Source organism: Schistocerca gregaria, chromosome 1 (assembly GCF_023897955.1).
Source record: "Schistocerca gregaria isolate iqSchGreg1 chromosome 1, iqSchGreg1.2, whole genome shotgun sequence".
NCBI lineage: Eukaryota > Metazoa > Arthropoda > Insecta > Orthoptera > Acrididae > Schistocerca > Schistocerca gregaria.
Genome location: NC_064920.1, coordinates 374,408,261 through 374,552,439, shown reverse-complemented (window position 1 = coordinate 374,552,439; position 144,179 = coordinate 374,408,261). Strand labels below are relative to the sequence as shown.

Genomic DNA, 144,179 nt, shown 5'->3' with positions numbered 1-144,179 from the left:
CAAATGAAAGATTTTAATAGAGAACAAACAATGTATTTACCTTTATAGTCATATATATATCAGTTCATGACACCAATTCTTACAAATTTCAAAACTCCGCCATCTCTCTCCCCACATCCACCACCGCTGGCGGCTCACCTCCAACTGCCCAACGCTATGCGCTGTTAGCATCCAGCTGCCGCTGCCCAACACTACAATGGCAGATAACAATGCAAACCAGCCACAGACTGCATACGGCACAGCCAGTGATTTTCATACAGAGCGCTACATGGCGGCAGCGTTACCAATAAAAAAACCGAAACAGCCTACATACATAGACCCCATGCTCCCCACAAAAAATTTTTACAAATTGTTTTGGGCAGTGGCCAATAATGATTTGATAAAATTTTTCATAATTACTATAACAAAGATATCAAATGCACACACTTATTGATACAATGTTGGTCAAAAGCTAAAATTTTCTCACAGTCCATATAGACAGTCCTGATCATTCATCACAGTAAAGTAGTAGTGTTTTTTTCAAAAACTGAGCAATAAAAGAAAATGCACACAGAAGTAGTGGATTTCCATGCAGTCTTGAAAAAGTAGTGTTGTCCTTCCAACGGAAAGACAGTGCTGTCTCTTGACATGCAGACAGGTAATGGGCCACAACAGAGTCAGTCGACATTTAAGACTATCGGTAGGTAGGTCATCACAGAGCAGACCCACTGTAGTCTTGGTAGAGATTATTATTGGTGGGCCACCAGAGGTGCAGATCCATTGCAGTCCTTGTAGAAATAATGGTATCGGTGGGTCATCAAAGGTGTAGACCCACTGTAGTCCTTGTAGAGATGGCCAGCAGCCATCTGTTTGACTGTGCAGGCGCACAATCACCATTGAAGAGTCTTGCGGATAATATAACAAGTCCATAACCACCACTTGTGCACTCACAAAAATGGTTTTTGAAATGTCCTTAGAATCAGCAATGCTGTTATCCAGTCCCTTACTGAGTTATTAACACACGTGCAAACACTATCAGTCCCTACTTCTCACATATTGTCCATATACTATGACCAACAGAAACGTGTGCAGTGAAATGTAATTTACAAGTTACTTAATTTGATGAACTGGTGTCAATTACAATTTTATAACATAAGAATGCAATAACAAAGGTACAAAATACATCTTTAAAGAACATAACAATACAGATAACATTTGTAGTAGTACAGGCTTTACAAAAGAATCGAAATAGCAAATACATCAGTGTTACAAAAACTACAAGTACATACATCAAAGATCAGAATAACTTTTGAAACATCAACTTCACACATGAGCAATAAAACAGAACAGATAAATAATGTCTAAACATCTTTTCAAAGTAAATAACACACTATCATAAAAATTCTACTACATAACTCTCATCAGATAAACACATAAACACAGTAAGAACACAAATACCCAAGGGTACACAAACACATAGTGGGTTAACACAAGAGGAAAGGGCAGGATTTGTTTTCAGTGTAACATTTGGTCCGACCCAAAACTTCATTCCTTAGATCTTTCGTCTTATTTCAATATTTGTTTCCACCAAAAAAATCCTATCCAAGCATGCTTTCTGTATTTATATGTTCACGTATTTCTTACTTCATCATTTATTTTCCAGTATCTTACCTCATCATTATTTCCAAGAAAATCCTACCTATACCTGCTTTCTGTACTTTTCTCATATAACCTCTCAGTGCATTTCTTCAAATCCATCACAACTCATTCTCTTATATAGGCTACCCCCCCTTAAGCTAACTTAAATCTACTGAGCTCAGATGCTTAACTAAGGGACGAGGCAATGCAGCAGATCAAAACAATTAATACAAACAGCAATGAAAAAAAAGGTGCAGGTAAGCAAAGCAAGCAGCAATAAATGTAATAACTTATATCTAAACATGACAAACCCACAAGCAGAAAAAATAGTACACTGAAGACAACAACGCAGATAAGGGAAATGTATATTCACATCTTAATGTCTATGTAATTAAAATGGTGCACCACTACTTATTCAATGAAATAAATTACCAAGTACTCGAAAAGAAAATTATGTATGCAGTTCCTGTGAAGGGCAGTGTCTTTTTGTGCTCCCTCATTTTTTTGGAAGTACATCATGAAGTTATTCTTTACTGGGTCTGTAGGCATAAAATATTTATATTAGTACATCTATAAAATTTTACTTTAACCAATGCTGCAGGGCAGCTAGAAACTAGATATTAAACAAAATAGGCGAAGCAAGGCGAGAAACGTCGTTCGCTAGCCATAAGTCATTTCATAATGCAGTAAACAATCTTCCAACTAGCAAGACAATAGACATGGAATGTTTCTCATCATTTCATTTCAGTAAATATCATAAATTAAGAACTCCAAAGTGTAATCATATGTTTTCAAGTTTGAGCGTGTCGTATTTGCGACGCTTTCTACAAAGAAATGTCAATAGCGAGCATAATGGCCCCCCTTTTTTTTTCTACCTGTGCCTCTGAAAGGCACACACTAATGGCTTGTTTCCAGGTGGCTGTCGCCCAGCTGGGTGCCCACGACGCATTACGTGCAGGTGGTCACTTAACTGTCTTACCGAAATATTTACGACACCAGTTTCCGCTACAGTGGCAGTCTCATATAAAAAAAAAATTCACAGGTCAAGAATTTGCGTTACAAATCTGTAGAAACAAAATCCTTTAAATATAATAGTGTCCAAAAAATTTTCGTCGGCATTGTAATACATTCACGCATGTACATACATTTCATAACTCTTAAAGTATGATTCTTGGTTTCCAACAACCTTTTTCACAAACCAGAGTCCCTAAGCACTACTCATTATTCCTTACCTTATTCGTCGACAGTTCTTCAATATTTCATCATAACAGATACATAGCATAATCAAATAACTCACATAGCATCAGCTTATTGATCATAAACATACCGCAACAGCATAATACACATAGTCATCGTAATAATAACATCATAACACCTCAGTCAAATCTCAAAAACGTCATAGCTTTGTGCAATAATTTCAAAGCCTAAAAAAAAATTCTCTGCTCATGTCAAAAGTGTCAACTACGTCAAACGTACTTTACAAATCATGATCTCATACCAAATACATCATTCAGAGCTCTCATGGTATCACAATGGTTCTGAAAAAATATGAACATTTCACAAAGTACAGACAAAATACATTTTCATAAGTATGAAGTCATCCAACTGTGTAATTGTGTAAACATCTGTCACCGACAAAGCAAAAAAAAATTTTTGTTTCTCTGTTAAATAATCAGATAGCTGTGTAATTCTGTGTTAGAGAAATATGGTACCGATGTGTAAAATTGTGTAAGCAAATACCATATTAGCTAGGGCTCCTTGTACTTGCCACACACATGGTACACTAAGTAAGCGTGTACTCCCCTGAGGATTAATGTAATTATATCCTCAGATGTTACAGATTACAGCAATGGAATGAAATGTATCGCGTAAAACCTTTGTATCATTGTACTTCAAATATCTTTAAATATAAATGTTTTAAGTAAAAAATTAATCACTCAAATACGTGTACTGTAGCGCTAAATTGTGCGTCTTGTTGTAAGATAATTCTGTGGAACTGTCGTAGTTATCGTCCTCCAAAAGCTAAGTTCTGCAGAAGTCAATGTACTTACCTCATGATAAACAAAAGTGAAATGCATTGCGTATAGATATCGTAGTTATTATGCTTATTGCCGTGATGAATAAAGTACTGTACTGAAACGTATTATTGTGCTACAGAAAAGGCTGTCTCACTGTAGCTATACCACAAAGTTACTACTAAAACATGTTTTCCTTTCCAGAAGAATTCAGAAAAACTGTGCAGATATAAAACAGATACACCGCAAAAGCACAATGTAAATTGTGTCACACATTAGTAGCGTCGTGATATAATCGTGTAGCTATCAATGAAACCAAATGCTAAGTCATCTTTAATCTTGCAGAAAGTGCTTCAAATAAAGAATGTCTTTTCAACTAAACCAAAATGTTACATTAAAATCTCATTAACAGTATATGTTCTAAGTATGTAAGCCTTATAGTCGTTACATAATCGTGCAACTAACAAGCAAGAATGTACAAATAAGAACACTGTGTCGTCTGTTCACTATAACAATGCATTCGTAATTTCTGTTTAAAAATGTTCCCTAGGTTTTAGACTGGATAATTAACTTCAAAACATTGTTGCATGTTAACAAGTTCTCAGTTTGACAAAGCATACTAGAAATGTGAAGTGAAAACTTTTATGGCAAAGACAAAGTTAAAAAACAGATTATCTTTCAACAAATGGTTTTACATGTGAAATGTGGTGCAATCCTTTACCCTTCCTACTATGCAGAGCTCCAGCTTCAACGGAATTATCATGTGGTTACGTCGGAAAGGAACACTGGAATTTTGCTCAAGGTTAGCTTAAGTTATTTTTCTCTGAGCCAACTGGCGCACGCGGCTGCCTGAGGTGCGAGTCATTGTCTGTCTCTTTGTTGGCGCGCGCCGTTATTGGGATTAGGAGACCTAACTTCTACAAATTCACCTTGACGAGAAGGCCCTGCCCTGTTTGAAGCTCGCCAGTTCTGATGGAATTCAGGTCTGTCGTTTTGTCGGTGGTTTCTGTAATTTCTTTCTTGTCGGTTAAGTGGTGGAGAATTTCTCCCTGAATCGTAACTGCGCGCTGAACTGTTGCGTCTGAAGTTATTCTGCCTCCCTTGATAGTAATTGTTTTGGCTCCCATATTGTCTGTTTCTACGATTGTCTCTGTTGTAATCATTACTACGGAAATGCGGTATTTCTCTGTAGCTATTACTCTGCCAGTGGTTGTCATATGGGTTGTGTCTGTTTTGGTCACGATTTGAGTTGTAAGAATAGACTTATTGTGTCCAGTTATTGTTTTTGTCGTCACGGAATTGTGACTGATGTGACCTGTAGTGATTGTTTTCCTGTTTTCGTATCCGGCTACAGTCTGTGTCAGTTTCTAATTCTTGTAGCAGTCCCTGAAGAGCTTCAATGTCGTCTTTGCATCGTCCTGCTAAAATAATCTGTCGTAAATGTTCAGGTAATTTGATTAAGCAAATGCGGATGAGTTCTGAGGGGCTGTATGGGTTTGAAAGATACTGATTCTTATGTAACATGTCTTCGAAATGTTTGACAAGACTGGAAAATTCATATTGTTCGAAATGTTTCACCATTATGATGCTTTGTTTTACTCGGTCTTGTGTAGCTTGAGACCAATATGCTGAGAGGAAGGCATGATAAAATTCTCCTTCACCGTGGCAATCGTGAATGACCGATCGCATTCTTATAGCTGGTTCATTCTCTAAGTAGCCATGCACAAATTCTAATCTGTGCTCTAATGACCAGTTGGGAGGAAAACAATGAGAGAATTGATGGAGCCACGCTTGTGGATGAATGTCGTTGCCAGAATTCTTAAATGTTTTGAATTTACGTGTAGTAATGAACAGCTTATAGTCAAAATCATCATGTCGGCGAGTCGCATGTCGGTCATTGTTACGACGTTTCGGCGGTTCCATCTCAAAATTCGGTGTACCTTGCCAATTTCTTTCTTAATTTCCGAAGTGCCCTGTGTTATTATTTTGTGGCTGTTCCGTATTTCTATGTCCCTCTTCCTGTATTGGAACGCGAGTGTCCTCTGAAATATGTAATTCTTGCATTATTTGAGCCAACTGATCTTGTACTTCCCGCATTTCTCTTTTGTGCTGTGTGTTGATTTGATTTTGATTCTGTTTGAATTTTCTAATTTGTTCACACTCTTCAGTGTCAGTGAAGGCTACGGGTTTTGTGTCATTCAGATCATCATCTACCTTTGTAGATAAGTTAGTGAACTGATCTGAAAGTTTGGCTACTTTATCCGATAGTGAAATTATTTCTTCTGTGTTTTTTTCTGAACCAAGTTTCAGAGTGTCCATTTGTGTTGAAATCGTATCTACTGTGTCCTTTAAGTTTTCCTGAGTTTTTGCAAGTTGCGTGACCGAATCGGTAGATGCAACTGAGTCAATTTTAGCTTGCAAGGTCTCATGATTTTCATGAACAATAGTTTGCAGTTTTTTTTTTATGGCTGCTTCGTGATTCTGTAATGCATTTTCATGCCGCGAAAAAATAGGTTGGAAATGCTCACAAATTTGTGTTTTTACGTCATTACAGACTTTTTGACATTTCGATTCAATGTTATGTAACTCATTAGTTAAATCTTCACGTGTTTGTTCAAGCATGGTGTCTAACTTTTAAAGCTTTTGTTCCATTGTGTCTAACATTTGAAGCTTTTACTGTATTTGTCTCTGATTTTGTTCCATTGTGTCTAACTTTTGAAGATTTTGTCCCATTTGTTTCTGATTTTGTTCAAGCGTTGTGTCTAACTTTTGAAGATTTTGTTCCATTGTGTCTAACTTTTGAAGCTTTTGTCCATTTGTTGCATTAATTGTAATAACAATGCACTGGTGTCTTAAACATGTTCCTCAGTGCTTTTCAGCAATGCATTTGAACCGGCAATATTCGCAGTTTGAAAAACAGAAAATGTGTCTTGACTTATTTGAGAAAACGGTGAGGACGCAAAACCTGAATCTACAGTATTTGCAAGATTGTGTCCTGTCATTTCGGAATCCTGAGGCGAGCTGTTGCCAACCGATCGATCGATAATGCTTCCCTGTTCACTAATTGTTTCACTGTCTACACCATTGTTTGCAGCCCGCTCCATTTCCCTATGCACTATTACCAAATTACTACTTTGAACATTGGTTAATTCATTACATGGTGGCGCTAACACACTGCTTTCGTCTTCACTGTCATTTCTCAGTTTACTTTGGAGCCTAGTATTACGTTTTTCACACGCCATTATTGTCACAATATTTCACACGACAACACAGAAAAGCACAATTTGAAGAGCAAAATAAGAAAACACATTAACATAGCACTGAAAATAATATCTAGTTAATTTCAAGCGCAGCTGCGAAATACTTGGTGCAAACCTCCATGCATGCCACAACTGTTTTACTGTACAACAATGAAAGACTGCAACTACAGAGGAAATTCTCTCTACAATTACGCGCTAGCAATAAACAAAGGTTACACTAACTACACAAACTACAAGAAAAAGTCAGAAGATTCCAGTGAGGTATCCTCGGTTAAGGGTCGACATATGAAACGTCCCCTTTGTAAAATTTATACACGACTGTGCTTAAACTGACACACAATAGTTTTTAGCGCAACGCAATCTGATTTTTAAAAATCCCTACCAAAGAATGGCCCTGACTAACGTTAACCTATACCTTTCACAAATCACTTACCTCACCAAAAATCTTCGTTACTCGAACTAGTGCAGTACAGCGAGCGCCACTACTGCCAGCTAAATAAAAGATTCAAACTACGGAAGGCACTAACTACTGATAGGCACAGTTAGCAAATGAAAGATTTTAATAGAGAACAAACAATGTATTTACCTTTATAGTCATATATATATCAGTTCATGACACCAATTCTTACAAATTTCAAAACTCCGCCATCTCTCTCCCCACATCCACCACCGCTGGCGGCTCACCTCCAACTGCCCAACGCTATGCGCTGTTAGCATCCAGCTGCCGCTGCCCAACACTACAATGGCAGATAACAATGCAAACCAGCCACAGACTGCATACGGCACAGCCAGTGATTTTCATACAGAGCGCTACATGGCGGCAGCGTTACCAATAAAAAAACCGAAACAGCCTACATACAACTGATGTAAAGCAGGGCGTAGAAATCACAGTTTCAAGAGAAGGTTAGGGAACTGCAGCATAGCGCAAATCTATTGCAGTGAAAAATTTCTGACGATCTGTTAAGGGTAGAGGATTTTCTCCGATCTAAATATATTTCACGGAATGGCGGCGATGTGGAGCTATGGTAATCATTTACCTACACCTATTATGACTATTATACAAGGGATCACTAAATTCTCAACGCAGACTAATGATCAAATTGTAGAATTTTTGAATTTCTCATTTAAATTACAACAAGAAATGGTTCAAATGGCTCTAATCATTATGGGACTTAACAACTGAGGTCATCAACCCCCTAGACTTAAAACTACTTAAACCTAACTAACCTAAGGACATCACACATCCATGACCGAGGCAGGATTCGGAGCTGTGATCGTAGCAGCAGCGTGGTTCAGGACTCAAGCGCCTAGAACCGCTCTGCCACAGCGGCCGGCTACAACAGTAGACTAATGATCTTCAAATTACCGATTATGTAGTTTTTCAGACCTTCTACCTAATAAATAATGATTGCTTAGCTAGCATTATTCGGGAAGGGTGTATTTTGTGTGGTCTGCATGGTAAGTTGTTAATCAAGGTTTGTCAAATAGGTTGAGAAATGAATTAATTAACAAATGTTATTTTTAGGTACAAGGTCAACAAGAAAACCTTGTGAATTACATTGAGAACATTAGACAAGCCCAATTAGCATTATGTATTGTCATCCAAAATAAGGTTCAAATGGCTCTGAGCACTATGGGACTTAACATCTATGATCATCAGTCCCCTAGAACTTAGAACTACTTAAACCTAACTAAGCTAAGGACATCACACAACACCCAGTCAGCACGAGGCAGAGAAAATCCCTGACCCCGCCGGGAATCGAACCCGGGAACCCGGGCGCGGGAAGCGAGACCAAAATAAGGTTGTTGGTAATATACTTAAGGGGATGCAGCTGGAAGGATGTCCTTTTTTCTAATAAATCTACTGCTGTCGTTCACTTGGATCAAATCGCACAGTAGCGTTAGTTCTTTCTGATCAGAGGAGTAACTGGCACAAATTATTTTCCCCTCAATATCAACAGAGTAGCCATGTGAATAACTTTGTGGAAATTGTTTCAGGCGTCATAAACCAGTACATTTCGTTCTGGATTCTCTGAGTAGATGTAAGAAAGATATTGGCTGATGACGTTTTCGGAAACGAGGTTGGCGAACACGGACAGGGTGGTTACCTAAGGAGTGCAACCAGTTAAGTGGAATCACTGTCCTCCCTAACCGTTATCTCTGCCACCCTTTACCATGAACTGGCCTGTGAATTGTTGGATCCTGTCAACAATATTTCCTTGCTTAATGGCGGCCGGTGTGGCGGAGCGGTTCTAGGCGCTTCAGTCTGGAACCGCGCGACCACTACGTCGCAGGTTCGAATCCTACCTCGGGCATGGATGTGAGTGATGTCCTTAGGTTTAAGTAGTTCTAAGTTATAGGGGACTGATGACCTCAGGTGTCAAGTCCCATAGTGCTCAGAGGCATTTGAACCAGTTGAACCTTGCTTAATTATGCGCAGCATGTCAAGAGCAGTAATATTTGTAAATTTTCTACTTCAAGACCACTGAATAAGCAGGTTGGACTGCCAATTGTCACTAATAACCTTTGTGGGGAAGATATGAGTTAATTTAAAAATGTAATAATTCCTTATCTTTGTTGCCGAACATTTGTCTACTGACTTACGTTTGGCGTGCAGTTTCATAGACAAAAAAGTTTGTGAGACTACCCCACAAACAACTTTGCCTTTAAATTTAGTCCCTGTAAGGACTACCAGTAATGTCGTAACGGTCAGCTTCCTTTAGTTAGTAGTATCGGTTCGAGTGATTTCCAGTTTGGTGTCTAATATCTGGGGAGATTGCAGTTCGACAGTTGTAAACTTCGTTAAGTGAATTACCTGAGTTTTTGGCTGTATGCTTGGGTGTAACCAAAAAATTCAAGTATCAGATAAAACTCACCGAATAGATACCGATGCGTCACTCTCCTTACCGAATATCGACTGCAAAAATGCATGAGTTGAGGCAGATTATTGATAAATTGCTCTCACGGGAGGTGAGATCCTCTATCTCTCCATAGGCCCCATCAACGTTGTTCGTTCCCTAAAGACAATAGTGAAGATTATATGCCCATCATGGTCTACCGAGCGCTTAACCGGAAAATACTTAAGGCTTTGAAGTCAGTGCCCTTGCCTGATCTTCACATACGCATCATTTCACGGTTTTGGATCTGAATCGAGCCTAACAACAGATAACTCCTGCTGAAGAATTTAAGACTTTGACAGCTTTCTGCAGAGGTTGGAATGTGTTTGAGTTCAGTAGCGTTCTCTTTGGATTGTCAGTTAGTGCAATAGTTTAACATATCTGGTAGATTCCAAGTTGGGTGAATTGAAGTTCGTTTGTGCATATAATTACCTCAAATTATTATATTATTGTTTACAGCACCTTCAGAATCTTAAGCAGGTATTGTACTGTTTCAGAATGGCAGGATCAACGGCGATAGCAATTGTAGCGTGAAATCATAAAACGTAAAGTCTCCTTACTCTGGTGTGATTTGTTACGTCTGTGAGTACAGCATGAAAAATACTTGGCGAATATTGTCTTGGCTTTAAACACGTTGTATGTTAAAAATGCAAATTCTGACTTTAATTACCTCGCTTTTAAATAAACTCTGAGCAAAATTACTTTTAATGTTATAATTAAATGTCCTTGCCGAGCTGTGGAACTATTACGTAACGCACAATCCTTTTTCTCAAACTAGGGGCTACAAATTCTTTGAAATATGTGCTCAATCATTTATCTTACGTATGTGGTTCATGTATATGTACACAATACGTATTTTATTTGGTCAAACACAGTGAATGTTAATACCTTAACGTAATGTAAAATTTCTCCGTTCTAGCTGCTATTAGGTAATGTTCTCGGCATATGCAATCCGGTACGAATGAAAGTTGAAGCAAAATCTGAAAATTCTCACGAATATTATTCTGTATTCCATTAGATGTTAAGAATTTATGACTTCTCTTTAGCAAAACTTGGCTCTGTGGGCCATATTTAACAAAATTAATATTATCTGCCCTAAAGGTGGCCAACAATGGAAATAATCCACTAATCTTAATATCGTACTTCCCAGGAAAGCATGCTACTCTTTCTCAAATAAAAGAATATTATTTTAAACTTTACAATAACAAATGTATTTTCAAAAACCAAGATTTTTCAAGTAAATCAGTATCCCTGTTGATGTACGTGTCTGTCTATTAATTTACATTTTGCTTTGTTGGCTTCCTTAGTGTTTCAAAAAATGGTTCAAATGGCTCTGAGCACTATAGGACTTAACATCCTTGATCATCAGTCCCCTAGAACTTAGAACTTAGAACTACTTAAACGTAACTAACCTAAGGACATCACACACATCCATGTCTGAGGCAGGATTCGAACCTGCGACCGTAGCGGTCGCGCGGTTCCGGACTGAGCGCCTAGAACCGCTAGATCACCGCGGCCGGCCCTTAGTTTTTGCTGCTTCCGGGAGACAGTTTGGAATGTCAGTTGTTGCACACTACACAGTCACAGTCTGACCCGAAAATCTTATTACTCATTAAAACAGTTCTTTTGCGGACGTCTTTCCGTGCAATTTAGAAGTCACGTTTCAGTCGCAGAACGTTCGTAACTCATTGACAAAATCACTAGAATGTTTCACCAGTTCACTTAAATTGTGTTTCGCTCATACGTAAGAGTTCCTACAGGGCACGTCGTTCACACAAAAATCAAGTAAGTGTTCTTTCTATATTGTACTTTTCGTGATCCTCGTTCATACTCAAATATTATTTTCCAGTCGGTATTGTTCTTGTACTCATTTACTTTCAATACATTTTATGACGTTCTGACAGCTTGATGCATTTGTACAAAACGGTTGCTTACAAATTGTTTTTTTGAAAATAGATAACATCCTTTGCTCAATATTGGATTAGTTGATCATACCGGACTACGTAATGCTATGTATGCTGTACATTTTCTGTAGCATTCAACAGATTTACTCTTTGAGTTTCGTTGTTTTCACCTTTCTGCATAAAACGAGGACCTGTACCTATGTACTTCCTTCCTTAACAGTGAGAGACAAACTCGCGAGGAAGGGCAAATCGCTACCTTACTATGCACAACAACATTCCAGAAAATCAGATGGACTAAATACGTCCCGATATTCGTAAGTTACGTTCGTTTCTGACTAGAAGAAGTACCAGAAGGTCTACGCTGCATGCATTTAAACGTTAAGTGGTACAATGTCTTGTAACTGATCGTTAACGTTCGTGACATAATCATCTTGTGGTGCAGTTCTTCTTGTTCTTCATTGCCACGCGAACACAGGCAAAGAAGTAAGCCTCTGTACTTCGCCAACAATAGAGGAAAACGTACCACAACTTCAAAACTGTAAGTTACAGAAAGAAAACGTGATACAGTCTTATTTCCGTTCGTAAATGCATAACAAACAGAAAATAAATTACGTTTTGCTGTTTGCAGATGACAAGTTGTACATTGTGTAGCAGAACAGCTACCAAAACAGGAGGACAATAACATAATGTAAGGTATGTTACTTGTCGCCAATTAAGTTATAAATGCAACTTTTACATAATGTTGTAAACGACGGAAATGTTAATATGTTAACAACAAATTTACAGTTAAAATAAAAATAGAACCCAAAAGAAAAAAAAGGTGTCTTGCATAAGGCGGAACTTCTCATCCCATTTTCGTGACATATTTCGATAAAATATAACCGTGGGTTTTGAACATTAGAAATGAGACAAAAATGAATATTTCCATAGAAATAACACTAATTACTACACGAACGTACTAAGTAGGGATTAAATCCTTCCAGCATTCTGTCTCTGGCATTACTCTCCTTCATCACGGCTTCAATCCGGGTCCATGGCGCAGTATAGGCAGCATAATGTGTCTGGTATCCATAAACTTGCGTAAGATAGGTGTAGCCTTTGAGAATACGTCTTGATAATCATTCAGGAACATAGAAGGTTCTCGCTGCTGTGGCAGACTCAGGTAGTCAGATTTCGTTTGGTAATGGAACGTGACTACTCACTTTTGTTGATTTTTACGTCGCATAACTATACTCAGATTGGTTATTGATTATAAACAAAACATTCGGTCTGGTCATGAATGTCATGAAATGTCATGAAAATATTTGTCACGTATGTCAATAGTCTTAACCATTTCCAGTGCTCTGTCTTCTCCTTTATCTACCAGCCAACAAAGTTCACGTGAGAGGTCGATCCCAGTGCAATATGACAGGCAACGACAAGTTATTTACAAACAGAAAATTGCATCTGGTAGGCTTCTTTTCGGGTTGCACCTGAAGCTTAATTAATTGACTTTTTGCACAGAGAATGTAATTTTCTGACCTGATTAACCTGTTTGAAGAATTCATTGTCCATCACAGAAACTGACGCTCCTGTGTCAGTCACCAATTGCACATAAATGGCGTTAAAACTACCATTTGTCGCAGCTTCGGCCACTTCAGCGTGCTGCCTTTTGCAAAGTACGGGGTTCCTCCAACAGGTCTTGCCTGAGGTCACACTCGTTATTGTACTTAGCATATTTAACACATTGTATTGCGTGCCTTCTCACTGCGCCGCGACCCTCTACTGAAGGCTCGGAGTGACCGCGCGTAGTTTGACGTTCTAAAGGTGTAGCCTGATTATCGTCAGGTATCTCCACAATGCGTGCACACTGTGCGTCTGTGGTTCATTTGGCTGTACGTTCTGTTGCGTAATCTACATGTACATCATACTCCGTAAGCCACCTAATGGTGTGTGGCGGAGAGTACTTTCGGTACCACTATGTAATCCCTCCAACTCTGCTCCTCTCGCGAATAGTGCGTGGGAAGAATGTTTGTCGGGAAGCCTCTGTATTGGCTGTAATTTCTCGAATTTTCTCCTCGTGGTCAATATGCGGGATGTATGTGGGGGTAAGTAATATGTTGCCTGACTCCTCCTGAAAAGTGCTGTCCCGAAATTTCAATAGTAAATCATTCCGTGATGCACAACGCCTCTCTAGTAACGTCTGCCAGTGGAGTTTCCTTAGCAATTCCGTAACGCTCTCTCGTCAGCTAAACAATCCCGTGACGAAACGCGCCGCTCTTCGTTGGATATTCTCTATCTCCTCTATCAGTCGTACCTGATAGGGATCCCAGACAGATGAACAATGCTCAAGAATCGGCCGAACAGGCGCCTTATAAGTCACTTCTTCCGTGGATGAGTTACATTTCCTTAAGCCTGCTCGGTTAGTCGTGCGGTCTAACGCACTGCTTTCCGTGCGGGAAGGTTTGCCGGTCAGCGGCAAGAATCTACCCGGGGTATTAGCGTCGAGGTCCGGTGTGCCGGCCGGTCTGTGGATGTTTTTTAAGGCGGTTTTCCTTCTGCCTCGGCGAATGCTGGCTAGTTCCCCTTATTCTGCCTCAGGTAACACTATGTCGGCGATTGCTGCATTTCCTTAAGATTCTTTCGATGACTCCGAGTCTGGTGTCTACTTTTCCCACTATTTATTTTATATTGTCATTCCACTTAAGGTCGCTCTGAATAGCTAGCCCTAGATATTTTACGGCAGACGCTGTCTCCAGATGTTTTTCATCAATAGAGTAGCTGTACAGTAGTGGATTTATTTTCCTATGTATGCGCAGTATGTTATATTTATTTACTTTCAGGGTCAACTCCCAGAGTCTGCATCATTCATCAATTCTCTGCAGGTCCTTCTGCAAATTCCTACTATCTTCTGGCGTTGCTACTTTGGTATAGACAACTGCATCATCTGCTAATAGCCTTGAAGAGCATCCGACGCTTTCTGACAGATCATTTATGTATTTTGTAAACAGCAACGGTCTTATCACACTACTCTGTGGTATTCCGGATATTACCTTTACGTCTGTCGATTTAGTTCCGTTAAGAGCAACGTGTTGAGTTATATCTGCAAGAAAGTCTTGAATCCAATCACAGGTCTGCTCCGATACTCCGTAAGTTCTTATTTTTGTCATTTAAGGACAATGCGGGATGGTGTCAGATGCCTTACTGAAATCAAGGAACACGGCATCAACCTGAGTGCCGTTGTCCACTGCGCTGTGGATCTCATGGAGCAACAGAGCTAGCTGACTTTCGCAGGATCTCTGTTTGCGGAATCCATGTTGATTCTTATGGAGGAGATGATCATTTTCCAAGAACGTCATAATTCTCTAGCATTACCATGTTTCATAATTCTACAACAGATTGATTCAACGATATAAGTCTATAATTGTGTGGATCTGTCTTGCAGCCTTTCTTAAAAACGGGAATGACCTGCGGATTTTTCAGGCCGTTGAGTACCTTTCGTTGCTCAAGCAATCTACGATAAATTACTGATAGATGGGGAGCAAGTTTTTGGCATATTTTTAAAGAATCTAATAGGTATTTTATCTGGTCCTGACGCCTTTCCACTACTAAGCGATTGCAGCTGCTTTTCAATTCCGCGATCGGTTATCTCAACCCTGTCATTTCGCCGTTCGCACGACGATTGAAAGCAGGTAGAGTGTTACGATCTTCCACGGTGAAACAACTTCGGAAGACCGAATTCAGTATTTCGGCCTTCTCTCTGTTATCTTTCGTTTCGGTGCCGGTGTGGTCGCTGAGAGAATGAATAGACGATTTTTGACCCACTGTATTGGTACGTAGGAAAAGCCAAGGATAACCGTTGTAAGCTCCACTTACTGATTTTACATACGGCCAAAATATCTCAGGGTTTTTAATCAGGTCAGTGGACAACGTCTTACTTTCAAAACCATCGAACGCTTCTCTCATTGCTCTCCTTACGCTCATTTTCGCTTCGTTCACCTTTTGTTTGTCAGCTAGGTTTTTACTTCTCTTCAATCTGAGAAGAAGTGATCTTTGTTTACGTAATACTTCTCCAAAACAGCTTTTAAACCATGGTGGATCTTTCCCAACCCTTAAAACTGTACTCGTAACATACTTGTCTAGGGCATATTGTATGATGCCTTTGAATTTTTTCCGTTGGTTCTCCACATCTTCGTCCTCATCACCAAATATTTGATGCTGACTGCTGAGACATTCTGAAATTTGTATCCTGTCACCCTTGCTGAACAAATATGTCTTCCTACCTTTCTTATCGTTCCTTGTAGGACCGTCGTCATAGATGCTGTCACAGCCTTATGATCACTGATACCTTCCTCTACATTAACTGCTTCGGTAAGTTCAGTTCTGTTTGTTGCCACGAGGTCTAAGACGTTACCCTCACGAGTTGGTTCCTTAATTATCTGTCCAAGGTAATTTTCGGACAAGACGTCCACAACAATGCCACACGATTCCCTGTCTCTTGCACCAGCTTTGATGGCATAGCACTCCCAATCTCTTTCTGGAAAGTTGAAGTCACCCCCTATTACAAAGGCATGATCAGGGAAATTACTAATGATATTCTGCAAGTTCTATCTGAGGCGCTCTACAACTGCAGACCCTGTCCCAGGTGGTCTATAAAAGCATCCGATCACCTTTTTTGACCGTTTTTTAATACTCAATTTCGCCCAGATTAATTCACATTCGGAAGCCGTGATAATCTCGCTAGAATTTATCGAATTTTTTACTGCAATAAACACACCGCAACCATTGGCGACTAACCTATCCTTATGATAAACTTTCCAGCCTGAATTTAGGATTTCGTTGTCATTGACATCTCGCTTCCACCATCATTCTGTTCCCAACACCAGCTCTGCATCATTACCTTCAGTAAGCGATGCTAATTCTGGGGCCTCTCTTTGGATGCTCCAGCAGTCTACTCAAATCATTGAAAGGCTACAGTACCGCCTGACATTGAAAATCGGTACAACATTCTTCGTTATTCTTGTCAGTACAACATATTTTTTCTAATAATAACTCAATTTCAATTAATACAACGAAGCCGGATACCAGTGTGGGAAAGAATGACAATTTATTTATTTAATTGATCACATGTGCACTCCCACAAAATAAATCCCTACTTCAGTTTGGTGAGATCTGTGAAATGAATGAATGTATGGTCGTCTGCTAACCGCAGATAGTGAATGTGAATATATGATCATCTTTGAGACGATCTTTTGGTCACCTTTGGGGGAACCAAAAAGATGAAATTTACCGGAGCTTTGAGCGCCTGAAATGTGGCTGACCAATGGGTAGTATGGTCTTACCCCACCTCGACGGAGGTGCGAGATGACCCGAAGAACGGCCATGTTTCAGCACTCTGCCGCTGGATCTAGTGTTGGTAAGACCTGTCTTTGGTGTGCTCCGTAAAGACAAAAGAGTGGAGACATGGTACGCACGTGAAATACTTAAGAGTAGCTTGGAATAATAATTTCTCTCTTTCAGGAACTTCTGTGGGGAGAATTAAATGTCAGGCAGGTAATATTAAGGGGATCGTAGTAATCTTCGGAAGTGACCAACGGTCACAATGAAACCACGTGTAGCAATAAGATGAAATACTTCCGAGTGCTTAAGTTAAGCTGAATTACTAGCGTTTGTACTATAAGTTGGAAATATTTAAGAAATGGCGTGTGCAGGACTTGAAATTAGAGACGAATACTTCCACGTGGTGAGTACTGTGTGAGTCTTAATCTGTGCATGAGACAAAGGATAAAGAGAAGCACTCGTCCATGGTATCAGTTGAGGACTCGCGTGTGTGATGAATATGTTCTTAATGTTACTTTGCGTGTTATGTTTCCGTGTGATGCTTGATTCAAACTATAATACTCTGAGAGAGAAGCAAGGTGAGTCAGCCGTCTATCCAGCAACGCCACTTGGCTTGCATTGCATAGGAAGACGTGCATATATCATCCAGAGTTCATAGTAGGAAAGAAAAATTACGAAGTGGGGCAGTGTCGTGTGAAACTGGGATAAATACTAATTGAAGTGGGAAAGCTGAAAGTGATGTGATTACAACGTTGTGACTATTCTTTGTATTGTACGTTGCCAGTGTGATGTATTTCATGAAATTTAAGTATGTGTGGTTGGCATGGGAGAGTAACAAGATAGTTTCAGAGGCAGTGGGTTATACATGTTTCTTTTTGTACCGCTCGGTCTGGAGGAAAATTTCGTAATGATGGGTGTGAGAGTCGAAGTGTGAGATATAGAAAAAGATCCACCATCCTATCCAGAAAGTGCACTGTAGCGTTAAATAATTACGAGACCATAAGATAGAGAACCACCAAAGCAAAGCCATACCCACTGGGCGGAATTTCTCATGTGTTATTGTTGTAGGTTATAGAATTTGTGTGTTTAGGTTATAGAATTTATCGGAATAAATAAGATAGTGAAAAGAAAAAGATTGGTGGCCTTTTCCTTCGAATAGTATGTTGTCACGATACCCAGAATTTATAATGTGTGCGCCATTAATATTCAGTGCGATGGCTACGTGTTGATCAAAGCCGTTAAATAAGAAAGAAAATGTGGTATTGCCAGTGCGTAGTGAACAGTCAGAGTTGTGTAAATTACTAATAGTCAGATGTGCGTTTCCGTGCCCGTTGCGTAATATTCAAACAGGAGAATAACTTGTAACTTAATTGTGAGTACTGGAGTTCATGTTACTCGATAAATAAGAATGAGTCCACTCGTTTGGCGGACCACTCATCTTGCAGGCCTGACTGCTTGATACCACAGTATGAGCAAGGCATGTGGGTACCTCTCATCAAATTAATCTTTTTTGTCTCTGATCTGCGAGGGCCAAGATTCTCTGAGGTCGTTGAGGCTGATTTAACAGACAAATGGTCTTTGCTCCCAAGTTAATCGCAGTAATAGTCCACTAATATTAATATCGTACCATCCAGGAGAGGGCGTTACTTTTACTCAACGAAAGAATATTATTTCAAACTTTACAATAATACATGTATTTTCAAACACAAACTAAGAAATTATTAATTGCTACAGACCTTGAGAGATGTACATCGAGCAAAATGTTAGTGCGTCCATTCAGGTCAGCGGTACTAGCCAGACAAAAACACTTGCTATCTAGTTTTTGTAGTGGCTTTGTCTTTATATGTGAGATCTCTCTCTCTCTCTCTCTCTCTCTCTCTCTCTCTCTCTCTCTCTCACACACACATACACACACAAACGCTATTCAGTATTCCGTCTTTGGTTCAATTCACCCTGCGAAGTAGGCCTACATAGAAACAATTCTTAATGTACATTTGATGTCTTTACTAAAATCATTTCCAGGAGACGGTACAATGCTAAAGTTAATTTGTAAGTGGGCTGTTTAGGTTTTTATGTTGGTAACGCCACGTAGCGCTTTGTATGAAAATCACTGACTGTGCTGTGTGCATCTGTGGCTGGTTGGCATTATTGCAAAATTCGCTATTGTAGTGTTGGACAGTTGGATGTGAACAGCGCTTAGCGTTGTGCAGTTGGGGGTGAGTCGCCAGCAGTGGTGGATGTGGGGAGAGAGATGGCAGAGTTTTGAGAGCGGGCAATCTGGACGTGTGTCCTTCAGAAAAAGAAAATTTTTAAGCCTGGATGTTGCTAACTATGCCTGTCAGTAGTTAGTGTCTTCAGCAGTTAGAATCTTTTATTTAGCTGGCAGTATTGGCGCTCGCTGTATTGCAGTAGTTTGAGTAACGAAAATTTTTGTGAGGTTAAGTGATTCATGTAAGGTATAGGATATTGTTACTCAGGGCCACTCTTTTGTAGAGATTATTAAAAGTCAGATTGCGTTGCGCTAAAAAAAGAGGTTTTCCATCACAGTCATTGATAAATTTTTCTAACGGGACGTTTCATATGTCGACCTTTAGCCGAGGATACCTCACTGAAATCTTATAATTTTTTCTTTTAGTTTGAGTAATTCCTGAAGTTATTTTCTATTGCTGCCACGTAATTGTACAGAGAATTTCCTTTGTAGTTGTAGTTTTTCATCGTTATACTATAAAACAGTTGTGACATGCATGTAGATTTGCACCAAGTATTTCGCAGCCGCGCTTCCAATTAACTGGATATTTTCGTATTTTGCTCTACAAATTGTGCTTTTCTGTGTTATCTTGTGAAATGTTTTGACAATTATGGCGTGTGAAAAATGTAACACTCGGTTCCAAAGTAAACTTAGAAATGATAGTGACGACGAGCATAGCTTATCAGCACCGCCGTGTAATGAACTAACAGACATTCAAAGTAGTAATTTGGTAATTGTGCATAGGGAAATGGACCAGGCGGCAAATAATGGTGTAGACAGTGAAACAGTTAGTGAACATGGAAGCATTATCGATAGATCGGTAGGCAACAGCTCGCCCCAAGAACTCCAAATGACAGGACACAATCTTGCAAATACCCTAGATTCAGGTTTTGCGTCCTCACCTTTTTCTCAATTAAGTCAAGACACATTTTCTGCTTTTCAAAATGCGAATGTTGCCGGTGCAAATGCACTGCCGAAAAGCAAAGAGGAGCAGATTTCAGACACTAATACATTATTATTGCAATTAATGCAACAATGAAACAAAATCAGAGACAAACACAGCAACAGTTTCAAAAGTTAGACATCACGCTTGAACAAACACAAGGAGGTTTCACTGCTGCGTTACTTAAAATCGAATCGAAATAAAATGTTTGTAATGACATAAAAACACTAATTTGTGGCCATTTTCAACCTATTTTTTCGCGCCATGAAAATGCATTACATAATAACGAAGCAGCTATAAAAGAACTGCGAACTATTTGATCATGAAAATCACAACACCTTGCGGGCTAACATTGACTCGTTCCATCTACCGATTCGGTTACGCTACTTGCAAAAACTCAGGAAAATTTAAAGGACACAGTAGATGCTCTAAAACTTGGTTCAGAAAAACACATTGAGGAAATCAGTTTACTATTGGAGAAAGTAGCCGAGCTTTTGGATCAGTTCACTAACTTATCTACAAAGGTAGATGATGATCTGAATGACACAAGACCGGTAGTCCTCACTGACACAGAAGAGTATGAACAAACTAAGAATTTTAAACAAAATCAGAAACAAATCAATACACAGTACAAAAGAGAAATCCGGGAAGTACAAGATCAGTTGACACTGGTAATACAAGAATTACATATTTCAGAGGACACTCGCGCTCCAACACGGGAAGAGAGACACAGAAATACGGAACAATCACAAAATAATAACACAGGGCATTTCGGAAATTATGAAAGAAATTGGCAAGGTACACCGCATTTTGAGATGGAACCGCCGAAACGACGTAACAATGACCGATATGCGACTCACCGACATGATGATTTTGACTGTAGGCCGTTTATTACTACAAGTAAATTCAAAACATTTAAGAATTCGGGCAACGACATTCATCCACCAGCATGCCTTCATCAATTCTCTCATTGTTTTTCTCCCAACTGGTGATTGGAGCACAGACTAGAATTTATGTGTGGCTACTTAGAGAATGAACCAGCTATAAGAATGCGATCGGTCATTCACCATTGTCACAGTGAAGGAGAATTTTATCATCCCTTCCTCTCAGCATATTGGTCTCAAGCTAGCGTAAAACATAGTATCATAATGATGAAACATTTCGAACAATCTGAATTTTCCAGTCTTGTCAATTATTTTGAAGACATGTTGCATAAGAATCAGTATCTGTCAAACCCATACAGCCCCCCAGAACTTATTCGCATTTGCTGAATCAAATTGCCTGAACATTTTCGACATATTATTTTTGCAGGACGTTGCAAAGACGACATCGAAGCTTTTCAGGGACTGTTATAAGAATTGGAAATTGACACTGACAATCGCGGGATGCGAAAACAGGAACACAACAATTAGAGGTGACATCCGTCACAAGTCCGCGATGACAGAAATAATAACTGGAAACCACAAGGCTATTCTTACAATGCAAATCATGACCAAAGCAGACACCACCGTATGACAACCGTTGGCAGAGTAGTAATAATTCCAGGGAAAGATCACCTCTCCGCGGTAGTGACTATGTCAGAGACAATCATAGAAACAGACAATATGGGAACCAAAATAATTATTATCAAGGGAGACAGAATAACTTAAGACGGAACGGTCCAGCGCGCAGTTACGACTCAGGGAGAAGTTCTCCATCACGTGACCGACAAGAAAAAAATTACAGAAACTACCGACATGACGACAGACGATATAATATTAACAACAGACCAGAATTTAATCAGAACTGGCTGGATTCAAACAGGCCAGGGCCCTCTCGACAAGGTGAATTTGTAGAAGTTAGATCTCCAAATCTCAGTAACGACACGCAACAACAAAGGTAACAGACAATGACTCGCACCGCAGGCAGCCACATGCCCCGGCTTGCTCAGAGAAAAATAACATAGACGCTAACCTAAGAAAAATTTGAACATTCTTTACCGATGTATACCACATGATAGTTGCGTTGAAGTTGAAACTGTATACTAGGAACAGTAAAGGTTTACACCACATTTCACATGTAATATCGTTTATTGACAGATGATCTGTTTTTTAACTTAGCCTTTGCCATAACATTTTTCAGTTCACGTTACTAGTACGCTTTGTCACACTTAGAAACTGCTAACACGCAACAAAGTTTTGAAGTTAACTATCCAGTCAAGAGCATAGAGAACTTATTTAGAAAGTAATTACGAATGCATTGCTATAGTGAACAGACAACATGGTGTTATTGTGTGTACATTCTTCCTTGTTTGTTGCGCGATTACGTAACGACTATAAGGCTTACATGCTTGGAACATTTACTGGTACTGCTAATGAGATTTTAATGCAAAATTTTGTTTTACTAGAAAATACATTATGATTTAAAGTACTTTCTGAGAGATACCAGATGACATAGTGGTTAGTTTATTTGACAGCTACACGATTATATCACGATGCTACTAATGAGTAACACAATTTATACTATTGCTTTTGCGGTGTATCTGTTTTATATCTACACAGTTTTTCTGAATTCTTCTGGAAAGTAAAACATGTTTTACTAGTAACTTTTGAGGTATAGCTACAATGAGATAGGTATTTTTCGTTACACCATTACAGTACAGTATACTTTCTTGATCACAGTCATGTACGTAATAACCATGATGTCTATACACATAGCATTTCACTTTTGTTTATTACGAGGTAAGTACTTTGACTTCTACAAAACTTTCCTTATGAAGGGCGAAAATTACGACACTTGCACATTTTTTACCCTTAAGTAATGACAGAGATTATCTTACAACAAGACGCACAGTTTAGCGTTAGAGTACACGTATTTGAGTGATTAATTTTCTACTTAAAACATTTATTTTTAAAGATTTTTGAATTACAAAGATACACAGAAAGTTTTCGGTGATACATGTCATTCCATTGCTGTAATCTGTAACACCTGAGGGTTGTTGTTGTTGTGGTCTTCAGTCCTGAGACTGGTTTGATGCAGCTCTCCATGCTACTCTATCCTGTGCAAGCTTCTTCATGTCCCAATACCTACTGCAGCCTACATCCTTCTGAATCTGCTTAACGTATTCATCTCGTGGTCTCCCTCTACGATATTTACCCCCCACAGTCTCCTCCAATACTAAACTGGTGATCCCTTGACGCCCCAGAACATGTCCTACCTTCTTCTAGTCAAGTTGTGCCACAAAGTGCTCTTCTCTCCAATCCTATTCAGTACCTCCTCATTAGTTAAGTGATCTACCCATCTAATCTTCAGCATTCTTCTGCAGCACCACGTTTCGAAAGCTTCTATTCTCTTCTTATCCAAGCTACTTATCGTCCATGTTTCACTTCCATACATGGCTACAATCCATACAAATGCTTTCAGAAACGACTAACTGACAGTTAAATCTATACTCGATGTTAACAAATTTCTCTTCTTCAGAAATGCTTTCCTTGCCATTGCCAGACTACATTTTATATCCTCTCTACTTCCACAATCATCAGTTATTTTGCTCCCCAGACAGCGAAACTCCTTTACTACTTTAAGTGTCTCCTTTCCTAATCTAATTCCATCAGCGTCAGCCGACGTAATTCGACTACATTCCATTATCCTCGTTTTGCATTTGTTGATGTTCATCTTATTTCCTCCTTTCAAGACACTGTCCATTCCATTCAACTGCTCTTCTATGTACTTTGCAGTCTCTGAAAGAATTACAATGTCATCGGCGAACCTTAAAGTTTTTATTTCTTCTCCCCGGATTTTAATACCTACACCGAATTTTTCTTTTGTTTCCTTTATTGCTTGCTCATTATACAGATTGAATGACATCGGTAATAGGCTACAACACGGTCTCACTCCCTTCCCAACGACTGCTTGCCTTTCATACCCCTCGACTCTTATGACTGCGATCTGATTTCTGTATAAATTGTAAAAAGCCTTTCGTTCCCTGAATTTTACCCTTGCCACCTTCAGAATTTGAAAGAGAGTATTCCAATCAACGTTGTCAAAAGCTTTCTCTAAGTCTACAAATGCTAGAAACGTAGGTTTGTCTTTCCTTAATCTAGCTTCAAAGATAAGTCGTAAGGTCAGTATACCCTCACGTGTTCCAACATTTCTACGGAATCCAAATTGATCTTCCCCGAGGTTGGCTTCTATCAGTTTTTCCATTCGTCTGTACATAATTCGCGTTTGTATTTTGCAGCTGTGACTTATTACATTGATAGTTAGGTAATTTTCACATCTGTCAACACCTGCTTTCTTTGGGATTGGAATTATTATATTCTTCTTGAAGTTTGGGGTCCTTGTTTCGGCTCAGGTCTTTCAGTGCTCTGTCAAACTCTACACGCAGTATCGTATCTCCCATTTCATCTTCATCTACATCCTCTTCCATTTTCATAATATTGTCCTCAAGTACATCACCCTTGTATAGACCCTCTATATACTCCTTCCACCTTTCTGCTTTCCCTTCATTGCTTAGAACTGGGTTTCCATCAAAGCTCTTGATATTCATGCAAATGGTTCTCCTTTCTCCAAAGGTATCTTTGATTTTCTTGTAGGCAGTATCTACCTTACCCCTAGTGAGATAAGCCTCTACATCCTTACATTTGTCCTCTAGCCATCCCTGCTTAGCCATTTTGCACTTCCTGTCGATCTCATTTTGAGACGTCTGTATTCCTTTTTCCTGCTTCATTTACTGCATTTTTATATTTTCTCCTTTCATCAATTAAATTCAATATTTCTTCTCTCACCCACGGATTTCTACTAGCCCTCGTCTTTTTACCTACTTGATCCTCTGCTGCGTTCACTACTTTACCCCTTATATTGCCCATTCTTCTTCTACTGTATTTCTGTCCCCCATTCTTGTCAATTGTTCCCTTATGCTCTTCCTGAAACTCTGTACAACCTCTTGTTCTTTCAGTTTATCCAGGTCCCACCTCATTAAATTCTCACCTTTTTGCAGTTTCTTCAGTTTTAATCTACAGTTCATAACCAATATATTGTGGTCAGAGTCCACATCTGCCCCTGGAAATGTTTTACAGTTTCAAACCTGGTTCCTAACTCTCTGTCTTATCATTATATAATCTATGTGAAACCTGTCAGTATCTCCAGGCTTCTTCCATGTATACAACCTTCTTTCATGATTCTTAAACCAAGTGTTAGCTATGATTAAGTTGTGCTCTGTGCAAAATTCCACCAGGTGGCTTCCTCTTTCATTTCTTACCCCCAATCCATATTCACCTGCTACGTTTTCTTCTCTTCCTTTTCCTACTATCGAATACCAGTCACCCATGACTATTAAATTTTCGTCTCCCTTCACTATCTGAATAATTTCTTTTATCTCATCATACATTCCTTCAATTTCTTCGTTATCTGCAGAGCGAATTGGCATATAGACTTGTACTACTGTCATAGGCTTGGGCTTCGTGTCTATCTTGGCCACAGTAATGCGTTCACTATGCTGTTTGTAGTAGCTTAACCGCATTCCTATCGTTTTATTCATTATTAAACCTATTCCTGCATTACCCCTATTTGATTTTGTATTTATAACCCTCTATTCACCTGACCAAAAGTCTCGTTCCTCCTGCCACCAAACTTCACTAATTCCCACTATATCCAACTTTAACCTAGCCATTTCCCTTTTTAAATTTACCTGCCCGATTAAGGGATCTGACATTCCACGCTCCGATTCCTAGAACGCCAGTTTTATTTCTACTGATAACGACATCCTCCTGAGTAGTCCCCGCCCAGAGATCCGAATGGGGGACTATTTTGCCTCCGGAATATTTTACTCAAGAGGCCCCATCATCATTTATCCATACAGTAAAGCTCCAAGCCCTCGGGAAAAATTACGGTCGTAGTTTCCCCTTGCTTTCAGCCGTTCGCAGTACCAGCACAGCAAGGCCGTTTTGGTTAGTATCACAAGTCTAGGTCAGGCAGTCATCCAGACTGTTGCCCCTGCAACTACTGAAAAGGCTGCTGCCCCTCTTCAGGAACCATACGTTTGTCAGATACCCCTCTGTTGTGGTTGCACCTACGGTACAGCTATCTGTATCGCTGAGGCATGCAAGCCTCCCCACCAACAGCAAGGTCTATGGTTCATGTGGGGGACCTGAGGGTATAATTACATTAATCCTCAGGGGGTACACGCCTACTTTGTTTTCTAAGCGTGGCGAGCACTAGGAACCCTAGCTAATGTGGTATTTGATTATACAACTGTACACATCGGTACCATATTTCTCTAACACAGAATTACACAGCTATCTGATCATTTAACAGAGAATCAAACTATATCAATGACACATGTTTACGCAATTATGCAGTTGGATAACGTCACACTTATGAAATTGTATTTTGTCTGCACTTTGTGAACAGTTCATATTTTTTTCGGAACCATTGTGATACTATGAGAGCTTTTAATGTTGTATTTGGTAAGGGATCATGATTTTTGAAGTACGTTGAGGTAGATGACTTTATTGAAGGTTTTGAAATTGTTGAAAGAAGCTGCGACGATGTTGAGATGTGATTGATCTGTTATGATGTTATTATTACGTCGACGATGTGTATTATTCGGTTGAGGTATGTTTATGATGAATAATCTGATGCTATATGAGGAATGTGATTATGTGTTTATAAGTATATGAATAATGAATAGAAGTTAAGGACTGTGGTTTGTGCAAAAGAATGTTGGAAACCAAGAATCGTACTTTAAGAGTTATGACATGTGTGTCCATGTGTGAATGTATCACACCACTGCTATTCATGAGATTTCGTTTCTACGCATTTCTACTGTAATTTTTCGACCTGTGAAATTTTTTTTATATGAGACTGTCACTGAAGCGGAAATTGCTGTCGTAAATATTTCGGTAAGAGAGCTAAGTGTCCTTGGTGTAATGCGCTGTAGGTGCCCAGCTATGTGACAGTCACCTGGAAAAAAAGCCTTGCCTTTCAGAGGCACAACAAAAAAAGAAGAGGTCATTAACCTCGCTATTGACATTTATTTGTAGAAAGCATCGCAACTACGACAAGCTCATACTTGAAAACATATGATTACTCTGTGGAGCTCGTAATTTCTGATATTTACTGAAATGTCTAATGAAATGATGAGAAACATTTTACGTCTATTGTCTTGCTAGTTGAGAGATTTTTTACTCCCTTATGAAATGACATATGGCTAGTGAATGACGTTTCACGCCTTGCTTTATGTATATATTTGCTCATTGGGTTTAATATCAAGTTTCTAGCTGCAATGCATAAAATAGAATTTAATAGATGCACTAATAGAAAAGTTTTCTGTCTACAGACCCAGTAAAGAATAGTTTTATGATCTACTTTCTTAGAAAAGGGAGCACTAATAGACATTTCCCTTCACAGGAATTGCATACATAATATTTTCAACGATTTGGTAACTGTTTTGGTAGAGTAAGTTAAGGTGATGCATCACTCTAATGTTAAGATCTGACATAGGTATTAGACATTTCCTATCTTTACTGTAATATTCTTTCTGCCTGAGCTTTATCATGTTTAGGTACAAGTTATTGCATTTGTTGCTGCTGTTTGCCAGGTATAGTTCTACTGAATTTTACATTATATTAAGCCAGTTTTACAACTGATTTATTTTTCTTTTTACTGCACATTGACTCATATTAGTTGTAATGTTGAATTTGCTTTGCTAATTTATATTTATTGCTGCTTGCTTGGCCAATTTGCATTTTTTATTGCTGCTTGCTTTGCCAGTTTGCATTTTTTTGTCTTTGCTTTTTGTGTTAATTATTTTGTGCTGCTGCATTGCCTCGTTCTCTAGTATATATATTTGAGCTCAGTAGATTTAAGTTAGCTTAAGAGGGGGTAGACTATGTAAGAGAATGAAATGCAATGAATTGGAAGAAATGTTTTGAGAAGTTATATAGAAAAAAGTTTGGCAGAAGAAATTAGTGCACAATGAGGAATAATTATTTTGAAAGAGGATATGAACAAAACAGTAGGATTTAGGGACAACTGGTATAGATAGGACTTTTTGGGAGTAATGATGAACTAAGGGAGATCTCCAAGAAGTAAAGAAAGTTTTGTTTGCAAATCAAATACCATAAATACTGCAGTAAAACAAACTCTGTCCTTCCTTTTTGTGTTATTCCACTATGTGCTTGTGTACCCTTGTGTCTTTGTGTTCTTCGTGTCTTTGTGTGTTTATCTGATAAGAGTTATGTTGTAAAATTTTTCTAATACTATGATCTTTACTTTGTAAAGATGTTTAGACATTATTTATTCTGTTCTTTTTTAATGCTCATGTGTGAAGTAAACCTTTCGAAAGCTCTTCTAATGTTTTTATTCATTTACTTGTGTCATAATTCCTGTAACACTGCTGTATATGTTTATTTCTATTCTTTTGTAAAGCCCATATTACTACAAATATTATCTGTTCTACTATGTTCTTTAATGATGTATTTTGTACCTTTGTAATTGTATTCTTATGTTGTACATTTGTAATTTTATAGATACCAATTCCCAAATTAAGTTTCGGTTCACTGCACACGTTTCTGTTGGTCATAGTATTTGCATAATATGTGAGAAGTTAAAAAAAAAGGGGACCATTAGTGTTTGCACATGTGTTGGTAATTCACCAAGGGACTGGTTAACAGCACTGCTGGTTCTAAGGACATTCCAAAAAGTTTTTGAGTACACAGGTGGTGGTTCATGGACTTGCTATATTATCCATAAACTCTTCGATGGTGATCGTGCACCCACACAGTCGCAACAGATGGCTGCTGGCCATCTCTACAAGGACTACAGTGGGTCTGAGCCTTTGGTGGCCCACCAATACCATAATCTCTACCAGGACTACAGTGGGTCTGCTCTGTGATGATCTACCTACCAATATTCTTCAAAACTTCGACTGACGCTGCTGTGCGTTTGCTCTTTTGTGGCCCATTACCTGTCCGCATGTCAAGAGTCGGCATTGTCTTTCTGTTGGAAGGACAACACTACATCTTCAAGACTGCATGGAAATCCACTACTTCCGTGTGCATTTTGTTTTACTACTCAGACTTTGAGAAAGAAAAACTGCAATTACTACTTGATGAATGATCAGGAGTGTCTTTATGGACTGTGAGAAAATTTTTGATTTTGACCAATATTTTATCATTAAGTGTGTGCATTTGATATTTTTGTTTATTGCAATTATGAATTTTTTTTCAAATCTGTATTGGGCACTGCCAAAAACAATTTGTAAAATTTTGTGTGGGGAGCATGGGGGCCATGTAAGTAGGCTGTTTAGGTTTTTATGTTGGTAACGCCATGTAGCTCTCTGTATGAAAATCACTGACTGTGCTCTGTGCATCTGTGGTTGGTTGGCATTGTTGCAATATTCGCTATTGTAGTGTTGGGCAGTTGGATGTGAACAGCACGTAGCGTTGTGCAGTTGAAGGTGAGCCGCTAGCAGTGGTGGATGTGGGGACAGAGATGGCAGAGTCTTGAGAGCGGGCGATCTGGACGTGTGTCCGTCAGAAAAAGGAACTTTGTAAGTCTGGATGTCATGAACTGATATATATGTTATGACTTTTGTGCCTATCAGTAGTTAGTGCCTTCAGTAGCTAGAATCTTTTATTTAACTGGCAGTATTGGCGCTTGCTGTATTGCAGTAGTTTGAGTAACGAAGATTTTTGTGGGGTAAGTGATTCGTGTAAGGTATAGGTTATTGTTAGTCAGGGCGTTGCGCTAAAAAAAGTGTCAGTTTAGTGTTGATCAGAATAAGTAAAGAGAGAAATGTCTGAGCATGTTCAGTTTTGTTCAGCTGTTTGAAAATCAAATAATTTAGAGGATTTCCAGTACTGTCATTTATAAATTTTTCTAAGGGGAGACGTTTCATATTTAGTCCATGCTGAGGTTTCTTTTCTGACTACCCTAGTTTCAGCCAGAGGCTTAACTTGATAATGAGCATATGAAGGCCATTAGTACTCCGTCTATCCCAGGAAAGAAGGGAATTGCACGGTTTATTGGAAAGGGTAACTTCCTCAGGAAGTTCATTTGAAACTTCGCCCAACTATCCGTCTCCTTAAAACACCTTCATCATAAGGGAGAGCAGTTTCAGTGGTCCAATACTCAGCAGTCGGCTTTTGATACATTCAAGCTGGCTCTCAGTAATGCCCCCGGTTCTCCAGACTGGTGCCTCCAGTTCTGGAATTTCTGCAGTCCTACTGCAAAAAATTGATGAATACCCTCCGCTAATCACATATGCATCAAGGGCTTCCTTCCTCGGCAGTAATTAAATACTTTCTATATGAGTTGGAAGCATTGGCAGTATTATTTGCCTCGAAAAATTTAAGTTCTATTTAGAGTGTAGATATTTCTTATTAGATATAGACAGTCAGACACTAGAATGGGTACTTGATAGGCCCTATAAGTCTGACAGGATAGCTCACAGAGCAGTTCGAATTTCAGGTTTCCGCTATGCCACAAAACACGTAAAGGGTTCTGACAACCAGCTGGTCAATGAGGTGAATCGTATTGCAGCGGCGCGGTCCATTTTTCCTACAAAAAATGTTTCACTCACATTAAGCTTATCCATTACGAATATTTTAGAACCCGTGACTGTTAATTGAATGTAAATACATAAAAATGCGACCAGTCACTTTTTTGAAGATTATTTATTATTCCATGAACCGGTTTTCGAACCTCTTGAGGTTCATCTTAAGAAGGTTTCCTGGAAGTTATATCATTATTTCTAACGTAATGCTGGGTGCTGGCTTGCAACAGTATGGGTGGCTTTTTTCGTCAGTGTCCATCTGTCTGCTTCCTTTTCGATGGTCAATTGGTACGTCACTCCACACACTTTTTACACTATCTGTATTCATTTAAACTGTGACAGCGAGACTTTGCCAGCATCCATCATGTGTTATACAATTGTTGCTTATAATGAAGCTTTATGCATTATGATAGAATTAACGATGTAACATCCAGAAAACCGGTTCATGGAATAATAAATATTATTCAAAAAAGTGACTGGTTTGCAGTATTATGTATTTACATGTTTCAATCACTTTTCAGTGATTTTCTTCTGCAGCTTTATCTGAAGCTACGGCCGTGTGCCCTGTCACATACGCTGTAGTGAGAACTAGCCACCCTAAATGTACTGAACCACTGCATCAGATTTTTCCCGGTTCATTTATTTATTTGTTCCATCCCATTGTAGCATGTTACCTATAATATAAACACAAGCTGTAATGGTTCTTACAGAAATTATGCAGTACTCATTAATACTAAATTTTATCCTACACAATACTACCTCCAATCACCGTAACTATTTCTACTATTAATAATAAGAATAACAATTATAATTATAATAGTCATTAAACGCTATTTCCACTATGATGAAAAGCTATGCTAAGTACGAAATCTATGTCCACTACAGTTATGATGACTTCAGTTTTTGTCTGCCATATCCGCAACGCACTCCATCGGCCTGCCTCGCCGGTTCCTTGGCTGCTTGGAGGGCATTGTGGTTGTATCTGCCTCTTTCATTGTTTGCTGCTTCTATGGTTGCAGGGAAGGATTCCTCTGTTCCAAGCGAGCATCGATGTTACCGATGGTGAGCGCAGCCAGAGACGCCGGCCCAGGTCACGTCAGTTCTGGTTCCTTGGGTGGCGAGACATGGCTCATGGCTGCATTTCTCTCTGGTGGTGTTACGATGGCTGCGCTTACAGTGTTGGCAGTTCCTCTTCCACAGTTGTTGACTCATCTCCCTTCGCTGCGTTGCTTCTTGATCTTCTGCCACAACCTCTCGTAGTGCAGTAGATAGGGGTTAGTTGATAACTCGCTGCACAAACCTCTCTTGAAATACCGTCAGCAACGTTGCCCAAGATCTGCCACGGATTCGCAACGCAGTACCTGCTTGACATGGAGTCTTCCGTTCCGATTCAGTTGCTGCCGATCTATATTTGGCGAAAACTATAGGGGCACATCGCTCTTCTGGCATCAACTCATCTTTTCTGCCATAGGTGGATGATCCGAATGGGAATGAAGCATCTGAATCCCTCAGGAGGCCTGGCACCCACCTTAACTGGTCATGGGCCATAAGGCGCCTATTGGCACTGAATTGGTGGAAGACAGGCCTCCGAGTGTGTCTGTGGTTCACAATGTCCACCAGAACACAATATCTGGTGTAGCCGATGTAGCTGATACTGATCGGCTACTGATGACAAGTGTTGTACAACCCCCTCCAGCGTCCTTAAACTGGATCTGGATGGAAGAAAAAACATGACAGGGTGTAAACTTGTTTTGGGAATGTCACAGAAACCGAACTGTGAAAGACACTTAGTTACTCAAGTATGATATCAACAAAATGCTTTTCAGATGGCAACTACTACTATTTCACCTCATTTAAGGCTCTGAATTATTTTAACAATACATTGTTCCAAAAGCTGTGGCTGTGGAATGGAGGCTTCATAGGTGTCACAACCCATGATGGGAAAGAGAAAATGAGTTTTGATAGCAGCAAATAAAAATCTACAATAAGCTGAAGCAGCTTGAAGATGGGTAAAAATACTGTACAGTCTCTGTATAGCGATTGGCCGCCTGCTTAGCTGGGTGGTAACGTGCTCGGTTCCCATGCAAGCGGGCCCGGGTTCGATTTCCGGCCAAGCTGGAGATTTTCTCCACTCGCCGAGTGGGTGTTGTCCTATCCACATCATCCTTTCAACCTCATCACCGGCGCGCAAGTCGCCCAATCTGGCGTCGATTGAAACAAGACTTGCACTTAGTGGCCGAACTTCCCCGGACGGGATCTCCTGGCCAACGATGCGATACCCTCATTTCATTTCATTTTGTATAGTGCTTGATGCTGTAGCAATTGCGCATTTTTATCAGCTCAGTGGTCTCATATTCTGTAATGTATGATTGTTCTCGGAATAAGTCAGATAGGTTTTTGAAGAGTATCAAACTACTTTTCCACTGTAATTGCACTATTTTTTAATACATTGTTTCACCGTTACTCTGCCCTTAGATCATTCTGAAGCGCGGTATATGAATTGGCATAAATCACATAATTATTTACATTTTCACATCTGCAGCATGAAAATACAGAACCATGAAAGCGCCTGCGCAGCTACATTTGAATGAAAGACATGCAAGGCACACTGCCCAGCTTCTGCCCACAGCAAATATCCATACGAACCAAATATTTAAAACACTTCACACTTATTGTGTATGCTTCACATGTGTGATGAATAATGAAAACATGATAGTGTAACAGAATCGTAGGATAGATATAGTGGGAATTAGTGAAGTTCGGTGGCAGGAGGAACAAGACTTCTGGTCAGGTGACTGCAGGGTTATAATCGCAAAATCAAATAGGGGTAATGTAGGAGTAGGTTTAATAATGAACAGGAAAATAGGAATGCGGGTAAGCTACTGCAAACAGCACAGTGAACACATTATTGTGGCCAAGATAGATACAAATCCCACGCCTACCACAATAGTGCAAGTTTATATGCCAACTACCTCCGCAGATGACGAAGAGGTTGATTAAATGTATGATAGTATGTATTCAGATAGTGAAGGGAGACTAAAATTTAATAGTCATTGTTTACTGGAACTCGATAGTAGGAAAAGGAAGAGAAGGAAACTTAGTAGGGGAATATGGAATGGCATTAAGGAATGAAAGAGGAAGCCGCCTGGTAGAATTTTGCACATAGCATAACTTTATCATAGCTAACACTTGGTTCAAGATTCACAAAAGAAGGTTGTATACATGGAAAAAGCCTGGAGATACTGGAAGGTCTCAGATAGATTTTATAGTGGTAAGACAGAGATTCAGTAACCAGGTTTTAAATTGTAACACATTTCCAGGGACAGATGTGGACTCTGACCACAATCTATTGCTTATAAACTGAAGAAACTGCAAAAAGGTGAGGATTTGAGGAGAAGGGACCCAGATAAACTGAAAGAACCAAAGGTTGTAGAGAGTTTCAGGGAGAACATTAGGGAACAATTGACAAGAAATACAGTAGAAGAAGAATGGGTAATTTGAGGGATGAAGTAGTGAAGGTAGCAGAGGATAAAGTAGGTAAAAAGATGAGTGCTAGTAGAAATCCTTGGGTGAGAGAAGAGATATTGAATTTAATTGATGAAAGGATAAAATATAAAAATGCAGTAAATGAAGCAGGCAAAAAGGAATGCAACGTCTCAAAAATGAGATCGTCAGGAAATGCTAAATGGCTAAGCAGGGATGGCTAGAGGACAAATGTAAGAATCTAGAGGCGCGTATCACTAGGGGTAAGATAGCTACTGCGTACAGGAAGACTAAAGAGACCTTTGGAGAAGAGGGAATTACTTGTATGAATATCAAGAGCTCAGATGGAAACCCAGTTCCAAGCAAAGAAGGGAAAGCAGACAGGTGGAAGGAGTATATAGAGCGTCTATACAAGGCCGATGTTCTTGAGGACAATATTCTGGAAATGGAAGAGAATGTAGATGAAGATGAAATAGGAGATATGATACTGCGTGAAGAGGTTGACAGAACACTGAAAGACCTACGTCGAAACAAGGCCCCGGGAGTAGACAACATTCCATTAGAACTACTGACAGCCTTGGGAGAGCCAGTTCTAACAAAACTCTGCCATCTTGTGAGCAAGATGTATGAGACAGGCGAAATCCCTCGGACTTCAAGAAGAATATAATAATTCCAATCCCAAAGAAAGCAGGTGTTGCAGATGTGAAAATTACCGAACTGTCAGTTTAATAAGCCACGGCTGCAAAATAATAATACGAATTCTTTACAGACAAATTGAAAAAAACTGGTAGAAGCCGACCTCGGGGAAGATCCGATTGGATTCGTAGAAATGTTGGAACACGTGAGGCAATAAAGACCCTACGACTAATCTTAGAAAATAGATTAAGAAAAGCAAAACCTACTTTTCTAGCATTTGTAAACTTAGAGAAAGCTTTTGACAATGTTGACTGGAATACTCTCTTTCAAATTCTAAAGGTGGCAGGGGTAAAATACAGGGAGCGAAAGGCTATTTACAATTTGTACAGAAACCGGAGTTACAAGAGTCGAGGAACATGAAAGGGAAGCAGTGGTTGGGAAGGGAGTGAGACAGGGTTGTAGCCTGTCTCCGATGTTATTCAATCTGTATATTGAGCAAGCAGTAAAGGAAACAAAAGAAAAATTCGGAGTAGGAATTAAAATCATGGAGAAGAAATAAAAACTTTGAGGTTCGCCGATGACATTGTAATTCTGTCAGAGACAGCAAAGGACCTGGAAGAGCAGCTGAACGGAATGGACAGTGTCTAGAAAGGAGGATATAAGATGAACATCAACAAAAGCAAAACGAGGATAATGGAAGGTAGTCGAATTACGTCGGGTAATGCTGCGAGAATTAGATTAGGAAAGGAGATGCTTAAAGTAGTAAATGAGTATTGCTATTTCGGGAGCAAAATAACTGATGATGGTCTAAGTAGATAGGATATAAAATGTAGACTAGCAATGACAAGGAAAGCGTTTCTGCAGAAGAGAAATTTGTTGACATCGAGTATAGATTTACGTGTCAGGAAGTCGTTTATGAAAGTATTTGTATGGAGTGTAGCCATGTATGGAAGTGAAACGTGGACGAGAAATAGTTTAGACAAGAAGAGAATAGAAGCTTTCGAAATGTGGTGGTACAGAAGAATGCTGAAGATTAAATGGGTGGATCACATAACTAATGAGGGGGTATTGAATAGAATTGGAGAGAAGAGATATTTGGGGCACAATTTGGTTAGGAGAAGGGATCAGTTGGCGGGGCATATTCTGAGGCATCAATGGATCACCAATTTAATATCGGGGGGCTGCGTGGAGGGTAAAAATCGTAGAGGGAGACCAAGAGATTCAGAAGGATGTAGGTTGCAGTAAGTACTGGGAGATGAAGAAGCTTGCACAGGATAGAGTAGCATGTAGAGCTGCATCAAACCAGTCTCAGAACAGAAGACCACAACAACAAGAGGAATGTGGTTCGCATCCTTGTGGAGATGTCTTTACTTAAGTTTCCTATACGTTTCACATATTATTTCCTTCAACAAGACCCAGAAAATGATATCAGCAGAGAGGTGCTGGATGAATTTAGAGGGACGAAATGTTCGAAGATCAAGAGCTTCATGATGTTTTCTTGCTTATATGGTGGTTAAGAAGTTGATAAATCTAACATGATCGGATAAATATTTTACGAATTAGCGATGGGAGACATGGTGGTCACGATGACAATAAGAACAGCGGTAATTACCACTCGCGATCGCGGAATACATCTGTAGGTTTATAGTCCAGTAGGTCCGTTTGTGGTCACCACGAACAGCGAACATTTCTACTTAGTTTACAGTTTCGTGTTTATCACAGTCTTGGCAGTCCATGTGCAGTAGCACGGCGAGGCTTATCGAGAAAATGTGAGCACGTCTGCGTCATAAAAGTAGTTCAGTTGTGCTTGGGCGCAGTTGGAACCCAGCAGTGATGATGGCACCATCCATCCTTCCTGGAGCCGTAGCTCTTCTCGTCGCGCTGTTCTATCCAGCAGCGGCCAATCGTAAGTGCTACCGAGCCATCCCTTGTTCTAAAAGCAGGGCGTATTAGTTATTGCACGTTTTCTGAGCGAGCTCTGAGACAGAATTGGTATTGTTAAATGCCAGCCTAAATAAGTACTGCTTCTTTTGCGTAATATGCCGTCATCATGAGTTAAGCATCTCCGCTATCTGAAGACCATGCCAAATTAGTAAATGCAGTTCTTGTATCCATCTCTAAAGTCCTCATCCTTGGTAGGACGTTAAACTCCCACACCCGTTTCTTGTTCTTTTAGACCACAGGGACGTTAAAATCCAACACCCGTTTCTTGTTCTCTTAGACTGCAGTGTGCTGGACTTGAAATAGTTGATTGTTATAAACATGTAAGTGTATTTGGTAGTTCTTTTAGGTGTTATTAAGAGTCGCGTATAATTTAGTTCGGAATTAGAAAGGGCTTATTAGGACTCGAGCAGTGCCTAGACACGAAACAACCGGAGGGCACTCAGTAACTTAGATACATTTAGTGTAGTTACTTTCTGAGAGGTCCATGGATTACGTATTAAATGGTCGTACATAGATGGAGTGGTGGGACCTAGTGGCCCAGCTTACGAAGCTCGTGCATGCAAACCGAAAGCTGGGCTATTTGAATCCAGTCTTAGCGCGGAATACTTCGTTATGGCTCCTGTCCTTCACCTCGCAGTTGGGGAAACTCTCGCTGGGAACGACTTATCTGCTAGATTCAGAGACATTTAAATGATAACATCTTAGCATATTCGCTTTTTTTTTACTTGTTAGTATTAGTACCCATGTCACGTAACGTAATACATCGCGTAAAGTAGCATGATACTTGATGTCTTTCCTCTAGGAACAAATCCGTTCACAGAAATTTTATCCTCCAGAAAAACTATACTCTTTAGCCATATGATATTATATATTATTTACTGTGGCTGGCTTATCTACTGGATTTTGGGTACAGGATTATGGGCTTAAGCCTATGAGTTGCACGACGCAGGTGTGCCAACACCACGCAGCTAAGATCCATCTCTGTGCTGAGGAAGCATGGTTAACTCGTAAAAAAGCTCCTATATGTCCAGTTTATTTTGATTTAAATGTCTTTGATGCTGCCTGCTAAGTCTGAAAGCTAATTAGCTTCTTTTACATCGGTAATTCTACCTGCGACATGCTCACCTTTTTTGTGCTATGAAAGGAGCATTTTTCACTCTGAGTTCCAACTCTTACACTAACATAATTTTGACATTAGACAGCCGTAGCTTGGCAACCCATGTAGAGTTTTATTGACTCGGGCGACGACTGACGCTGTAAAGGTTTTTAGTGACTTTCGAACCATGTTGCTTATATCGTGGGAACGGATAAAGATTTTACAAAACAATAGGAGGACCATTAATTACATGCGTCTACCTTGGTATAACATTTGAACCGATTCCCACGCGGAACATCGAACTGGTGCGCGTAAAAAACTCGCAAAACATTTTCTGCATGTAAAATCTGAATGAAGCTATATTTTTTAAAAGCAAGTTTTCAATTTTTTTGTGAGCATCATTTATACTGTTCCCGCGCATTTAGTTCACGAAAGAGCTATTTTTACGTGCTACATTTAGCTCGACTTTAAACCACCGTATTTCATCAATGGGTAAAGAATACTTGATAAAAAAATTCGTTTTGAGTTTATCCATCTATCTATCTTAATATAATATCTGAACCAATCCATACAGATTTAAAAGTAGAAGCAGTGCACTTCAAAAACTTTCCAGAGAACTAGGTTTTTGACACTATTTGCGCATAAAATCCGAATGGTCCACATACAAATGGCGCCATTAGCAGAGAATCAATTTCACATCTTTTGCAAAAGGAATTGATCGATTTACACAATTTGCCTGGACTCCAACGGATTGTTATACTAAAGTGGCTGCAGTAAGTAGATGTTCGTAAGGCTATACAAACGGCAGCTGGTCCGGTATAAACCAAAAACGTTGCACCCCATGTTTCTAGCTGAAATAGGAACCGAGCAGCAAGACCTCCCAAAACAGCTATTCTGTGCGTGGCCTTCTCAATCACATTTGTTACAAACCTTCTGCACTTGACGATTATAGATTGGGTTTCGTTTCTGATCTCCAGCTGATGACGAGTACACAAAAATTTCATTTTATTGTGTTCATTTTGTTGTATGAAACATTTTGTTTCCCTATAGATAATGTTTTGTTTGTAATTTGAATGATAATATATGGTAATATAGAGCTACTTTTGTGTCAGACGACTTGTAATAAATATAAACAAGGCAGGACTTCATTAAATAGTAATAAATAAAGATTGGGACGAAAGGTTAAAGGTAATCTTAACTCGCTTTTTGAGAATATCTGGAAAACGAAAATGATTCTAGAAGAATGTGAACAGCATTAATCTATCACTACATAAAAATGAATACAAACGGAAGCTGAACATCTACAGAGAAGTTTCAAGTATCTCCGAGGCGTACAAAGTATTACGAAAAGTATTCCTGAACAGAGCTGAAGAAATTTTAGATAAACAGTAGGTGTAATAGGCTGGTTTGCGAAAGCTAATATCATGCACAGAACAGATTTTTAACTTAAAATTAATAATTTGCAACAACAAGTTAATCAGAAAACCTATAATAGAATTATTTATTGATTTGCAAAAAAAATATTTGTTTCTGTAGATAGAGAACGAACAGAAAAAAACGTTAGAGAGTAAGGCGCTAAAGCAGTGTTGTCAAGTACAATTCATATTACTCTAACAAATACTATATCTAAAATGAAATCTGTGTTAGAAATTTTTCAGACATTTGAAATAATAAGTAGTGCTAGACAAGGTGATGGAATATAACATTTCTTCTTCAACTATGGTTTAGATAAACATCCAAGAATCTGATATTTGGAGTTAAAAGTACTAAAATTGAAGTACTAATTCTGGAAAGGAAATCAAGCGGAATTAGACTGATGTACCTGGGTTTTGGAGACGATTTTCCACAACTGATAGAAGTTATTACTCAAATAACTCTTTTTTGAGAAAAAATTGAGTAGAATTATTCTCAGGATTTCAGCTGAAAAAGCAAATTTCGTGACAAATATAATGAATGCATCAAAACACGTAGCAACAGAACTAGGTAAAACAGTGCGATTTACTATATTTAAGTAATGGGTGATCAAAAAGTCAGAATAAATTTGAAAACTTAATAAACTACGGAATAATGTAGATAGCAGGTAAAAATTTACACACTTGCTTGGAATGACATGGGCTTTTATTAGAAATAAAAAAAACAAAGTTCACAAAATGTCCGCGTGAAAGATCTCTTGCGCGCGTCGTTTGGTGACGATCGTGTGCTCAGCCGCCACTTTCGTCTTGCTTGGCCTCCCAAGTCCCCAGACCTCATCCGTGCGATTATTGGCTTTGGGGTTACCTGAAGTCGCAACTGTATCGTGATCGATAGACATCTCTAGGGATGCTGAAAGACAACATCCGACGCCATTGCCTCACCTTACCTCCGGACGTGCTTTACAGTGCTGTTCACAACATTATTTCTCGACTACAGCTATTGTTGAGAAATGAAGGTGGACATGTAAAGAACATCATCATTGCTTTGTCTTACTTTGTTATGCTAATTATTGCTATTCTAATCAGATGAAGCGCCGTCTGTCGGACATTTTTTGAACTTTTGTATTTTTTTGGTTCTAATAAAACCCCATGTGATTCCAAGCATGTGTGCCAATTTGTACCTCTCTATCTACATTATTCCGTGATTTATTCAGTTTTCAAATTTATACTGACTTTTTGATCACCCGGTATGTGCAATAGATGTGAGAATTAACCAAATGGTAACAATAGTTTTAGTAAAAATATCTACAACAAGAACCGCATACCGGAAACGAAAACTAAAGCGCTGTACAGTAGTAGGACCAGAATATTTAAATGCATGCGAATGCTTAATCACGAATGACTACAGACGGTAAACCTGTTATCAGAAAAGTAACGGGTACTCACGGGTCAGGAACATCAAACTAGCTGCCAGCCAGCAGGCCTGCTGGCGACTCCTACTGACGACTCTTGCAGACCCAGCCCTACGGCCGTGGCCGTCGTGCGACCTGCTGTACAACTGGTACTGGTGTCGGGGCCACCAGGATGGCGGCATCGTCTGCCAGCTGAACGTGAAGCGCGGCTCCGTCGAGCCGTTGGCACCAATCTGGACGCGCTCCATTGAGACGGGCAACCAGGGCCACAACACAGGTGCGTGTTTTGTCTTAAACTTTGGGAGAGTCTAAGGGCGCAAGTTTCTCTACTTCCAGACACCACATGACCGGCGCTCAATGCATAGTACTCATTTGCTGTTTGACTTCACTTCTGTGTTGCATGGTACCAGTGAAGCCATTTCCCACTAACTTCAAGAAAATTCGCTAGCCTGCTGGGAAAGACAAACTTGATCAGCATTCCTCTTTACCTGATGAAGGATGCATGTAACTGAGGCTGAAACTTCGGTCGTTTTCTTTCGATTACAACACATTAAAACCAAAAGAAATTTTATTTAAATTGACTCCTGTCCCGAAGGCAATGCTTCAATTATTTACTGCACTGAATTGAAATAAAATATCAATATGTTTTTATAATTTGTTCAGAACTGCTGACTGATACATTTAATATTACACGTCCGTTTTGCAACCTGCGCCACGCAAGTAACGAGCAGCCCTTAGTGGCTCGCCATCTAAGTTTTCTTTATCTTAAATATCTTTGTGACTAATGCCCTTTTGGCATATTTATTATTTTATAAATCACATATAAGTACTGCCAGTCTTTTACGATGATTCCGTACTTATACCCTATCATACGTTTTTAGTCATAATTTTGTGACCGTGTTATAGAATATAGACAATTCTTTGATTAAAATTCTGAGGAAGACACTCCTAGCAGTGTTGAAACCAGGTTAATTTGTTAAAAATAGTGACCGACGGCTGTTTGTCATTCAAATGAAAATATAGTGATATCGGTTGCTAGGATCTGGAGTGAAGTCGACGTTCTAACTCAAATCCTCATTACTTCACTGTTCATACTACACGTGATGTCAGATAACGTTCTCGGGGCATTGGCCAAGCCTAAATCACACAACGTCACCCATTTTCAATCATCCTCCGTCTAGAGGTTTCACTCTTTACACCGTTTGAAGCGTCACTTAATGTCGCTTAAGGAAATGTGTGGCTTATGAGGAGCTACTTGACCACTGTACTCTATTCTTCTTATCGCTCTACCCACAGTCATTCTGCTAGCTGGTAGCAAAAAATGAAATGTGCATATAACATACTGAGCCAGGAGTCGCATTTTGGGGATTTCGTTGGAATGTTGCAAGGCTTTATATTTGAAGCCACTTCGGTGAGTTGTGTGTCGATGACGATAAAATACTGATGACGATAACATGCACACCTAGTCCCGAATGGAGAAATTCGCCGACTCTCCAGGAATCGAATGTTGAGTCCTGTCATCGAGAGTCAGCAAGACTAACCACAAGATCACGACGTGATGACTGCTGTTGGCAATTTGGAACACACGAGTGATTCCTTCCACTGAATTCACGCGATTGTTTGCAGTCACTCGCGACAATACTGGATAGTTTCTGTCCGTCAGTGCATGAGATCCACCTTGTCTTGTTATAGGTGTAGTTGTTCCCTCGCGTTATCGCTTCAAAAATACACTACTGGCCATTAAAATTGCTATACTACGAAGATGACGTGCTACAGACACGAAATTTAACCGACAGGAAGAAGATGCTGTGATATGCAAATGATTAGCTTATCAGAGCATTCACACTAGGTTGGCGCCGTGGCGACTCCTACAACGTGCTGACATGAGGAAAGTTTCAAACCAATTTCTCATACACAAACAGCAGTTGACTGGCGTTGCTTGGTGAAACGTTGTGATGCCTCGTGTAAGGAGGAGAAATGCGTACCATCACGTTTCCGACTTTGATAAAGGTCGGATTGTAGCCTTTCGCGATTGCGATTTATCGTATCGGGACATTGCTGCTCGCGTTGGTCGAGATCCAATGACTGTTAGCAGAATGTGGAATCGGTGGGTTCAGGAGGGTAATACGCAAAGCCGTGCTGGATCCCAACGGCCTCGCATCACTAGCAGTCGAGATGACAGGCATCTTATCCGCATGGCTGTAACGGCTCGTGCAGTCACGTCTCGATCCCTGAGTCAACAGATGGGGACGTTTGCAAGACAACAACCGTCTGCACGAACAGTTCGACGACGTTTGCAGCAGCATGGACTATCAGCTCGGAGACCATGGCTGTGGTCACCCTTGACGCTGCATCACAGGCAGGAGCGCTTGCTATGGTGTACTCAACGACGAACCTGGGTGCACGAATGGGAAAACGTCATTTTTTCGGATAAATCCAGGTTCTGTTTACAGCATCATGATGGTCGCATCCTTGTTTGACGACATCGCGATGAACGCACAATGGAAACGTGTATTCTTCATCGCCATATTGGCGTATCACCCGGCGTGATGGTATGGGGTGCCATTGGTTACAAGTCTTGGACACCTCTTGTTCGCATTGACGGCACTTTGAACAGTGGACGTTACATTTCAGAGGTGTTTCGGCCCGTGGCTCTACCCTTCATTCGATCCATGCGATGCCCTACATTTCAGCAGGATACTGCACGACTGCATGTTGCAGGTCCTGTACGGGCCTTTCTGGACACAGAAAATGTTCGACTGCTGCCCTGGCTAGCACATTCTCCAGATCTCTCACCAATTGAAACCGTATGGTCAATGGTGGCCGAGCAACTGGCTCGTCACAATACGCCAGTCACTACTCTTGATGAACTGTGGTATCGTGTTGAAGCTGCATGGGCAGCTGTGCCTGTACACGCCATCCAAGTTCTGTTTGACTCAATGCCCAGGCGTATCAAAGTCGTTATTGCGGCCAGAGCTGGTTGTTCTGGGTACTGATTTCTGAGGATCTATGCACCCGAATTGCATGAAAATGTAATTACATGTCAGTTCTAGTATAATATATTGGTCCAATGAATACCCATTTGTCATCTGCATTTCTTCTTGGTGTAGCAATTTTAATGTCCAGTAGTGTATATCAGTAACAGCCGACTTGAGAAGCTTAAGATGGATTGAATTGTCTCTGATAGATTTGGTATTCACGTACATCGAATAACTTGTCCACGTTCGAAGACGCTGAGACGTCCTGTAGATGATGATGATGTTTGGCTTGTAGGGCGCTCAACTGCGCCGTCATCAGTGCCCGTACAAAGTCCCAATGTTTTCACACCATTTGACGCAATCCAATTGAACCACTGGTACGAATGATGATGATGAAGAAATGATGAAGACAACAGAAACACCCAGTACCCGGGCTGAGGTGTCCTGAAGGACCAACTCTGCTACTACCTACTCTATACTGGGATCACAATACTCTTCCTGACAACCTTTGTACTATCTGATACGCCTCTCGAGACTTCTAGTGGCCTATTCCGCATTAAACAGAGGCGTCTCAGTGTTTTACATAAGACAGCTTCCGAATACTATTTCCTCCGACTGCAGCAGAAGAAAGTATCAGTTGTCGACAGTATCTGATGATTGTTTTGTAACTCTTGCAATATTCGTAATCTGTTTTGCCAACATTTCTTTAACAGTTCAGCAAACAGTTCAGAACGTAACTAATAGTTGACTGATTTTCCTTATAAAGTAGCAATTTCCGTCTATAGTGGAGCTAGAGTCACCGTGAAACATCTGAATGATAAATCATTGGACATCATAACTTCCTCATTTGGAAGCGGTTCTCTGTTATCAGCTACTCATCTACAAAATTTCGTGGACAGATTTTGTTTGCATCCTATATAGCCTCTTTTAAAAAGAATAAAAACGGTGTTTTTATATGAGGCATACATTTCTTTTCACAGGACATGATGACTTCGGTTTCATATACAATTATATCAACTACGCAGGACAAATAAAATTATCCCTGAGATATTGCTCCAAATCGGACAGAACATCGTCAGAACCACTTGAATGGCATCATAAAGGTAATCACGTTTGTTTAATATGGCATGCTAAACAAAATATTGATGATATTAGTGATAACAACTTTACATCGATTTTATTGTTTATTTATCAACATATAAAAATAATGTTGACTAACTCAAACATTCACATGAGCTTATTTACTGAATAACGTGGGCTGCAACAGGAGGCAGATCGTAAGCAATACGACACTTCGTAAGAAGGTGGAAGGTGGATTTTGTTTACTATTATGAATTCTCTGTGGGCGTGATGTGTATATAAATCTAGTATGTAAGAGGACATCAAATTGTTTGTGCTTATGTGCAAGTTTGTTTGAATATGAGTGCCTACAGAACGTATATTTGTGAATACACGTGTTTCATATATAATCTTATCAAATCTTTTTATTTGCGAAATGTGCCATAGTCCGTAAGGCGAATGAAGAGCCCTGACACATGGCAGTACTCTTGGCATTTATTAAGTGCAAGATGCAAAAGGCGGCCGTCAGTATTGCCTGCAAGCTTTGGCCTTCGACCACTGTGGCAACACTGAGGCGTTGGTGTAGGGACGTAAACCAAATTGCTTGCGGTAGTAAGAGAAGCAGCTACGCCTTTCCGACTTCGACAGTCAACGATCTTTTTTCACCGTTCGTATTACAGCAGTTGTTCTCTTGTGCCTATTTTCGACTGGCAAAGGTAATAAGGTTATCGCGTAGCGAAAGCCATTCTGACACATCATAAGTGGTGCCCTTATCGAATTAAGATTTGTGACAAATAATAACACAAGTGAAGGTCGAGTTTCCTTTTATATGACTAAAACTAATAATATTTAATGTGCTGGGATATTGAAGCAATTAATAATCATTAAAGGAAGCATGCATACATCATCTGCGTTTGATAGCACTTGGAAAAATGAGTGAAAGATTTACCAATACAAATGTACGCAGGTATGACATTATCGAAACTCTGATGACAACGCAGAGGATAACTTTAACTGAACGTTTTGATCATTCTGCAATGTACATTGTTTGAAAAGGGCGTATTAATAATACACTGTTTAGTGAAGATCACCGAAACTATCACTACTAAGGATACAGATAGTCTCTCTGGCCGACCTCTGTGGCCGAACGGTTCTAGGCCCTCCAGTCTGGAACCGCGCGACCGCTACGAACGCAGGTTCGAATCCTGCCTCGGGCATGGATGTGTGTGATGTCCTTAGGTTAGTTTGGTTTAAGTAGTTCTAAGTTCTAGCGGACTGGTGACCTCAGATGTTAAGTCCCATAGTGCTCAGAGCCATTTTTTTTTAGTCTCTCTGCGTGTAAGAGTATCGTAACACAAATATATGCAGTTGGGTACCATACAGTATCCATATCAAAAATGGTTAGCTCTGTTTCTCTGGTTCCTTATTCCATGTTCCGAATTGCATTTTTTTTACTCACCAGATTTAAATAGTGTTAATGAAATTTGACTCGCAAATGAGAATTGTGAAAATTGGCATTAATATTCAGTTTCAATTAGCCACAAAGCTGCAAAGATCTTCAATAACAGTTTTACAATTATGCACATTTATATAAGCTGAAGCGCCAAAGAAACTGGTTCAAATGGCTCTGAGCACTATGGGACTTAACATCTATGGTCATCAGTCCCCTAGAACTTAGACCCACTTAAACCTAACTAACCTAAGGACATCATACAACACCCAGCCATCACGAGGCAGAGAAAATCCCTGACCCCGCCGGGAATCGAACCCGGGAACCCGGGCTTGGGAAGCGAGAAAGCTACCGCACGACCACAAGATGCGGGCAAGAAACTGGTATACAAATGTATGTAAACAAGGACAATACCGTGGTGTGGTCGGCAACGCCTATATAAGCCGACAAGTGTCTGGCGCAGTTGTTAGATCGGTTACTGCAGCTACAATGGCACATTGTCAAGATTTAAGTGATTTGAACGTGGATTTAAGAGTCGGCGCAAGAGCAATCGGACACAGCATCTCCAAGGTAGCGATGATGTGAGTACCGTGAAAATCAGAAATCCGTCAAAACATCAAATCTCCGACACCGCTGCGGTATGAAAAAGATCCTTCAAGAACCGCACCGACTTCGACTGAAGAGAATCGTTAAACGAGACAGAAGTGCAACCATTCCGAAAATTGCTGCAGATCTCAATACTAGGCCATCAAAAAGTGTCAGCATATAACCATTCAACGAAACATCTTCCATATTGGCTTTCGGAGCCGAAGGCTCACTCCTCTACCCTTGATGACTGCACGACACAACGCTTTATGCCTCGCCTGGGCCCGTCAACACCAACATTGGACTGTTGATGGCAGGAAACATGCTGCCTGGTTGGACAAGTCTCGTTCTCAATTGTATCGAGCGGATGGACGTGTACAGGTATGGAGGCAACCTCATGAATCCATGGACCCTACATATCAGCAGGGGACTGTTCAAGCTGGAGGAGGGTCTGTAATGGTGTGAGGTGTGTGCAGTTGGAGTGATATGGGACCCCTGAAAAGTCTAGATACGACTCTGACAGGTCAGACGTACCTAAGAATCCTGTCTGATCATCTGCAACCATTCATGTCCATTGTGCATTCTTACGGATTTGGGCAATTCCAGCAGCACACTGTGACACTCCACACATCCAGACATGCTACAGAGAGGCTCCAGGAAAACTCTTCTGAGTTTAAACGCTTTCCGTGGTCACCAAACTCTCCAGACACGAAGACTATTGATCATATCTAGGATGGCTTGCAACGTTTTGATCGGAAGAGATCTCGTATTCTTAATGATTTACTTACAAACCTGTAGGATTCATGGTGCCAGTTCCCTCCAACCCTACTATAGACATTAGTCGAGTCCATGCCACGTCTCGTTGCGGTACTTCTGCGTGTTTGCGAGGGCCCTCCACAATATTCGGCAGGTGTACCAGTTTCTTTGGCTCATCAGCGTAAATTAATTGGACCATTCTATAGAAAACTAGTCACGTTCTTTTCACCTTCTAGTTTATCCACTACCGTATAAATCAATCTCTGAGGAGAGCCCGAGCTTCGTTAGCATTCTGCGGTTCGTGTTCCATCTCGTTCACGGATTCTTCAGCTATCCTATTGCTCTGTGGAGATGATCTGTATTCCATCATTACAAAGTACACCAATTCGCAGAGAAGTCTACTTTTAGCAACACCTTGTATAGCATTTTGGACTGCTTGGCTATGAGGAATTAGTAGAAAAAATTCCAAAGATATGATTGAGAAAGAGTTCCACTGAAAATTAGCCGTAGGCAGAGAAACTATTGCATAGTGATGAAAATTCGACCAGAGCATACAATAGAATATATTATGACAAGATCAGTCTATTTCTACGACAGCACTCGTTGATGTAAGTACTGTAACTTTGTAGATCCGCCGCCTTGCCGAAAGAACTGGTATCACTGCGATATAGTGGATGACAGACTCTCGTGCGAGCTGAGACTGTGTCCCTGGTCACACGAGCCGCTAGTGCCAGCGAGTGGGAAGGGTAAGTTATACGAGCTGGAACAAAACTCATTTCTATGTACACATACTGAAAAATGTTTTATTTTCCTGTTTTAAAAACGATATAAGTTATTTTTTATATTTTCTTGCAGCCACTGATTGGTATGGCTGTACGAAGACTGGGAACCAGATCGATTGCTACCTTAGCAGTCTTGGTGGTAAGTCTATGAACCAACTGCTGGAAAGTTTCCACTATATAGGATTCAGTAACTCGAGGTTGTTGCTCGTAATGGAATGCCACATTTAAGGACATGAACTGTATTGATTGATGAACACAAGAAGTGTGTCGTAAAGCACTTTTCCTGTGCAACCAGGATAATTCCCTGTAAACGATTGATAACTGTGTTATCTATCACTTCCAGTCTAGTAGAATTAATTATAAGACCGGAGCATCTGCAAAAAATAATGCAAACTTTTATTGTGATTACTAAGTAGGAAATCATTCACATGTATATGTACACATGCTCGAGAAATGACCCCTGTGGAAGATCATGCCCAGTTATTGAATTGTTTCTCCATCCAGCATTGACTGAATTTTCATCATAACACTTTGCATTCGTTTCTGATGTATGATTTGTTGTGTACATAGTTCCCTGTAGTGAGCACGTACACAACTTTCCCACTAGAGCGCGCCCCGCTAAGCACAACAGCGCAGGCGCAGCGCTCGTCCGACTCCGCGCTACGAGATGGCTCTGCCTTAGAGACGGACCAAATTCTGCTTCCGCTGATCCGCGTATTAATATGTAACGCAGCCAATGAGATTACAGCTAACGTAAAACCTTTTCTCCTCGCGGATCACACTCGCGCAGTGATACCTGAACGCGTGAGGTATTATAACGAGTGTCCAGACCTCCGATTAATCAGTCTGCATTTGTCTGCACCAGTCTGTACCAGTCTATAGTCAAGTTTCAGTCTGCACCTAATAAGATTACCACATTCCTGTACATAGCCATGAAGAGATATGTATAGAACCTTTGTCAAGTATCAGAGATATGTGAGAATAAGATTAACATACCAAGACCAAAGGAACTTCAGATTGTCAATTGTAAATTGCTCCAGAATCAAGTTTCGTAAGGTTTATGCTTGTTACTATTTTAATAAATGTGTGTGAAAATTCATCAAGTTCTGTTGAAAGTTGGTCACCATCAATCCGCTACTGTAAGCGTGCAAGTGGCATTTCTATCGTCCAACCTAATGGCAGAAGATATAAACGCCACAATAAGACCATGAGACATATGGCTGACACTCGCCTACTTCGTTAGAGCGACAAGTCAAATAATCTGATGGTGTGTGTACTGAAGGTCTTACAGTACACACACCACAGATTCAAATCAGTTGTTTATAAACTCAATTCCGGACTAGTTAATGTTTATAAAGAGAATATAAGACACCTTAGAAGCACCACAAAAGTATTTTGTTACTTAAAGCTGACAAAAGTTTGCTTTGTACGTGAAATTCACCATCAAGCAACCCTCGTAAGTGTGACCTTGTTCAGTAATTTGTTTCTACGTAAGTGTGGTACTACTGTTGAGTAGGCCCCTATGTTATTTCCTCGATAACTTGTAAATGTCATTAAGGAAACATGAACAATTATTCTTTAGAGTTTCCTTCTCATCTTGGTAATTAAGATGTATAACAATGAAATTTTCGTCTATCGGCAAAAAATCCTTGTGTTTATGGTACCTTACATACATTATTAAGGAAATGACTTACTTTTTAACACAGTTCTTCAGAATGCAGTATGAAATAATTACATAAATAGCATATTAACATATGTTTTTTAGATCGTCATAGTAGTTGCAATTGGGAAATCTATTCCCCGAAGGGATCACTTTCTCGTAACTCCAGAGAAAAGACACCAGTGTGCATCTAAGGCTAGTAGAGTTAATATTTGGCAAAGGAAAACATAAGCATGGGAAGCACACATTGAAATAATTGTATGTAGCCACTCTTTCACGAGCCTACATACACATCAGTTTAAGGAATTAATTGTCATTGAGAATGAAAAGTGCATTACATGTCTCTAAATTTCATGTCTAAATACTTCGATAACTTGAAAAATGTCTTTCTCTGCTATTTTTTATGTTCCGTTTTTGACAAGTGTACTTTATTGCAGAGCGGAAGAGCCATCCTCACAGCTGGAAGCACATACCATACCCTGAGTTTCACCACGAGTTCTTGCCTAAACACGAGTACCACGGTATGGAACACTAGTCCCCTGACCCAGTGCTGGAACCGAGTCACGATCCCCCGGCCGCCACCACCGGTCTGGAGCCGTTGTAAGAGCGACGACGTTTCTTCTTCCCGCATTTCGAAGCCGATGTCCCGCCGACAGAGAAACCGTCGCACCTCTAGCAACCAAATATACTGTAACGTTCGCCTTTTAGACGTCAATCGCAACACATGAAATAAATGTAACGATCATAACGTCACACGATTGCTTTTCTTCCTATAATACTATTACCTGCAGATTTAACACTACCAGGCTGTAGGTATGTTACTGTCACAAGAAAACACATTGGTTAAGGCGTGTTGTGGAAGTTACGTCGCCTAGCATTTACAAACAGCAAATATACGCGTTTCGTTTCGAATGCTTACACTAATATAAGGATTTTATTTAAATGGAAGAGGACGTAGATGAAGATGAAATTGGAGATACAATACTGCGTGGAGAGTTCGACAGAGACCTGAAAGACCTAAGTCGAAACAAGGCCCCGGGAGTAGACAACATTCCATTAGAACTACTGATAGCCTTGGGAGAGCCAGTCCTGACAAAACTCTACCATCTGGTGAGCAAGATGTATGAGACAGGCGAAATCCCTCGGACTTCAAGAAGAATATAATAATTACAATCCCAAAGAAAGCAGGGATGACAGATGTGAAAATTACCGAATTATCAGTTTAATAAGTTACAGCTGCAAAGTACTAACGCGAATTCTTTACAGACGAATGGAAAAACTGGTAGAAACCGACATCGGGGAAGATCAGTTTGGCTTCCGTAGAAATATTGGAACACGTGAGACAATACTGAACCTACGACTTATCTTAGAAGAAAGATTAAGGAAAGGCAAACCTGCGTTCCTAACATTTGCAGACTTAGAGCAAGCTTTTGACAATGTTGACTGGAATACTTTCTTTCAAATTCTAAAGATGGCAGGGGTAAAATAAAGGGAGCGAAGGGCTATTTAGAATTTGTACAGAAACCAGATGGCAGTTATAAGGGTCGAGGGACATGTAAGGGAAGCAGTGGTTGGGAAGGGAGTAAGACAGGGTTGTAGCCTCTCCCCAATGTTATTCAATCTGTATATTGAGCAAGCAGTAAAGGAAACAAAAGAAAAGTTTGGAGTAGGTTTTAAAATCCATGGAGAAGAAATAAAACTTTGAGGTTCGCCGATGACATTGTAATTCTGTCAGAGACAGCAAAGGACTAGGAAGAGCAGTTGAACGGAATGGACAGTGTCTTGAAAGGAGGATATAAGATGAAGATCAACAAAAGCAAAAGCAAGGTAATGAAATGTAGTCGAATTAAGTCGGGTGATGTTGAGGGTATTAGATTAGGAAATGAGACACTTAAGGTAGTAAAGGAGTTTTGCTATTTGGGGAGCAAAATAACTGATGATGGTCGAAGTAGAGAGGATATAAAATGTAGACTGGCAATGGGAAGGAAAGCGTTTCTGAAGAAGAGAAATTTGTTAACATCGAGTAAAGATTTAAGTGTCAGGAAGATATTTCTGAAAGTATTTGTATGGAGTGTAGCCATGTATGGAAGTGAAATATGGACGACAAATAGTTTGGACAAGAAGAGAATAGAAGCTTTCGAAATGTGGTGCTACAGAAGAATGCTGAAGATTAGATGGTAGAGCATATAACTAATGAGGAGGTATTGAATAGAATTGGGGAGAAGAGGGGTTTGTGGCACAACTTGATTAGAAGACGGGATCGGTTGGTAGGGCATATTCTGAGGCATCAAGGGATCACCAATTTAGTACTAGAGGGTAGTGTGGAGGGTAAGAATCGTAGAGGGAGACCAAGAGATGAATACACTAAGCACATTCAGAAGGATGTAGGCTCCAGTAGATACTGGGAGATGAAGAAGCTTGCACAGGATGGAGTAGCATGCAGAGCGGCATCAAACGAGTCTCAGGACTGAAGACCACGACAACAACAACATATTTTTGTAATGCCTGTATATGTCTTTTTTGTACAGTAATTAAGTTATCTACAGCTTGAGAGTGACTGTATTAGAACAGTTAGCTTCTCCGTTTTGATGTTTGAAAATATATCTGTATCATTTATCGAATACTTTGATCTTATAACCGCAGTTAAAAGCTTAATACAACGGAAGGAGAAACATTATTTCAATCAACCAAAAGTCCATAGAAGACTAATGTAATTTGTGTTTTTTGCTTGTTCACTACAATATGTGCAAATGTATAAAAAGTCGAAAAATAATAAGTCTGATAATTAAGTAGCCATACACAGATATAGATTTAATACCTTTCTACACTGAAGACAATGACCCTAAATATCGCGAAGACCATCGTATACCTCAAGGAAAACGTGTGTGATTGAATGTTGTTATTCAGTAGTCTTCTCAACAGTGAAAAAAAGGGATGCTTGTTCCGAAGTTGTTTCTCTGTAGCAGAAGCTCAAAAACAGTGGTATGAGAAGTATGTTCTTTGAATTAAAATATCACGAGTGGAAAACGCAAGGCAGCTATTATCATTTTTTAGTACGATACAAGAACCATCCTGCCATCGAAGGTCTTCAACAAAGCATGTTGAATACCTCATGCGTATGTTAACTGAACTTTCAGTCTAAGCCATGGAAGTGCCTCTCCCAACCACAAATATGTGAAATGAAACATCTAATCGACAACATGCATTTGCGTGGAGTCCGACTTCTGCAATTGACATTTTAAGAGTTAAAGCTAGTATGAGACAAGTACCGTTGGTATCACTACCATATTTTATTCTAATTTTGGCAAGAAATATCAGACTCGTTGACTTGAATTTCTATACTTAGCATTCTTCTAGATGCACAGGACCGTTTCTACTACAGATTGATCTTAGATCGGCCGAACTTCAATGGAGGAGGTAAAATGGTAACTGAAGGTAACAGCAGGGCGATGTTCTGACAGCTTTCTCATATTTATCACGTGTTCTTTCACTCTTGCATTCTAGTATTGTGTGCCTGTACTGCTGATGTTTAAAACTACGGAACGGATTTTTAATGTCACTTTGATCTAACGGAGAATGCATCCCACTGTTATGTCGGGGGACTACAATTCAAATTAAGGCAGGAATAAATGTTGCTATTTTCACTAAATTACCAGTCACCTTTTCATTATCATGTGAGCGGTGTCAGTCTTGTATTTTGAAGTGGGAAACCCCCAACTCTTATTGCATATTCCGATTCAATGCCAGAAACCACGTGCAGTTTACTCAAACCACCGTTTTCCATTCGTGGTAGATAGTGCTATAATTGATAAAAGTTTAGTTTGTTGCAATTAAGAGTTGGTTTGGGTTGTTTGGGGAAGGAGACCAGACAGCGAGGTCATCGGTCTACATCTACATGTACATGACTACTCTGCAATTCACATTTAAGTGCTTGGCAGAGGGTTCATCGAACCACAATTATACTATCTCTCTACTATTCCACTCCCGAACAGCGAGCGGGAAAAACGAACACCTAAACCTTTCTGTTCGAGCTCTGATTTCTCTTATTTTATTTTGATGATCATTCCTACCTATGTAGGTTGGGCTCAACAAAATATTTTCGCATTCGGAAGAGAAAGTTGGTGACTGAAATTTCGTAAAAAGGCCTCGCCGCGACGAAAAACGTCTATGCTGTAATGACTTCCATCCCAACTCGTGTATCATATCTGCCACACTCTCTCCCCTATAACGCGATAATACAAAACGAGCTGCCCTTCTTTGCACCCTCTCGATGTCCTCCGTCAATCCCACCTGGTAAGGATCCCACACCGCGCAGCAATATTCTAACAGAGGACGAACGAGTGTAGTGTAAGCTGTCTCTTTAGTGGACTTGTTGCATCTTCTAAGTGTCCTGCCAATGAAACGCAACCTTTGGCTCGCCTTCCCGACAATAATATCTATGTGGTCCTTCCAACTGAAGTTGTTCGTAATTTTAACACCCAGGTACTTAGTTGAATTGACAGCCTTGAGAATTGTACTATTTATCGAGTAATCGAATTCCAACGGTTTTCTTTTGGAACTCATGTGGATCTCTCACACTTTTCGTTATTTAGCGTCAACTGCCACCTGACACACCATACAGCAATCTTTTCTAAATCGGTTTGCAGCTGATACTGGTCTTCGGATGACCTTACTAGACGGTAAATTACAGCATCATCTGCGAACAGTCTAAGAGAACTGCTCAGATTGTCACCCAGGTCATTTATATAGATCAGGAACAGTAGAGGTCCCAGGACGCTTCCCTGGGGAACACCTGCTATCACGTCAGTTTTACTCGATGATTTGCCGTCTATTACTACGAACTGCGACCTTCCTGACAGGAAATCACGAATCCAGTCGCACAATTGAGACGATACCCCATAGCTCCGCAGCTTGATTAGAAGTCGCTTGTGAGGAACGGTGTCAAAAGCTTTCCGGAAATCTAGAAATACGGAATCAACTTGAGATCCCCTGTCGATAGCGGCCATTACTTCGTGCGAATATAGAGCTAGCTGCGTTGCACAAGAGCGATGTTTTCTGAAGCCATGCTGATTACGTGTCAATAGATCGTTCCCTTCGAGGTGATTCATAATGTTTGAATACAGTATATGCTCCAAAACCCTACTGCAAACCGACGTCAATGATATAGGTCTGTAGTTAAATGGATTACTCCTACTACCCTTCTTGAACACTGGTGCGACCTGCGCAATTTTCCAATCTGTAGGTACAGATCTATCGGTGAGCGAGCGGTTGTATATGAGTGATAAGTAGGGAGCTATTGTATCAGCGTAATCTGAAAGGAACCTAATCGGTATACAATCTGGACCTGAAGACTTACCCGTATCAAGCGATTTGAGTTGCTTCGCAACCCCTAAGGTATCTACTTCTAAGAAACTCATGCTAGCAGATGTTCGTGTTTCAAATTCTGGAATATTCCATTCGTCTTCCCTGGTGAAGGAATTTCGGAAAACTGCGTTCAATAACTCCGCTTTAGCGGCACAGTCGTCGATAACAGTACCATCGGCACTGCGCAGCGAAGGTATTGACTGCGTCTTGCCGCTTGTGTACTTTACATACGACCAGAATTTCTTCGGATTTTCTACCAAATTTCGAGACAATGTTTCGTTGTGGAACCTATTAAAGGCATCTCGCATCGAAGTACGTGCCAAATTTCGCGCGTCTGTAAATTTTAGCCCATCTTCAGGATTTCGCGTTCTTCTGAACTTCGCATGCTTTTTACGTTGCCTCTGCAACAGCGTTCGGACCTTTTTTGTGTACCACGGGGGATCCGTTCCATCTCTTACCAATTTATGAGGTATGAATATCTCAATTGCTGCTGCTACTATATCTTTGAATTTGAGCCACATCTCGTCTACATTCGCATAGTCAGTTCGGAAGGAATGGAAATTGTCTTTTAGGAAGGCTTCTAGTGGCACTTTATCCGCTTTTTTAAATAAAATTATTTTGCGTTTGTTTCTGATGGATTTGGAAGAAATGGTATTGAGCCTAGCTACAATGACCTTGTGATCACTAATCCCTGTATCAATCATGATGCTCTCTATCAGCTCTGGATTGTTTGTGGCCAAGAGGTCAAGTGTGTTTTCGCAGCCATTTACAATTCGCGTGGGTTCGTGGACTAACTGCTCTAAATAATTTTCGGAGAATGCATTTAGGACAATCTCGGAAGACGTTTTCTGCCTACCACCGGTTTTGAACAAGTATTTTTGCCAACATACCGAGGATAGGTTGAAGTCCCCACCAACTATAACCGTATGAGTGGGGTATTTATTTGTTACGAGACTCAAACTTTCTCTGAACTGTTCCGAAACTGTATCACCGGAGTCTGGGGGTCGGTAGAAGGAGCCAATTATTAACTTAATTCGGCTGTTAAGTATAACCTCCACCCACACCAATTCGCACGGAGTATCTACTTCGACTTCACTACAAGATAAACCACTACTGACAGACACAAACACTCCACCACCAATTCTGCCTAATCTATCTTTCCTGAACACCGTCTGAGACTTCGTAAAAATTTCTGCAGAACTTATTTCAGGCTTTAGCCAACTTTCTGTACCTATAACGGTATCAGCTTCTGTGCTTTCTATTAGCGCTTGAAGCTCAGGGACTTTTCCAGCGCAACTACAACAATTTACAACTAAAATTCCGACTGTTCCTTGATCCAAGCACGTCCTGTAATTGCCAAGCACCCTTTGACATTGCAGCTCATCCCGCACTTTCCCGAGGCCTTCTAACCTAAAAAACCGCCCAGTCCACGCCACACAGCCTCCGCTACCCGTGTAGCCGCCAGCTGAGTGTAGTGAACTCCTGACCTATTCAGCGGAACCCGAAACCCCACCACCCTATGGCGCAAGTCTAGGAATCTGCAGCCAATACGGTCGCAAAACCGTCTGAGCCTCTGATTCAGACCCTCCACCCGGCTCTGCACCAAAGGTCCGCAGTCGGTTCTGTCAACGATGCTGCAGATGGTGAGCTCTGCCTTCATCTCGTAAGCAAGACCGGCAGCCTTTACCAAATCAGATAGCCGCTGGAATCCAGAGAGAATTTCCTCAGATCCAAAGCGACACACGTCATTAGTGCCGACATGTGCCACCACCTGCAGCTGGCTGCACCCTGTGCTCTTCATGGCATCCGGAAGGACCCTTTCCACATCAGGAATGACTCCTCCCGGAATGCACACGGAGTGCACACTGGATTTCTTCCCCTCCTTAGCCGCCGTATCCCTAAGGGGCCCCATTACGCGCCTAACATTGGAGCTCCCAACTACCAGTAAGCCCACCCTCTGCGATTGCCCGGACCTTGAAGGCTGAGAATGATCCTCTGAAACAGGGCAGGCGGCTGCATCTGGCTCAGCCAGAGATAGTGCCTGAAACCGGTTTGTCAGACGCACCGGGGAGGCTTTCTGATCAGCCTCCGGGGACGCCTTTCGCTGCCTGCCACGCCTTGGAACGACCTCCCAATCAACCACAGGCGAGGGCTCAGCCCCACTGCGGGCAGCAACCGGGGCAACCACAGCGGCAGACCGATCTGGGGACAGACGGGACGAGGTTGACATCCCCGTGATACCCGAGTCCGGCTCCCCACAGTGGTGCCCATTGGCAACAGCCTCAAGCTGCACGACCGAAGTCAGCGCCGATTGCAGCTGTGAGCGAAGGGATGCCAAGTCAGCCCTCATCCGAACACAGCAATCGCAGTCCCTGTCCATTCTAATCGATGTTTAACAACAGTTACCGAAACACGAGTCCGTGCCTAGATAACGCAAGCGTATTAGGGAAGGATGGGGAAGGAAGTCGGCTGTGCCCTTTCAAAGGAACCATCCCGGCATTTGCCTGGAGCGATTTAGGGAAATCACGGAAAAACTAAATCGGGATGGCCGGACTGGGGATTGAACCGTCGTCCTCCCGAATGCGAGTCCAGTGTCTAACCACTGCGCCACCTCGCACGGTTGCAATTAAGAAACGAAGCGTTTGATTCTACATTTCATTTAGGATGTAAATGTAAATCTTTGCGTTCTAACAGTTTATATTCATGTACAAAATTTACTGTGGTCTTCAAATTTGATTGTACAGTATAGTGTGGTTAGCTGTTTCAGTTTCTGGTTAGAAACTACGTTTAGCGTGTACGGGAGCAAAGACATGGGTATAATAGTTTTCTTTCCCACCGGAATGTTTGATACTGGTGAGTCCATCTGCCTTTCACCATTGGGGTGCTTCATATTGGTGAGGCCCCTTGTTTCTCTTCGTGGAGGTGCGTCTTGCAGTTGCGGGCTTTCAGAACGACTACGCACCCTCCGACTCAACGGTGAAATATTAAACCTTTTGGCTGGTTTCGTTGTCTAGGGGCTGGGATACATAGTTGCCGCATTAGAGGCCAAATACTGCTGAGTCTACAGTATACGTAAGAATCGAATGGTTGAAGGTTTCTGTCACTCGGCAATTGCGAATTATGAATGTAACATATAAATTTGAAAATGAAAGATTGCAATTAAATAAAATCCGCAGGTACTATCTTAACGACTTTTAATGATGAGTACGATAGTAGAAGTACTTTTGAGAATGCGATATATTTCTGCAAAACACTTATTAGTGTCGATATCCAGCAATTAAATAAAATATAAGTTGAATAACAGGGAAACAATAGATTCCTACAGCACATAATTAGTTATGAACAACAACACAGCTTGCGAGATATTCACTTCTAAACGCACACTACGTCTTCACTGTAGAAGCCACGGAAATCTCACAAGTGCACAAGTCGGCACTCCAAACAATTTCTATCTGCCGCGACTACGAGCAAACTGCTCCACTCTCTCCAAGTCTCTCTCGCGACCGTGCGTCCACCACGCCGCCGCGTCCACCACCTTTCGTGTCCTCTGCCGTACTCCCCGTGTCCTCTCTTGGGAACTCGCTTCCATCCAGTCTGCCCATTCACGAGCGCTGTGATTCGCTAGAGCGCTCGCGACATGTCTTCAATCCAACGTACACTCACAAACATATTTAAACACATACGAAATACTGGAGTTACATTTAAGTAACTTAAAATTAAATAAATATTCCTACGGGTGGATCATAAACTCGTTCTAACACATATTATTAAGTAAATAAAAAAGTTAAATAAACATATATTAAAGGAATAGAACAGAAGGTAGGCCAGTAGCCTAATGTGTCTGTGCTTTCAAAAACACAGTAAATATTTAACCAATTTCTTCATGAATAGTATATATCGGTTATAAACAAAGACAAAGATGAATAAATATACTTATAAGCATGCTGCTACCGTGTTTTCGTGTAACTGTGGAGTACTTACAGCCTGACGCGATCGATAGTAATCGGCCACTTTGGCCTCCAATAACTCATGTACTATTCAAGTTACATACCTGCAATTTATACCAATTTAGGTTTACGCTAATAGCTCACGTCGATCGACGAAATCGACATAAGCGTTTAAATTTTGGAAATTCGTTGCTGGGCGTTTCTTGTATAATTTACCGTCAGATACTAAACTTTAAACTAATAAATATATTGAAAATCTGATTACACCATCAGAATCATCGTGCAAGTGATAGTAATGTACATGTTTCTTTTTGAGGTATCGTGATTCATCTGGCTACTATTAATTTCTATACGAACTGTGACCCCCCATGAACCATGGACCTTGCCGTTGCTGGGGAGGGTTGCGTGCCACAGCGATACAGATAGCCGTACCGTAGGTTCAACCACAACGGAGGGGTATCTGTTGAGAGTCCAGACAAATGTGTGGTTCCTGAAGAGGGGCAGCAGCCTTTTCAGTAGTTGCAGGGGCAACAGTCTATATGATTGACTGATCTGGCCTTGTAACAATAACCAAAACGGCCTTGCTGTGCTGGTACTGCGAACGGCTGAACGCAAGGGGAAACTACAGCCGTAATTTTTCCCGAGGACATGCAGCTTTACTGTATGATTAAATGATGATGGCGTCCTCTTGGGTAAAATATTCCGGAGGTTAAATAGTCCCCCACTCGGATCTCCGGGCGGGGACTACTCAAGAGCATGTCGTTATCAGCAGAAAGAAAACTGGCGTTCTACAGATCGGAGCGTGGAATGTCAAATCCCTTAATTAGGCAGGTAGGTTAGAAAATTTAAAAAGGGAAATGGATAGGTTAAAGTTAGATATAGTGGGAATTAGTGGAGTTCGGTGGCAGGAGGAACAAGACTTCTGGTCAGGTGACTACAGGGTTATAAACACAAAATCAAATAGGGGTAATGCAGGAGTAGGTTTAACAATGAATAGGAAAATAAGAATGCGGGTAAGTTACTACAGACAGCATAGTGAACGCGTTATTGTGGCCAAGATAAATACGAAGCCCACACTTACTACAGTAGTACAAGTTTATATGCCAACTAGCTCTGCAGATGACGAAGAAATTGATGAAATGTATGATCAAATAAAAGAAATTATTCAGATAGTGAAGGGAGACGAAAATTTAATAGTCATGGGTGACTGGAATTCGGTAGTAGGGAAAGAGAGAGAAGGAAACATAGTAGCTGAATATGGACTGGGGCAAAGGAATGAAAGAGGAAGACGCCTGGTAGAATTTTGCACAGACCACAACTTAATCATACGTAACACTTGGTTCAAGAATCATAAAAAAGGCTGTATACATGGAAGAAGCCTGGAGATACTGACAGGTTTCAGATAGATTATATAATGGTAAGACAGAGATTTAGGAACCAGGTTTTAAATTGTAAGACTTTCCAGGGGCAGATGTGGAGTCTGACCACAATCTATTGGTTATGACCTGTAGATTAAAACTGAAAAACTGCAAAAAGGTGGGAATTTAAGGAGATGGGACATGGATAAACTAAAAGAACCAGAGGTTATACAGAGTTTCAGGGAGAGCATAAGGGAGCAATTGACAGGAATGGGGGAAAGAAATACAGTAGAAGAAGAATGGGTAGCTTTGAGGGATGAAGTAGTGAAGGCAGCAGAGGATCAAGTAGGTAAAAAGATGAGTGCTAGTAGAAATCCTTGGGTGAGAGAAGAGATATTGAATTTAATTGATGAAAGGAGAAAATATAAAAATGCAGTAAATGAAGCAGGCAGAAAGGAATGCAACGTCTCAAAAATGAGATCGTCAGGAAGTGCAAAATGGCTAAGCAGGGATGGCTAGAGGACAAATGTAAGGATGTAGAGGCTTATCTCACTAGGGGTAAGATAGATACTGCCTACAGGAAAAATGAAGAGACCTTTGGCGATAAGAGAACCACTTGTATGAACATAAAGAGCTAAGATGGAAACCCAGTTCTAAGCAAAGAAGGGAAAGCAGAAAGGTGGAAGGAGTATATAGAGGATCTATACAAGGGCGATGTACTTGAGGACAATGTTATGGAAATAGAAGAGAATGTAGATGAAGATGAAATGGACCGAACTATCAGTTTAATAAGTCACAGCTGCAAAATACTAACTCGAATTCTCTACAGACGAATGGAAAAACTAGTAGAAGCCGACCTCGGGGAAAATCAGTTTGGATTCCGCAGAAATGTTGGAACACGTGAGGCAATACTGACCCTACGACTTATCTTAGAAGCTAGATTAAGGAAGGACAAACTTACGTTTCTAGCATTTGTAGACTTAGAGAAAGCTTTTGACAATGTTGACTGGAATACTCTCTTTCAAATTCTGAAGATGGCAGGGATAAAATACAGGGAGCGAAAGGCTGTTTACAATTTGCACAGAAACCAGATGGCAGTTATAAGAGTGGCGGGACCTGAAAGGGAAGCAGCGGTTGGGAAGGGAGTGAAACAGGGTTGTAGCCTCTCCCCAATGTTATACAATCTGTATATTGAGCATGCAGTGAAGGAAACAAAAGAAAAATTCGGAGTAGGTTTTTAAATCCATGGAGAAGAAATAAAAATTTTGAGGTTCACCGATGACATTGTAATTCTGTCAGAGACAGCAAAGGACTTGGAAGAGCAGTTGAACGGAATGGATAGTGTCTTGAAAGGAGGATATAAGATGAACATCAACAAAAGCAAAAGCAGGGTAATGAAATGTAGTCGAATTAAGTCGGGTGATGTTGAGGGTATTAGATTAGGAAATGAGACACTTAAGGTAGTAAAGGAGTTTTGCTATTTGGGGAGCAAAATAACTGATGATGGTCGAAGTAGAGAGGATATAAAATGTAGACTGGCAATGGGAAGGAAAGCGTTTCTGAAGAAGAGAAATTTGTTAACATCGAGTAAAGATTTAAGTGTTAGGAAGATATTTCTGAAAGTATTTGTATGGAGTGTAGCCATGTATGGAAGTGAAATATGGACGACAAATGGTTTGGACAAGAAGAGAATAGAAGCTTTCGAAATGTGGTGCTACAGAAGAATGCTGAAGATTAGATGGTAGATCACATAACTAATGAGGAAGTATTGAATAGGATTGGGGAGAAGAGACGTTTGTTGCACAACTTGACCAGAAGAAGGGATCGGTTGGTACGACATGTTCTGAGGCATCAAGGGATCACAAATTTAGCATTGGAGGGCAGCGTGGAGGGTAAAAATCGTAGAGGGAGACCAAGAGATGAATACACTACGTAGATTCAGAAGGATGTAGGTTGCAGTGGGTACTGGGAGATGAAGAGGCTTGCACAGGATAGAGTAGCATGGAGAGCTGCATCAAACCAGTCTCAGGACTGAAGAACACAACAACAACAACGAACTGTGAAATGTGTGCCATAATGGTTTCACTAAGACAAGCATCTTTTGCACTCCCGGCGTGTCTCATTCGCCGACACAGCGTCACTATTGAATTCCCAGCCATGCGGTCGATGTACCACTTGATCCGGCCGTCGAGCGACGTCACGCGGTTGTTAACAATCCACGGCTTGCCCAGCGGCCCGAGCGGTGGCCGCCAACTCTGAACTGAGAATAATACCAAGGCGCCGCAACTCGTCTGTTACCTCACACAGTCTTGCCATAAATTAAAATTATTTCGATCTTCTCTGCAACAGACACAACATCCATTACACTAGCTGTATCAGAACAGGCAGCAGAAAGGAATTTTGTGTAAATGTTCGTTGTAGGTGGTTATAAAGTCTCTGGCTGCAGCAGGACGTGGCGTGTGGTGAGGCACTTGAGCAATGTGGCGAGGGTGCGTTTCTTTATTCGACACGTATGTATCCAGGGCTAGTGCACCTGTCACTGTCACTTTATGGACATTGTACCTCATTATAGTGGTTGTGTCTTGCACTCCTCAGGAGCTCAGAACGGCCGGGGCGAGAGTAACGGTGGCTGGATGGAAGAAGAGACCGAAATCTTCATGGTGGCGTTCGAGGGCGGCCACTGAAATCATAGATTCCGATGATTTAGTAACTCACCTCAATCAACCCCTCATAGAGGAGAAAACGTCATTGCCATACAAGTAGCTTAGTTTCGAGAAATATGTCTGATGAGCTATATTATTTGTACTGTTATGCAACAATCAAGTGAAATTTGAAGTCAGTATCAACCATTAGAAAACTGACATTTTACATTTTCATCATAAATTAAATGTAGAACCAAGTGCGACGTGTCTTAATTGCAAAAACAGGCACATTAGATATTTTTCGATTACAGCGCCATGTACCACAGATGGAAAACAATGGTTTCAATAAATCATACGTATTTGTTTGCGTATAATCTGAATATGCAACAAAAATGGGTGGTTCCCATTTGAAAATAAAAAGATTGCACCGCCCACGGAGGAAGGTTGATTAGGAGGAGGCCAGCTGTAGCACAAAGAGATGTCCCCTTCACTAATATCAAGTGTCTAACTTGAACATTTTTTTCGTACGATGCGACGTTTTCGACATATTTACTTATCTCATGTTTCAAGAAATACGCTGTATATGTACAGTGTCTTTTCTGTCGGACATGTTCGACGTATACATAGCATGTTGTTGTTGTTCTTGTCTTCAAAAATTGTTCAAATGGCTCTAAGGACTATGAGACTCAACTGCTATGGTCATTAGTCCCCTAGAACTTAGAACTACTTAAACCTAACTAACCTAAGGACATCACACATATCCATGCCCGAGGCAGGATTCGAACCTGCGACCGTAGCAGTCGCACGGTTCCGAACTGCGCGCCTAGAACCGCGAGGTTCTTGTCTTCAGTCCAAAGACTGGTTCGATGCACCTCTTCGTGCTACTCTATCCTCGGCAACCCTCTTCATCTCCCAGTAACTACTGCAACCGAAGTTCTTCTGAATCCGCTTACTGTATTCATGTCTTGGTCTCCGTCTACGATTTTCGCCCCACACACTTCCCTCCAGTATTAAATTGGTCAACCGTTGGTGCCTCCAAATGTGTCCTACCAAACGATCAATTCTTTTAGTCAGATTGTGCCACAACTTTCTCCTCAAATCTATTCAGTACCTCCACATTAGTTACATGATCTACCTATCCCATCTTAAGCATCCTTCTGTAGACCACATCTCATAAGCTTCTATTCTCTTCTTGTCTAAACTATTTACCGTGCATGTTCCACTTCCATACATAGCTACACTCCATACAAACACATTCACAAGGTACTGCCTGACCTTTAAATCTATACACGATGTTAATAAATTTCTCTTCTTCACAAATACTTTTCTTGCGTTGCCAGCCTACATTTTATATCCTCCCCCTTAGTCTGTCATCAGTTATTTTGCTTCGCAAACAGCAAAACTCATCTACTACTTTAAGTGACTAATTTCATGATTTACTTCACTTAGAATCGCCTGATTTAATTCGTCTAAATTCTATTATCCTCGTTTTGCTTTTGCTGATGTACATCTCATATCCTCCTTTCAGTACACTGCCAATTCCGTTCAACTGCTCTTCCAAGTCCTTCGGTGTCTCAGACATCGGAAAACCTTAAAGTTTTTATTTCTTCTCCATGGATTTTAATACCTACTCCGAATTTTTCTTTTGTTTCCTTTATTGCTTGCTCAATATACAGATCCAATAACATCTGGGACAGTTTTCAACCCTGTCTCACTCCCTTCTCAAACAGTGTTTCCCTTTCATGCCCTTCGACTCTTATAACTACCATCTGGTTTCTGCAAGAATATTTTACCCCTGCAACTTTTAGAATTTGAAAAAGAGTATTCCAGTCAACATTTTCAAAAACTTTCTCAAAGTCTACAAATGCTATAAACGTCGATTTACCTTTTGTTAACCTGTCTTCTATGAGAAGTCGTCGTTTCAGTATTGTCTTGCGTGTTCCTACGTTTCTCCGGAATCTAAACTGATCTTCCCCAAGGTCGACTTCTACCAGTTTTTCCATTCTCCTGTGAGAGATTTGTGTTAGTGTTTGGCATCTGTGACTTATTACACTGATAGTGCGGTAATTTTCACACCTGTCAGCACCTGATTTCTTTGGAATTGGAATTAGTATATTCTTCTTAAATCTGAGGAAATTTCACCTTTCTCATACATCTGTCTCACCAGAGATGAAGAGTTCTGTCATGGCTGGTTCTCCCAAGGCTATCAGTAGCTCTAACGGAATGTTGTCTACCCTTTGGCCTTGTTTCAACTTACGTCTTTCAGTGTTTTGTGAAATTCTTAAGCATTCCATAATGTTGTCCTCAAGTACATCTCCCTTGTATAGATCCTCTACATTTCCTTCCACCTTTCTGCTTTCCCTTCTTTGCTTATGACTGGTTTTGCATCTGTGCTCTTGATATTCATACAGGTGGTTCTTGCCGGCCGAAGTGTCCGAGCGGTTCTAGGCTCAGCAGTCTGGAACCGCGCTACCGATACGGTCGCAAGGTCGAATCCTGCATCAGGCATGGGTGTGTGTGATGTGCTTAGGTCAGTTAGGTTTAAGTAGTTCTAAATTCTAGGGGACTGATAACCTCAGAAGTTAAGTCCCATAGTGCTCAGACCCATTTGAAACATTTGAACAGGTGGTTCAATGGTATCCAAAGGTCTCTTTAATTTTCCTGTATGCAGCATCAATCTTATCCCTAGTGATATATGCTTCTACATCTTCACATTTCTCCTCTAGCCATTCCTGCTTAGCCAGTTTGCATTTGCTGCCGATCTTATTTTTAGACGTTTGTTTTTCCTTTTACCTGCCTCATTTGTTGCAATTTTTATATTTCCTCCTTTCATCGATTAAAATGAATATCTCTCGTGTTACTCAAGGATTTCTACTAGTCCTCGTCTTTTTACGTACTTGATCATCTGCTGAGATCACTATTTCATCTTTAAAACTGTCCATTCTTCTTCGTCTGAATTCCTTTCCCCTGTTCTTGAAAATCGTTCTGTAATGCTCCCTCTGAAACTTTCTACAACCTCTGGTTCTTTCAGTTCACCCAGGTCCCGTCTCCTTAAATTACTACCTTTTTGCACTTTCTTCAGTTTTAATCTGCAGCTCATAACCAATAAATTGAGATCAGAGTCAACATCCGACCCTGGAAATGCCTTACAACTTAAAATGTGGTTCCGAAATCTCTCTCTTACTATTATATGGTCAATCTGAAACCTTCCAATGTCTCCAGGTCTCTTCCACGTATACAACCTTCTTTCATGATTCTTAAACAAAGTGTTAGCTGTGATTAAATTTTGCTCCGTGCAAAAGCCTACCAGATGGCTTCCTCTTTCGTTCTTTTCTCCCAGTCCATATTCACCTACTACTTTTCCCTCCCTTCCTTTTTCTACTGTTGAATTGTCCGTTCCCTATGATTATTAAATTTTCGCATCTCTTTACTACCTGAATAATTTCTTTTACTTCATTATACATTTCCTCAGTCTCCTCCTCATCTGCGGATCTAGTTGCCATATAAACTTGTACTGATGTGGTGGGTGTGGACTTCATGTCTATCTTGGCTACAATAAAGCGTTCACTATGCTGTTCATAGTAGCTTAACCCTGTCCCTTCTAAACATTCATGGTGGTGTCTGTTTGTTCTATATCGTGTCTCCTTACCACTTTCGCGCAACGACGCTCTGAGCGTGTTTTTTAGGGAATTGACTAGTTTGAACCTGGGACCTGTTGCTGGTAAGGAGACGCCAGACCACACATGACATGTAGAATTCAGAAGAGTTCAGTGAGACTAGCGATGATATAAGCAAATATTAAATGATCTCAGCGTCAGCTCCACTGCACTCCCTGTAAAAGAATCTTAATACTAACTAAATTTAGTGGAAGGGGTTCAAGGCTTTCCTATTTTTAGTTAGCTGGTAAAATAACGTCGAAAAAGCAGTTAAGTTTACAATTGGAAATTTTATTCTACTCGCAAAACATAGTTTATAAATTGCACTATTGATAAAAGGAAATGTTTTAATACAAGATGATAAAAACCAACTGCGTTCAACAAAAAATGTGAACGAATATTCCCTGAATGGGTTTCCAAGTTCTACATTCGATCGAAGGATGACCTATGCCATATCACATCTATAATCTAGGTTTAATTTAAGTTTCACAAAAGAGAAAACTATCAAAATGGTCTACAGTGACCCTCAATTATCTTCAATTACTTATCTAACTTGTCGTAAATTACAGTGGCTGATGTGGCTTCTCAATAACTATATGATTATTTACCATTAATAAAATTAATCTTCAAACTTGTACTGAAAGTGTTTAAGCCTTAGGTAAATGTACCTCTGCTTTATCTCGTAAAATACCCTCTAATTCTCTGTGTTCCGAAATACCTTGAACTTCTTGCAATTTTTCGTCGATATCTTTATGGGCTTCTAACATGAGTTGAGGCGATTCCTTCTTTTGTGCATACCATTCTAATTCTTCATCCTCTTTATCTCGCGTCATTCTTAATTGTTTGTTTATAACTGGTATTTGTTCTAATTTTAGCTTTTGCTCATAGAGAAGTGTGACATTCCCGAATGTTACGCTACCTTTCCCCATATCTATTATCGCTCGTCTCTCATTTAAAAAATCTGTTCCTATAATCAAATCTACAGACAGTTTAGGTATAATCACGAAGTTGGCTTCGATCTTTTGATCTTGGCACGAAAGAGGTAACCTTGTTTGTCTCGTAACTTCCGCAGCACTGCTTCTAATAGAACCTCGTACTTTAATCTTACGTGTTTTCAGAACTGACAATTCCTCATTGGCATTACACTGCATGAATAAATTTTCTGAGATAGCAGTCAGTTCACTTCCGCTATCAATTACAATATTGACTGGGATATGTTTTACCATGCCCTTCACAATTGGTTGAATTTGAAAGGGTTGGTTCTGTTCTTCTTCTTCTTGCATCAACGAATCCTCCACTGAATCATACATGAGTCGTTTTAGGAATTTCCCTTGTGAATTCGAACTTTCTGTAGGATAAGCTTCGACTGCTACTTCTCTCTCTTTTATTTCCTCTTCTCTATTTCTTCCTTCATTTACGCTTTCTTCAACATCCTCTACTTTTTCCTCATCCTCGTCTATCTTCTCCTTCTTCGTCGCTACTTCCACATAATCGCATCTAAATGCTCTAATTATCGCTTCATAACTTCCTTCATTATCTACGTTGGGTTGTGTGCCCACTCGTAACTTATTTTCAACTTCTGTCGAATGCGCATTATCCTCAATGAATTCGCTTTAACTGGTTTCCATTTTAAATAGCTCTGCAATACTCATTACTTCGTCCTTTCCTCCTACATTCGTTGTGCATGCCTCTGGTAATTCATCTTCCTCGTCAGTATTCTCCCAATTAATTTCGTCCCAACACGATATTGTTATTTTCCTGTCTTCGTTTTCATCTGGTCCGTGCGGATTTGTTTCTTCCTTCTTCTCTTCCCGTGATAAGATTTTTCCTTCTCTGTTCAAGGTGCTGCAATTGTTCTGGGTCGGTGCGTCATTCTCTTTGGCATGGACACTTAGCTGTCAACTCGAACGTTTATTGGGGTTTGGTGGTCTTACCTCCACGTCTTCTATCTGTATTCGCTTTTCTTGTTCAGCTTGTTGATAGTGGTTTCTTGGTTGATAATTTGTTGGCCTATTGGTTCTCCAGTACCCGTTCCGGTTGTCGTTATTCCCTCTGTAATAGTTGTTGCCGTTCCTGGATGAATTATAGTTATTGCCATATTCTCTTCTAAATCCATAACCGGTTCTTTGTTGAAATCTATTGTCGTTTCTTGGTGCTAAGTTATCACGTGGTTCGTAATTATTGTTTCTTCGTACTGTGTCTTGTGGATTCCACTGCTTTTTGCTTTCGTTTTCACGTGCGCTTCGTCTTTTTCTTGCGTCATCTTCCGAAAATATGAACTCTAGTTCCCTTAGAATACCTTAAAATGCTTCGACGTCATTGCCTCCACGACCTACTAATGATTTCTGGTATTTCAATGGTAGCTTCATCGCGCAGAATTTAATCAACTCTCCGTCACTGTATGGTACATCTAAGCATTCATTTTTGTTTGCCATTACTTCGAAAAATTTCACGGGACTCTTCTCTCCTGAATTTTCAAAATATGGGTTCTGTAATAATTCGTACTTCACTCTGTTCTGTGCTTCACTGGACCAATATCGTGAGAGAAACTTCTCTCTGAAATCTTCGTACGATCGGCATGTCGCTGCAACATTCTGCATGGTTTCTGCGACTGTTTCTGACAAGTGTGCACATATAAAGTCTAATTTGTGTGCTAGCGTCCAGTGTTCTGGTAATCCTACTCGGACTTGATCAATAAAAGCTCGTGGATGTAATGAGTTTCCTTCTCGAAAGTGTTGAAATTTTCTGACTGTGAGGAAATGATCGTTGTCGTACTTCGTCATAGTTCCATATGAAATTCGCGATTCTTCACCACTTTTGTTTCTGATCATTTCTCCCGTCGTTCTTTCCGGTTGTGGTAGATCCATTGGATATTGTCCACTGTAACTTTCGCCTACCCTTGCGTAGTATCGTTGGAGTGGTACGCAATAATTTTCTTCCATCGGTTGTGAACGTGTAGCTGAATGCATTGCACTGTACTCTTCGCGACCTGGGTTTCCATTATCACGTATGTTACTTTCCGCCTGTGATTGGAATCTAAAAGTCGTAATATCTTCGTTAATTGTTTGTCATTCCGGTGCTGTTCCAGATACGGATGTGGTAGCAGACTCTGTGCTTGTTCGATCCTGTTCGCTACGCTATTCAATGGTTTGCAACAACTCTGTTCGCAATTTCTGAAATTGTCGCTTCGTTTGCGCTTCTATTTTGACTGTGCGGTTATCATATCTTTTCAGCGCTGCTTTTGTGATACGTTTGTGTAACACACTGTTTTCAACAATTTTACGCGCTGTACCTGCTGCTTGTCTAGTAATTAAATTTATCTGTTTCTCTAGTTTCTTGACTTCTCCCTGGGTGTTGTTACGTAATGTTTTGATCACGTCCTGAGTGTCAATACGCAACGTTTGTACGTCCGCTTGTACCTTGTCAGTGTCTGTTCTCAATTGATTGTGACCTGTTATTAAGTTTCCTATCACTTCTCGAGATTCTTTTGCCTCGTCTTAAATATGACTTAGGTGTAACTGAATTTTTTTGTTTTGTTCTTTAATCGCACGTATTTGTCTCGTGGTTTCTGCATTTTGTTTCGTCATTTCTGCATTCTGAATTTTAATTTGGTTCGCAATTTCTTTATTTTGTCTTGTCATGGTTTCCGTCATTAATTGTAATGATTCTGCCAGATTGGTGGGTCCTATTGCGTTTTCTTCCGACGTCCTACGCTCTGTGTTCTTCCCCAAGTGTTGGTTCGCAGCCGATTGCATTGAACTGTGCTGTTACACGTTTCTGCTCGCCTTCCTTGTACTATGTGGTGAGGGAGCTCTGATTACTTGTACTATGGGTTCTATCTATTCAAGACGCAAGTTAGAATCCTCATCGACTGTCTCTCTACTTTCATGCTCCTCTGTCGTACACTGACTTACGTTTTCTTTGCCTTGACGTACATTATCCTCGTTATGGTGCGTTATATGTCCTATTTCTCGCGATACTGCACCGCCTGTTGTACTGTCCTCTATTCTCTGTCCATTTTCATGCTGGATCTCTATCTCAATTCGGTCAAGGTCTCGATCTGCCATTGCTAATATTTCCGAATCCCTTATTTTCTGTTTTAAAAGCAATTCACGCGCCCTACTTCGCGTCAACATGTGCTCATACGATCTCACGCGTTTCATAAACTTTTTGTTCACACGACTTGACACTACCAAGACTGACAACCCATTCACTAACTTGTTGGGTCAGAACCAACTTGTCAACGATGTATCCGCCATCTGTGCGCTTGCATTGGAGAGAAAACTTAATTCTAACAATTTTTTAAAATTCATAACTTAATTATGGTGTTGTCTCTGGTAGAATGTTAGTGAATACTTTCTTGAACACTTTTACTATCTATCGCTGCAGCTACTGTTTTCGACTATGTATAACTTTAGGGAAAAAATTTGACTACGAAAATTTTTCAGCAGGATATTTTTCTGACCTAGTTAGGCATGTGTTCGACCTTCAATCATGGTATTTTCCCATCCCGGCATGGTCGCCTTTTTCTAAACATTCATGGTGGTGTCTGTTTGTTCTATATCGTATCTCCCTACCACTTTCGCCCAACGAGGCTCTGAGCGTGTTTTTCAGGGAACTGACTAGTTTGAACCTGGGACCTGTTGCTAGTAAGGAGACGCCAGACCACACATGACATGTAGAATTCAGAAGAGTTCAGTGAGACTAGCGATGATATAAGCAAATATTAAATGATCTCAGCGTCAGCTCCACTGCACTCCCTGTAAAAGAATCTTAATACTAACTAAATTTAGTGGAAGGGGTTCAAGGCTTTCCTATTTTTAGTTAGCTGGTAAAATAACGTCGAAAAAGCAGTTAAGTTTACAATTGGAAATTTTATTCTACTCGCAAAACATCGTTTATAAATTGCACTATTGATAAAAGGAAATGTTTTAATACAGGATGGTGAAAACCAACTGCGTTCAACAAAAAATGTGAACGAATATTCCCTGAATGGGTTTCCAAGTTCTACATTCGATCGAAGGATGACCTATGCCATATCACATCTATAATCTAGGTTTAATTTAAGTTTCACAAAAGAGAAAACTACCAAATGGTCTACAGTGACCCTCAATTATCTTCAATTACTTATCTAACTTGTCGCAAATTACAGTGACTGATGTGGCTTCTCAATAACTATATAAAAGAAAAATCATCGCGTTTCAGATCTGTTCTTCAAGTGGCAAATGTGAACACCATGAGTTTTAATTAACGATCGACATTAGTATTACGCAAAAAGGGGGTGTAACAGATGAGACTTCTGCAGTTCTGAGTGAAGCCTTATGCACTCAAAAATGCGGCATCGCGTGCGTTCATTACCTTGTCGGTGTTTAGGCAGCGTCAGGGCAGCGGCGGGCAGCACAGCTCCGCTCACCTCACCATCTCGGAAGCAACTCCCCCTAACTTCTCCTTACTACAATTTACCGAAGTTGGTTTAAAAAAAACTATCTGGCTGTGTTTTCATCTGACCAGTCAGGGTCTCAATGTTAACCTTAAGCTCCGCCTACAAAAATTCTGTCTATCCAATGAGAAACTATATACTTTCCGTGGTGGGGCAATGTTTTTAAAGTTTGCAACGTAACAGAGACGCGAAAAAGTCTAACGCTAAAACCTGCAGCTAGTGTGATCCTTTTAGCGTTATCGTAAGATCTATACTGTTCTTCTGGAGGGCTCTATCTTTTAACATGGGCTGGAGGATTGTCCTAATGTAACAGACACGCGAAAAAGTCTCACGCTAAAACTTGCGGGTGGTAGTGGCCCTTTTTATATTATCGTAAGATCTATACTGTTTTTCTGGAGGGCTCTAGCTTTTAACATGGGCTGTGGGGTGGTCCTTGACGTAACAGAGACGTGAAAAAGTCTCACGCTAAAATGTGCAGGTGGTAGTCTTAGAGGTAGGATGGCGACGTGGGTCTCCATTCCGCCCCTTATCGTAGGGCCTTCTAGCTTAACACGGTTCTGCTCTCGGCTTCTGTTCTCGTTTCTCCCCTCGGAACTGCGCCGGTCTCACGGTGGGAAGGTATGACATGCATTTAGGCATTCTTGTGTTAGTCTGTGGTATTCCATTTGCTCACTCGTTACTCGTATTACTTTGGTTAATTTAATGTCACGATTTATAAAGAGCTATGTAACATACTACTAGATTTTCTTATTATGTCAGGGTTTTCATGGAAGGTGTTGGATTTGCCTAACACCTTACACCCTATTCTGTTATTCAATATTTAACCTACTCCTGCATTACCCCTATTTGATTTAGTATTTATAACCCTGTGTTCACCTGACCAGAAGTCCTGTTCCCCCTGCCACCGAACTTCACTAATTTCCACTATATCTAACTTTAACTTATCCATTTCCCTTTTCAACTTTTCTAACGTACCTGCTCGAATGAGAGATCTGATGTTCCACTCTCCGACTTGTAGATCGCTAGTTTTCTTTCTCCTGATGACCACGTCCTCCTGAGTAGTCCCCGCTCGGAGATCCGAATAGGGGACTATTTTAGAGCTGGAATATTTTACCCAAGAGGATGCCATCATCCTTTTATGCTAGAGTACAGCTGCACACCCTCGAGAAAAATTACGGCTGCAGTTTGCCCTTGATTTCAGCCGTTTGCAGTACCAGAGCAGCAAGGCCGTTTTGATTGATGTTACAAGGCCAGATGAGTCAATCATCCAGACTGTTGCCCCTGCAACTACTGAAAAGACTGGCCTCTCAACAGATACCGCTCCGTTGTGTTTGCCCCTACAGTACGGCTACCTTTATCGCTGAGATACGCAAGCCTCTCCTCGAATGGCAAGGTTCATGGTTTTGGGGGGTCATGGTGGAATATATAGCGTAGTATGACATGTAGCATAGTATAATTTTATTACGGTATTTTTTTAAATATTACTCTTAGGTTCCTTGGGACCTGTTACCTGATCTTTACTTTTATATAATATTGTAATCGTTTTTTATCTGGACCCGACTCAGAAGATATGAATCTGTTACTGAATATCTGGTACTGAAGTTTGACGCAGTGCTCCTATTAATTTTTTTTATCAAATGTTATATTGATTCATTGTCATGGCTCTACACTTCATTCGATCCCTGCGAAACCCTACATTTCAGCAGGATAATGCACGACCGCATGTTGCAGATCCTGTGCGGGCCTTTCTGGATACAGAAAATGTTCGACTGCTGCCCTGGCCAGCACATTCTCCAGCTCTCTCACCAATTGAAAACGTCTGGTGAATTGTGGCCGAGCAACTGGCTCGTCACAATACGCCAGTCACTACTCTCGATGAACTGTGGTATCGTGTTGAAGGTGTATGGGCAGCTGTACCTGTACACACCATCCAAGCTCTGTTTGACTCAATGCCCAGGCGTATCAAGGCCGTTATTACGGCCAAAGGTGGTTGTTCTGGATACTGATTTCTCAGGATCTATGCACCCAAATTTCGTGAAAATGTAATCTCATGTCAGTTCTAGTATAATATATTTGTCTAATGAATATCCGTTTATCATCTGCATTTCTTCTTGGTGTAGCAATTTTAATGGCCAGTAGTGTATTTCGCAGAGGAAACCGTCAGTGAGCATATCACTGAAAATGAATTGAGTAAGTAGGTGAACCACTGTAACAGGTGTGTACATCCAATTGGGGTGCACAAATACACGGCTTTACTATTTGTTAAAGTAAGTCATGGTTCCGATAGGACAAACTTTTATTCAAATAAGACGCTTAATTCACCGCAAATCGCCAATTTCAACCAACCGTAACATTTATTTGATATTCTTCGAAATCCATATTAGACCTTCAGCTGTTGCAAGTATCAACCTGTTTCGGTCTTAGACCATCGTCAACGGATATTATGTAAAAAACAGTTCTTGTAAATAGATCTTTCTCATGTCATAATTTTAACAGTAGATACATCTCAGGTGTTATAAAATGTAATAAATACCAGTGAGAGCTTTCTAGCTTTCTCGTTAGTGTATATACTGCCCTGTTGACTGATGTCACTATTGAGTGGACCCGTAAATTTCTTCATACTTACTACACTGCAATTTATTACGTAGTGTAAAAGTTGACGCTGAAGGTTTTAAATAAAACAGCTGATGGTCAAATATGCATTTCGTGAATTACTTGAAAGTTGTAACAGTCATCTAACAAAAATTCTTATTCGTTATACCCCGATAAGCGTAATGTAGCGCACATTTGGGTGACTTATGGCTATCCACTTATTTTGATATGTCCCCAATTTTAGCGAAATGACTATGAAACGGTGTACTGTGTCAGTTCACATTGAGGCGATGTCATGTGACCTACACAGAACCCTCGATGTTTTCCTATACCAATGCCTCTCTCATTTTAGATGGTAGGGCACGTAAAGTGTTATAGTTTATAATTCTTCTGTTCTACGCTCTCGTTGGTGTGCCATATGTACTCTGTAGCGTCCTCATTCGGCAAATTTGGGAGTAATAACAACAATTCATCACGACGCTCTTCATGCTGTTCTATCGTGACTATGATTATTATGGAAAGGAGTTGTGTACTGCTGCTAAATGATTTGTACGACGGGGTAGACAAGGCATGAATGGATGTAAGTGCATAAATATTGGTTTAATGTTCCTTCTATTTATTGATTTATTTTCACGTCAAGTTCCGTAGACTTAATTGAGGAGCAAATCTCCGTAGTCATGGATCGTCTCAGTACATGAAATTACAGCATGAAAGTAATAACAGATAGAAATAAAATGTTTATGAACCAGAAAAAAACAAACCATAAGTTTAAGTATACGCAATCAACAATACAACAAGAATCAGCTTAATTTTTCAAGGAACTCCTCGACAGAATAGAAGGAGCGACCCTCGAGAAATCTCTTCAGTTTCGATTTGAAAGCCCGTGGATTACTGGTCGCTTACTGAAAATGGATGCAGCAGTATACTGCACACTTTACTGCACAAGAGTTCAGGAAGTCCGATCCAAATGCACGTTTGATTTCTGCCTAGTATTAACTGAGTGAAAGCTGCTTATTCTTGGGAATAAGCTAATAATAACAAGAAATGACAGTAAGGAATATATATATTGAGAGGCCAATTTCAAAATACCCAAACTCTTGAACAGAGGTCGACAAGAGGTTCGTGTACTTACACCACTTATTGCCCGTTTCTGAGCCAAAAATATCTTTTTACAGTGGGGAGAGTTACCCCAAAATTTAATACCATATGACATAAGCGAATGAAAATAAGCAAAGTAGACTAATTTTCGTGTCGAACGATCACTGACTTCAGATACCGTTCGAATAGTAAAATGGCAACATTAAGTCTGTGAACAAGATCCTGAATGTGAGTTCTCAATTACAGCTTACTATCTATCTGAACACCTAGAAATTTTAACTGTTGAGTTTCACTAAATATATGCCCAATCTGTGAAATTAAAACGTCAGGTTCTGCTGAATTGTTTGTTATAAACTGTAAAAACTGGGTCGTACTATGATTTAGCGTTGATTTATTTTCTAAAAGCCATGAACTTAGGTCATGAACTGCACTATTTGAAACCGAGACAACGTTGCCCACAACATCCTTTACTACCAAGCTAGTGTCATCAGCAAACAGAAATATTTTAGAGTTACCCATAATACTAAAGCACATATCACTTAGGAACAGGAGTGGCCCCAACACTGATCCCTGGGGCACCCTCTTCCCCCCCCCCCCCCCCCACTTGACTGTACCACACTCAGACCCCACATCATAGCCATTATCAACATTGTGAATAATGACCTTTTGCTGCCTGTTGCTAAAGTAAGAGGTGAACCATTTATGAGATACTCCTCATATCCCGTAATGGTCCAACTTCTGGAGCAATATTTTGTGATCAACACAATCAAATGTCTTACTTAAATCTAAAAATATGCCTAGCGTTCGAAACCCTTCGTTTAACCAATCCAGTATCTCACAGAGAAAAGAAGATATAGTATTTTCAGTTGTTAAACGACTTCCAAAGCCGAACTGTACATTTGATAGCAAATCGTCTTATACAAAATTATCAATTATCCTTACAAACACAGGCTTTTCAATAACTTTAGGAAATACTGATGGCATATAAATAGGTTTAAAATTGTCTAAATGATCCCTTTCTCCATTTTTATAAAGCAGCTTTACTACTGAGTGCTTTAATCGTTCAGGGAACTGAACATCCCTACCGGAAAAAAATACAAATATGGCTAAACACAGAGCTAACATGTGCAGCACAGTACATTAATCTTCTGATAGGCACTCCTTTATAACCATGAGCGTCCTTAGTCTTCAGTGATTTAATTGTTGACTCAATCTCCACCTTGTCTGTATCATAGAGGAGTATTTCAGACAGCAATCTTGGAAAGGCATTTGCCAAAAGTGATTCACTGTAGAAACTAAATTTTTATTTAATTCACCAGCAATTCTCAGAAAATGATTGTTAAATACTGTACACATATCTGACTTATCAGTAACAGAAATATTTTTACTACTTAACTGACTTTATATCATAGACCTTGTGCTGCTGACCAGACACTTCCTTCACAACTGACCTTGGTTTAAATTTTATCCTGTGAATTGGCTGTTATGTTTGGGTACAACATACTATTTGCCTTCCTAATAACATTTTAAGCACCCTACAATGCTGTTTGTAATGGGCTACTGTAGCTTTATTGTGACAACTTCTAACATTATGATATAATTCCTTCTTTGTTCTCCATGATATCCTTATCCCACTAGTCAGCCACCCAGCTGCCTATTACTGCTAGTACTCTGTTTAAAATGTTCTAATGGAAAGCAACTCTCAATGAGCATGAGAAATTTGTTACAGAAAGCATTATATTTATCATCTGTGTTATGAGCACTATAAACATCCTGCTACTCTTATTCCTTGACAAAGTTTAAAAAACTCTCTATTGTTGTTGAATTAACTTTCCTACATAGTTTGTGAAAGCTCTCTATTGTTGTTGAATTAACTTTCCTACATAGTTTGTGAAAGCTCTCTATTGTTGTTGAATTATCTTTCCTACATAGTTTGTGAAAGCAAGTGCTGACAGATGTGAAAATTACCGAACTATCAGTTTAATAAGTCACAGCTGCAAAATACTAATGCGAATTCTTTACAGACGAATGGAAAAACTGGTAGATGCGGACCTCGGGGAGGATCAGTTTGGATTCCGTCGAAATGTTGGAACACGTGAGGCAATACTGACCTTACGACTTATCTTAGAAGAAAGATTAAGAAAGGGCAAACCTACCTTTCTAGCATTTGTAAACTTAGAGAAAGCTTTTGACAATGTTGACTGGAATACTCTTTTTCAAATTCTAAAGGTGGCAGGGGTAAAATACAGGGAGCGAAAGGCTATTTACAATTTGTACAGAAACCAGATGGCAGTCAAAAAAGTCGAGGGGCATGAAAGGGAAGCAGTGGTTGGGAAAGGAGTGAGACAGGGTTGTAGCCTCTCCCCGATGTTATTCAATCTGTATATTGAGCAAGCAGTAAAGGAAACAAAAGAAAAATTTGGAGTAGGTATTAAAATTCATGGAGACGAAGTAAAAACTTTGAGGTTCGCCGATGACATTGTAATTCTGTCAGAGACGGCAAAGGACTTGGAAGAGCAATTGAACGGAATGGACAGTGTCTTGAAAGGAGGATATAAGATGAACATCAACAAAAGCAAAACGAGGATAATGGAATGTAGTCAAATTAAATCGGGTGATGCAGAGGGAATTAGATTAGGAAATGAGACACTTCAAGTAGTAAAGGAGTTTTGCTATTTAGGAAGTAAAATAACTGATGATGGTCGAAGTAGAGAGGATATAAAATGTAGACTGGCAATGGCAAGGAAAGCGTTTCTGAAGAAGAGAAATTTGTTAACATCGAATATAGATTTATGTATCAGGAAGTCGTTTCTGAAAGTATTTGTTTGGAGTGTAGCCATGTATGGAAGTGAAACATGGACGATTACTAGTTTGGACAAGAAGAGAATAGAAGCTTTCGAAATGTGGTGCTACAGAAGAATACTGAAGATAAGGTGGATAGATCACGTAACTAATGAGGAGGTATTGAATAGGATTGGGGAGAGGAGAAGTTTGTGGCACAACTTGACTAGAAGGGATCGGTTGGTAGGACATGTTTTGAGGCATCAAGGGATCACGGTGTTCTTATTTCAATTTCCAGGAGTGTATATGAAGGTAAAGAAATTTTCTTTTTTTTTTAGATGTCCTAAATAACAATGCTTCTTGGTCACAGGTTCAGTGAACAAAGTATCTGGCTCGTGTTCTTGTATTAGACTGTAATTCTGGTTTCTATGTGCAATCATAGTATTTCAGGTTTGTTTAGTTACTTCATTGTAAATGGCGTTTAAAGCATCTTGTCGTATTGAGGAAGAATCGTGCTAGATGTGTACGTTGAATCACACTTCCACACACAGAACAGCTACACTTATGCTTTCTTGTTTCGTAGCTTTTATAGTTGCTGGGGACTTAATTAATTAATTGTGTTAACGGAAATTTCCTTTCATTCTTTGTTGTTATTCTATGCAGTCAGGTTGCGTACTAATATTATTCAGGGCCAACCGGTTACGAGACTGCGTAACCGGACAAACAGCGACAAAAATTTAAATTATTAGCATTCTATATAATTAAGTCCCCATGCAACGTTTGGGCAGGCATTGTTGGTGATGTCTTGATTGGGCCCCATGTTCTTCCACCTACGCTCAATGGAGCACGTTATCATGATTTCATACGGGATACTCTCTACCTGTGCTGCTAGAACATGTGCCTTTACAAGTACGACACAATATGTGGTTCATGCACGATGGAGCTCCTGCAAATTTCAGTCGAAGTGTTCGTACGCTTCTCAATAACAGATTCGGTGACCGGTGGATTGGTAGAGGCGGGCCAATTCCATGGCCTCCACGCTCTCCTGACCTCAGCCCTCTTGACTTTTATTTATGGGGGCATTTGAAAGCTCTTGTCTACGCAACCCCGGTACCAAATGTAGAGACTCCTCGTGCTCGTATTGCGGACGGCTCTGATACAATACGCCATTCTCCAGGGCTGCATCAGAGCATCAGGGATTCCATGCGACGGAGGGTGGTTGCATGTATCCTCGCTAACGGAGGACATTTTGAACATTTCCTGTAACAAAGTGTTTGAAGTCACGCTGGTACGCTCTGTTGCTGTGTGTTTCCATTCCATGATTAATGTGATTTGAAGAGAAGTGATACAATGAGCTCTAACATGGAAAGTAAGCGTTTCAGGACACATGTCCACTTTACATATTTTCTTTCTTTGTGTGTGAGGAATGTTTCCTGAAAGTTTGGCCGTACCTTTTTGGAACACCCTGTAGACTCAAAAGGTGATTAAATAGTTTGTAAAAGTAAGACTATGCTTCCATTCACATTCTATGGAGTGCATAGACAAGTAATATATAATTTTCATTAATTATTAGTGTACTAAATAGTGAAAATATTGTCAAGTACACCTCACTGTACCACAATGAGGTTCACGCTGTTCTATATTTGTTTTCGAAGTAATATAGAGTGTCTTCCATATTTTTACTCCTTGGTTTTGTTCCGCTGTCAGCAATAGGAAAAGTAAAGATAGACACGAAAGGTCATATGTTAGAAAGCTTGAACTGGCCACGAGGAATATTTTTCAGGAAGTCTGGATAATTTTCAAAGATTCAAAGTGTTATTCAATTGACTCGGCCAGTCTAAAAGAAAACGTCGTGAAAGCTACACTGCACTTCGACTGCAACACAAATCAGCTTCAAAAATTTGAATATGAGAAAGTGGATAAGCCGTTTGCTCTCTCTTTGGAGGTTGAACAACAGCTCGCATCATACACAGTTGAAGTCCAGGAGATCGCCTTTAGGCTATATGTTATCCAAATAAGAAAACTTACCTATAAATTAAGAAAAAATGTAGAGCAATAGAAAGATTCAGCTGTAAAAGGCAGGTTGCTGGACAAAAGTAATCTGCTAGTTTTAAGAGCTCATTCTGTCTTACAATGTGAAAAACCTGACCACTTATCTAAATATCTTGTGCAATCCGCGTTAATTCAAAGATTTTATGACTGTCCTGAGAAAGTTCTGTGGCATACGACACATTTACTGCTACTTCTAGATCTCAGTGTCTACAAATCATTGAAATGTTCTTGGGAAGCTGAACCCAATTCGCATATGAGGACGAATCCTGGAAAGGCACCAAGCAAATATGATTTGCTTGCATTCTCCAATGCACGCTATGAGAAAGCCTTCTGTTCTCAAATAATTAAATCTGGGTTCAAGAAGGCTTGCATTCGCCCTTTCAACAGAGCTGCAATTACACCAGACTCTCTACCACCCTTTTCAGTCTCCGATCAACCACTTGCTGAAGTTTATCAAACCTCAGAGGAAAAACAAACATTGTCTATTCCCACATGTGAACCATTCCAAGCGACGAACACTCACAGAAAATTACAGTCTGCACAAGTTCATACCACAACCACAACTACATGCAGTGCGGATCCTGAACTTCGCCCATCTTCTAAAAAACCACAGGGAAGAAATGTCAAATTTCATGACAGCACTATTTGCTCCGTGTCAATTTCGACTATGAATGTAATGTACAGATATGATGTGCAGAATCGCATTGGAGCAGAGTGGATACTATGTTGTATGTACTGAGACAGGTTCCACAACAAATGTGAGTCCAAGGGATGATTATGATGAAGAAGTTAATATGTGTTCAGTAAGTGCTGATTAATGCTTGTGCTTGAACACAAAGACAACAGCCTGTTGTGTTTTACTTTTTGTATATGTTTTTCCTTTTTTCTTCTTTAGCTATGTGTTGCTTTAGGCGATAGAAGTCTCGTACATTTGGCCACTTAGGTCTTTTTCATCAGATAAATATGTTAGCAATATTAACTCAATGTAGTGGATCACAATGTAATATTAGCAAAGAGTGGTTTCGTAGATTTTATGTTCGTTGCTTTAGTTGCATCGAATTAGGACACCATTCACAGAATTAGGATACTACTAACATGGAGACTTAGGTATCTTGTCAAGTATTTAGGCATATCATCACACAATTGGTTAATTCGTTAAAACTGAACAGTACTCTTTCAAATTAAAAAAAGTTCTGTAACGTTCAATCAGTCTTCCTGAGTTGCTGTTTAAATGACCCTTTTTCATTTATGAGTACTGTGCAAAACTAGCTGAAAAATATCACAGAATTAGGCATCCTTGCAGTACCCAAATGAGAGATGAGTTTAAGATTTGTAAAAGGATACTAAAGAACCAGATACAGAAAATTGCAGGTATGTCTATTTGTTGTCATCATACACAAAATTACGTCAACTGAGCACAAATGTATTAATGATACTAAATATTTCTTCAGAAAAGGATAGTTTGCTTGCCACAGTAGTAAACGTCTATAATCGGCTGTAGAAGAGTTTACTAAATGTTACCTTATGTACTAGACAGTGATGACTGCATCACAGACGTTTTAAAATAAGTTTTGCAAGGCTTCAAAACTAGAATATTTTTTTCCAGACAGTATCAGTTTTATACTTTCAGGTCAGTAGCTTTTAGCATCTCAACTTATATTTTAAGGTGATAGTTGAAACACTAATATAATTTGACATATGAATTACATTCAGTATTACAAGATAAAACCTGGAAAAAGCTAACCATAATGTTCTGCTAAATAAATTATGCCTGATTCTGAGCTGTCTAGGGAAAAAGGATAAGGCAGCTGGAGGAATGCATGATTGGCAACATTGTGGTGAGTCCTTGCACTGAAGTGGTGGCTCAATAGGAAGGTAGAGATAAAAAGCAGCTTCTGTTATAAAATTGTGTTACACAACAAAGACTTCTGTAATAATAGCATTCGTATATAATGTGCCATTTAGATGTAAAGACAAAATAAATTAATTTACTGATCAGCACTGTGCTTCCAGAGTATATATATTAAACATGTACTATTGACTTTCATCAATTTCATTTAGTAGGAAGTGACAACGTCCTTACAAGTACATCAGTCAGTAATTTCTCATCAGTTGAGTTGAGAGTAACTACTCCTTAACTGCTTCATCAATTTATTGCTTTATTCTTATCTAGGAACTCTGCTCTCTATCAAGTGAGACTGACATCAACATGATGTAATAGCAAAACGATATTCACTTCACTTTTCAGAGGATTCTTTTGTGGACAATGATGAAATATTTTTGATGAAACTTTTTACGGATCTCAAACATATTATTACAAGAGATTCTTGGAGTCGAACCTTGGGATATACAACTATGATGTCCAGTGAATTTTGCGTAAGGGGGAAGAGTTTTCTTTGCTAACAGCAGCAACACTGTAGTCTACATACACAGGGAGATTTCATGATGATCTTACACACTTACAATGATCATGGACAATTGTAAATTTGTTACTTTTGACATGAGAGACCCAGGTATGGAAAGGACTAGGTAGGAAATTATAAGTGATAAACTGTTCATTCCTCTCATGGTGAAATACATGTGCTGGCACTGTTGTTGCTAACAATGTAGGGCAGGAGGTGGTGGTACAGACCAAAGGAAATTAAAAAGAATATCTAGAAAAACTTAGTCTCCAAAATGCATGACTTAAGAGTTATGAGCACTTGTCCACCTTCACTACTGTGAAACACATCTTCTCTACTGAACAAGTTTCTGTTCCTCTTAAGGTATGCATTTCAGAGTCAATATTTACCAGTCATTTTTCTATGATTTTGGTCCATGCTACTACTACCTACTATCTTGGGGGAGAAAATTAATGAAATCTTAAGGGATGTGCACAGTTCATCAGTATTTGATGATTACAAGCGAAACAAACAGCACGAATTGCAGGCTAAGGACAGCAGTAATAATGTGAAATCAAATGAGTTAATTCCTCAAATTGTGTAACAGACAAACTATTTCCTCTTCACTACTGACAAATGATGTGAGTGCAAATGCGAGGATACAGAATGTCACTAGCATGTTATGTCATTGCAGTCCTGTCATCAGAGTAAAAGTAAAACAGAATAAGAAACAAGTTTCTGATGATTACATATTTGTCCTATGCGCATTCATTCAGGCACAGTACTCAAAGTCCATAAGAATAATAGCTAAACAATCATATTTATTGTTTAAAGATTACACATATATAGCTACCTGTAAGGTATAACTTAGATAAAAAAAAGTAAGAGGGTAGGGGAAAATGCAACATCAATGAATAACAGATGTTTGCCATTTTATAACATATTTATGCAATATAATGCGTAGTATCAGAAACTTGTATGTACAATATCAGTAATGAACAATGTTGGTTTCCTATAATCTCGATGACTCCAATATTTCATTCTTAGGGAGCAGTGCTTACTCAGTTTTGCGGACATATGAGAAAGCAGGAAGAACATAGTGGGAAGGTAAGGGTATTATCATGGCACTGATATCAGCTCAAAGAGTACTTGTTTATTGTGTGCAATGACTACAATGAGATGAAATTGAATAGTGTAACATTAGCTTTGGCATTATCAGGTAACTGATTTTCAAGTATCTAAATATAAAAATAACTGCACACCATGTGAAATTAGATCGCTAAGTAATTGCATCCTTGCTCATAGGTAATTGTTCGGTAACTAACTAGATTTTTATTGAAGAGAGATGCAGAATAAAAAATGTGCCTAGTGTAATAAGTTTATTTCAATAAATTTACAATTATAATACTGTGTTATTAACTCTTTTGGAGGTAACATTACAAAAAATATCACAAGTCTCAAAGTAGAAAAATTATAAAGTAGAAATAACAAATCTTGTGTAGTTGCCTCATCTGTTGCTCCCAGTATCAATTGCTGAGGCTTGTTCGTTTTGCTCGTTGTTCTTGTTGGTACCCTTCTCTCTTTTACATCGTCCTTCAGCAATAATTTTCAGTCCTGCAACAAAATAAATATGTAGAAATAAACAGTCTTAAATAAAGAGTTACTTCCCACCAAATTTTGTAATGTAATATGACACTAAATGAGAATATTTATGATTATTTTATTCACATGAATACATTCAAAATGGTATTAATTGTCTGACTGCCATAAAACACTTAAATATAAAAAAGTCTGTCGTAGATATATAATAAAACCTACTTCCCATCCAAGACATAGAGAATTAGCTCTTTTCATGGTTTCCAACTCTGAGCAACAGAAGACTAACTCATGGAAAATGCAATTTTTTTTCTTGTTTGCCTGATTAGTTTCTTGATTATCCGTAGTCTTATATATAGGAAAATTGTAGGTTTTATTTAACATAGTCACAGTAATGGCGCTGGGACATTTGCTTAATGTAAGGTACAGGTCTTAGTTTTGTGCAGGTGTTATTTTCTTGGTTTCTATAAAAGTCCAAGGAACTGGAACAAGAACATTTGGTGTATTATTAACTTCAAAATTCTTTTCCTTCTTTCCGTCTCCCACTGTTCAGTTGTTTATTCACTGCTTCCACTTCCTTTATCAGTTTTTGTTCACAAGCTGTAAATGTAATACATTTACACTTGAAACTTCTTGACAGATTAAAATTGTGTGTCGGACCGAGACTCAAACTCGGGACGCAGAAGAGCTTGTGTGTAGTTTGGAAGGTCAGACACGAGGTACTGGCAGAACTGAAGCTTTGAGGACGGGTCGTGAGTCGTGGTTGGGTAGCTCAGTTGGTAGAGCACTTGCCGCAAAAGGCATTGGTCCCGAGTTCGAGTCTCGGCCCGGCACACAGTTTTAATCTGTCAGGAAGTTTCCTATCAGTGCACACTCCGCTGCAGAGTGAAAATCTCATTCTGGAGAGATTTATACTTATTCAGTATGAATGCATGTTGCAAAACCAGTCTGTCCTGTGACATTGATATATAGCGCCCTAACTTATTTTGTGTAGATGGATACATGTAAGGAATGGAAACATTGATACAAGGTGTTGTCGATATGCCATAACTGGATAAACGTTCCACATGTTTGTAATTTCTGCCTCATATGATTGAAATTATAAGTATAAAGGATGTACTAATATGACAGAAAAGATCAGAAATTTTCCACAGTATTCAGCAGTGACTCATATGTAAAAACAACAACTGATTCACATGATTAAATGGTCTTGTTGATAGTTACACAAGGGTACTATCAACAATAAGTGAAAGAAATAGTCTCATAAAAAAGAAAATGTCATCTTAAATGTTGGGTATACAAAAAATAAAGTAAACCAAGGCAGGATCTACACCTCAGCTGTATGTACTTTAATGAAGAAAGCTTTCGATTATGAAGTTTGCTATGACTTGGGAATTTGAAAGAAGTAGTTCACTCATTGCTGACGTACAACACAGGAAGTAACTCATCTGATTTTCAAAAGGAATTTGTGTCAAATGTGACAGTATTGGTGGATGACGAATTTGCTAAACTGTCGCGTTTTTTGTAGCGGAAGTGTATAGTAAGGGGATCAGGGACACCATTGTTAGTAACCATCATCTAAACTGCAGTGCTCCATGTGGCACTGGTGTTCGTGAGGACGGACCGTTTTCACATTCTATACAAATTATGGAGCAAGTAGACCCATGCCTTATCAGTTTAGTAAACGCTTGAGCAGACAGATGGTGAGGACAATGAATAACCAGAAAGTAATGAAGCATGGCTAACAGCATCAAATGTGTGCTGCTGATGACTAATCTCGGACCGCATTCTGCGTTATGCTGAGTAGGTGGTGGTAAATATCAGACAACAGGCAACAATTGCCATAAGTACACAAGACTGTTAGGGTGGCATTACATTCTGATAAATGTTAAACGATTTTTCCGACGATTCGTGTTAGAGCAACATAATCATAAATGAGAAACGGAATTTGTTTATATTCTACAGTATTAATTTATCTAGTTAACCTGTTTTTGTGTATTTATTTACTTTATTTTGGTTGACTATGTTCTCCACATATTCAATTACTACAATTGTCAGTTCTACCTTTCACACTGTTTATGTATGATTTTCTATGTATATGTAGTACCTCTTAAAGCCATTCCTTAGTACTATAACCAAGTACTAATTTAACTGTATTGGGATTATTAATTTATTTAAATTGTTGTACAGGATGAAGCGAAATTCGCACACTCGGGCCTTGGAGCGAGACAACTCACATTCCAGCGATAAAAAAAAAAAGTATCTGAAAAAATTTCGTGCAGTGAATATATCCGTCAGAAAAAGGACGTGAAAGAGTTCCAGTCTTTCAACACTATAATCACAGTTATGCTAATTACCTCTGTCAGCAGCTCACAGTCGTGCTGTATAGTTGGCGTAGCGGACAGAGTTTTGGGTTAGCATGCGGGAGGTCAGGATTCGATCCTGGGTTAGGACGCATTTTTTTTATTTGTTAATTTCATTCGGACATTTCATAATGTAGTGTACACTATTTCTTAGCTCACGTGTATAATAAATTTACAACATTTGGAATGCTGAGCATAACAAAGACGTGGTTACACAAATAAGAAATAGACAGTTAAAACAAATAACTTGTCATAGCACAGAATAACTACAAAAAACAATATCAATTTTGAGATGCTAAAGATGAAAGCACAGAACAATAACACAACATCTAATTGTCATATATACTACATGTAATATGAGCGCTCAGGCGTCACACATTAGCAACTAGTGACAATAATAATGTCCATATTAATGACCGCATGACCTTCGCAACAGAATACTTTGTCCTCAGAACAAAAGAAGTTCAAAGTGACCTGCCTGCACGTCCAAACATTGCTCAACCCGCCGGATCATACAGCTCTGGACCCTCCACAGCAAAGCTGCATCCACATTAACAAGAGCAGCATGAACATGCACTACCAATTCGGGCGGAGTAGAGTACACATGCTCCTTCAGGACGAAATCCACGTAATTTAGGTCAGGTGAAAACGGTGTCCATACAACTGGACCTCCATGTCTGAGCCATTTCCCTGGAAATGTTCTGTCCAGATACTGTCGCACATTGATTCCAGAGTGTGAAGGTGCACCATCATGTTGGTACCATATCCTCTGCCAAACATGTAGTGGAACATCTTCCAGCGCATCAGACAGATAGTTTGAGAGGAATGCAGTCAACTGATCAAGCAACATGTAGGGGCCCAAACAGTTGTGGGTGACATGCGGGTTAACATCACACCAATGGTGGGTATTGTGCATATTGAAGATACCCTCATTAGTGAATGCTGCATCTGACCACATTAAAGTGTTCACAGAGTCATCGTTGGCTTTCTGTCGTTGTTGGAACCATTCACAGAATTGCATCCACTGATGGCAATCTGCAGGAAGCAGGTGTTGCCTGAAAGCAGAATGATAGCACGTTAACGACCATGCGTTGCGAGACACGCAGCTGCCTTGCTAAGCTACATGTACTTCGCTGAGGTTCTTGGTGTATGACCTCCAGAATAGCTTCCTCAGTAGCTAGACTATGGCGAGTCCTTGCGATGGTGGAAGAAGAGAACCTGACTCCTGAAGGCACGGCTCCAGATGACGGTCCGCAGCTCGTGGTCGTGCGGTAGCGTCCTCGCTTTGCGCGCCCGGGTTCCCGGGTTCGACTCCCGGCGGGGTCAGGGATTTTCTCTGCCTCGTGATGACTGGGTGTTGTGTGATGTCCTTAGGTTAGTTAGGTTTAAGTAGTTCTAAGTTCTAGGGGGCTGATGACCATAGATGTTAAGTCACATAGTGCTCAGAGCCATTTGAACCATTTGAAACAGATGACGAAACATATTTGTAACTGGTTACAGTACGCTTGTTCGCCCACTACTTGAATACTGCTCAACAGTGTGGGATCCGTACCAGATAGGGTTGATAGAAGAGATAGAGAAGATCCAACGGAAAGCATCGCGCTTTGTTACAGGATCATTTAGTAATCGCGAAAGCGTTACGGAGATGATAGATAAACTCCAGTGGAAGACTCTGCAGGAGAGACGCTCAGTAGCTCTGTACGGGCTTTTGTTAAAGTTTCGAGAACATACCTTCACCGAAGAGTCAAGCAGTATATTGCTCCCTCCTACGTATATCTCGCGAAGAGACCATGAGGATAAAATCAGAGAGATTAGAGCCCACACAGAAGCATACCGACAATCCTTCTTTCCACGAACAATATGAGACTGGAATAGAAGGGAGAACCGATAGAGGTACTCAGGGTACCCTCCGCCACACACCGTCAGGTGGCCTGCGGAGTATGGATGTAGATGTAGATGGATGGCGTTGACGAGGATATCTAGCAGCATATTCATTAGTGGTAACACCAGCCCAGTTATCAGATGCACCGAGGACCAGAAGCACATCCACATTTCATCTTTTGTGTATACCATACGTCTGCCACACTGGTCTAGAGGTTTACAATGAGAAAATTCGATACGTGTACGCATGTACATGGAGTCTGTCAAAGGCTCGTTACTCCGCTCACAACTAGCCCCTTTCTGGTGAACAGCACATACAGTATAAACACACCGTCAGTCCAGCGTGCTGTTCCTACTAAATCGCATTACCCCTGTGGCAGATATAGTTCTGCGTGATTCATCCCAACACCACTAACTGTGAAATGTTCGTTTTCGAATAATACTGTTTCCCTAATGGTAATAGGCGTGATGTTCCCACAATCTCATTGATAGCATAATAATAATAATAATAAAAAATAATAATAACAATAATGCATTGAGAGACGTACAAAACAGCATGCATTTACCAGAGCCAGTGTTAAAAGGAATATTTAGTGGGAGCAGGATGATAACACATACAAATAGTAACCTAATTAGGAAGTTATTCGCAAAGCACGTTGCTAGCCTACTGGAAACGTAAGGCTCTGACGAAATGTAAAGGACCTGAACGAGGCAAGAACAATAGTTATTACTAATATATGGGACCATTGGAGGAGGATACGAAGAACACAGTTTTTGAATCTAGTAGAGAAAGTGGTGCAAATAAATTGACGCCCATGACGTGGAAAGGGCTTCTTTCAAAGCTGACCAGTCTTCCATTTCTAAGATTGTAGTAAGTGGAATTGTTTTAGAGGACCTGCTGCAATCACTGTTGACGATTGACATGCCAATGCCGTAACATATGGACTACATTTACCAAATAAAAAAAAAAAAAAAACATGTGTCTCAACTCAGGATCGAACCCAAAACTCTATCTACTGCACCAACTGCACAACGCAACTTGTTTGTGCTGACAGAGGTAGGTACCATACATGTGGTTAGTGTTGTCAGGTTGCCACTCTGTAACGTCCTTTTCTGCCGGATGTACTCGCTGAACAAAATTTTGTGGGAAACATTTTTATCGTTAGCATGTGAGGAGTCGCGCTGTGAAACTCGAGCGCCCGAATTACGCTTCACCCTGTACATGCAGTGTTTCTCGAGTTTAATGTTAATGTCATTCGTGGTTTTCTCGCTTTATATTTATTTACTGTTCAACTTGTTACCCCTGTAATTGCATTACCGCTCCACTTTCGAAGACTACATTTACTGCGGATTCCCATCTCATTCTAGGTAAGTAACATCTTTCTAGTGTTGATTTTCAATTATTGTAACTTATTTAACGAGGACAGTTAAAGTCTGTCGATTGTCTTATAAGACGAAAGCCTGTTAGCTGAAGCAATTAATCCTATAGAACATATACACTATTTTATCTTTCATTTATAATTCTGATAATGTTTTCTAGGTATTCATTAGGCTCAGCAAGAAATATATGAGAATTCCTCATTTCACCAAAATAAAACTGTTTACCCAAGCTCTCGAAATGTCTGAACAGCCCAGTCGAGACCTAAAGATACCTTCCCGTGTCTAAACTCTCCCTGTTCATCCAAAATGTATGTCCATGGAACCAAAGTCGTAGAATTTACTCCTCCACACGCACATAGAGGCTTAAAAGCGCCTGCATAACTACTGTCTAGCTTCTGCATGCGTCGACGCTGTAGTTCAATGGGTTCTGCCAGGTGGTCGCGGTTATATGGCTCAGTTGCAAAGGGAGTCGTCTTCCAACATGTTTGTTAAATTTTGGATAGTAGCTCTCGTCCCAAATGCGAAATGCTAATTTTTAATTTTAAGGAGCTAGTCATGGCACCTTTGGCGGTTTCACTTGCTCTTTATTATCCTCTGTGTTGTAAGTCTTGGGGAGTATCTGCTAAGTGCTGTAATAATTCATCCTGTTGCAGCAGTAAGACTGGAGTATTTGCTAGGTGCTGTACTGATTGTCATTATTGCAGCTTTTTCAGAAGTAGGGCTTGGGGATTACGTGTCAGGTACAACACTAGTGGTCTGACTACAGCAGTTGAAGCAGCACAGCTTGTCGACTGTGTGATAGGTGCTGTACTTTCTGGTCTTACTGCAGCAACTGAAGCAGTAAGGCTTGGGACTATGTGCTAGGTGCTGCAGGAATGGTTGTGGCAGTAAGGCGTGCTAGGTGCAGTACTGACTGGTCTTGTTGCGGCAGTTGAAGCTGCGCAGCTCGCAGGAGTTGCGGAACTGCCTGGTGAAGGTGCCGCCCGCGGGGTCTCCGGCGCACACCGGCCGGTAGACGTTCTTGCAGAAGTCCAGGCACGACTCCAGCTGCTGCGCCCGCGCCGCCTCCAGCAGCGCCGCTGCAACACAGGAATCAGCGCTCGTAGACACGGACAAGGGCGTATACAGCGCAGGGTACAGAAGGCCAGCTGCCCCCCCCCCCCTCCCCCGTCACATCCCTATAAAAAATTTTTTCCAAATGAAACGCACGTCCAGTCTTGTGAAACATTCAGTCGTATTAATTCAGTATCACTTTAGTGAAAGACGGAACATGTAATGGATATTAACTAACTGTGCCAGAGCGGTTTATCGTGAAATCTAATAAGAAACTCATGTATAGAAAAACAGAACACTTGAACGACTAGAGATAGGATCCACATATTCAGAGAACAAGTACATTAGTATGATTAGCATTTTGACCACTGATTCAAGGCAAACATAGACATCGTGGCGCACCACCACTTACCACTTACGACTAAAACGTGCCTGCGCCTCTCGTTGTCGCTATAAACCGAAGGTAGTGGACCAATGTGACTTGAGCAGACGTGCAAGATGTCTCGCAGATGTATGCGCGAACCGTACCGACAAATCAGTAAGTTCGAAAGAGGGTACATCATTGGCATGAGACAACGTGACGCATCTATCAGGTTCAAAATGGCTCTGACCACTGTGGGACTTAACATTTGAGGTCATCAGTCCCCTAGAACTTAGAACTACTTAAACCTAACTAACCTAAGGACATCAAACTCATCCATGCCCAAAGCAAGATTCGAACCTGCGACCGTAGCGGTCGCGCGTTTCCAGACTGTGGCACCTAGAACCACCCGGCCATCCCGGCCGGCCATCCATGAGGGAAACAGCTGCTCTTGTGTGGCAAAGAGTTTCGGCAGTGCAACGGGTGTGTGCAGAATGGTTCACGGAAGTCCACAGAACACGACGAGATGGGCTACATCGCACCACCCAGACCATTCTCCCATCTCCCCAAGAAGATCGACACCTCATTCGAATGGCATTCCAGGACAGATCTGTACTCTCCTCGGCTCTGGCGCAACAGTGGAACAGTGTCCACTATCAGGATTGACAGTCCGTCGCCATTTATTATGGCTTGGGTTAGGTGTGCATCGTCCACTTCTCCACCTACTTTTGACGAAAGTGCAGACAGCAGTGGAGCATGGAACGATGTCACTGGGAACAGGAGTATCATCAGATAGTTTTTTGGCCGAATCCAGGTTCTGCTTGTTTGAAAATCATGACGGCATTTTGGCTCGCTGCAGACAGAGGGAGTGGTACCACAGTGATTGCATTTGCACAAGACACACAGCACCAAGTCAATGCCTTATCGTGTGGGGTGCTACTGCATACAACCACAAATCACAGTCGGTACGTGTACAGAGCACTGAGATCAGTGTGACTACATGAATGGCATCCTCCGACATGTAGGATACCCTTTCTGATAACATCCCACACGCCATTTTTCAATAAGCCAATGCACTGCCACATGTTGCTACACGAACACATGCCCTTTTGGTGTCGTAGGATGTCAGCATTTTGGCCTGGCGGGCAATATCACCAGACTTGTGGGCTGTGGTGAAACGAGGCGTTCAGCGATGTGACCCAGCCCCAGTGGGATGTTATCAGAATGGGTATCCTACGTGTCGGAGGATGTCATTCACGTAGGTCACAATGGTCACAGTGCCCTGGACACGCACCAACTGTGATTTGTGGTTGTATTCAATAGCAGGCTGGCCGGCGTGACCGGGCCGTTCTAGGCGCTTCAGTCTGGAGCCGCGCGACCGCTACGGTCGCAGGTTCGAATCCTGCTTCGGGCATGGATGTGTATGATGTCCTTAGGTTAGTTAGGTTTATGTGGTTCTAAGTTCTAGGGGACTGACGACCTCAGATGTTAAGTCCCATAGTGCTCAGAGCCATTTTAACCATTTTCAATAGCACCCCACGCGATGAGGCATTGACGTGGCGCCGTGTGTGTTGTGCGAATGCAATCACTGTGATACCGCTCCCTCTGTCTGCAACGAACCAAAATGCGGTCATGATTTTCAAACAAGCAGAACCTGGATTCGTTCGAAAACACTATCTGATGCCACTCCTGTCCCCAGTGATGCCGTTCCATACACCATAGCTGTCTAGCATATTTCTGCACTTTCGTCTAAAGTAGGTGGAGAAGAGGACGACGCACACGTAACCCATGCCATAATAAATGGCGACGGACTGTCAATCCTGATAGTGGACACTGTTCCACTGTTGCGCCAGAGGTGAGGAGAGTACAGATCTGTCCTGTAATGCCATTCGGATGAGGTGTCGATCTTCTCGGGGAGGCTTGGGGAGTGGTCTGAGTGGTGCGACCTGGCTCATCTCGTCGTGTTCTGTGGCCCTCCTGAAAAATTCTGCACACACCCGTTGCACTGCTGAAACACTTTGCCCCACAAGAGCACCTGTTTCCCTGATGGATGCGTCACATTGTCTCATGCCAATGATGTACCCTCTTTCCAACTTACTGATCTGATGGTGCGGTTGGTGCATACGTCTGCGAGGAATCCTGCGCGTCTGCTCAAGTCACACTGATCCACTGTCTTCGGATTGTATCGACAACGAGAGCCGCAGGCACATTTTGCCCGCAAGTAGTGTTGCGCCGCGATATCGATGTTGACCTTGAACCAGCCATGACATTTAAGTCCAAATTCAATCGAGAAGAACAGAGGTCTGTAGATCCATCTAGATAACAACAAATATTTCACGCTAAGCAACAGTGTAAAACAAGTTTGTTTGCTTGGCGATCCTCCGCAGCAAGCAGTGAAACATTTGTTTTGTAAATAAACAGTATAAAAGTTTGTACTTTTATTTGACTGGTAAAAGCGAAGATCAATAACAACTGACGTCTACAAAGATTGTAAAACTTTTTTCTTTTCTCAGGGACTTGAATGGAAAATTGTGGTTAAGTCCTATGGGAACAAACTGCTGATGTCATCGGTCCCTTAATCTAAGTTAAACTAACCTACGCTAAAGACAACACAAACACACACACACACACACACACAACTAACTAAGTTAAACTAACTTACGCTAAAGACAACACACACACACACACAGACACCCATGCCCGAGGGAGGACTCGAACCTTCGACGGGAGCAGCCGCGCGAACCGTGACGAGGCGGCTAATACCGCACGGCTACCGCGCGTGAATCAGGGACGTGACATCTGTCACTATTTAGTGTGTGCTTCTAGAGGCAAACGAACCTGCATCGCTGAAGCTCTACTCAATAACGTCACACACACTTAGGCCTAACACTCCCGAACTACACTGACGGAAAAAATCGCAACACTAAGCAAAAGTCGTGCGACATAAATGAACGTAGGTTTGCGTGTTTCTACATCTGAAAGACGATATCTGTTCAAATTTCGTACGAGTCACATAAGAATGCCTTTAAGGGAGCGGATACGCCATTATCAACACATTCCTGAGTATGAACGAGGTCGTGAAGTAGGGCTACGAGAAGTTGGACGTTCCTTCTGCGATTCTGCGGAAAGACTTGACAGGAATGTAGCCATTTTACGTGATTGCTAGGAGTGATGATCATTAGATAGTACGGTCGCAAGAAGACAGGGCTCCGGTCGGCGACGTGGCACTACGAGAGGGCAGAACATCGTGTTCGGCGTATGGCTCTCCCGCACCGTACTGCTTCTGCGGCGGCAATTTGAGTGGTAGGTGACACCGCATTGACACAACGAACTGTTATAAATCGGTTACTTCAAGGGCAGCTCTGAGCCAGACGCCCTGTAGCGTGCATTCCACTGACCCCAAACCAACGCCATTTGGGACTGCAGTAGTGTCAAGCGAGAGCTCATTAGAGGGCAGGGTGTAGCTCTGTTGCGTTTTCTGATTCTGTATCAGCGCCAATGATGGCAGTGTGTTGGTGAGAAGGGGGCCAGTTGAAGGCCTGCAGCCAACCTGCCTGTGTGATAAACACACTGGACTTGCACCTGGAGTCATGGTTCGGGGTGCGATTTCCTATGACATTAGGAGCGCTATCGTGGTTATCCCACGCACGCTGACTGCATATGTGAACGTCAACACGGTGATTCGACCTGTTGCGCTGCCATTCACGAGCAGTATTCCAGGGCATGTAACTCAATCCGACAAACTACACTACTGGCCATTAAAATTGCTACACCAAGAAGAAATGCAGACGATAAACGGATATTCATTGGACAAATATATTATACTAGAACTGACATGAGATTACATTTTCACGAAATTTGGGTGCATAGATCCTGAGAAATCAGTGTCCAGAACAACCACCTTTGGCCGTAATAACGGCCTTGATACGCCTGGGCATTGAGTCAAACAGAGCTTGGATGGTGTGTACAGGTACAGCTGCCCATACACCTTCAACACGATACCACAGTTCATCGAGAGTAGTGACTGGCGTATTGTGACGAGCCAGTTGCTCGGCCACAATTCACCAGACGTTTTCAATTGGTGAGAGAGCTGGAGAATGTGCTGGCCAGGGCAGCAGTCGAACATTTTCCGTATCCAGAAAGGCCCGTACAGGACCTGCAACACGCGGTCGTGCAGTATCCTGCTGAAATGTAAGGTTTCGCAGGGATCGAATGAAGGGTAGAGCCATGGGTCGTAACACATCCGAAATGTAACGTCCACAGTTTTAAGTTCCGTCAGTGCGAACAAGAGGTGACCGAGACGTGTAACCAATGGCACCCCCTACCATCACGCCAGGTGATACGCCAGTATGGCGATGACGAATACACGCTTCCATTGTGCGTTCAGCGCGATTTGGCCAAACACGGATGCGACCATCATGGTGCTGTAAACAGAACCTGGATTCATCCGAAAAAATGACGTTTTGCCATTGCTGCACCCAGGTTCGTCGTTGAGTACATCATCGCAGGCGCTCCTGTCCGTGATGCAGCGTCAAGGGTCTCCAAGCTGGTAGTCCACGCTGCTGCAAACGACGTCGAACTGTTCGTGCTGATCGTTGTTGTCCTGCAAACGTCCCCATCTGTTGACTCAGAAATCGAGACGTGGCTGCACGATCCGGTACAGCCATGCGGATAAGATGCCTGTCATCTCGACTGCTAGTGATACGAGGCCGTTGGGATCCAGCACGGCTTTGCGTATTACCCTCCTGAACCCACCGATTCCATATTCTGCTAACAGTCATTGGATCTCGACCAACGCGAGCAGCGATATCGCGATACGATAAACTGCAATCGCGATAGGGTACAATCCGACCTTTATCAAAATCGGAAATGTGATGGTACGCATTTCTCCTCCTTACATGAGGCATCGCAACAACGTTTCACCAGGCAACGCCAGTCAACTGCTGTTTCTGTATGAGAAATCGGTTGGAAACTTTCCTCACGTCAGCACGTTGTAGGTGTCGCCACCGGCGCCAACCTTGTATGAATGCTCTGGAAAGCTAATCATTTGCATATCACAGCATCTTCTTCCTGTCGGTTAAATTTCGCGTACAACATAATGCATGCACGTTTGAATGCTTACAATCAACACTCTGGCGGTTGCACGGGATATTAATGTACCAGCATTTCACATTTGCAATGGATTGTCTCGCTCTGTGATCCTGCAACGTTAATCACTTAAATATGTTACCTAGACAAATGTATTGCCAAAATTTCATTGCTCTACATTGAATGGTTTTTGGTGCTGTGATTTTTTTCCGTCAGTGTATTTTTCACCCAACGTACATCAGTGGGGTTGTCATTCAAAGTACAAAGTCTCATCCTGTTTCAAAACTAGACTATTAATCTTGTCACATTTGAATACAATTTGTTTCACCATTAAGACTGTAACGAGAGTATCAAGAAGGTATTAATCCATTTTTGTCAATAATGGATAAGCAAACTATTTTTAGTAGTTACGACACCAACTGAACAATTCACGGGAAATGCATTCGATATTCGGCCACAACAATACCGCATCATTGGGTCGCCTAATATTTCACGCTACTCTCCGAATGTCTTGACTTCGTTTAGGGCGGAATCGGAAGAATCCAGAAGACGCCGAGTTTTGCAGTGATTGCTCCCACTATTACTATATCAGAGGTGGAGAAAACAAAACAACAAAACTGCAGGCTCGGTAGCGGAGCGAGGCGGCGCATTTATTGAGCCACTGGACACGTACGCGGGGTTCAGATCGCATTGGTCGACTGGACTGAGATGGACGATGGGACAGTTCCTTTGGAAAAGGAACATGATCAGTTCCTTTCCCCATTCCTGTCCTATTTGTGGTTGTGCTCCGTTTGTAATGACCCTTTCTTGTCTTTAAAGGCACCGTTGTCGACGAGAAAGAACGATCCACTGTTGATCTCTCAGACTCACTTTTGCCGCTCCAGCACAGGGTTCTCCCTGACAGAAATCCTGCAAATGTATTTGTTGTCTATTCCTGTGTGTCCCTTTGCTCAGGACAGTCTGATAGTTCCGAGAGTTCACAGCTAGCGGATACGTGTCTCAGCTTGGCGAGCTCCTCCGTGAGCAGAACCCATTACGTATCTTACCGTTTGTTGGAATAAAGGTGGTTTATGTGTCATGTCGCAAGTATGTTTTCTGTGTCATCATTTGAATGTAATAAGGGGAGACCAGTGAATCCTCTCGTCCTAAACACTCAGAAATTTAGGAAACAGTTGTGTACATCCTCTAAAATATAATCAGATGTTGAGCGTATCCTTATCAACGCTCTCTGGCCAGTAATAATGAAAGCGAATTTGTTAATTTTGTTTTTTTCATTTCCTGTTTTGCGCATTTTAGGCATAGACCATCATCAGAACATCAGCGTTAAGAACTTAATACAGAGCTACTAGAGGCTAAAAATCTGTGATAACGATGTGCTCAGTATTAATACAGTGGTAGCAAGTTAAACAATCAAGTGTTGAATGCGAATATTACGCATGACGTATGGTTGTTACTGATAAAACAAGGAAGAGTAAATCCTGACTCTCTATAAGATGTGTTTATTTCTGACGTATTCACCTGCATTAGTCAGTTGTAGTTTGCAGAGGAAATGCTTGAAAATCCCCACAATGGAAATGGCCCTGAACAACAGCCAATGATAACTGGTACGAAAGTGTAATAATGCCTTGGTATCGAAATAAAGAGGACAAGGTTCCATACCCAGTGACATTTATTCCGTGTAGTGACTAGATCACTTTATGGGATTTCTTCTAGAGTACTTGTCGATCTGTGCAAGAATGTCACCTCCAATAACTCAGTTATATTGTGTTGTGATTAAGGATGCTAATTAAAGACGTAAAGGTTTCAGTTTCAGTATCTCACATAATTCGCTCAGTTGGTTTACTGCCTTGACATGCCAATCTATAACACAAAAATAAAAATCAGGAAAATATTTGTAAATATTTTTGGATGTACGTAGGTGAGTCAAATTAAAACTTTAAATATTTTTTAAAATATTACTTATTGTGCAGAAGTGCTACAAAGCCATATCACTTTTCAACATAATCTCCCCCACGCTCAATGCAAGTTCTCCAGCGCTTACAAAGTGCATTAATTCTTTTAGAAAAAAAATTCTTTTGGTAGTCCACACAACCACTCATGCACCACGTGGCGTACCTCTTCATCAGAACGGACCTTCTTTCCTCCCATTGCGTCTTTGAGTGGTCCAAACATATGGAAATCACTTGGGGCAAGGTCTGGTGAGTATGATGGATGAGGAAAACACTCAAAGTGCAGGTCTCTGACTGCTGCAACTGTTGTACGGGCAGTGTGGGGCCAAGCATTGTCATGTTGCAAAAGGACTGCAGTCCACGTCGCACTGATTTGATTGCAGGCCGCAGATGATATTTTAGGAGATCTGTGTATGATGCACTGGTGACAGTGGTCCCTGTGGGCGCGTAATGCTCCAAAATGACGCCTTTTTAGTCCCAAAAGAGAGTCAGCATAACCTTCCTTGCTGATGGTTCTGTTCGAAACTTCTTTGGTTTTGGTGATGAGGAATGGCACCATTCCTTGTTCGCTCTCTTCATTTCCGGCTGGTGGTAGTGAACCCAGGTTTCGTTCCCAGTAACGATTCTTGCAAGGATGCCATCACCTTCTCGTTCAAAGTGCTGAAGAAGTTCTTCACAAGCATCAACTCGTCGTTCTCTCGTTTCAGGAGTCAGCTGCTGTGGCACCCATCTTGCACACACCTTGTGAAACTGGAGCACATCACACACAATATGGTGTGCTGACCCATGACCAATCTGTAAACATGAGGCAGTGTCATTCAGTGTCGCTCGGCGGTTTTCCTTCTCTATGGCTTCAACTGCTGCAATGTTCTGTGGAGTCGCAACTCGTTGTGCCTGACCTAGACAAGGAGCACCTTCCACTGAAGTCACACCATTTGCGAACTTCTTATTCCATTTGTAGACTTGCTGCTGTGACAAACATGCATCACCGTACTGAACCTTCATTCGTCGATGAATTTCAATAGGTTTCACACCTTCACTACGCAAAAACCGAATAACAGAACGCTGTTCTTCCCTGGTGCAAGTCGCCAGTGGGGCGGCCATCTTTATACTGCGACGGTATGTGTACATCTGCCCTATGCTGCCACCTACAGGCCATTCTGCACGCTGTATGTAGCACGCTTACCAACTTACAGGATAACGGCGTAGAATGCCGAAGGCTGCCCTGGAGGCAAAGTTTTTGCACACCACACACGATCTAGTAAAAGGCCTTTCAGTGGTGTCGATGTCCCGTGACATATCAAGTGAGGTTTACCTCTCTCGGAACTATGAGACTGTTCGCTATCTCTGTTCCTGCCTTCGAAAAGCAACGGACAGATCTTAAATCCTGACTCCCAAAAGACTGGAGTCTTCCGTTGTATCTCCCCGTAACTAGATCCTATATCTGCCTGAACGCTCAGAAGTATTCTATATGGCTGATATACTTCTTTGTTCTTTTTAAAACACAGTTTCTACGGCGAATGATCGCTCGTGTTCGTATCGAACCGAAGACTGAAGAGGTACAGTTCATTGCGTAGCCATGTGAAAGGTGCTGTCATGGCTGCCGCTAATCCGTCGCCAAAAGCGTGTTTATTGACAAGTGCCTGTAGTACGATTGTGGAAATTGACTAAGTTTCAGGGCGCGGCGCGATGTTACTGGCAGTTACTCGCGTTTCTGTCTGAAGATAGCGTGTACAGTAGTGCCCATGGACCGTTAAACGAAATGAATCGTAGAGCGACTGTCAGAAACAAGAGTCACAATCAAGAGCTTCGTTGATGGCTAGTGGTTATATCCAGACTGACAATTAATTATGCTAGGTTTTATAGTGTCCAGTGGTTGTACGCTGCTAACACGAAATATTTACATAGAATGGAACGATTGGTAGAAGCCGATCTAGAGAAGGATATTTATGTGTTTCGGAGACGTTGGAAAATGCGAGGCAATACTGACCCCACGACTGATCTTACAAGGGAACCTCCCCATCACACCCCCTTCAGATTTAGTTATAAGTTGGCACAGTGGATAGGCCTTGAAAAACTGAACACAGATCAATCGAGAAAACAGGAAGAAGTTGTGTGGAACTATGAAAAAAATAAGCACAATATACAAACTGAGTAGTCCATGCCCAACATAGGCAACATCAAGGATACACAGCAGTCAGGAGCGCCGTGGTCCCGGGGTTAGCGTGAGCAGCTGCAGGACGAGAGGTCCTTGGTTCAAGTTTTGCCTCGAGTAAAAAGTTTAATTCTTTATATAATCAACTTCGCTCTCTAAAATTCCAGGACATGTTCACATTTGCTTGGACATATGCAGGATTTGACAGTCTACGCAAGGAAAAATTTGAAAACGTTAAACACACATGTTTTCACAGCACAGGGAAAACTGCGCCACTGTGAAACTGTTTCATTCATTTGTTGCAGGTTATGTGACAAACTCTTATGTTTTCATCACTTTTTGGGAGTGATTATCACATCCACAAGAAAACCTAAATCGGGCAAGGTAGAAGAATCTTTTTACCCATTCGCCAAGTGTACAAGTTAGGTGGGTCGACAACATATTCCTGTCATATGACGCACATGGCCTCACCAGTGTCATATAGACTATATCAGAGGTGTTTTCGTGTGGAGGAATCGGTTGACCTATGACCTTGCGATCAAATGTTTTCGGTTCCCATTGGAGAGGCACGTCCTTTTGTCTACTAATCGCACAATTTTGCGGTGCTGTCGCAAAACACAGACACTTAACTTATTACAGTGAACAGGGACGTCAATAAACGAACGGACAGATCATAACTTCGCGAAAATAAAGAAAATAAACTTTCCACTCAAGGAAAGACTGGAACCAAGGACCACTCGTTCCGCAGCTGCTCACGTTAAGCACGGGACCACGGCGCTCCTGAGCTCAAATTATCCTTGATGATGCCTATATTGCACATGGACTACTCAGTTTGTATATTTTATTATTTTTTTCGTAGTTCCACACAACTTCTTCCTGTTTTCTCGATTGATCTGTGTTCAGTTTTTCATGGCCTATCCACTGTGCCAACTTATAACTAAATCTGAGGGGGGTGCGATGGGGAGGTTCCCTTGTTAGAAGGCACGCTGAAGAAAAGCAAAACCACATTTGTACCATTTGTAGGTTTAGAAAATACTTCTTTGAATGTTGATTAGAATGCCATCTTTGAAATTCTGGAGTGATCGGGTTAAAATACAATTATCTATAACGTGTACGGAACCAGACTGCTCTAATTGAAGTCAAAGGCCATGAAAGTGAGGCAGTAGTTGCGAAGGCTGTGGGATAGGATCGTGGCCCGTACCATAATTTGTTTCGTCTGTGAGTGTGTTTAGAGCAAGTAGTACAGGAAGCTGCAGAGAAATTTTGGAAACGAAGTCAAAATTAAATAAAATGAGCGTATGGCATTGTTGGCCGGGAGCCCCCATGCGGGGGAGTTCGGCCGCCATATTGCAAGTTCCTTTTAGTTGACGCCTCTTCGAAATTCAAATTCAGGGAGACTTAAGAAGATATTTAAGATTTTGCCGATGATACTGCAATCATATCAGAGACGGCAAAGGACTTCGAAGAGAATTGGAATGGAATGGACAGAGGTTGAACAATGGTTATACGTAAAATGAACAAACAACAAAAACAAATCTAGTATATCATCCTGTAGTCGAAATACATCAGGTGGTGCTGAGGGAAATAGATTAGAAAATGAAATACCAAAAAGAGTCCTGCTATTTTGGGAGTACAAAATTCGAAGTAAAATACTGACGAGCAGCAACAAGAAACGCGCCTCTGAGAAAGAGGAATACTTTAGCATTGAATAGGAACGTTTTGGAATGTCGTTTCTGAAAGTATTCGTCTATAGTGTAATATAATATGGAAATCAAACATGGACCATAAGCGTTAGAGACAACCAGAGATTAGAAGCTTGGGTATGTCGAGTAGCTGACGAAGAGGTACTGCGTCGCACTGCATAAGAAAGTGCGTCGGGAGCAACTGAGACAGTATGTGTGTAGAGCGATGCTGGGGGAGGGGGGGGGGGGGGGGCAGGAGAAGTCGTGAAGGTTAGGAACAATTGTAAGCTGCAGAAGTCATGCTGATGTGAAGGGACTTGCACAAGATAGACTAATGCGTAGAGCAACGTTAGTCCAGTCTTCGGCCTCAGCAGCTAGTCGCTTATTCCTGCGTGTGTTGGCGCAGCAGACTCAGGACTCGCATGCTGGAGGACGGTGGTTGAAATCTGCGTCCATCTACCTAGATTTAATTTTTCCATGATTCCTCCGGAATACCTTAAGGTGAATGCCACCCAGGATGCTACGTCCTATTTTTTTCCCTCATGCTCCCTACTAACTTATGCCTCATCTCCACTGACCTCATCACCGGTGGGACGTTCAAGTCTAACCTTTCTTCCTTCAAGACGTTTTATATTTTCTATTTTTGTGAGCTCTTCCCGATAAGTGTAAAAGCAACTAGACGTTACGAGAAACTGGAACTCAACCGAAACCTTGTAACGGTAACTGCTGTTAGAATAACGAAAAGAGATTAATACTAAAATTTTTCTCATTACCAACAGCAGTAAGTTTATTCTCGTTCTCTGTGCTGAGAATTATCAGTGACAATGAACCAGGACAAGCAAAAAAGTCACCTTCTGCTAAAAATTTAAATTATATGTTGAGAGATTTAGCGTCTGGAATAGCATTAAGGATGCAAACTATTCAGAGATACGCCACTATAACAGTGCGCTACGTAAACTGCATAATTTTAATGGCTCTGAGCACTATGGGACTCAACTGCTGTGGTTATCAGTCCCCTAGAACTTAGAACTACTTAAATCTAACTAACCTAAGGACATCACACACATCCATGCCCGAGGCAGGATTCGAACCTGCGACCGTAGCAGTCGCACGGTTCCGGACTGCGCGCCTAGAACCGCGAGACCACCGAGGCCGGCTAACTTTAATGAACAATAAAGAAAGGCATCAAAATACATTAATTTTTGCAAGTACTCAGGTTACGATCTTTGAAAGACGTGACAACGAATAACGGGGAGCGTCATATAAAGAGTGAGTACGTATGCTTGTCTGGAAGTATTCCTTTGGAAGTGCCGTGATATTTACCTTTACGCCTCTTCGTTGCGCAACCCGTCGGCAGCGGTACTTGGAGGTGCTTGATGGAAGTGGTAGTCCGTACGCAATACGACACATGTCGTCACTGCCATACGCTGACACACAGACAGCGTGCAGTTAATTTCTGTGCGTGCGCTTTGAGCTAATGTTGAGCTCTGTGGCCTCTGAGAATTACACAGACCTGTTTTTCCCGTTACTTCAGTCAGAAGCTTCAGACACTACGAAAAAATCTGATAAAGGATGACAGGACTGCCGTGAGTAATATTGCATTACATTATTCAACGTTAGTTTTGATATCGTATCATCAGTTGGTCGTGCGTAATTGAATTATGGGTCTCTACTAAACTATAGCGAATCATCGTTATCAAGTGCCATTAATCTCGAAGAATCATAATCGTTTGTGTGTGTATCTGTGTAGCTGGTATCTTTCGTGATACTTATGAACTATACAATAAACAGGTTGAAACTTAGCAAAACAAAGTACATCATAAACTGCAGTGTATCGTTGCTGGATATGCTGTTTGGTGGAACACAACGAATTACCTTGTGACTCAGAAGATATGATCTATCAACTGACCCTTCCTTTCTGTCAAGTTCCGAGAAATATTTTCTTTCTTGTACCTTTATTACTAAAGTTTCATTAGACTAAAACATTTATATATATGTTCTGTGATTTAATAGCAATCAAAATCTCAACTTTTTAAAAATTAAACAAATTTGCTGGAATACCTGTCTGTAAATCATCAATAAGAAACTTTCCACAGAACAAATGTAAATAACAAATTTCCTATTCCTAATCTAACAACTGTTTTTCATATATGAGTCTCTATTTTTGATACATCGAACATTTAATACCAGGAACATTGATTTTTACTTCTGTTATTTTTACATCTGAATCAGAAATCCACCGACAAAATTTGAGAAGTCGTTGAGGGAAATCCTCTGAGTATTTTGGCACAGTGGATCTTCGGTTCTGGAGGCTTGTTGCAGGAGAACAGCATTTCGTTTCATTTCTTACCACTGTGTGTCTCTGTTGCACTGAAAAAAGCTGCATGACAGTGCAAATGTGGACGGTGTGCTGTATATATATGTGTGGAAGCAAGCTTGTTCCGGTCACTGACGGTGCTTACGATTGAGAGTCATTTACACCGCCACACCAAGAAAGTGAAGCAACCAGAAGGCTTGGTCGGATGGCAATTTAACTTCGTACATGCACACACCATCGGCGGGTGTGCAAATCATTGGAGTTACAATTCTGTGTCACAGGCAGAGCAGCCAAAATAATGCATTAGTGTTGTTCGTGTTTAGTTGTGTTAGAAGTGATAGGGTATATAAGGGGCGTGAACAGAGTCAGGTGTTGACACCGTTCCTCACAAGCGACTTCTAATCAAGCTGCGGGCCTATGGGGTATCGTCTCAGTTGTGCGACTGGATTCGTGATTTCCTGTCAGGAAGGTCGCAGTTCGTAGTAATAGACGGCAAATCATCGAGTAAAACTGAAGTAATATCAGGTGTTCCCCAGGGAAGCGTCCTGGGACCTCTGCTCTTCCTGATCTATATAAATGACATGGGTGACAATCTGAGCAGTTCTCTTAGGTTGTTCGCAGATGATACTGTAATTTACCGTCCAGTAAGGTCATCCGAAGACCAGTATCAGTTGCAAAGCGATTGAGAAAAGATTGCTATATGGTGTGGCAGGTGGCAGTTGACGCTAAATAACGAAAAGTGTGAGGTGTTCCATATGAATTCCAAAAGAAATCCGTTGGAATTCGATTACTCGATAAATAGTACAGTTCTCAAAGCTGTCAATTCAACTAAGTACCTGGGTGTTAAAATCACGAACAACTTCAGTTGGAAAGACCACACAGATAATATTGTGGGGAAGGCGAGCCAAAGGTTGCGTTTCATTGGCAGGACACTTAGAAGATGCAACAAGTCCACTAAAGAGACAGCTTACACCACACTCGTTCGTCCTCTGGTTAGAATATTGCTACGCGGTGTGGGATCCTTACCAGGTGGGATTGACGGAGGACATCGAAAGGGTGCAAAAAAGGGCAGCTCGTTTTGTATTATCACGTAATAGGGGAGAGAGTGTGGCAGATATGATACGCGAGTTGGGATGTAAGTCATTAAAGCAAAGACATTTTTCGTCGTGGCGAGATCTATTTACGAAATTTCAGTCGCCAACTTTCTCTTACAAATGCGAAAATATTTTGTTGAGCCCAGCCTACATAAGTAGGAATGATCATCAAAATAAAATAAGAGAAATCATGGCTCGAACAGAAACGTTTAGGTGTTCGTTTTTTCCGCGCGCTGTTCGGGAGTGGAATGGTAGAGAGATAGTATGATTGTGGTTCGATGAACCCTCTGCCAAGCACTTAAATGTGAATTGCAGAGTAGTCATGTAGATGTAGATGTAGGTGTGACTTCTATAAAGTACACGGAGACACACTGTACTCCTGTGAGAAAGCATTATCAGCACCAGACAGGGCTTGGAAGTGCCCTTATTGTAGGTACACGTATGGTGATCTGGTCGAATCATGCAATATCCGGATTTGTGATGCATTCGGATGCGACAGTGGCCCAATGTCGGGATGCATGGGAGTGTGAGGTCAAGCTTACTGGTCTTGAAGGTTCCGGTGGACGACGCCTGACCACCACAGGGCAGGATCACCGTATTACGCACAACTGTACTTTGAACTGGCGGACAAATAAAAGACTCCCTGGAACATTCTACTTCATTCCACACCATACGTCAGAGACTAACAGCCGCCGGACTAGTGAATTATCGTCCCATATGTAGGCTGCAGTTAACTCCAGAAAATAGGTGTGTTTGGAGTGGTGTTGTGTCCGGGCAGTACGTACACCTCATTACCGGCGTCGCCTTGTGTTCAGCGATGAGTCGCGGTTCTGCTCTCAATCTACATCTGCTACCGCGGACGACCGCCGTCGGCGAGTATGGCAACGACCTGGTCGCAGATTTCGATTTCGTTGTGTTGCACCAAGACACAGTGGTGATACTCCTAACGTCATGGCGTGTGGAGGCACTGGTAATGACTTTAGGCCACAGGTGTTACTGATCGACGGATCTCTGATTTTACAGCGCTACGTCACGGATATCCTGTGCCCTCATGTGTTACCTCTTATGGGACAGTATCGTGGTGCAATTTTTCAACAGGTCAGTGTTTCTTCAATGCATAACATGTGTCTGTATGAACTGTCTGCGTGACTTTGAGGTACCCCCATGCCCAACAAGGGCCCCAGATCTGTCTCCAAGAGCACATGTGTGGGGCCAGCTCGGAAGTGAACTCCGTCCCAGTGCGCGTCCAGGTTATCAACGACGATCTTTGTCAAAGATTTGATCAAAGATATGATGAAATATTCGTAAAATTTATTTGACAAAGATCTTTGACGTGGCGCTAAAATTGGGGTATTACACTGTCATGTTTTTCGTCAAAGTTCAAGATGGCTGACAACAATAACTTGTTATTAACGGCAGCAGTTGCATGTTCCACAGTTGCACTGTATGCCCATGTGGAAGAGAAGCGGGAAAGAAAAATGGAAACGTACCTGGGTGAAGCTGTGGGTTTTATGACGAGACGATAAAAGCATTCGACAAAATTTGTTACGTGAGCTTGTAGAGGAGGACGTCAAGTCGTACATAAATTACTTAAGCATGGATGAGCATACATTTCAGTATTTGCTGAGCGAAGTGTATCCTCATGTCACTAAGCACAATACTCACTTAAAAACTGCTATATCTGCAGAAGACAGGCTCGCTGTAACACTCCGACTCCTTGCTAAAGGAGAGAGTTAGGTTAGGTTACGGTAGGTCTCCAATCTTCTTAATCTGTTTTTATATTCAGGGTGCCTCACGTTGTAAAGCGCCTCATCAGCTTCATACATCTCTACTAATTTTGTAGTCGTCGGTACACACCAATTGTATTTACCGGCCATGTGTATAAACACACTACAGATGACAGAACGCTGCAGCGATTCTAGCGCTCAAAGTGGTAACATGGCACATTGCAGTGAACAGAAAACAAGCGACTTTTATGATCAGATCTACACCGAGGCCCTAGATTTGATCAAATTTATTTGAGGACAGACGAGATTTGACACAGTGCCCTATTACACCATCAAACTTCCTGGACAAAAATATTTGACATATCAACCTTGACAAAGAAATTTGATAGTGTAGTACAGGCCTTATGGGCCAGCTTGCGTCAGGTGAAGATACAACGGCCTGATAATAGGCTTCCCAACCGAATCGTGCATACATCAAGGCCAGAGAGGGTGCAACGTCATACTGAGAAGTGGGTCCATACTGTCAAGTTCTCCATATAGCTTACTCCCTATACTAATCACGGAAGTAAAGTCATACACCCCTCAACCCGTGTTGTTTCATTTCGTTTCCTCCTTTCATTATGAGTGCTTCACTTTTTTGTCAGCCCGTGTATATTTACATCTACATTTAAACCTTGCAAGCTACCGTATGGCAAGTAGTGGAGAGCATTTCTAATTACAGTTTCACTTACACCCTTTCCCGTTGCATACGCGAACGGTGTATGGGGGGACGGCTGTCTACAAACCTGAGTGTGAGCTGTAGTTTCTCCTACATTCTTCTTGGTCGTTTCGCAAGACATACGAGGTGTGACTATAAAATAATGTGACTAAAGCTGTCACACAGTAAGTACGCATGCCCCAAAGACGAACGGACAATATTTGTGAAGCGTGAAGCACTCTCTGTCGGCATATCTGGTGTGTGTATACAAATCCGTGTTGCCGCAATCTTTGTTAGTGTAACAACTTTTGTTTTGGCGGAAAGATGACAAGCGTAACAACAGTGCAACGATTGACGTGAAGTTTCAGATAAAACTGCTACTGAAACATACGTTTTTCTAAAAGGAGACAGTTTATCACGTTCGCGGGTGTTTGAATCGTTCAACCGTTTCCAAGATGGCCGAGAAGACGTTCAAGATAACTCATGAACGAGACGCCCTTCATCAGCAAAAACGGATGAAAACATCGAAAAAGTAAGTAATCTGATTCGATCTGACCGTCGTATTCTATCGATTTATGAAAGTGTAGAAATTGACAAAGAATGTGCAAGACGTATTTTATGTAATCAATCAGGTTCTTGCTCCACTCAGAAAATAAGGAAAAAACCCGACTAGAATCGTGGTAGAACAACCCATGTTTCGCAAAATTTTGTACATGGCTGCACTTTCAGAGACCGTGAATAGTTACAATTGAAAGAAAAACAGCCCTCGGTCACTATTTTTAACGAATTAACCGGTTTTCGACACTGCTAGGAGAGTCTTACTCAGAATTAAATCAAAGAATGGTATATATTCTATAACATGGTCACAGGTATGATTGAAAACGTATGATAAGTAGGTATTATCCGTCCGTTTTGCAACCTACACCACGCAAGTAACGAGCATCCCTTAGTGGCTCGCCATCACAGTTTTCTTTATCTTAAATGTCTTTGTGACTAATGCGCTTTTGGCATATTTATTATTTTATAAATGACATATAAGTACTGTCAGTCTTTAACGATAATTCCTACTTATACTCTATCATACGTTTTTAGTCATAATTCTGTGACCCTGTTATAGAATATAGACCATTCTTTGATTTAAATTCTGAGGAAGACTCTCCTAGCATTGTCGAAACCCGGTTATTCGTTAAAAATTGTGACCGAGGGCTGTTTTTCTTTCAATTGTAACCCTTGTTTTCTGCATCAAGACTGCACAGCGGCTTATACTGCATTGTCTGTTAAGAGGTCTCTAGCGAAGCACAGCATCGCAGTGTTAGACCACTCTCCTTATTCGCCTGACCCAGCACCACTTCACTTACCTGTTCCCTAAGGTCAAATCTACGTTAAAAGGAACAAAATATCAGCCCATTGCAGCAGTGAAAGAAAACGCAGGTCACGTCATTAAGGATCTCATAGAGGAAGACTTCCAGTACTCTTACTATCAATAGAAAATTCACATGGAGCGTTGTAGGGATAGAGGAAGGAAGTGTATTGAAGGTGACAATAACTAAATGTGTGTGTTTCTGAAAGAAAATGATTTACGGTACCGTCATTTTGTAGCCTCACTTCGTATGTGAGACAAAGTAATATATTGCCCGACTCTCGAAGTTTCAACTGTAAGATGCACATCACTAAGATGCACAGAGCCTCTCTTGTAGCGTCTGCCATTGGAGTTTGTTGAGCATCTCCGTAGCGCACTGCCGTTGCCTAAATGTGTTCGTGAAGAAACGTGCCCCTCTTCTTTCGATCTTCTCTATCTATTCTGCTAATCTTACTTAGTAAGGGTCCCACACTAATTAACAGTTCTCGATAACTAGCGTTACATGTGATTTATAAGCTATTTCCATCGTCGATTAATTGTATTTCCTTGAAACTCCTGCCTCGTGATGACTGGGTGTTGTGTGATGTCAAAATGGTTCAAATGGCTCTGAGCACTATGGGACTCAACTGCTGTGGTCATCAGTCCCCTAGAACTTAGAACTACTTAAACCTAACTAACCTAAGGACATCACACACATCCATGGCCGAGCCAGGATTCGAACCTGCGACCGTAGCAGTCGCACGGTTCCGGACTGCGCGCCTAGAACCGCGAGACCTGTGTGATGTCCTTAGGTTAGTTAGGTTTAAGTAGTTCTAAGTACTAGGGGACTTTTGACCATAGATGTTAAGTCCCATAGTGCTCAGAGCCATTTTGAACCTTGAAACTCGCCGGCCTTTGTTTCCGAGCGGTTCTAGGCGCTTCAGTCTGGAACCGCGCGACCGCTAGGGTCGCAGGTTCGAATCCTGCCTCAGGCATGGATGTGTGCGCTGTCCTTAGGTTAGTTAGGTTTAAGTATTTCTAAGCTCTAGGGGACTGATGACCTCAGATGTTAAGTCCCATAGTGCTCAGAGCCATTTGAACCAACATTGAAACTCTTCTACCGAATCTGAGTTGACATAGTCTTTCGTCAAACTTTGTTTCACGTGATCATTCTACTTTAAGCAACTCCTAACAGTAACTCGTAGGTATTTTACAGTGGTTACTGTTTTCAGAGATTTTTCGTCGTCTACGGTAATCGAACTACACTGGATCTGTCAGTCTCCTTATTGGCAAACATTACATTTATTTCATATGCAGATGTACCTGTAGATATACCTCAATGAGATAATTGTGTATTAATAACCTAGCAGACAGATATCGATAGTAATTTCAGATTTTTGATAATAATGCAGTTAACTACAATAAAGAAACACCTGAAAAAAATTCACGCATATCGAGTTACATCTTGATAAAATTTCAAAAGTGATTCAAAGACTGGTACAATTACAAATATAGTACTTCACAAAACGGAGAAACATAGTATCCTTTGAAAATAATATCAGGGACTCACAAATAGATTCGGCCAAATCTTACAAATACCTGAATGTAACGTTTTGTGGGAATGTGAAGTGGAATACCCATATACGCTCATTCGTACGCAAAGCAGGTATCAGACTTTGGTTCGCCGCGCGGAGTGGCCGCGCGGTTAGAGGCGCCATGTCACGGATTGCGCGGCCCCTTCCGCCGGAGGTTCGAGTCCTCCCTCGGGCATATGTGTGTGTGTTGTCCTTAGCGTAAGATAGTTTAAGTTAGTTTAATTAGTGTGTAAGTCTAGGGACCGATGACCTCAGAAGTTTGGTCCCTTATGAATTCACACACACATACACACATCGGTTCATTGATAGCAGCCTACACTGGTTAAATACAGACTACAGCGGTGATTGCTTACAGCACACTCGTGCCGTCCATTCTAGACTGTTTCTCAAATACGAGATACGATTAATAGTTCTACAAAGAGGCGAGAGGTCGTAGCATGCATCTCTGTTTCGAATGTAATCTTGCGTTGTATGTGTAGGCCTTTCCCTCAGTTATTTCACAAGTGATTTCCACTTTTGACATTGCCTTCCCAAGAAACGTGACTGACTTGTTAGCTAAATTGTGCAAATGATGATACAGTAGTGGCAAGATGGAGCGAGGAGACATTGTGGAGGTTGGAGAGGAATTCGGAGGGGGTGGTTGCAAGGACATAATTTACGGTTTCTAGTTCTTGTCTAGAGAGATTTAGAGGGCTTGACGACTGCTTGAAGACCTCACGATATTCGTGACTCGAGCGGAAAGGCATCCCGATGTTACGGTTGCACGATGCGGCATCCAACTCGGTGAAAGTGACACCGTTAACATTGAGACTATATGACACAGGTAAACAGCCTTGATTAGTAAGGTGATGTACGGTGCATTTATTTAAACGACCGGTGTTAGTAACGAAACTACAGCGTGTTTGTAACTTAGGCACGGACAAATTGAGTGTGATGTAGGTGTAAGCTCAGATTAGATTTATTCATGAAAGTGAGCGTACGGTACTAAAAACATTGTCGTCTCGTAAGGAATGCTGTCCCAATGTGGCGACATTTGGATAGTTACTCTCTTCATGGCAAACCGTTAGAATTCTGCTGTTCGTCTTGGCTATTAAATCGACTAGAGAAACAAAGACTGGATATTGTTAATAAATTACATTTATGGAAGGGCAATTTGAAAGAGAAGAATTTGTTAAGAATTCTTATTGAAGTTCAAGGTGATAGTCTTGTCTGTAATACTAGAAACACGAGAGTGTAAATTTGGCAACTTATGTCACTGATAAGTATCTTCTATGTCTCAAAAGCGTCTGAAATATTTTCTGTCCGTACAAAAGAAACGCATGCTGGGAGACTGTTGAAGCGTGCATACCTAATTTAGCACATTTGTCCGTGAACAATGCATAATATCGTCACAGGTGATTGCAAAACAAGAAGCTAGTTTCTGCAACCCAAGTTCGGGAATTTGCAATCGTAGCGAAATGTCTACAAAAGTGGCCATTTGGGTACACACTATGTGTTCAAAAGTATCCGGACACCACCGAAAACAAACGTTTTTCATATTAGGTGCATTGTGCTGCCACCTACTGCCAGGTACTCCATTTCAGTGACCTCAGTAGTCATTAGACATTGTGAGAGAGCAGAATGGGGTGCTCTGCTGAACTCACGGACTTCGAACGTGGTCAGATGATTGTGTGTCACTTGTGTGGTATGTCAGTACGCGAGATTTCCACACTCCTGAACATCCCTAGGTCCACTATTTCTGATATGATAGTGAAAAAGAAACATCAAGGGACACGTATAGCACAAAAACGTACAGGCCGACCTCGTCTGTTGACTGTCAGAGACCGCCGACAGTTGAAGAGGATCGTAATGTGTAATAGGCAGACATCTATCCAGACCATCGCACAGGAATTCCAAACTGCATCAGGATCCACTGCAAGTACGATGACAGAAAGGCGGGAGGTGAAAAAAACTTGGATTTCATGGTCGAACGGCTGCTCATAAGCCACACATTACACCGGTAAATGCCAAACAACGACTCGCTTGATGTAAGGAGCGTAAACATTGGTCGATTGAACAGTGGAAAAACGTTGTGTGGAGTGACGAATCACGGTACACAATGTGGCGATCCGATGCCAAATGTGGATATGACGAATGCCCGGTGAACGTCATCTAGCAGCGTGTGTAGTGCCAACAGTAAAATTCGGAGACGGTAGTGTTATGGTGTGGTCGCTTGAACCCCTTCTTGTTTTGCGTGGCACTATCTCAGTACAGGCCTACATTGATGTTTTAAGCACCTTCTTGCTTCGCATTGTTGAAGAGCAATTCGGGGATGACGATTGCATCTTTCAACATGATCGAGCACCTGTTCATAATGTACGGCCTGTGGCGGATTGCTTACAAGACAATAGCATCCTCGTAATGGACTGACTTACACAGAGTCCTGACCTGAATCCTACAGAACACCTTTGGGATGTTTTGGAACGCCGAATTCGCACCAGGCCTCACCGATCGACGTCGATACCTCTCCTCAGTGCAGTACTCCGTGAAGAATGGGCTGCCATTCCCCAAGAAACCTTCCAGCACCTGATCGAACGTACGCCTGCGAGAGTGGAAGCTCTCATCAAGGGTGGACCAACACCATATCGAATTCCAGCATTACCGAGGGAGGCCGCCACTAACTTGTCAGTCATTTTCAGCCAGGCGTCCGGATACTTTTGATCTCATAGCGATCTGTTTCACCACTGCCTTAATGTTAAAGTTGGGTAATTGTTGAATAAATATTAACGCAGTCTAAGAACCATGAGGCATCATCTTCAACCAAAATTAAAAATTATCAACATACCGCAGTGAGACATCATGATAATCAGCAACATGAACCTGGTGGTGGCAGTGATAGTGTTCCTAGTGTTGCATAATTTCCCCTGCCTTCATCTCACAAACCACTTTTGTAGATATGTTGTTATGACTCGACACCCCCGAGTTAACAGTTTTGGCACGACGCAACTGTGTGTGGTGCACATACCTGTATGAGAAATTCGCATGCAAAGTTGCACCAATCTACGTCAAACTGTACAAAACTGCCTTTAATGTTTGCTCTTAAGCAGTAGTACAGTTGCTTAGTGAAATTCGATTTTAGGTCGTGTGATATAAAACTTAAAATCAGAATTTTGCTACAAAAAAAAAAAAAAATGGCTCTGAGCACTATGGGACTTAACATCTGAGGTCATCAGTTCCCTAGACTGAGAACTACTTAAACCTAACTAACCTAAGGACATCACACACATCTGTACCCCCAGACAGGATTCGAACCTGGGACCGTAGCAGCCGCGTGGTTCCGGACTGAAGCGCCTAGAACCGCACGGCCACAGCGGCCGGTTTCCTAACTACAGGTCGGCTTAGAAGCTAATAGAGCAGAGATATGTAAGCGAGTAGTTAGTTTACATCGCTGACGCGCTACCCATGTCTCAGAGTTTGTTGTGAAAAAGCTGATCTCTCTCTCTCTCTCTCTCTCTCTCTCTCTCTCTCTCTCTCTTGTCATGATGCTCATGCTAGAAAACAGCAAGAGCACTATAAAAGCAATGTAAATGTACTTTAAAACTTTCAGTACTGTGTCCAGAGTTAATATTTATGAAGACACGGATACTCTTCACTATGCATGTGTATATTACTGATATATAAATCTTTCTTGAAATGCTATTGATTCTTTATTACAAAGGGATGGACACGAAGGTGTGCCTTCCAAGGGAGATCAGTGTATAGTAGAAGAATGCTTGGGAACGAAAATAGCAAGTAAAATTATGTATTTTGCGGATTAGCCAAGTTTTTTAGTTACGGATCTTGCATCTTTGGTGTGTTACAGAAAGTCATTTTAGTGCCAGTATTACGACTATTTAGTTACAAAACTGGCCTCAATGCACAAAAGGATCACAAACTTCACTGATACGCATTTACCTCTATTATACTGCTACTGCGAGTACTATGGAACATTGGTGCTACAGCTTCACATTGTCCACTGCTTGCACGAAGACTTTGAGTGTATCGTTATCTTTGTAAATCATGCTGAAAGAATAACGTCAATTAATTTTTGCAATCGTTTATTTTACTATACTCATCCTAGAAGAAAGCTGTTTCGTTTTCACTGTAGATTTTTAATGTGTATCGCATTTAGTGTTTCAGTAGATGAATAAGACCGGTAGTCTCAGTTAACTACTTGTTAAGCGGCAAGCCGTTTTACTTGTCTCCTTTCATTCATACTGATAAATAATTCAACCGTAAAGTTTGATTATGTAAATTTTGATACGTATTAATGGGATTACAAGGATTGTGTGCACTGATTTCATCTCCTCTTTTTAAAATTCTTTAAATTAACCTGGTGCTGGGTATTTCACTTGCATTTCTGGGTGTGCTGACGATACAGGACAGGAGAGTCGCAAAAGTGACACGCCAAAACCAATCCCCGAGGCTCTAAGGAGCGTGTCCCACGCAGAATTACTAGCAGAGGATCGACAGGTAGAAGCTACTCTCATGTTATCTTGGGGAAAGTCGTGTCGGCTAGCATCATACGGACACCCAGCCTATAGTAAGGTTTACAGTCATATTCACATGGGACAACTGAGCTGAAAGCATCCATTCTGGGCCATGGTAAGGAAGCGCAGTCAGCTGATAAACATCTCCGAGGTGTCGAAAAATACACTGCAAAACAGCTCTCGCTTGTTATGCGTTCAGAAAAAGGAGAGAGTTGGAGCTAGCCTTGAGCACTATCTTGTAACTTTTCCGACGGATTGTTACTTGGGGATGCTGCTTCAGATGGCAACGATGAGTAAAACTGGTGTGACGTCAGTAGGATGTAACAGAGGATGCCTTTTCTTTGTTTTTAGAAAAGAGGGGAAGAAAATCGAGATTATTCGTTCTTAACGTTTCTCCACTTCTAGCAGTCTGGCAAAATATTTTATACCAAGGAAAATATTACGCCACTGGCGGACCGATATAACTTTGAGGGCATCGGCTGCCGAACTTCTTCGCGGGAATACAATTCTTTAGTGATATGAATTAAGGAGTTCGTCTTCGGACATGGCGCTAAACGCGTTGGTTTTCCACAGGCTTCTCTCTCAACTGTAGCAGCAGACTCCATTAGCAGAGTGGGATTCAATGTTCAAGTCTTCGGCTGAGCCGCACTTGATTACAGCCACACACGGTGTCACCGATCTACTCACATCGCACCGACGATAATGGTGATCATAAACTTGCAGCTTCTGCGTGTTAGCACCATCGCGAACTACTAATTCAGAATCGTGTTCGGTTTCACTTTCATGAGCGCATTCTCAGTTGCATGGGATTCTTGGTTTCTTCAGCCACACAAGCAATCACTGTAATTGATGGATAGGAAGGTGAGTTAAATTTCATAAACTCAGGTAAATGCTCATGAGCTAATTCCGACCCCCCACCAAACAACTCCACTAATCGGTAGTCCACTTATCTACTGCTCATAATTCATATTCTATGTCTGTAACTTCCGTGATATCATGACTTATTTGTCTGCTAATTCTCATGCCCTGTTATAACACATTAAAAAGTTTCCTTAAATCACGTCTTTGGTTCAGTCAGATAGTCTCCTCCGGGTAGTGTTTAGTATTTTTAAATGATAAGATGCGTATTTCCCACTTTAAGTTTCATTGCTAGGGCAGCGATTTTTCATAGCTTTTATCATTCCGTTGGGTGCATTTATTCCAGCATTGCGTGTAATGGGTGTATCTGCATTACAATTAGACTTAATGTAGTTAACTTCTCTCTCTAACACGTGGGCTTTCGGCAACTGAAAAGATCGTATGGCATTATTGGCCGAGGGAGTCAGTCTCGTGTTCTTCGACCACCTGCCTCTTGTCTTTCTATGTTGCGCCACTTTAGTGAATTACATGTTAATACAGCTGAAATGATTAGGACAGCACAGACACCTACTCCCAGAGGGAATAAAACCCCTGACTGACCGGGAATCGAAACCGCGACCTTGCGATCGAAAGTCACCGGCGCCAAACGGTACACTGCGAGATGCGGACTCAGGTAATAAAGGCGGCGTGACTATGCGTGAGTCAGCATGGACTGGCTATGGGGAACTCATCGCATCCTCGTTTTTGGGAATTTTTAACTGTTCCGACTGTAATGGTTCTGTCACTCTGAGTTTTGATAACACGTTGACATGGTTTAAGTTATCTTATACGAAAAACGAATACAGAAAACGATACTTCGACGGAAGAGAAATACCAAGAACTGGAATACATTGTTTCTGCTTAATGTAGTGGAATGATCACAGTGTCAGACTGAAAGACGAGAGGGTTCTGTTTTTGCGCCTGTGTACTTTTTTTCTTCCTGATTGGTTAAAAGCTTCATAAGGAAAGAAGCAACAACAGGCACATTTAAGCATTAACTGTATGTGTTAAACTATAACTTTATGAATGAAAACACACACAACACGAGTGTCATATCGTACAATATTTATTATTTATTTCGCCTACCGGTTTTCGGTTGTTACACCATCATCAGATACAAGCAAAAGCATCGGGCGCAATAAAATTTTGTTGGAGCAAAGATTTCAAACTAGTGCATCTACAGAGTATCTCCATTTCCAGAGATGAAAAATAACGTTAGGCTTAGGAATAAAACAGCAGGAGGGCAGCCCAAGAGAACAGAAAGAAAAAAGTGAACATGAAATAGAATTTGTAACGCGGTCCTTAGTTGGCCAATTCGTGTAAATAAACAAATAAATATTTTATCTTAGCTAAACAATCTTACGTTGCATTGACACTGAAACAATGCATCTTGTTTTATTCTTAAACCTAACGCTAAAATTTTTCATCTCTGGAAATGGAAGCTCTCTGTAGATGCACTACTTTAAAATCTTTGCTCCATCGACATTTCACTGCACAACATACTTACATTTTGTCCTGATGAGGGCGTAACAGCCGAAAACCGGTTTGTGAAATAAATAACAAATATTGTAGAGTATGGCATCAGTTTTGTATGTGTTTTCATTCATAACTTATAAAATATCCTAGCAAGAAGCGACGGAATAGTCAGTCAATACAATGTAAATTGTCACTGTGTCAATAATACAATAAATACAATTAGTGCCTAACGTATCTATCTTATGACAGGTATAGATGGGATAATCTCCAGTTTCCTCTTTCGTGTGCCTCTTTCTTAATATGCTGCTAACTTGAGTCATCTCAATGTCATCAACCAGCATTCCAAGTCTTCTTTTTCCTTTCATCCCCTACAATTGTTCTTTGATGGCTTCTCGCTGCTGGAAAATTCGTCTTAGCATATATCCCATCCAAGATCTTTTCCTCATTTTTATCCTTTCCACTAATTTTACGTCCTCTCCTGCTATTAGAAGTACTTCATTTATCATTCTTCTCAGTCCATTTCATTTTCGGAAAATTTCTTCACAATCACGTTTCAGAAGTATCCCAGTACTTTTCCTCTTTCTTTCTATATATCCATGAGCCAGTGCCCTGTACTTCACAGACGAAACTCTCCGCAAATCACTTACTCCTTTCGGAAATCCTTTTACAGTCAATAAACCTTTCACCTTTTTATAAGCCCCTTTGCCCATAGATATTCCACTTCTTGTTTCCTCCGTAGAAGAAAGGTGCCTAATATGAGACAAACTTTTGTAAACCCTTGAGAAAGACCTAAAAGTAAGTGCAATTGTATTTTTTGTGATGGTAATAATATCTTGCATTATTTAATTTTATCATACAAATATCGTATTTACAACAATAAACAATCTTTCAGAGTAGTTATTAAATCTTCACAAACAAGGCATTTCGTAGAAATGAGATCAAGGTTTCCTAATATGAGACAGTAATAATATTCTGATTTACTTATTTTATTACAGAACAATGGCATATGAATAAACAATTTTACATGTTCATTCATTTCTATTATCTTTCACTAATTCCATAATACTTAGGTATATATTTACGACAGCCGGCGGGGTAGCCGAACGGTTCTAGGCGCTACAGTCTGGAACCGCTCGGCCGCTACGGTCGCAGGTTCGAATCCTGCCTCGGGCATGGATGTGTGTGATGTCCTTAGGTTAGTAAGGTTTAAGTAGTTCTAAGTTCTAGGGGACTGATGACCTCAAAAGTTAAGTCCCATAGTGCTCAGAGCCATTTACATTTACGACATCCGAGGCTGACACCGCAATCTTCATGAGCCCAGCGATAACATTTCGTGCACTGTGCTCATTTCTCCCCGTGTTCGTCTTCAGAAAAGCGCCCAGTACAGAACAGACACTCTGCGTCATCGTCATCAGTGCTGTCTGAATCCCCACTGTCATCAAGATCGACATCGGATGCCTAATCACTTCTGCTTTAGGTCTACGATTTGAAGGTTTTCCACTCTTCTCCCCATTAACTTTCTAGCTGCTTTCTTAGCTTCACCCTCTGATTTCTTCTATTTAGATTCTTGCAATTGCTTCACATAAGGAGTTCAAGTTAGTAACGCAGCAGAGCAATAACGCGATGTTTGACCTATTTGACTATCTCCAGGTGGTTTGGCGATCTGTGGGAGAAGTCTGATGTCTGCCGGGCTGACAGCTTGACCATCACCGTCAGTAGTTTCATTTTCGTTTTTGGCATCTCTTTCTTGAAGAGAGTCATCATGGCGATGAATTTTTTATAAGTACTGTGAAAGAAGTACTTTGAATTTGGAGTAATGTTGATCAACTTCTGAGTAAAGTACTGCTTTGGAAGAAAGTTCCAGAAAACATTCCAATTTCTGATCATAAGACTAGTCAAAGTAATTCCTGTTTATGATAATTTAATCGAATTAAAATAAACGCAGTTGCCAAAATTTTACTACAATAAATGATAAAATATTCTTATCTCATGATAGTATTGCGAAAATTATATATAACAAATCGTGAGAGAACGAGTTCCCCCAAAGTGCGATAGGTATCAACTATGGATCCCTACACTATCGCATATTAGGAATTTTGCCATCTTACACAAAGAAACACGCACTTGCCAACAACATTCGTTGGAAAATGAACCTAATTGTCAATAATTATAGGTAATACAGTCACAAATAACAAAAATAAAAGAGTGCAGTAATATCTACTCACCTTTAAGCTGAAATATTGTCTTAACACCGATGTCGCAAAAACTCCAAACACAAGAAATTTTGTATCAACCTCTACGTACTGTGTCCGGCTCAACTATGGCGCCCTATTCGCTGTGTCGTCGTCTGGCACGCAATAGATGTCTTTAAGAAACTCTCCACCAGAGTGCAACCCCTAACATGAGCACAGTTGGGATGTCTCATATTAGGGAACTATCTCATAATAGGCACCTTTCCTCTACAGATTTCATTTTTTGTCACCAAATATCCTAAGGACCTAAAAGAATCTACTAGTTCCGAGGACTTACCTTTTTATGGCATTTCCGTAAAACCCTCATGTTTTCTAATTCTTACCAATTTGGTCTTTCCAACATTTATTAACTTCATTTTCTTTTCCCCAATGTTTTGATCATATTCGTCATAAATTGTAATTCTCCCCCTGGTTCAGGGAACACTATTTGGTCGTCTGCATATTTAATTGTTTTCACCCATTCTCCTGCTATTTTTGTCCCTCATTCGTTCTCTAATGCTTTGCTTTAACTGTTAGTCTGAAAAGAGTAGGTTACAAACAAAACCCTCATCTAACACTTCTTCCGATACTCGTTTCGTGTGTTTGTACATCGCCAGTCCTAACTATCCATTTTTGTTTTGTGAAGAATTCTGTTATGTGTCTTCAGTCCTTCTTGTAATTACGAAAGTTTAAAGATGATCATTGCTTCTCACCCTCCGCACTACCCGGCCAAACATGCGTAGAAAATGTGTTATTACTTTTACTAAACTGTGAGCAAAAAGTATTTGTTATCAAATAACGATTCCGTAGTAAGTAAAACAGAAAAAGAGCGAACTAGAAAACCAGTTTAAAGGACTTTATGAGTCCAAACAGTTTTCTTGCATGCAATTATCGCAGCTTTAACAATATTAAAAGCAATGGCTGTCATTTTCTATAACAGTTTGCAAGGCTATTAGCACAGAATCGTCAATTTTCTAAACTGGTATTACATGTCTTCCACGAATAACAGGAGTCAAGATCTTTCACCTTTGAAGGACTACACCAGTATTGTTCATATTGTATCCTGTTTTTTTTTTCCCCTGAGAGCTGTCGAGATGAGAAACGGACAATTAAAATGAACTTTGCTGCAAACGTAGGGATAACCAGGTTGAAGGCCACGAGCATGCTGATGACGTAAGCAGTCACTTGCCGTCAGTCTTGCTATTCACCTTCCCATCAAGTAGGAAATTCAAGTTCGAGCTGTGGCCTTGGATGACACAAGGCGCCAGTTGTTTGCATGTCTGACGACCGCTAGCGATTTGCAAGTGAAATGGTGATGGCGCACATGTGGTAACTGTTTTCGATGTGTGGTTAAGGTTAGCCGTGCTTCTACGGAACAGCAGTACTTCTTCAAAACCATTGTGCGGCAAATGTCTGGATTTAAGCCGGCTGAATAAAAGCTTCATTATTCTACCGTACTCTACTGAGAATATTTGAAAAGGAAGTGTTGACATGAATTCCAAGTTCTTATACTGCTGGTTCAACAACACTTCACGACAGTGTCAAAGCTGTCTCTTACGGCCTGGATTTCAAAGTGGATGCCAAACTTTCTTCAGTACAACGGTATACATTTGACAATGTTTTCTGCTCACACCGAAAATGACTTTTTGACTAAATTATGAAGATGTTTGTGTCTATTCAGAATATCTACACTTTTGAGATAGGCCTTGTCAGCGTTAGTCATCCTGGGGTTGAAACAAGAACTTAGGACTCTGAACACCGACTTACGTGTATCTGTGCCCGTAAGAGTATTCATCGTAGTTCAAAACTGCAAACCCATGCAAGGTGTTGTATTGTTACCTTCACCTGTGCTTGATGTATTCCTCTCTTCATGTTTTCCAAAAGCTTTATGGTTTCAGCGCCAAAAATACCCTTTCCCTCAATAATGAATTCCTCATTTCTTACAACTTGAATTCAACGTCACATCTCCTACAATTTTACACAGCACATCGCGCCAAAGATGACGCGTTTTGGAGAGATCGTTAATGCGGTGCATCAATTAAACTGCGTTTCTTCATACGTCGCAAGCAAAAATATGGAAACCACCAAATACGGCACAGTTTCACAGACAAGTAAATCAACATGACGCCTGCTTCGTTCGAGACCATGTGACGACGTGCAAATGCGTTTCTGACAATACAGCAGGACCTGAGAACATTTATTTCAACATTTATTCAATAATATTTTTACTGCTTTGTAAAATGAAGTTTATGGTAGTGAAAGTGTAGCGTAACCAGCATTCGGTGTTAGATTGAAAATTTTTAATTGGCTGCGCCAAAGAAAGTAATTGTCTAAAAGTTGGCTTGCTACTCGTGCAGTGTGAATTCAATTTTTAAATCTGTAATATATGACGTGTGCGTAACGCCACATACTCCATTTTATAACTGGCTTGGTCCCGACGGGGGCTCGAGTCCTCCCTCGGGCATGGGTGTGTGTATTTGTCCTTAGACTGAGTCTCAGGTCGCACCTGATGAAACTTACGAGCTACGTGACCGAAATATCGTGCAAGTACGACGCTGATATTCGGCAGAACACCCGACAACCCAAGATGTTATATATGTGGCATGTTCACTGGTCGGAAGACCATCTGCGTTGTTTGTTCTTGTGCCTGATAATAAAAAATGTCGTGTATCACAAGGTACTTAATTGAAGATTGGAAGCTATGCACGAAAAAACATAACGAATGAAGAATCATTAAAATACTTATCTTTTTATTTGTATTTCCTAATAAAAAATTGAACTTAACATCCGAAATCTGATTATTTATTGGCTTTAAGGCGGAACAGAGTTCACCTGGCCAGCTAGTAATAATAATAATAATAATAATAATAATAATAGCATCGCAAGGGTCAACAGCCCGGTGCAAATCTTTCAGTTGGACGCCCCTTCGGCGACTTCGCGTGTCCCTGAAAAAATGGCACCCGGTGTTATCAGGATATCACCCGGAACAGGATCACAGAAAGTGCAAGTAATAATCGAAATTCTCTGTAGCTTCTGTTTAGTTTTCAGTCGTTACAAGAGCCGCAACTGGCTGTGCAGACGCCAGCCGGTGACCAGTTACTGGGCAGGCTGTCCTTCTACGGTGGCTGCTGGCTGCGCGGGCCGTCACCGTCCACCTGTCTGTGACAGGGCAGCGACCGCGGCCGCCAGCCCGAGCAGGAGCGCCGACTTCTTGCGGCCTCTCCTGTCCTGCCCCGCACACTTCTCCGACCCATAGCGTTGCGCAGCTGTGTGGTTCTGCCGAGCGGCAGCTGCTTTCTAAAGAGCAGACTCCCTGTCCCCCTCTGATATACGTTTCTTACTGTCTGTGGTGTGCGTATTGTAAGACCTTCAGTACACACACCATCAGATTATTTGACTTGCCGCTCTAACGAAGTAGGTGAATGTCAGCAATTTGCCTCGTAGTCTTATCGTGGCATGTTTATCTTCTGCTGTTAGGTCAGACGATAGAAATACCACTTGCACACTTAGAGTAGCAGATTGACGGTGACCAACTTTAAACAGAACTTGATTAATTTTCACATACATTTATTAAAACAATAACAAGCATAAAAATTACTTAACTTGGTTCTGGATGCTGTTTACAATTGAGAATCTGAAGTTCCTTTGGTATTGGTACGTTAATCTTATTCTCACATATATCTCTATTACTTGTTAAAAGTGTCTATACATTTATCTTCTTGGCTATGTACGGGAATATGGTAATCTTATTAGGTGCAGACTGAAACTTGACTATAGACTGGTACAGACAAATGTAGAACTCGTACAGACTGTTGCAGACAAATATCAGACTGACTAATCGGAGGTCTGTACACTCATTATAATACCCTGCGCGTTCATGTATCACTGCACGAGTGTGATCCACGAGGAGAAAAGGTTCTACGTTAGCAGCAATCTCATTGGCTGCGTTAGATATTAATATTCGGATCGGCGGAAGCAGAATTTGGTCCGTCTCTGTGGCAGCGCCATCTCGTAGTGCAGAGACGGACGATCGCTGCGCCTGCGCTGTTGTGCTTAGCGGGGCGCGCTCTAGTGGGAAAGTTGGGTACGCGCTGACTACGTGGAACTATGTACACAACACTGTCTGCCCAAATTAATACTTACAGCAAATAATTTTCCGACGATTTTCTATTCAATCAACACTGAACTGGAAACAGTCATCTTTTGTGGATAAATGTACAGCGGATAGGTGTTATAAACATTTCTGTAATGTCCTCATTTTTTCCGTCTTCCTTCGTTGCTTAGTTGCTTCAAAATTATTGGAGATTAGTTCTGCCCTTACAATTAAATGGAAGGCAGTTTGTTTTTTGCCATACGCCTTTCACTTCTTTTATATATGGATCATCTTCAGTGGCCTTTAATAGATGTTCGTTTCTATGTACACACATCAAGAAAAGTTTTGCATCATCCCGGTTCCCAGAACTCCTCAACATAGACGTTCACTGTGGATATTATATCGCAGACACAGTCCATTTGACTGTTCTGAGATGTCAGTAAACCCGCCCAAAGATGTGAACAACCACGCATGAACAGCGCCTATTAGACAGAGGGGGTCCGACAGCCGATCAGTTTCAGTCGTTCCACCAGGAAAGAGGTACAGAGCTCGTGTTGTCAGTAGTTCAACCATGTCTGGACGGTCAGTACCGCAGTTATATCGTGTCCGCATTGTTACTTTGTGCCAGGAAGGGCTCTCGACAAGGGCAGTGTCCAGGCGTCTGGGAGTGAACGAAAGCGATGTTGTTCCGACATGGAGGAGATACAGAGAGACAGGAACTGTCGATGACATGCCTCGCTCAGGCCGCCCAAAGGCTACTACTGCAGTGGATGACCGCTGCCTACGGATTATGGCTTGGAGGATCTGTGACAGCAACGCCACCATGTTGAATAACGCTTTTCGTGGAGTCACAGGACGTCGTGTTACGATTCGAACTGTGCGCAATGGGGTGCATGATTCGTGGATGACAGTTCGCGCCCTCATCGTGCACATCTTGTGAATGACATTCTTCAGGATAACGACATCGCTCGACTAGAGTGGCCAGCATGTTCTCCAGACATGAACCCTATCGAACATGCCTGGGGTAGATTGAAAAGGGCTGTTTATGGAAGGCGTGACCCGCCAACCACTCTGAGGGATCTACGCCGAATCTCCGTTGAGGAGTGGGACAATCTGGACCAACAGTGCCTTGATGAACTTGTGGATAGTATGCCACGACGAATACAGGCATGCATCAATGCAAGAGGACGTGCTACTAGAGGTACCAGCGTGTACAGCAATCTCGTCTCGCTATATGGTGGTACAACATGCAATGTGTGGTTTTCACGAGCAATAAAAAGGGAGGAAATGATGTTATGTTGATCTCTATTCCAATTTTCTGTGCCGGTTCCGAAACTCTCGGAACCGAGGTGATGCAAAACTTTTTTTGATGTGTGTATAATAAATACATTACATAGGAGTTATAAGTATATTACTATGTTAAGTTATCCAGTATTATTCTCTTGTTTTTCTGATTACAAGCGACTTTTGCAGCATATGTTTCATGAAGTTGCATTATCGTTTGGTGTTACGTATGATTTCCCCTGTTGGCAGTCCATGTGTGTAGTCCTGCAGAAATGTTTACTCGGTCTCCATACTCCACATGGTCGATTTCCGGTGGTTTCTCGGCCACATTTACTACAATGTTTCAAGTTGCACTTTCGAGTGTGTGCTGAGCGTGTATGTGTTTATGGTGCGTAGTGTCGCCAACTGTGACGGTATTTTTGTCTTTCATCCTTCTTTGTGTGTGGTGTATTTAGTTTGAAACTTTTTCATTTGTTTTGTGTGTGTGTGTGTGTGTGTTTTATGTGTGAAGCTGATATTCTTCGTGTATGTATGTGTGTGTGTGGGGGGGGGGAGAGCCCTCTTCCTCCCTCCCTCTCTCTCTCTCTCTCTCTCTCTCTCTCTCTCTCTCACTCACTCACACAAACACACACACACAAACACAAAATCTCCACTCACATAAAGAACAACACCTTCACAGCCGGCCGTTGCGGCCGAACGGTTCTGGGAGCTTCAGTCTGGAACCGCGCGACCTCTACGGTCGCTGGTTCGAATCCTGCCTCGGGCATGGATGTGTGTGATGTCCTTAGGTTAGTTAGCTTTAAGTAGTTCTAGGGGACTGTTGACCTCAGATGTTAAGTCCCATAGTGCTCCGAGCCATTTGAACCATTTGAACACCTTCACATAGAACAAACACAGACGTACATAAAAGAAATGAACAAATATCAAACTACACAGACCAAGCAAATAAAGGACGAAAGATAAACACACACCGACGGTTGGCAACAATACACACTGTAAACACACACATGCTCAACACACACTGGAAAGTGCAACTTGAAGTGTTGTTATAAATATGGGCGATAAAACGACAGAAATCGGTCATCTGGAGCATGGGAACCGAGTAAACATATATCCAGGACTATACACATGGACTACCAATATGGGAAATTGTAAATAACACCAAACTATGGCGTTAGCTCACGAAACTTGTGCTGCAAAAGTCGTTTCTAACCGGATAAACAAGAGAATACCATGAGATAACGTAACATAGTAACACACTTGTAATTAATGCATAATGTACAGGGTGACAGGTACTGAAATATAAGAAATAAAATCTTCATAGCTTCTGAACGGTTTGCGTTAGGACGTTGAAACTGCACGGTTGGCCTCAGGGCATGATGGGAATTAGTATGCGCACGCATGGTTTGGTTGAGCGACGAAGCCCACTTTCATTTGGACGTGTTCGTCAATAAGCAAAATTGCCGCATTTGTGAGACTGAGAATCAGCATTTCGCGATCGAGAAGTCTCTTTGCCCTCAACGGCTGACTGTGGAATGTGCGATGTTCAGTCACGGAATAATCGGTGCGATATTCGGTAGGTGAAGGTTTTGGAAGATGATTTCACACTCATTATCTAATGTGACCCTCATTTCGGCGAGATGTGGTTCATGCAAAACTGAGCTCGACCCCATTGAAGCAGGAGAGTGTTTCACGTCCAGGAGGAGAACTTTGAGGACCGCTTTCTGACTCTTGCAGGACGCAGAGACCACTTCCATGGGTGTCGATTGGCCACCACATTCTCCGCATCTGAACTTCATGCAACTCCTTTTTGTTGGGCTGTATTAAAGGCAAGGTATACAGCAACAATACCAAAACCGTTGCTGAGCTGAAAACAGCCATTCAGGAGGTCATCGATAACATTCATGTTCCGAAACTTAAGCGGGTCATGCAGAATTTCGCTATTCGTCTGTGCCACATCATAACCAATGATGGCGACCATATCGAACATGTCGGAACCTAAATTCGAATATCTGTAGTGACGGTTACATGTTGAATAAAGCGTGTGCACGCCGCAGTTTATAACTAATTTACGTTTCTTTCCATACAGTTCAATTGTCACTCTGTATTATGTATTAAAAAAAAAACTGTATTAAGGGCCGCTGAAGAAGATTCATCATTTAAAGAAGCGAAACACGCATGAAAAATAACAAATTACGTTTCATTTAGTCGCAAAGACAGGACATACGGTAATAACGGCATACCGCTTGCCTCAGGCACATCGATTAAATATTTAGGCATAGTGCTGAGAAACGACTCGAAATGGTAGAAGTACATAAGATCAGTCGTGGGCAAAGCGAAGGAGCGGCTAAGGATTATTTGACGAGCCCTGATAAAGTGCACTGCACGTGTAAAAGAGAATGCGTACGTAACACAGTGTGACCCATTCTTGAATACTGCTTGAGTCTTTGGGACACCACCAAGTCGCATTAAAGAAAGAAATCATAGCAGTTCAGAGGTCTGCTACTAGATTTGTTAACATGCAGATCGTTCAGTAAGAGTGAGCTACGAAAATGCTCCATGAGCCTAGACGAAAATCCTTGGGGTAAGAATAGGTGGTTTTTGAAAGGAAAGACGTATTCTGTATACAAGAGTGTAGTGTAGAAGGGAAATTTTATGTAAGTCATTGTGCTGAGTAGATCTGTATGCATAGGGCATGTTGCTTACATGGTTCTGAAGATGATCAAATACTCACAATAAAAATAAATGTGCAACAGAAACGGCAGGACTAAAGGCTATATTTTAATTTTCTTGGAACGCTATTAAGACGTTTAGTAGTGGGGGGATTGCAAGGGGGACGTCGGCTTATATAAGGCATACGTGCAGTTATTGTTGCCTCCCTCCATTTTCGTGGTGGAACAGGAAAAGAAATGACCACCAACGGTGCTAAGTACGTTCCGCGATCCTGAATGAGATGGTTTGCCGAGTATTAGTCTAGAGAACAATAGATGTCTGGTATAAATTTAAAAGTTTAGATCACACAACTGAAGGTAATTGACTCGTCGCTCGAAAGCTTGGCTGCAATTCTAATGCATAGGAGACTCAAAACTCGCGCACTCAGATGCAATACCGTGATTCCTTGCATGCTAACCGTACAAGTATGACTGTACCAAACTTCTGTTAGGGCATATTTCCGCCTAGAAAGAAAGCCAGTTTGGCAGCAGTGGGTAGTGTATTGCCTTACAACACTCGAGTTGGACGGTTCGATTACGGATCTAGGTGCAGCTTTTATTGTTTTCTAATTTTACATTGCGTGATATGGTAATTTCTATCTCATTTATTATACGGCAATTAGAGTAAGTTTTATACAAAACAGATGAGCTATTATTTAATACTAACACAGCACTGAGAGTGCATTGAAAGACATGCTGTCACTTATAGTCTATTTAAAATATTACAACAGGTCGCTCTCACCCAGTGTGATACACATGTCTAACATTTTCATATTGATGATTTTAATCATATTTATTTTCAACAGATTATTTCTCTACGTGAGAATTTCTGACGTATCTGACGCATAATTGTTAAATTTGGAAATTTGTGATAAGGTCTTATGGGACTAAACTGCTGAGGGCATCGGTCCCTAAGCTCACGCACTACTTAATCTCACAGAAACTAACTCATGCTGTGGACAACACACACCCATCCATGCCCGAGGGAGGACTCGAATCTCCGACGGGGGGAGCCGCGCAGACCGTGACAAGGCGCCTTAGGCCCCCCGGCATAATTGTTATTTGCAACGATTAAGAAATAGTTGTTGTTAGGTATATATCATTTAAGAAACAGTGTGTGCTACAGCATTATTGGAGAGATCAAAACAAGGAAACAAAAGGAGTTACACCTAGACTCGGAATTGTCCAACTCGACTACTCTAATGCCAAACTCTGCCTACTGCACTAACCGTACTACGCTACAACACAGCACTGAATTAAGACGCTTGTGAGACATGTGATTACAGTGCTGCCTAGTTACGTTTCTATCTACCGAAAATATGTATAGCACGAATGTATGTTGAAGTCACTTTTGCACTGTTAGTATGCTTCAAATCGCTCTGTACGGTATGTGAGAATTTCGGTTCACTGTGATAGTCATGTATTACATGTCGGATTACTACAACGAAGTGGGACATTTTCTGGTTCTGTTATACATAGACGAGAGGCACGTATACACAAGATCCATTCAGTAACAGACTTAACGACGATCACTAAGGAAGGAGTGTGCTTAAATGTGCGTAATAATGTAAAAAGTTCTGTGTGAAGTGTTGTGTTTGTTGTATAGTAGGATATGTAATTGAAATTTAGTTTAATATAAATGTGTTAGTAGCTAGTACTGGGACTTCATGTTAATCTAAGAAGATGTTTTGCACACGGTGCTTCCTCTGGCGTTTACTGGTTGCCGAAATACTCTGGCCATGTTTAGCACTGATTTGAGGGCGGTATTGCTCACTAAGGCGATCTTGAGCTTTAATTTACCTTACTATAATGAAAATAAAGCAAAACACATAACCCTATTTATTGAAGACCCTAAATCGTTTCAAGATCAAAATACATCAAGCAGTGAACAGAGTTAATGAGATTGACCTTAGTTTCCTAGTGGGCCTAAACTGACAAACTACTGTATGCATTTACACAGTAGAGTAGTTTAACTTCTGACAGAGAATTACCCGCTCCGCAGAGCTATTCTAAGGGAGGGAACCAGACCGGCAAAGAAGCCTTGAAAACTGCGACTGAAGCAGGTCGTCGGCCGCAGTCGCTAAGTAGCTCCCAGGGACGCGCAGACTGAGGACGATGGCTCTGGGTCAGTGAGTGAAACCGCTGCTCCTTGGTATAACCCACATCCGTAACAACGCAGCACAAATGCAAGGAGACCATCTGAAGGAAATTCGGTGAGAAAGTGGGCTATGACATGTTAAATTTTACAGAGCTACTCCCGTACCAATCAATCAAGTACCGTTTCAGCTCTACATTTATTTTTGAGCTTTTATTGGTTTAATTGGGATCGTAGTATTAAGCAAGATGACATCACGCAGCCAAAAATCCATCGTATGTTCACCTTCGTCCTTCGATTAAAATAATTACCCTAGCAACCTTGTGTCAGTGGAATGAATTGTATGTAGTCAGCTGACGTTCTCCAAAGCGACTGATGCAAGCCTACAGGAGTTAATTGCCTCCTACGTGTGCCTCATACACGGCTACAACTTCCATACATTTCGATTCTGAGCAAAACACTAGATTGGAAGAAGCGGTTTGGATAAGATGTCTTTGTGAACTTCAAACGGTAGAAGATAAACTGAGATATGTGATCTTCAGTGTTGCGCCCCTTCGTGTGACCTGCGTGTGTATCTTTTTAGAATAAGCTGACACAACGGTGAGCTTCAGTGATTATGTGGGCAGCTGGACACTTAGTCGCTGCTGGAAGATAGTATGGCAGCACTTTCAAGAACGAATTATTTTCCAAAATACGCAGGGATGCCCACGGTGGTACTCAAACCCACACATTATTTCACAAACTCGCCTTACCGACTGCAGCTAAGGGAGCCAGCTAAAACACGTATTGTGAACGAATAATGGGATAAGATCACGCGCTCCTGTTACTTGAATCTGAAAACCCTATTCCTATCAATAACAGAATATTTGCTTAGAGGCAGCTAACATACGTCATATGCATTAACAACCGCCAAGACAGTCCTCTGGAAACAATACTAAGGAGACGAAATCTTCTAAATACTCTCCACGGCTTCCGGAAAATAACAGAATGGGAATACAGCATTCACTTGCGCGGATGCGACCAACGAGAACGAAATCATAACAGCCGAAGGTCTTCTCACGGTAGCCTTGACAAACACATTACCCTTTATGCGTCGGAGGTCTGCTTATGTACGCCCGATCTCGGTAGTGCTGTAAGGGTTCAGTATTTTTCGATTTCAGACAAGCGTTTGATTCAGTATCACAGCTACGCTTAGTATCAAACGTGCATTAGTATGGACTCTTAAGTGAAGTTTGTGACTGGAATGAGGATTTTTTGGGAGGGAAGAAAGCACGAAGTTATGTCGGATGAAGAATCAGCGACAGATATAAAAATAACTTCGGATGTGCTCTGCTCATGTTGTGTATTAATGACCTGACAAACAGTATCAATAGTAACCTCAGACTCTGTGTACATGATGTGGTTATCTGTAATGAAATACTGTCCGAAAAAAGCTTCACGCATACTCAGACACTCATTGATTATCTAATTGCAATAATTCCGCATTGTCATTTAATGTTCAATTACGGAGATGGGCCCAGCGAACTACTAGATTTGATAATACAGACCCATTTCTTGTTAATAATTGGAGTAGTATACGTTTCATTTAGAAGTACTTTGATTCGTTTCAGGCTAATCGGGTCGTTGTGCATTCTTTGAGTGAGTGTCATTTAAGCTATAACGGCTGGGCGTTTGAAAGTGGTGCAAAGCTTGGCAGCTTGCTTTAAACGCTCAGCGGTGTAAAGTTACTCATTGCACAAAACCAAAAAGTGTAGTAGGCTATGACTATAGTATCAATGAGTCACAGCTGAAATCGATCAGCTCATACAAATACCTGGGTGTAATACCTTGTAGGATCATGAAATGGAACGATCACAGTCTTGGGTAAAGCAGGTAAGAGACGTTGTTTTATTCGTAGGATACAAGGAAAATACAGTCTAGAAAAGAGGTCGCTTGCAAATAAGTGTGCGACCCACCGTACAATATTACTGAAGTGTGTGGGACTAGCAGGGGCCACAGAACGTATACAGAGAAGGGCAGCACGAATAGTCATAGGATTGTTTGACCCGCGGTGGGGTGACACGAGGATGCTGGAAGAACTCAACTGGCAGACTCTTGAGAATAGGAGTTAACTAGGCCGGGAAGGCCGTCTTACAAAGTTTCAAGAGCCAGCTTTGAATGACGACTCCAGTTATATACTACAGCAGCCTCCTATGAGGATTTTGAGGTCAAGATAAGATTAATTACAGCGCGCACAGAGACAGTGAATCAGTCTTCCGAGGCTCCATATGTGGATGGAACGAGGAAAAGCCCCAGCAACTTGCACAATGGGACGTAGTCTCCACAACGCACTTCGTAGTGCTATGCAGAGTATAGATGTGTTGCGCCACGCTATACCGCAGACAGCTGAACATTCCCAGAACTTACCGAGCAGTGAACGCACGCAATGCCTATAAGCGGTATTTGCATTCCGAAGGAGCAGGCCTCAAATTGGATAAAGTATATGCCACAGTCAAGCACAACGGGGTTAGTTTATTTCCTGAGCAAGAAAAATAAAAATGAAAGTCAGATGTAGTATATATATTACGTAAGGACTGAGGAGGCTAATTAGATTGCGGGCCGATGGAGTGTCATCCTCAGTTATGGCTCTGCATTGTTGATTACCTGTTGGAAAAATGACAGTTTGTAGTAACTGACGCGAAGTCATCATGCGGGGCTCCCAACGAAGAGTTACAGAGTTTCTACTGTTAGTAATCAATATAAACGTTTTAACAGACAATCTGAGGAGCCCTATTAGACTGATTGCAGATGATGTTATCGTTCACTGTGTAATACAGTCAACAGGAAACCAAAATGTAATTGTAAAAAGATGTACACAATATATGTGCCGGGTGATAACAGTGGCAGTTGACCCAGGAATAACAACTACCAAAAAAATATATAAATAAATAAAAAATAAAAAAAATTGAAGTGGAATCATGACACACAAACTGTTGTAGGGAAGCGAACGACAGACCGCGTTTTATTGGCAAAACACTTAGAAGCTGTAACAAAACTACCAAACAGACTGTCTGCACTACGTTGGTACATGGTCTTCTGGTCTATTGTTGGGGGGCATGGAAGCCTTATTGTATAGGACTAAAAGAGGATATTGAAAAAGTTTCAAGAAGAGAAGCTCGTTTCATATTACCGCAAAGTGGGGAAGAGAGTGTGACGAACGTGTTAAGCGAGTTGGTTTGATATTCTTTAAAACAAAGGCAGTTTTCCTTGCGGTGACATATTTTCTCGAAATTGGTGCAAATGGATCTGAGCGTTATGGGACTTAACTTACGAGGTCATCAGTCCCCTGGAACTTAGAACTACTTAAACCTAACTAACCTAAGGACATCACACACGTCCATGCCCGATGCAGGATTCGAACCTGCGACCGTAGCGGTAGTGTGGTTCCAGACTGTAGCGCCTAGAACCGCTCGGTCACCCAGGCCAGCTTCTCGAAATTTCGACCACTAACTTTCTCTTCCGAATGCCGAAATATTTTATGACTTAGATCTACGTAGGGAGAAATGACTATCGCAATAAAATAAATCATGGGTCATACGGTAAGACTGAAGGTTAATTTTTCGCAGGTGCTATGCGTCAGCCGGCCGTTGTGACCGAGCGGTTCTAGGCGCTTCAGTCTGGAACCGCGCGACCGCTACGGTCGCAGGTTCGAATCCTGCCTCGGGCATGGATGTGTGTGCTGTCCTTAGGTTAGTTAAGTTTAAGTAGTTCTAAGTTCTAGGGGACTGATGACCTGTGATGTTAAGTCCCATAATGTTCAGCGCCATTTTTTTGCTATGCGTCAGTGGAACAGTGAAGAAATAGTGTGGAAGTGATTCTGCAAACGCTCTGCCAAATATGAGTGCGAATTTCAGAGCAGTCATGTAAATATAGAAGTTGTAAGCCGGAAAGCGTCGCGGAGATGCACATTCAACGCCCGTGGCAGACGTTACAAGAGAGTCGTTGTGCATCACGATGTTCTTCTCTGTTAAAATTTTGAGAGGGTACGTACTAATACATTCTTTCCTGGTACATATATATCATGGAAAGACGTCAAGTTAGAAAGGTTAGAACCCACACGAAGGCTTACTATCAATTGTTTTTCTCGCGCACTATTGGCGACTAGAAGGGGAAAGGCGGGAAGTGACAAAGTACCCTCCTTCACGTACGGTAGGGCGGTTTGCAAAGTACAAACGAGGGCGGCTAAAGATCGGTTTCTACTCTCCTTTGGTTGAAGCTCATCGTCGCGCGTGTCCGCGGCGAGTGCGCAGCTGCGCGGCGCGGCTCACCTGAGAGCAGGAGGAGCAGCAGCGCGGCCGCTCGCGAAGACATGGTGGCGGCGACTGGCGCGCAACACCACGCCGCGCGCTCTGGCAGCCGCGGGCCGGCCTTGGCGGCCGGGATAAAAGTCAAGGGTGCGGCGGGCCGGGCAAGCGGCCTCACCCCGCCACGGCAGCTCGGCTCCCGCGCCCTCCCGGCGCTACGGAACCCCGCGTCTCAACCTGACGTCCAGCATCGAATGTCTCCTGTTACGTGCACAGTCGTTTTGCCGCTCACTGAGCACTGGTTCCGCAGTGGAGTGTCCTGCGGACGGGCGATGCTGGCAAATCATCGATGCTATCTGTGGTGTCACAGCCAGACACCACACTTGCTAGGTGGTAGCCTTTAAATCGGCCGCGGTCCGTTAGTATACGCCGGACCCGCGTGTCGCCATTATCAGTTATTGCAGACCGAGCGCCGCCACACGGCAGGTCTAGTCTAGAGAGATTCCCTAGCACTCGCCCCAGTTGTACATCCGACTTTGCTAGCGATGATTCACTGTCTACATACGCTTTCATTTGCAGGGACGACAGTTTAGCATAGCCTTCAGCTACGTCATTTACTACGACCTAGCAAGGCGGCATATTCAGTTACTATAAGTAATATCTTCAAGAATGTGTTCTGAACAGATAACATTGTGAATCATGTACCGTCAAGAGCGACGTTCATCATTAATGGATTAAAGTTAAGTATCAAACTAATTACGTCCGCTTTCTGGATTCTCATTCCTTGTCATGTTGTAGACCTCACGTCAGTATAGTTCTACCCTCCTCACGCCAGCCTGCGTGAGCTGAAACGCGTGCATTTCGGTCTCCACTCGTAACAAGGTGTTGGCTCTTCTGCTAACACAACACTACATCTACATCTACGTGATTACTCTGCTATTCATAATAAAGTGCCTGGCAGAGGGTTCAATGAAACATCTTCATGTTGTCTCTCTACCATCCCACTCTCAAACGGCACGAGGGAGAAACGAGCACTTAAATTTTCCTGTACGAGCCCTGATTTATCTTATTTTATCGTGATGAGCATTTCTCCCTATGTGACAACAGAATATTCTCGCAATCGGAGGAGAAAACTGGTGATTGAAATTTCATGAGAAGATCCCGTCGTAACGAAATACGCCTTTATTTTAATGATTCCCACTCCAAATCACGTATAATGTCTTTGACAATATCTCGTCTATTTCGCGAAAATACAAAACGAGCTGCCCTTCTTTGTACTTTTTCGATGTCATCCGTCAGTCCCACCTGATGCGGATCCCAAACCGCACAGCAATACTCCAGAATAGGGCGGACAAGCGCGGTACACCTGTTGCACCTTCTAAGTGTTCTGCCAATGAATCGCAATCTTTTGTTTGCTCTACCCACAATATTATCTATGTGATCGTTCCAATTCAGGTTATTTCTAATTGTAATCCCTAAGTATTTAATTTAATTTACAGATTTGTGTGACTTATCGCGTAATCGAAATTTAGCTGATTCCTTTTAGTACTCATGTGAATAACTTCACACTTTTCCTTATTCAGGGTCAATTGGCACTTTTCGCACCATACGGATATCTTATCTAAATCGTTTTGCAAGTCGTTTTGATCATCTGATGACTTTACAAGATGGTAAATGACAGCATCATCTGCAGACAACCTAAGACGGCTACTCATGCTAATTTTGATTTAACCATCGACCTCTAAATATCGATGATCCATGATAATCGATCCCAAAAGACCAATAGTTTTAACATCGATAGAAAAAAGACATAGAATAGTGAAGGAAGCAAACTACAGATACGAGGGACGTTCAATGAGTAATGCAACATATTTGCATTCCCGGCTGGAGTGAAAAAATGCGGAATTTGTTTTGAGACATAGTGGAATATTCCCACTTCAGCCATGTAGTTTCATCAAGTTCCGGTAGAGGGCGGTGCTATACGTAGTCTTCAAAATCTGTAAGAGAAGTGCGTTCCAAGCAGACAGCTGTCTTGAGTTTCTTTTGGCAGAAAACCATAGCGTCGCAGATATTCATAGGCACTCGCGGAATGTCTACGGACACCTCGCAGTGAACAAAAGTACGGTGAGTGTCGTTGGGCGAGACGTCTGTCATTATCGCAACAAGATCGCTCAAATCTGTCAGAAATTCCGCCTGCTGCCCAGCTGCACACAGCTCTGGTACGGCCAGTGTTGGAACGTGCGGGCACTCTCATTCGAAGAGATCGACGGATCACAGGGAAACATCTCGCTGCGCAGCTGGATGTCTCTGTTGGTACTGCTGACACACTCGTCCACCAGTTGTGGTACTCAGAGGTCTGTGGCAGCTGGGTTCCTCCTCGCCTGACAGAAGACCATTAAGAGCAACGAATGACCATCCGTGCGGAATTACTGACACGTTACGAGACATATCGTGAGACGTGTAAAGTAGAGCCGACAGTCTTCTGGGACTCCGAAGGGCTTATTCCCGTTTGATGTCTTCTCTCTTGGTGCAACGAGCGATCCTGAAGTGTATTGCGCCACCAACATGAAATTGATGAAATGACTTCAGTGCGTTCGTCGCCACAAAAATGCAAATGGAATTCTTCTCCATGACATCGCAAGGTCCCACACAAATTTGCGCCCCCGACAGCCCGAATCTCGCACCTTTTGACTTGCATCCCTTTGGCTCAATAAAGGATGCTCTCCGCGGGAAGCAGTACGTGGATGATGGGGAGGTTATTGATGCAGCAAGACGTTGGCTGCGACGTCGGCCAGTACAGTGGTAGCATGCAGGCATACAAGCTCTCCCTGTAATGCGTCGCAAGGCCGTCACATTAAATGGACATAGGTAATGTTGAAAAATAGGGTTTTGTAGCCGAAACTCTGGGGAACAATATGGTGTTGTACTGGAATCCTGAATAAAACTGACCTGCATTCAGAAAAAAAGTGTTGCGTTACTTAATAAACGCCCTTTCTGCATCTAATGTCATATTTATTAATCAATAAATATGGCAATGGTTGACATTACCTAGTCAGCAACATTTTGTCTACAAATTGTAATCGTTTTTTTAATTCCCTGTTGCTAGTCCCAGTAATGATAGGGCAACGGCCTAGCCGCAGTCGATACTCCGATTCTCGTCAGATCACCGAAGTTAAGCGCTGTCGGGGGTGGCGAATAAGACCTTCCTACATGCCCTATCATTTGGTAATCATCTCTGATAGCAACACAGACCGCGTGAAAACGGAAAAGAATTGAACATGTCTATTATACGTGCTCATTATCTTTCAAAGTAACAAACAATATGATTAAAATTACTGGAGAATTGTCAGAACATAAACATACGAAAAATTTAAGTGTGGATGATACACATGTGCATGCAGTGCGTGACAAAAAAAAGTGAAGCACCTATAAGGGAGGGATAAAAGAAATAATACGTCACCATTTAAAAGTGTTTTGATGTCATTTCAGTGATTACAAAAGCGAATTACATTAGCAAACAACTTGGCACTAAGAGCTCATTTGCTAGCGTCACGTTCCACTCCATCTGGACTGGATTCATGGACTAATTCGGTTGGGAGGGCTGTGATAAGGCCGTTGTATCTTCACCTGACTCGAGCTGTCCCATAAATGCTGTACCTGGTCCTCGATAACCTGGGCACTGCAACTGGGAAGGAGCTGACATCCGAGCTGGTGGCCGGCCGGTGTGGCCGTGCGGTTCTAGGCGCTGCAGTCTGGGACCGCGTGACCGCTACGGTCGCAGCTTCGAATCCTGCCTCGGGCATGGATGTGTGTGATGTCCTTAGGTTAGTTAGGCTTAAGTAGTTCTAAGTTCTAGGGGTCTGATGACCACAGATGTTAAAACTTCCTGGCAGATTAAAACTGTGTGCCCGACCGAGACTCGAACTCGGGACCTTTGCCTTTCGCGGGCAAGTGCTCTACCAACTGAGCTACCGAAGCACGACTCACGTCCGGTACTCACAGCTTTACTTCTGCCAGTAACCGTCTCCTACCTTCCAAACTTTACAGAAGCTCTTCTGCGAAACTTGCAGAACTAGCACTCCTGAAAGAAAGGATATTGCGGAGACATGGCTTAGCCACAGCCTGGGGGATGTTTCCAGAATGAGATTTTCACTCTGCAGCGGAGTGTGCGCTGATATGAAACTTCCTGGCAGATTAAAACTGTGTGCCCGACCGAGACTCGAACTCGGGACCTTTGCCTTTCGCGGGCAAGTGCTCTACCAACTGAGCTACCGAAGCACGACTCACGTCCGGTACTCACAGCTTTACTTCTGCCAGTATCCGTCTCCTACCTTCCAAACTTTACAGAAGCTCTTCTGCGAAACTTGCAGAACTAGCACTCCTGAAAGAAAGGATATTGCGGAGACATGGCTTAGCCACAGCCTGGGGGATGTTTCCAGAATGAGATTTTCACTCTGCAGCGGAGTGTGCGCTGATATGAAACTTCCTGGCAGATTAAAACTGTGTGCCCGACCGAGACTCGAACTCGGGACCTTTGCCTTTCGCGGGCAAGTGCTCTACCAACTGAGCTACCGAAGCACGACTCACGTCCGGTACTCACAGCTTTACTTCTGCCAGTATCCGTCTCCTACCTTCCAAACTTTACAGAAGCTCTTCTGCGAAACTTGCAGAACTAGCACTCCTGAAAGAAAGGATATTGCGGAGACATGGCTTAGCCACAGCCTGGGGGATGTTTCCAGAATGAGATTTTCACTCTGCAGCGGAGTGTGCGCTGATATGAAACTTCCTGGCAGATTAAAACTGTGTGCCCGACCGAGACTCGAACTCGGGACCTTTGCCTTTCGCGGGCAAGTGCTCTACCAACTGGAAGGTAGGAGACGGATACTGGCAGAAGTAAAGCTGTGAGTACCGGACGTGAGTCGTGCTTCGGTAGCTCAGTTGGTAGAGCACTTGCCCGCGAAAGGCAAAGGTCCCGAGTTCGAGTCTCGGTCGGGCACACAGTTTTAATCTGCCAGGAAGTTTCATATCAGCGCACACTCCGCTGCAGAGTGAAAATCTCATTCTGGAACCATCCCCCAGGCTGTGGCTAAGCCATGTCTCCGCAATATCCTTTCTTTCAGGAGTGCTAGTTCTGCAAGTTTCGCAGAAGAGCTTCTGTAAAGTTTGGAAGGTAGGAGACGGATACTGGCAGAAGTAAAGCTGTGAGTACCGGACGTGAGTCGTGCTTCGGTAGCTCAGTTGGTAGAGCACTTGCCCGCGAAAGGCAAAGGTCCCGAGTTCGAGTCTCGGTCGGGCACACAGTTTTAATCTGCCAGGAAGTTTCATATCAGCGCACACTCCGCTGCAGAGTGAAAATCTCATTCTGGAAACATCCCCCAGGCTGTGGCTAAGCCATGTCTCCGCAATATCCTTTCTTTCAGGAGTGCTAGTTCTGCAAGTTTCGCAGAAGAGCTTCTGTAAAGTTTGGAAGGTAGGAGACGGATACTGGCAGAAGTAAAGCTGTGAGTACCGGACATGAGTCGTGCTTCGGTAGCTCAGTTGGTAGAGCACTTGCCCGCGAAAGGCAAAGGTCCCGAGTTCGAGTCTCGGTCGGGCACACAGTTTTAATCTGCCAGGAAGTTTCATATCAGCGCACACTCCGCTGCAGAGTGAAAATCTCATCCTGGAAACATCCCCCAGGCTGTGGCTAAGCCATGTCTCCGCAATATCCTTTCTTTCAGGAGTGCTAGTTCTGCAAGTTTCGCAGAAGAGCTTCTGTAAAGTTTGGAAGGTAGGAGACGGATACTGGCAGAAGTAAAGCTGTGAGTACCGGACGTGAGTCGTGCTTTGGTAGCTCAGTTGGTAGAGCACTTGCCCGCGAAAGGCAAAGGTCCCGAGTTCGAGTCTCGGTCGGGCACACAGTTTTAATCTGCCAGGAAGTTTCATATCAGCGCACACTCCGCTGCAGAGTGAAAATCTCATTCTGGACCACAGATGTTAATTCCCATAGTGCCCAGAGCCATTTGAACCATTTCAACCGAGCTGGTCGCGCACGTGTTCTGTCGGGAGTAGTTCTGGGGATCTTGCTGGCCAAGGGGGTACCTCAACATCATGTAGACAGTTCATAGACACATATGCCGAATGTGAACGGGCATTGTCCTCTTGGAAAATTGTGCCACGTCACTGTTGCACGAGAGGTAACACATTAGGCCGCAAGTTTCCGTGCCGTACCATTGCTCCGTCACGGTTTCCTCAGTTACTACCAGCCGGGACGTTAACTGATACGTAGTAGCTCCCGACATATGACGCCAAGAATAACACTGCTGTGGCTCTCTAAAACAGTGGAATGATGGGACGTCTCCCCAAGTAACCACCATACTTACCGATTACAATCATCTGGGGTAGAGTAGAACTGCGTTCATAGCTGAAGACAATGCGATGCGATTCATCATCATTGCATCATTCCTAGCATGGGCATCACTCCAAATACAGCCGTTTGTGTTTGGTATTAACAGCAGCCTACGCACAGCACTGGACAACAACTCCCTATTCCATTTGGCGCTAATCTCCAACCATTGTGTGGGATGACACAGAAGTTTGTAAGGAACCCTTTAATTGTTCTCGGAAGGAAAGCGCACATGTGATCGGTTTGTGACGTTTTGGGTCAGAATTCGGCGACCGTCTCTTTTGCAGATCAGACCACGTCGACCGGAACCCGGCGACGAGTACGCTTGTCCTCGCGTTTCCGTGCAGTCCAACACAGGGCCACTGTCACATCTGAATGACCCACAAGCAGGGATATCGCACGGTTCGACCAGAAGGCGAAGTGCAGCCCCACAATGAGGCCTCTTTCTCTGTCTTGTGCTGATAACACCGTCTCATACTAGCATAGAGCATTTCTGTATACTTCACAGTGGTCACTCAACATCTGACGCTATTCACACCTATCATATAACATAGGGGGCCTGGTAAAATACTAACACTAGCCGTTCTACCTCTCACAGAGAATTGCGACTTTAATCATTTACATACCCGCCGCTGACTTGTACATGAATGTAATTACTTTGATTTGTGACCATGTCTTCTGGGTGCTTCACTTTTTCTTAGCCAGTTTGTGTATAAGTACTTATATCTACACGGTTCACATTTAATGTTTCGCGTTACAAACGGAGTATCTACTCATAAATTCGAAGAATTATTTTTAGTAATTAAGCAAAAAACATTCCAAACAATACAGGCATTCGCTATTTGCCACCACCTAAGTATGAACAGAACTAAAAATGAATGGCAGTAGTGCACACTTAGCGACAATAATGCGTTCATAAATATTGCTTTAATTCCGTCTCCCCTCTCACCCCCTCCGCTACCGCCGTCCCACGGCATCGTTCGACAAGTCGCAAAAGCGTTGCAAAGGTGTCATTATGAGACATGTTAAAAAAGTGATTTGTTTAAATGACGTAAAGCTTATTCACAGTGGTAACTCATGGACGTCGAAGGTGTATATTTGGTCTTCAACGTACATCTTACGCTTACTTAACTGTCACTTTTAAAACAACGATTTACAGACCCAACATCGCAAATTTGTAAGTGTCGATGATCATAGAATAACCCTACTTTCACTTTCCTCTTTATGTGAAGAGAACACAGAGCACGTACTTTCTAAATACGTTCTACAGAATATACTTAGAAGTCGCTGCAAACAGCATTTCTACCTATTTCAAGTGAATTTAAGCTAATGTTAATACTAAATTTCCCAATACGAAACATCATACGGATATACACATTGACATGAAAGTTAAACATAAAATAATTTATTTAAGTGAAATCTTATGGTTTATATATTCGTGGGTGCAAGATACACATGTCTCGATGCAGAAAAGAAAGAGAAAACAACCGTCAGCCCAGAGGTTGGTCGAACCCCACAGAGCTTCACTAGCCATGGTTCTGTTTTGGTAGATCGTTGCCTTACTCCGATCTTTGAACTGATTTATCTAGCCAGGGGGGGAGGGGGGGAGGGGGACGTACGATTTAACGTCGGCTCCGAAACGCAGCGCAACACGGCAATTTTCACATTGACAAACATTAAAAGAGGAAAAAGTAGTGACGAGTGACAGCTAAAAATCAAAAGACTGGCCGGTGATCAAAGCTGCAATCTTTAGATTCTAAAACTGACATAGGTGAAAGTATACAACAATACAAGCACAAGAGTTTCATTACAAAGGGGTCTGCACGCGCAACGGCCTGATTGGATAACTTCAGTGCTAATTAATTCAGAAACGGCGTAACGTATCGAATTTTTCTCTTAACAATTAATTCTCTGTACAAAGTACCCTGCAACACACTTGCAAGATTTCCAGTCTGTTTCTGGCCAACCTAAATATAGAGTGCAAAACTTAAGGATGAAAGTAACATTCACATGATGTGTCACTGCCAAGGAACATGGCTCGGTGAAACTTAGACCATTCCCAGAAAGCAGTGCTGCAGTATAGTACAAGAAGTAACTGCAGGAACGCGCAATGAGACGAACAGAAGCCACGCTTTTACACAAAGGCAATAATTACATTAAAGTCACCAGTATTCATGATGGTCCTCTGAACATTACGAAAGACAAGACGTTCTTAATAAGGTGTAGGATCACCACGGACGCCAGTGCGTGCTCTGCAACTTTCTTCCGTGCTGGCCGCAAGGGTGGTGAGTAGTCCTTGTGGTAGAGCGTTCCATTCCCCCACCAGCGCGGTTGACAAGTGCTGGATGGCCGTTGGCGCACGTGGACGTTGTGCAATACGTCTGCTCAACGCATCCCCCACGTGCTCGATGGGATTTAAGTCAAGCGAACAGGCAGGGATTCGCTGAATATCCTCTAGTTCCAAGAGCTCCTCCATCTGCGCTGTTCGATGCGATGGGTCATCCTTAAAGATGAAGAATGGTCTCTGGAAAAGACGGGGACGTACCGTGTTCAAAGATCTGGAGGTTGGTAGGCCCAGCAACATTATGCCTCCCGACGCCATAACAGCTGGACCACAAAAACTATCATGTTGCAC

General features: G+C 41.5%; 2 protein-coding genes across 2 annotated transcripts; one reads left to right on the top strand and one right to left on the bottom strand.

Moving 5' to 3' along the window:
- The first annotated feature begins 36,675 nt into the window (after positions 1-36,675).
- On the top strand, positions 36,676-50,748 carry LOC126336895 (uncharacterized). The gene is made up of 6 exons (XM_050001057.1): positions 36,676-36,765; positions 40,827-41,000; positions 44,682-44,804; positions 48,181-48,297; positions 48,407-48,472; positions 50,431-50,748. The coding sequence occupies exons 1-6, from the start codon at positions 36,693-36,695 to the stop codon at positions 50,526-50,528; spliced, it is 651 nt and encodes a 216-aa protein (XP_049857014.1). The 5' UTR covers positions 36,676-36,692; the 3' UTR covers positions 50,529-50,748.
- A 33,921-nt stretch (positions 50,749-84,669) lies between these two features.
- LOC126336760 (uncharacterized) lies at positions 84,670-135,250 on the bottom strand. Its single transcript, XM_050000804.1, has 3 exons — positions 135,184-135,250; positions 91,439-91,603; positions 84,670-84,918 (listed from the first exon to the last, which is right to left on the bottom strand). The coding sequence occupies exons 1-3, from the start codon at positions 135,224-135,226 to the stop codon at positions 84,812-84,814; spliced, it is 315 nt and encodes a 104-aa protein (XP_049856761.1). The 5' UTR covers positions 135,227-135,250; the 3' UTR covers positions 84,670-84,811.
- Positions 135,251-144,179: the final 8,929 nt, after the last annotated feature.

What these genes read in the sequence shown, in the direction of transcription:
- LOC126336895 (XM_050001057.1), top strand. Translation starts at nt 36,693, where the DNA reads ATGATGGCACCATCCATCCTTCCTGGAGCCGTAGCTCTTCTCGTCGCG. An exon ending in CAACCAGGGCCACAACACAG is followed by an intron (nt 41,001 to 44,681) that starts GTGCGTGTTTTG and finishes TTCTTTTCACAG; the next exon opens with GACATGATGACTTCGGTTTC. An exon ending in ACTTGAATGGCATCATAAAG is followed by an intron (nt 44,805 to 48,180) that starts GTAATCACGTTT and finishes GTAACTTTGTAG; the next exon opens with ATCCGCCGCCTTGCCGAAAG.
- LOC126336760 (XM_050000804.1), bottom strand. Translation starts at nt 135,226, where the DNA reads ATGTCTTCGCGAGCGGCCGCGCTGCTGCTCCTCCTGCTCTCAG. An exon ending in GCTGCTCCTCCTGCTCTCAG is followed by an intron (nt 91,604 to 135,183) that starts GTGAGCCGCGCC and finishes CCTGTGTTGCAG; the next exon opens with CGGCGCTGCTGGAGGCGGCG. An exon ending in CAACTGCCGCAACAAGACCA is followed by an intron (nt 84,919 to 91,438) that starts GTCAGTACTGCA and finishes ATTTTGTTGCAG; the next exon opens with GACTGAAAATTATTGCTGAA.